General features: G+C 36.4%; 4 protein-coding genes across 8 annotated transcripts; 1 reads left to right on the top strand and 3 right to left on the bottom strand.

The window, feature by feature from the left end:
* Positions 1-9700: 9700 nt before the first annotated feature.
* Positions 9701-99236, bottom strand: LOC108138401. 2 transcript variants are annotated; one of them, XM_017260583.2, is made up of 8 exons: positions 98999-99236; positions 81375-81464; positions 74794-74849; positions 56926-56980; positions 30691-30788; positions 14052-14353; positions 13024-13688; positions 9701-12496 (listed from the first exon to the last, which is right to left on the bottom strand). In XM_017260583.2, the coding sequence occupies exons 6-8, from the start codon at positions 14278-14280 to the stop codon at positions 11675-11677; spliced, it is 1716 nt and encodes a 571-aa protein (XP_017116072.1). In that variant the 5' UTR covers positions 14281-14353; positions 30691-30788; positions 56926-56980; positions 74794-74849; positions 81375-81464; positions 98999-99236; the 3' UTR covers positions 9701-11674. The 2 variants fall into 2 exon arrangements, with proteins under 2 accessions (XP_017116072.1, XP_017116071.1); XM_017260582.2 differs by lacking the exon at positions 74794-74849.
* Positions 66397-67455, top strand: LOC108138402. Its single transcript, XM_017260585.2, has 2 exons — positions 66397-66786; positions 66840-67455. Exons 1-2 carry the CDS (start codon positions 66686-66688, stop codon positions 67144-67146), a joined length of 408 nt encoding a protein of 135 aa, XP_017116074.1. The 5' UTR covers positions 66397-66685; the 3' UTR covers positions 67147-67455.
* A 32813-nt stretch (positions 99237-132049) lies between the features above and the next one.
* LOC108138397 (eukaryotic translation initiation factor 4E1) lies at positions 132050-137332 on the bottom strand. Of its 4 annotated transcripts, none has more exons than XM_017260579.2 (2): positions 137120-137332; positions 132050-133649 (listed from the first exon to the last, which is right to left on the bottom strand). In XM_017260579.2, exon 2 carries the CDS (start codon positions 133637-133639, stop codon positions 132314-132316), a length of 1326 nt encoding a protein of 441 aa, XP_017116068.1. In that variant the 5' UTR covers positions 133640-133649; positions 137120-137332; the 3' UTR covers positions 132050-132313. The 4 variants fall into 4 exon arrangements, with proteins under 4 accessions (XP_017116068.1, XP_017116066.1, XP_017116065.1 ...); XM_017260577.2 differs by having other exon boundaries at positions 132050-133668; XM_017260576.1 differs by lacking the exon at positions 137120-137332 and adding an exon at positions 133718-133810.
* Positions 137333-139994: 2662 nt separating this feature from the next.
* On the bottom strand, positions 139995-142150 carry LOC108138393. Its single transcript, XM_017260571.2, has 2 exons — positions 141956-142150; positions 139995-141814 (listed from the first exon to the last, which is right to left on the bottom strand). Exons 1-2 carry the CDS (start codon positions 142119-142121, stop codon positions 140304-140306), a joined length of 1677 nt encoding a protein of 558 aa, XP_017116060.1. The 5' UTR covers positions 142122-142150; the 3' UTR covers positions 139995-140303.
* Positions 142151-144179: the final 2029 nt, after the last annotated feature.

Here is a 144179-nt window from a genome sequence, read left to right on the forward strand (position 1 = left end):
TTCAAAAAATTGATTTTCAAAAATCGATTTTTTTTATCAAAACCAAATCAATGTTTCTAAACCGATTATGGATAGTTAGTATAGGTTGCCAGCTGTCCAAAAAAGTCACTTTTATGGCTATACCTTTATTTTTGGCCAAGTTACAAAAAAAGGACGATTTAGGAATTTTTTTTTTGACAAATCTCCAAAAACCCAAAAAAAGCCACCTAAAAAATCAGTTTTTTTTTATCAAAACCTCGGGAAGAAATGGTCACAGGATGGAATGTCATACATCGGCGAATTCGTCATTAAATTGCCAATCAAATGGCATTCACAGTTAAAAATTTTTGAATTTATCAAATTCTCGCAAAAATTGATGATGTACCCCCTTATCAAAAATGCAAAAATTGGTCATAAAGTTAATTTTTCAAAAAATTGATTTTCAAAAATCGATTTTTTTTATCAAAAACCAAATCAATGTTTCTAAACCGATTATGGATAGTTAGTATAGGTTGCCAGCTGTCCAAAAAAGTCACTTTTATGGCTATACCTTTATTTTTGGCCAAGTTACAAAAAAGGACGATTTAGGAATTTTTTTTTTGACAAATCTCCAAAAACCCAAAAAAAGCCACCTAAAAAATCAGTTTTTTTATCAAAACCTCGGGAAGAAATGGTCACAGGATGGAATGTCATACATCGGCGAATTCGTCATTAAATTGCCAATCAAATGGCATTCACAGTTAAAAATTTTTGAATTTATCAAATTCTCGCAAAAATTGATGATGTACCCCCTTATCAAAAATGCAAAAATTGGTCATAAAGTTGATTTTTCAAAAAATTGATTTTCAAAAATCGATTTTTTTTATCAAAACCAAATCAATGTTTCTAAACCGATTATGGATAGTTAGTATAGGTTGCCAGCTGTCCAAAAAAGTCACTTTTATGGCTATATCTTTATTTTTGGCCAAGTTACAAAAAAAGGACGATTTAGGAATTTTTTTTTTTGACAAATCTCCAAAAACCCAAAAAAAGCCACCTAAAAAATCAGTTTTTTTATCAAAACCTCGGGAAGAAATGGGCACAGGATGGAATGTCATAGATCGGCGAATTCGTCATTAAATTGCCAATCAAATGGCATTCACAGTTAAAAATTTTTGAATTTATCAAATTCTCGCAAAAATTGATGATGTACCCCCTTATCAAAAATGCAAAAATTGGTCATAAAGTTAATTTTTCAAAAAATTGATTTTCAAAAATCGATTTTTTTTATCAAAACCAAATCAATGTTTCTAAACCGATTATGGATAGTTAGTATAGGTTGCCAGCTGTCCAAAAAAGTCACTTTTATGGCTATACCTTTATTTTTGGCCAAGTTACAAAAAAAGGACGATTTAGGATTTTTTTTTTTTGACAAATCTCCAAAAACCCAAAAAAAGCCACCTAAAAAATCAGTTTTTTTATCAAAACCTCGGGAAGAAATGGTCACAGGATGGAATGTCATACATCGGCGAATTCGTCATTAAATTGCCAATCAAATGGCATTCACAGTTAAAAATTTTTGAATTTATCAAATTCTCGCAAAAATTGATGATGTACCCCCTTATCAAAAATGCAAAAATTGGTCATAAAGTTAATTTTTCAAAAAATTGATTTTCAAAAATCGATTTTTTTTATCAAAACCAAATCAATGTTTCTAAACCGATTATGGATAGTTAGTATAGGTTGCCAGCTGTCCAAAAAAGTCACTTTTATGGCTATACCTTTATTTTTGGCCAAGTTACAAAAAAGGACGATTTAGGATTTTTTTTTTTGACAAATCTCCAAAAACCCAAAAAAAGCCACCTAAAAAATCAGTTTTTTTATCAAAACCTCGGGAAGAAATGGTCACAGGATGGAATGTCATACATCGGCGAATTCGTCATTAAATTGCCAATCAAATGGCATTCACAGTTAAAAATTTTTGAATTTATCAAATTCTCGCAAAAATTGATGATGTACCCCCTTATCAAAAATGCAAAAATTGGTCATAAAGTTGATTTTTCAAAAAATTGATTTTCAAAAATCGATTTTTTTTATCAAAACCAAATCAATGTTTCTAAACCGATTATGGATAGTTAGTATAGGTTGCCAGCTGTCCAAAAAAGTCACTTTTATGGCTATATCTTTATTTTTGGCCAAGTTACAAAAAAAGGACGATTTAGGAATTTTTTTTTTTGACAAATCTCCAAAAACCCAAAAAAAGCCACCTAAAAAATCAGTTTTTTTATCAAAACCTCGGGAAGAAATGGGCACAGGATGGAATGTCATAGATCGGCGAATTCGTCATTAAATTGCCAATCAAATGGCATTCACAGTTAAAAATTTTTGAATTTATCAAATTCTCGCAAAAATTGATGATGTACCCCCTTATCAAAAATGCAAAAATTGGTCATAAAGTTAATTTTTCAAAAAATTGATTTTCAAAAATCGATTTTTTTTATCAAAACCAAATCAATGTTTCTAAACCGATTATGGATAGTTAGTATAGGTTGCCAGCTGTCCAAAAAAGTCACTTTTATGGCTATACCTTTATTTTTGGCCAAGTTACAAAAAAAGGACGATTTAGGATTTTTTTTTTTTGACAAATCTCCAAAAACCCAAAAAAAGCCACCTAAAAAATCAGTTTTTTTATCAAAACCTCGGGAAGAAATGGTCACAGGATGGAATGTCATACATCGGCGAATTCGTCATTAAATTGCCAATCAAATGGCATTCACAGTTAAAAATTTTTGAATTTATCAAATTCTCGCAAAAATTGATGATGTACCCCCTTATCAAAAATGCAAAAATTGGTCATAAAGTTAATTTTTCAAAAAATTGATTTTCAAAAATCGATTTTTTTTATCAAAACCAAATCAATGTTTCTAAACCGATTATGGATAGTTAGTATAGGTTGCCAGCTGTCCAAAAAAGTCACTTTTATGGCTATACCTTTATTTTTGGCCAAGTTACAAAAAAAGGACGATTTAGGAATTTTTTTTTTGACAAATCTCCAAAAACCCAAAAAAAGCCACCTAAAAAATCAGTTTTTTTATCAAAACCTCGGGAAGAAATGGTCACAGGATGGAATGTCATACATCGGCGAATTCGTCATTAAATTGCCAATCAAATGGCATTCACAGTTAAAAATTTTTGAATATATCAAATTCTCGCAAAAATTGATGATGTACCCCCTTATCAAAAATGCAAAAATTGGTCATAAAGTTAATTTTTCAAAAAATTGATTTTCAAAAATCGATTTTTTTTATCAAAACCAAATCAATGTTTCTAAACCGATTATGGATAGTTAGTATAGGTTGCCAGCTGTCCAAAAAAGTCACTTTTATGGCTATACCTTTATTTTTGGCCAAGTTACAAAAAAAGGACGATTTAGGAATTTTTTTTTTTGACAAATCTCCAAAAACCCAAAAAAAGCCACCTAAAAAATCAGTTTTTTTATCAAAACCTCGGGAAGAAATGGTCACAGGATGGAATGTCATACATCGGCGAATTCGTCATTAAATTGCCAATCAAATGGCATTCACAGTTAAAAATTTTTGAATATATCAAATTCTCGCAAAAATTGATGATGTACCCCCTTATCAAAAATGCAAAAATTGGTCATAAAGTTAATTTTTCAAAAAATTGATTTTCAAAAATCGATTTTTTATATCAAAACCAAATCAATGTTTCTAAACCGATTATGGATAGTTAGTATAGGTTGCCAGCTGTCCAAAAAAGTCACTTCTATGGCTATACCTTTATTTTTGGCCAAGTTACAAAAAAGGACGATTTAGGAATTTTTTTTTTTTGACAAATCTCCAAAAACCCAAAAAAAGCCACCTAAAAAATCAGTTTTTTTATCAAAACCTCGGGAAGAAATGGTCACAGGATGGAATGTCATACATCGGCGAATTCGTCATTAAATTGCCAATCAAATGGCATTCACAGTTAAAAAATTTTGAATTTATCAAATTCTCGCAAAAATTGATGATGTACCCCCTTATCAAAAATGCAAAAATTGGTCATAAAGTTAATTTTTCAAAAAATTGATTTTCAAAAATCGATTTTTTATATCAAAACCAAATCAATGTTTCTAAACCGATTATGGATAGTTAGTATAGGTTGCCAGCTGTCCAAAAAAGTCACTTCTATGGCTATACCTTTATTTTTGGCCAAGTTACAAAAAAAGGACGATTTAGGAATTTTTTTTTTTGACAAATCTCCAAAAACCCAAAAAAAGCCACCTAAAAAATCAGTTTTTTTTATCAAAACCTCGGGAAGAAATGGTCACAGGATGGAATGTCATACATCGGCGAATTCGTCATTAAATTGCCAATCAAATGGCATTCACAGTTAAAAATTTTTGAATTTATCAAATTCTCGCAAAAATTGATGATGTACCCCCTTATCAAAAATGCAAAAATTGGTCATAAAGTTAATTTTTCAAAAATCGGTTTTTTTATCAAAACCAAATCAATGTTTCTAAACCGATTATGGATAGTTAGTATAGGTTGCCAGCTGTCCAAAAAAGTCACTTTTATGGCTATACCTTTGTTTTTGGCCAAGTTACAACAAAAGGACGATTTAGGAATTTTTTTTTTTGACAAATCTCCAGAAAACCAAAAAAAGCCACCTAAAAAATCAGTTTTTGGATCAAAACCTCGGGAAGAAATGGACCAGGATGGAATGTCATACATCGGCGAATTCGTCATTAAATTGCCAATCAAATGGCAATCAAAAATCAATTTTTTGAAAAATTAACTTTATGACCAATTTTTGCATTTTTGATGAGGGGGTACAACATCAATTTTTGCGAGAATTTGATAAATTCAAAATTTTTTAACTGTGAATGCCATGTATGACATTCCATCCATTGACCATTTCTTCCCGAGGTTTTGATCCAAAAACTGATTTTTTAGGTGGCTTTTTTTGGTTTTCTGGAGATTTGTCAAAAAATAATTCCTAAATCGTCCTTTTGTTGTAACTTAGCCAAAAACAAAGGTATAGCCATAAAAGTGACTTTTTTGGACAGCTGGCAACCTATACTAACTATCCATAATCGGTTTAGAAACATTGATTTGATTTTGATAAAAAAACCGATTTTTGAAAATCAATTTTTTGGAAAATTAACTTTATGACCAATTTTTGCATTTTTGATAACTGATAACTGATTATTTAGGTTGCTTTTTTTTGGTTTTTTTTTTTGATTTGTCAAAAAAAAAAAAATAAAAAAAGGATTTTTGAAAATTGATTTTGAAAAATTAACTTTACTTCCCATTTTCGCATTTTGGATAAGGGGGTGCATCATTATTTTAACAAGTTAAAATCTAGTTTTTTCGCTAGTCACTTGCATCCGTTTTGCCCTGCAACAACAAAACACATAAAATGTCTATCTTTATAAGTGATTTAGATCACTTAAAGTTAACATATTTGACTTCCTAACTCAAAATTGGTTGGCAAAGACTTTTAAATTTCCTTGTTTTTCTTAATCTAGTTTTTCCGCTAGCCACTTGCATCCGTTTTGGCCTGCAACAGGATTTCTATTTCCTCGGCCTGCTTGTGCTTGTGTTTTTCCTGCATTTCTTTTTCAACTTCTCTGTGCGGCTTGTGGTTTCCTCTCGCCGAATCGCCCATCCTGCTGATTCCGGACGGGCCCCTGGGTCCTTTCTCGTTTCTCGCCTTTTGTGTTGGACTCTCGGTTTCGCCCTTCCGTTGCCTATGCATAATTCTTTTATCTCAACCAGGCATTTCCCCCCACTTTCCCCTGTTTTCCGCTGTACTTTTGCTGCTATTGATGGCTTGTTTACATTGTGCCGCGCTCTCGCAACTCCCAGTCATTTGTCTATAATTGACTAATCGACAGGGCAGGCGGGAAAAGAAATCTGCAGGGGATCGATAGAAGTGTGGAGGATGCAAATGGCAATGTGAATGGCAAATGGTAGATGGTATATGACCAAAAACAGTGGATGGAGCAGCAAAGGGAACTGTGTCATAGACACTGCGGGCAGCTACTGTTCAAGTTTATGTTTAAGGTACGAAAAGTGGTTAAATGCAAATAATTTAAATATTTATATATCCTTTGAATACCTACTACAAGGATGTTTCGCCTTAAACATACACGGAACCTTTATTTCAGCTGAAAACTTTGTAAGCAGTAAAAGTTTAAGCGATGCCAACAATAACTTAAATATAAAATATTTAGTCAGGCTCACAACAGCCTTCCCATTTATGTATTTATCGAAATTTAAAGCACAGCAGGACTTAAGCATAATTCACATTTTCTTTGTCAATTAAATTGTAAATTTGCATTAAAGCTAATCGACATCCTGATCGTAAAGGTTTATTTACATTTCTAAAGACTATTTTTTAAATACCTAATTAAATTTAACCACCAAATATAGACACATATTATATATGTATTTTTTAATTACAGGAAAAGAGTAAGGGTACAAATGACTTTAAGTAATCTGGATCTGGAGCATATTAAGTCAATTTGTTAATGTTTTATTGCACTGCCTAACAACTTAAAAGGGTAATCTATCGAGTAGCCTGTGAGTGGCGGCTTGAAAATGTATTTTGCGGCTGCTTAGCTGCCAAAAGTCAGGACCAGTGCTTAATAGTAGTGCAAACCTGGCCAGAGTCATAGGATGGCGGAAGCGAATTGAATTAGCGCGGAATTCCGTTCTCAATTAAGCGTATAATTTCCATTGTGTGTATGTGTGTGTTTGGGCAATGGGTTTATACGTGTGTGTGGCCATTTTGATATGACCAGTTGGCGCAAATATTGGCCACGTAAATGTGTGGGCATGGGTTTGAGTATGGGCTTGTGGGTGAGCTTGGCTCGCTGTGCGGTTAATTAGATTGCGAGCAATAATATTGCATGAGCCGGCATTCGGGCGACTGCCTTGGCCCCCTTTGCCGTGAGTTCAAAAGGGGCGTAGCTGGGAAGGGGGCGCGGGAGGCTGCAGGTGAAGTGGGAATGGGAGTGGCCACATAGACCCGCTCACGCAAACACACATACGCTGTGTACACGTACATGTAATTAGCATTTCCTGTTTGGTTTGCCAATCTTGCACGTACACACGCATCTGCAACGGGGGGCGTTAAAGGTGAAAGGGACGAGGGGAAAGGTGAAAAGGGAAAGGGGGAAAGAGACGCACATAATTAGGCAAGCCAAAAATCAAACGCCATCTACATTCAAATTCAAATTGAGATTGCTCCGCCGATTTCGTTGCATTCGGCGTTACAATTGCACTAGGGAAAACAAGTAAATTTAAAAAAGATTTCAGGATTGGATCTAGAAGATTTCTATACGAAGCATTTGTTCTATAAATACATACAGTTGGGGTCAAAAAATAGAACTCAGGCAACATAAAATGATAAAAACCTTTCTGTTAGATCTTTCTGATAAACCTCACTTATTACTTAACCCAAAAACAAAACAACAATTTACTTTATAATTTTTTTACAACATAAATTTCACATAATTTCAGCTTATTTCTGCAATACTTGTATTTTTCCAGGGAATATTGTTTTGTTATTGTTTTTATTCATTCCGAATTTTCTTTTAACAACTTTTCAATTTACTTTTTTGCTGGTTTTGGGTACATGTTCAACATTCATTGTCTTCATAGAAGACTTCAACAGAGAATACAATATCCTAACAAACCACTTACAAAATATAATTGAAAAGAAAAGATTGTATTACTCAAAATTTCAGTGGCATCATCTGACTGGAAAGTGCTGCTGTCTGGCAGCCAATCCTTGCGTTTAATGACAGAAGCTCGTGGATCTGCGCGAATTGCAGCAGCCGATAATTGTACTTACTCCGTATCCGATATATTTTTACAGCAAATATGGATTTTAAGCTGATGTAACCATTGTTAAATTTAACGAATTTAGGCTAGAACAAATTTTCAGGTTTAAATGCGAATCGATAGGGAATTTTTCTACGAGCTCTACGAGGATCACGCAGCGCAGTTGGAGTCAACACGGACACACGCCCTCAGGATCTTATATTAATAATTACATCCTTTATATAAAGAAATTATGATAAACATTTATTGTGAATAAAAGCAACTCCTTTCCCATTTTGTTTGTTTATTATTGTCAATAGCGATATACATTTTGCGTGTGACCTAAGACTGCAATATATATCCTTACTTCTTGGCTAAAACTAAAAACGCTATAAAATTTTTATTTTTGCTCACTGACAGATGGTGGAATGCATGTAGAAATTGCAATATCAATTTTTCGGCTCACGGACAGAAGCTAAACGGCATGCAGATTTGCCAAAAATGTTTTGGTGTGCTCACTGACAGAAGCTATATGATACACGGGATTTTTGAAACAACAATTTTTTGGGGTGCTTACTGCTTATAAATATTATATTCTGACAACTGCGCTGCTCAGGTCCTTGGTTTTCCAGTGAAGTGCCGCAACTCCAGAAACTGCTTTCGACCTTATTCCGCGACGACAGGTACGGAATAAACATCGAACGGGCAGGGCAGGCGCAATTTGATGGGGCAAGAAATAAACCGAAATAAAACTAAAAACGAAATGGAGGGCAGATTTTGGAGCTGTGGGCCAACAGACAAATCAAGCGGTCTGGTGACCACAGGAGCATGAATTTTCTGCGGTTTCCCAGTTGCAACCATTATCACCTGGGGCTGTCGTGTAATTGCAGATTTTAATTTTTAAGCCGCGCACTTCATTCCTAAATTTATGCGCATGCATTATGAATGGAATGCATATGCCACGGAATGGCTTTGGGAATAGAGAATTTTAATTAGTTTGCTGCAATATGTATGCATTCGCATATTTTTTCATTTTGCCAAGAGCTGTGCATTTTCAATCAGAAGTCGGGCTCTGCTGGCGGCGCAAGTGTTGAAAACCGCTCCATAACCGTCAGCATCAGCATCAGCATAATCATCATCATCCGGCAGTCCATAAACTTATTCTACCGTTTCCGCCACTTTCCTCCGCCTCGTGTGTGCCATATAAATAAACATAATCGTGAAACAAGGCCAAGAAAGGCTATGGCAAAGGCAAAGGCAAAGGCAAAGGAGGTGGGCGGTGGTAGGCAACTTAAATACAGCGGAATTTTAATAGTTCACGTAAATGGTTTTTGTGGCGTTGGTAATGTTTATTAACCAACTTAGACGCCAAGCAACTTGGGTGCTCTCCGTTTCTGCCGTTCCTGCCGTTCCTCCAGTGAAGCGTGTTTAATGTTCACTTAAGTTGCGTTCATACAAATTTCTTCGCCGCCCAACGCCCAGCGCCCAGCACTCCTTTTGTTTTCGGTCCTGTCCGGTGTCTGTGTCTGCGAGCTGCCTTGCCTTGGTTATCCTTCGACTCTTCGGCCGAAAGTTTTGTGTGCAGTGGCTTTAGGTATCCTTAGCGGACTTGTTCCTTTGCCGCTGCTGCTCCTGCGTAAAGTGGATTCATTTGTGCCCCGTTTTAAATGCTTTGTTGTTTACATTCCTGGAAGTTTTGTGTCTCACGTCTCTGGCACGCTTCCGGTAAAGCACGATCCCATTTCCTTTTCCACAGCCATTCAGTTGGAAGAGCCCTTAAAGATGGCTCAAGTTTATCCACCTGGCTTGAATAAGATGGGGGTATTAGAAATTTAGGTAAATAATGGCTAAGAAATAAAAATCATAATCGTTTCACGAAATAACAACAATGGTATCATGTTTTTTTTGTTGAAAATTTTATTCATCAATCACTTTGTTCTCATATCAATTGTGTTTTATTAACTACGCAAAAAAAAATGAGGAAAGAAAATTGTGTTTCCTTCACACGCTTGTCCTTATCAGCTAGTAACTATCGTTAATACACTCAAGTATGTAACTATATCTTTATATCTGTATCTGTATTTGTATCTGTATATGTATATGTATTTGTGTTTATGTATAGTCGTACAACTATCGAATAGTTTAAGTGGGTGCATAGTTTCCCGAACTGTACACGACTCTCCTTAACTCCAACAACAATTTGACTAAGCTGCTATCAAAAATTCAAATATTACGAAATAATATAAAATAGAATAAAATAAAATACATAGGGAAATGTGCGTGGTGTATTTGTGTGTGTGTGTCTGTGTGTGTGAGAGTTTCGTATTGGTGTATGTGTATGTACAAGTTAAAAAAACACATGGTTATCGGGTATTGCTTGGTTAGAAACCAAAATAAAAGATTGAATTGAGCAGCTTCTCTTAGTTCTCGCCTATTCATTTTCATTTCCTGCTAGTTTATCCGATTTAAATCGGCCTAGTCCGCATATAGTTAGCTTTATTCTTAGGGCCTCGTCTTCTTCTTCGTCGTCGTTAACAATTTTCCTATTTACAGTTTACAACTCAAACTTTGTCAATTTGCTTTGTTTTTAGTTTTAGTTTTAAGTTTAAGTTTTTGTTTTTTTTTTATTTGTTTTGCTTAGCATTAGTGATATTTTTCGCTTGCGATTTTAAGGGGGCCATTTTACTTGCCTTTACAACAACATTAATATCGATTCTAACCGAATGTGAAAACAAAAATCCGCTGAAAATCCCCTTTTTCGATTTTATAATTCTTAATAAACATCATCAGTCTTGAACTTAGTTTAGGTTTCCTTTTCATTTTCCTTCACTTTCCTATGATTTTTCCCTCGACTTCTGCGCTCGTGTCTTCTTCAGCTGTGAACTCAGGGCAAATATGTTTTGTGGGTCTCGTTTTTTTTTTAAGTTGTGACCTTGTGTCTTTTTTGTGTCTTTTTTGTTTCTTTTTTTGTCTTCGCTTGTGAATGGAAATACATAATTAGAGGGCAGGGGGGAGGGGGGACGGGACTCACTACAATCCAGGTTCGAAGGCACAATTTCAAAAGTGTTCTCTCCTAACTCCGCAAACTAACTAACGCCTCTTCTATACACTAGCCATACTCAATTAAACACCGTTGAACTATTCGATATCGATGGAGTTAGACGGGGTAAACTAAAAGGAAAAAAAATGTTTCATTTTAAAATCTAAAAGGTATGTTACAAAAAAAAACTTTAATTTAAAGCTGGGAAATATCTACCACTTAAAAAAATGAAGCAGTTCAAAATTGAATAGATATAAAAACATTGCAATATTACAAATTGTATAAAGGTAACAGGTTCAAAACTTTGGGTAATATCTAAAACTGAAGAAGTTAATTATTTCAAAATCTAAAAGTTATATGTATATAGAAAATCAAGTTAAAAAACTTGTGTGTAATGATGGGGGATATGTAAAACTTAAAAGATTAATCATTTTATAACCCAAAAGGGATTTAAAAATGGTATAACCTAAATAGTTAGGTTCAAACACATTCATTCAATCATTTCACAAACCAAAAGGTATTAAAACAGTGCGTTATAACAAATTTTATGAGTATACTCCCTTACAAAACTTTAATTCCATCGAAATCGAATCGAAAACAGGGCTTCTTTTGGTATGGATTTTGGATGGGAACTCTAGACCTACTAACTAAACTCTAAACTCTCTCTTCTGCGCAGCATAAACTCAGGGATGAGAGTACGGGCTTTCGGGTTTCGATTGGGAATTGGAGTGCGAATGCCTCACACAAAGAACTCCTCGTTGCCGAGGCTGTTGCCGGATGCTTCAACCAATTGCCAAGGCCAGGACCATCCGCCAATGCCCCCGCCGAGCAGTGCGAATCACCGCTCCGTCGAGTGGGTGGTGGCGCCACCGTTGCCCAGTCCGCTAGAGCTGCTGCCCGAACCCGAGGAGGAGGAGGCCGCCGCATTGAGGCCCTGGCGGCGGAAGAAGCCCAGCGTGTCCAGCGCCTTGATGGTGCGTCGGATCAGCTCGTCCTTGTACTTCCAAATGGTCTTGTCCTCCACCGAGTGCTCGCGGTACTCCTCGCAGCTCTTCTTCAGCGTCTTCACGCAGTCGGCGCGGTAGTGCTGCAGCTGGGCATCCTGCGTGTCCACCGGATAGGACTTGCACACGCCGCCCAGGCAACTCAGCGGGAAGTGATTGTGCAAGGTGAGCACACGCTCCGGATCGTGGAAGCACTTCACATACTGATTGGGTTTGGTGTAGTTCTTGGCGCGGTGCACATGCTGCAGCATGTGCATGTACTTGGGGATGTCCTTGTGCCAGCCGTGCTCGTGCTGCTGGTCGTCCAGGAAGTACACGTTGCGAAAGTTGTAGCTGTGGAAGCCGTCCGGCTTGATCTTGCGCGACTCCGGCCGCACCTTGTCCATCAGCTCGGACCAGAGGACCGCCCCGCCCTTGGGCATGATCACCTCGTCGATGTCGAGCAGGGCGATGTAGTCGTACAGGTAGAGGTTCTTGTACAGGCAGTCGTTGTACGGAATAACCTCGTTCTGCCGCTTGTGGTTCGTCTTCTTGGTGAGGTAGAGGTGCTGGAATCCGGGCACATTCGGCTGCCCCCCGGGCAGTGTCAGCGGAATCACCTGCACCTTGCCCTCCTGCTCGTAGTGGTTCAGAACCTTCGTGATGTTGGGATGCACCTGTGAACGGGAAGGGAAGGTAGAGAAAGCGTATTAGAGTGATGGCCAGTACATTGGCCCTTGAAATCAATTAATGTCCTATACCATATAGGCTTGTGTTATATTCAGTGCTGTCACTTTAGCAATTAAGTTGCATTTTATGGGAACTTACAAAATAATCTAATGTAATATAAACAAATGTTGCATTTTGTAGTTACAACTGCGGCCAAAATATTAGTAGTTGGCAATGTAAAGTGCTCAAAAACATACCTTTTAGTTATAGGACAACTTTTGTTTTAATTTATCATAATGTTTGCTAACCAATAAACAAAATGAGACTCAAAAACCCTTTTATATTGTTAAAAATTTCCAAGCAAATTAAGAACTGTTAAAATTAACTTTTTACTTTTTTTTTTTTTAAATATTTATAATTATAAAATAAATGAAATTAAAATTTCAACAGGCGCTGAATTATAAATAATTAATAAATAGATATATCTATAAGCATTTCTTGAGTTCCTTTTTGATTTACTATTACTATTTATTACCTGCAGATTGTAGAAGTAAATCTTGTCGGCACCCAGGATGTTGAGCATCTCGATCCACTCGATGAGGCGCACACTCAGGTCGTCGTAGAGGAAGTCCAGTCCCTTGACGCAGACGGCGAAGCCCTTCTTCTGGTCGTCGGGCGGTCGGTTGTAGATGACGCGCAGGTTGTTGGTGGCCGTGTCGCACTCCTTCTCGACCATCGACACCGAGCTGGGCACCACGCCGTGGAAGGGCTTGGGGATTTGGCAGGCGATCAGGTACGGCTGGTAGATGCCCTGCTTGTAGTTGCCCCACTTGTTGTACCAGATGTACTTGTACTCGAACGTCTTCACGATGAACGGCTCCTTCTGGCCGTCGAACCAGAACTGGCAGAAGGTCTTCACCTTCGGCTCGATGCGGTCGATCATCCCGAGTATCCGGACCGTGGGACCAAGCAGCGAGGTGCGCCGAATGTCGTAGTACGCGCCGAATAGCTGGAACGTTCCGTTCGAGGTGCGCAGCGTCTGCCAGTATATGTTGTTGAACTCCAGCTCGAAAATGGAGGGGTACTTGGCGCACGTGGAGGACTTCTGCTGCAGAAAGTTCTTGTTCTTGCTCCAGTAGGCGATCGGCAGTGAGGGGATGCGGGACTCCACGTCGCGGACCAGCTGGTCATCGTCCATGGCTAAAAAGGGCGAAAAAATGCAAATGATATAAATGAGACCAAATTGAATAAGAAAACAATTGTTTCTGAGTATAAACTAATCCTAAGCAATTTTGTAATTTGGTTCTTAGTAATCAGAAAGTTTAAAAATATAGCAAATATTTTTTGAAAACTAATTTTATAACTTTTGTACAAATGTTCATTTACGGCGATACAGGTTTATAGACGTTAAAACCGTGTTATAAATGCTCTGTTTATGGTAATCAATTAATAAAAGTCCTATCGATTGAGAATTTTATGGTGACTTCAAAGAGAATATTGATTACAAAAAAAAAGAGAATATTCATCTTATTTAGTAGGTAGATCGTAGCATTCTCTGCTCACCTGTGCGATTGTCCACTAGAATCTCGCTGGGATCGAAGTGGTCCGTCGTCGTGGAGGTGGTCTCCGCGTAGCGCATGTCCTTCTGCAGCAGGATGCGTCCGTTGAGCGGCACCTGCTGGTATTCCTGCGGCACCAGGTTGGTGCCGTGCATCTTGAACAGCCCGATGATGACGAAGGACCAAACGCACAGTGAGAACAGGACCTTCAGGATCACCTTGGAGTGGGCCATGATAGCTGCGGTGTGGTGGTGTGCTGATTTCCTTCTTTTGGCTGGAGCTTTCCTACTTTTTCAGCCAGAGGCGCTGCAATGAGGAATAGGAAATGGTGGGTCATTAGATGGCGGGCGTTGCTTCGTTTCATTTCATTTCAATTCCCCCCCTCGCTCCCTTTTCTCATTATTCATTTCTAAATATGGCGGTCAGCCGGTCGTCCTATTTCCGTTTTCCCATCTCGTTTTTCCCCATTGGTCAGGCACAAATGGTACCAAGAAAACTGCGTGTAATATTTTCTAGCCAGTGGCAAGAAAACCCCTCCAGGTTGTGGGAGGCGAAGGTCCTTAGCCTAATGGCAAACAATTCAAAAACCCAACAACACAGCAGCAGACAACACAGTGGTTCTGGATGGGTACAAAGTGCATTAAATATGGCTTACTTTACTTACTTCCTTAAATGGCACTCAAAAAGATTTTTTTATTAAAATCGTTTGCTGTTCGTTAGTCTTTAAGCCCACATAATGTTCGATTACGTTTTGATTCCACTCTTTTGAAATGTTTCCGATATTCTTTTATCGACATTTTTTACTGCAGTTCATTTCCTGTTCGTTTTATAAACACTAAGCTCGGCTATACAAAATCAAATTTATTTTTTGAATTAAATTCTTCTTCAAATGTTTCTAAAATGAATAGAACATTAAAATTTTGTAACTTTAGTTTTTTTTTCAAATTGCCTTTTAAAAAGTATTAATTAAAATCGTTTTGAGTTTGTGTAGGCTTTAAAACTAAACACAGTGTTCAATTCCATTTTTAATACCTTTGTTTCGAAATATATATACGTTTTACTTTTATCGAGTAATCCACTGCAGCTCATTTTCTGTTCAATCCACTGTAAAGTTAAATTTGTTTGTAAAAATGTATTTTTTTTTTTTAAGTTTTATAAAATAAATAGCTTATTAAAGTTCTGTAACTGTAATTTCCTCCTTTAAAAAAGTATTCTAAATTAAAATCGTTTTGGGTTTGTGTACACCATATTTAATGCCTTTTTTAATCTCCCATTTTGCCACGGAAATCGAAAAGATTTCCATGTACTTTTATCCAAAATCGACTGCAGCTCATTTCCTGTTCCATCCACTGTTCGCTTTGGAGCACTCCCAACTCTCACTTGCATTCGCTGGGTCAACTGCCAGCTTTTCCCATGCCATGAGCTACGTACATATATGTGTGTATGTAGAACACCCGAACGAACATCCACTAGTATGGCACAGTCGCCACCCACAGAAAGCGACACTGCAGGCGACAATCTGTTTGTCTATCTGTGCTTTGTATCTTTGCAATTGCGAGTTGTGCGTGCGACAAACGACAGAAGCCAAGAGACAAAAGACAAACGACAGACGACAAACGACGGTTGGAGCATTCAGCATTGTGTCTGGCGGCAAGGCCTTCTAATATTTATGACATTGCAGCCGGACGACAGGGCCAAACCAGCTCCCTGATTCTCCTCGCTTCTCGAAATCCCTTTGGGCCAGGACCACACACATCCATAAACAACACGCCGAATCAACTATGTGTGTGTGCTAGCCCTAGGAGTTTGGGCTAGGATAGCTCATCCTGATTCCCTTCCACTTGCTCAGTCTCAGTATCGCCGGTTTCACTTTGTTTCTGTCGCTTTCAATTGAGGGCCAGTGTCCATTGTGAAAAAAAGCGGATTTCTGTGAGAAAAACTGTCACTTCTTTGGCTAAGCCATTCGCATCATCATTTAAAATCATCATCATCATTAAAATAATTAATAAACTTTAAAAGCTCAGCAGATATTAATATGCTTAGTACTAAACTATTTTCATTATAATACATTTCTCACATTTGTAATCTTAAAAATGCTGCCCTACCATTTTTTTTACAAATCACTAAAATCAAAAATGCCATATGATTAGCAAAGAGCATTAAAGCTTTCTATCTTTAGCAGTTTGCCAAAGCAGTTCATTTACTTCTAAACTGTAGTTTACCCTTTGCACGCACATTCACGTCGTTTTTGGGTATTTGTTTAAGTTGAGTCCCAGTCCCGAAAACTTGAAAACTTGCTGCAACATACTTTATTTGCAGCACTCGAAACGAAATCAGCTGCAGGGGTGTTTTCAAAAGCCGAAGGGGGAGCGGATATGCCAAGTTTTTACTCAAATGTTTTCCATTTCATTTGCATGCGCCACAAACTTTTTGCAAACACCAGGCCGAAATACAGAGATATACTGATATACTGATGGAGGGAGGGGGCAATCCAAATATGTTGCAACAAGCTTTCAGCAAGGGTACGACGACGAGAAGCTGCAGGGCTCGTGAAATATGCAAAAACACCTGTGTTCCTCGTTTCTCGCCCCCTTCTCTGTGCTGAAAATCCAACAAAGTAAAGCAAAGTAAAACTCCCTCTGGAATTTTCAACTGGAGTGAATAGTTGTTTATGATTCCAATCAGAGATCGTGTTTCTCTAAGCGAGTTCAAGGCCCTGCGTTCTTCGAGATACATGTGATATGGAGTGTGGCCCGGGGGATCTATCATTTATCATTTAGCTTGCCCCCGGGGGCTTTAACTTTAACGTCGTACCCATAAATCTGCAGAGTCCGAAAAACGATTTGGGTCAATTTGCCATTAAATACGCGTCATGCTTATGCGATTACTCCAAAGGCTGTGTTAGAAAACAGAGGCACAGGCACAGGCAGCCGCTACAAGTACGAAATCGAAATAGAATCCAACAAGTTGTTCTCGTTGCTTAGCTGGTAATTTGCTAGGCAAAACAGGTTCGATCTCCGGATGGAATGTGTGTCGCACCCAGAGAGCGGGAATACAAAATACAAAAATACAAAAATAATAAAAACAACCATGGAGAAATAAAAGCAACTGAAACCCGCTTCGAGCGATAGAAATTTTAATGATGCCTTTAACTATTCGGCTACCAAAATGGGTCAATGAGCCCCAATGACTCTTACGAGTCCAGAACCAGAACCAAAACCATAACCCCAGCAAATAAATCCATGGATACCACTTTGTGGATGGATTGGTCTTAGATAGCGAGCATTGATCTGTGGTTCATTGATCCGTAATCCCGAGTGGAACGAACACGAACGGAAATGTGCCAAAGACCAAGTGAGTGTGTCGCTGGCAAAGAGCCAATTAATCTGCAAAAATTCGAGGAAAATCAGAAAGATTTAAAGAGCCAACACATCCTTCAATCCATGATATACTATTTAAAGATTAAAGAGTTCCTAACAGTTTAAAGAGGAAAACACTTAGATGGTTAGAAATGATTTAAACTTTTAACAAACATAGATTTAATAGATTGCAAATTAATGGAATACAACCTGTTCATCCAGAAGGCCATTAATTGTGGGACCAGTTTTATGAACATTTATTAAAAGATTTAAGGCAATTCCAATGTAAAACACTTAGCTGAAGCTCTTAAGATATTCAGAAATGATTACAACTTTTTAAACATAGAAATAAACGATTGCATGAACAGAAACAGAAGTTACTGTTCAAAGATTAAAGCCATTAAATTATGGGACAACTTTTATAAACTGTTTAGATAAGTATAAAATAATGTTTTATCTTCTTGTGTTTTAAGCGGACTCAGTGACTAGTGCAATAAATATAAGCTTCCCTTGTAGCAACAGAATAGTGATAAAAAAAAATGATACCTTGTAGATTAATAATATCTGGTTAACTGGAACCAATGGCAATGTTTAAGAACTTTAAAACGTCTCGAAGGACACCAAAATAGTAATCAAAAAGCCTTCTAAAAAACACACCTGTTGGATGATTTCGACTGCAATTAGCAGCGCTATAAATAATAAACTAAGACCTATGCAACAATAATTCAGAACCACAAAGTGCTCAAGCGGCTCATGATAGAATCCCCCGTCTCTAAAAACATAATAAACAAGCGGTGAGGTAATAATATGACAGGAAAATATGTGGACAAGGTACTCCTGGATTAGCGAAAACCTTGGCGGGCACACGTAATGTCCATAAATGTTGTCCCATTCCAGTGGCGATCATAACTCGTTTTGATTTTAGCTGGCCCGCTGATTGATTTATGCATGCGAGATGAAGACAAACATGAAAAGTTGTTCATTAGCAATGCTATTTATTTATAGGTGGCAGCATCGCACCTGCAAAGTCAGGTCAACAGATGTGTGAGTCATCATCATCAGCAGCATCATCATTTGTTTTAAATGCAAATCAGAGGGGATTCAATGAACCCCACAAAAAAAAAACACAAAACTATTTATGTATACACCATACCCCGCTAATGGGGGAAAAATAGAAAGAAAACATGGCAAATTAAACGAAATGGGAGTAGAGTAAAGTTAAGTAGAATGAATCTAAATGATTCATGGCCCGGCCAAGTGGCACAAAGATCCGTTCGATGGGGCCACGCATTTGTATTTTCACTGATGTTGGGAACAACAAAACCCAAAAGCCAAAAACCAAAGACCGAAAACCGAAAACTGAATACTGAAAACCAAAAGTCGAAACACGAACGCATTTAAAATGCACGGGCAGACGCAAAGTGGCGCAAATGAACTTAAGTATCTTGCGTGAAGTGTTGAGCATTGAGCATCGAGCAGCGAGCAGCGAGCATCTCGCAGATACTCCGCAGCATATGTATCTCGTATCTGTATATCTTTAGCTGTATCACTATACGTATACCGTATACCGTACCCCTTACACCGCACGAAAATCCAGCTGTTTACGATGCTTAATCAGTTTTCCAGCGAATTTCACAAAGTTTTTTAACCTTTCGAACCGCTGATTTGAACTATTTCAAACATAAATTTAATAGATTGCAAACTAATGGGATACATAATGTTCATCCAGAAGATACTATTTAAAGATTAAAGCCATTAATTATGGGACAACTTTTATAGTCTGTTTAAAGTTATTTCTTTCTAACCGCATTACCATCACAATAAAATATATATAAAAGGATATTCTATTTTTCTGTTGCTTCTTTGGCATATTTCTATCTCACAAGTTAAAACGGTAATAGTGATAATGCTGAATCAATAAAGATATGTTACTTTAATTTTAAAGATATCTTTTTTCTTTTGATAGAATGGCCTCAAGTCGAATTTTATATAAACTATATATGGTTTTTTTCTTTGTGCACCTGTAGCTTTAGCTTCTGTGTGTGTGCCAGCGATTTTAATTCGCCTCACATCCTTTTATTTGCGTACGTGTGCGGCAACTTCTGTTCTGTTGCCTCTGTGACACTGCCTTGTCGCTTTTCCTGGATTTCCTCGCTTTTCCCCATTTGCCACGATACGATTGATAGCAAAATGATTTCTCAATATGTCGCCTAAGTTGATTTTCCGTTTTTTGATGCCAAATGAAATTTGTTTTAGCACCATCCCCTGGCGTGTGTGCTGCAGTGTGTATATGCCCGGATACATTTCGCTCGTAGCCAAAAAAAGAATTCTGCGTAAATTGAATTACAAATATAATATCGCACAGAACAGTCATTCCGGGCAAAAGTGTTTTAGATTCGCCAGCTACGTTTTTTGGCAATTATCGTTTTGCCAGCCAACACGGCCAACCTTCCACTTGCTTCAATTGCCATTAAAATTTCGGTAAATGAACATTTAATTTCAATTAACAGTAACACGAGGCAACAAAAACAGCAAAATAGCAAAATAGCGACAAATGCAAAGTTAGTAAACGCTCGCAAAATGTTTTTAACTAAACAAGGGATGAAGGAATGGGGTTGGATTTGCCTCATTAACCCATGCAAAGCCAGTCTAATTATTCGGATTATTTTTGTGCCGGACTATTTATGGCCATAAGTGCAACTTGGCAACTCTGCAAATGTATCTCATAAATTCAGCAACAACACAACCGCAAAACAACAAAACAACAACCACCATAATAACAATCATCGTCAACAGCAACAAACTGCATGGCCTGCAATTGTTGTTGGCGTCAGTGATTTAAAATTTATAACAATTAACAACAAACAATGCGGCAAATTGTCAAAAGACATGAAACGGGCGATGGCCAATATGCAAATGGAAAATGGCCAAAACGGGAAATGGAAAATGGAAAATGGAAAATGGGAAATGGAAAATGGTGAATTGCCAGTGCCGCAACATGCCGCAATTCGAAAGGGGCGGCTGCCACGCCCCCACCGTCCATGTCCATCCCGAACAATGTTTTTAAAGCAATCCCAAGAAGTTGTGATACTTTTGCCCGATTTTGCACCTCAGTGGGTTAATACAAGGGTGAACCCGAACAGCAAAGGGTGGACACAAATAAAAAACTTAAGCTTTGCTTAAATTTATGATGATTTTTTAATCTAATTAGACAAAACGTAACGAATTCAAATATTTTGTAATCAACTTAAGGATTCTTTTCTTTGATTTTTATACATTGCTCGTTTTAGTTATTTGAAATATGAAATTATTCAAATTTTGTTTAATTTTTAATTTGTCTAATTAGTTATTTAAAAAGAAACTATTTTAAATGAAATATTTTCAACATTAACTAAATATTTATATATTAAATCATGCAATTATATATGCCTTGTATTTAATATTTGATTTAAATATAAAATATAAAAGTTAGAGTATCAATCGTCAAATATTTATTTTTTTACTTTGATGATTTTTATCATTACTAAATTTAATAAATGTACGTGTATTACGTGTTATTGCTATGCAACGCCAATTTTAAATACAGTTTGTAGAGCTTTGTAAATTTATTTAAATGGTTTTGGAAAATATATTTAAAAGTTGTTTTTACCCATAAATAAGCACCCAAACCAATACTCAACTTTTAATGCATTTTATGATTTTTCTCGGCATTAAGTACCTTTGCTAGAATGTACTTTTACCCCATTAACTAATTTTAATTTGCCGCTAGGCCCATTAAACGCGTCTGAAAAAAAACATAAAGCTGTTTTGTTTCAACCCATTTGGTGGGTACTAAATATGATTGATGTGTTGAAGTACACCCCGATGTGTTGAGATGGTAATTACTCGCAAATTTATTAAGGAGTATCATCCACTTTACTCAGACTTTCTTGAGAATAATTATCTATTTGGCATTCGCAAACAGGAAATTGCAGGAGACTCATTCTTTGCTATTTGCTATTTATATATTGCCATTTGTTTAAACAATACTCTTGTCACGAGAGCCACCAACTTTATACTTTATTCTACGCTCACAATAGTTGATGACTTGCGCAACTAACTGACTAACTTGGCTAGCTGATAAGTTGCGCAATTGGCTTACGTCATGCCAAAGATAAAGATAGAGTGACTCCAGTCTCTGTGCACGACAATTCCTTGACCCACAGCAACCTCGTGCTATCTGCATCTCCTACTCTTCTCGTATCGCCTGTAAATGTATCTGTATCTTCTGCTATTATGGCAATTGGTAGGGGGTTTTTTTTTAGGGGGGGTGGTGGGATGGCACATGGCCATGTGTGACAGGGCCAACGCAATTGAGAAACAATTTCGCAGAGGAGCAAATCAACGTTTAACCAGATGTAACACACACTAAATAAAGAAAAAGAAAACGAATCGAAAAAAAAAACTTTGACTGCACGTTGTCTCTAAATGCGACACGAAATGTTTAGCTTCGGCTGATGTTGCTGCCGACGAAGTTGCATTGATTGTTGCAGTTGCTGCATGTCACTGAAATCAGTGCTGCATGCTGCATGCTGCATGCCCAAGAAACAAGAAACAAGAAACCCACTGCAAACCGTGTCCGAGAGTCTACTCAGTCTCTACTCAGTGTTTAAATTTTAGTTTAAGTTTGTGTTGGCGTGTGCACGCCGTTTATCGAAAGGCAGTCGCCAAAATGCACTGCGAGGAAGGTTAACAAATTAAGAGAATACAAATTATTATAACATAGGTTGCAATATATTCCTTACAGACCTTAAAAAAGATTTAAACATCTCTTACACTTATAAGTTATACCATTTATAAGTTATAAATGACTCAAGGACTTAAAATGTTTTAGCGGCATTTCTAAAGTTATGATAACAACTACCATCAATAAAAAAATAACAATTTGAACGTAAGTCGTTTATAGTTTTAAAGATCAATAAAAAAAAAATTAAAAAATAGTTTAAGACGAATTGTTATGCTTATAAAAGATTATTGAGCACAAGCACATGTAAAATCGAATTGGTAATTAAATTACTTCGAAATTTGTAAGTTAATGAAAAGTCGTAACCAAAGGATGTGCCATATTTTCGTATTATTTTTTTTTTTTTCTGAATGTACGTCAGCCGCTGTGAATTTTTGCGTATTTGATTTTCTTGTCACGTTCCAGCTAACAACATAAGGAAGCAGTCAAATGCTAGGCAGTCACTGTGCCCATCTTTCCATCCGCCCCTCGCTTCCACGATTTCGTAGATCTTCGGTTTGTGCCTGCGGCAGCTCCCCGAGCGACAGTCACTCAAGTCAGTCATTGTACATATACTAGTAGTTGGACCCAAACCCTCAGCCTCAGCCTCAGCATCATCCGCAGCATCAGACTCAGACTCAAATTCAGTTTCAGATGCAGTCCTTAGACTAGCGGGAAGTCGGAAAGTCGGGACACTAATACCGCCGCCGTAACAACTCTGTGAGTTGTCAACAGTGGTGCCAGGTATTGAGCTCCCGCTAGGCTAAATTAGGGTTTTATTATTTATTTATTTATTTATTTATTTTTTTTAGCTTGATTTGTCTTAAACTTTAAATCATCTTTGGACGGCTTGAAACAGAACTTAACCTTAAGGGTTAAATAGGCTACAAAATAAAAAATAAATGCTAAAAAAAAACCTGTTTTCAATAAAAGAAAACATATAAAAAAAACCTAGAGATTTTAAAATGTTAGCCGTTATAGTTTTAAAATTATTAGCATTTAAAACAAAAACATGATTTAATTTTTTTGTCAATACAAAATGTGATGTGAGTTAAGCACTGCAACATATTTTTATGTTTATTAAGATGTTTACATACGAAAATCCATTAAAGAAAAAAAAGATATGTATAACTATATAATATATATATATATATATATATATATATATATATATATATATATATATATATATATATATATATATATATATATATGTATATGTACTATATAAATGAAACAGATACAAGTGCGGCTCATTTATATCATACATAAGAGCTAAGACATGATAGAAATCTGTTTTTTTTCATATTTGTATAGGCTACTTTCCAACTTAAAATACGCTAGAACTAGTTTGAAATAGGCTAAACTGGCTGCGCTGGTTGTCAACGTGCATTTGAATGGCTCATGGGCAAGGAAGGCGGGGCCAAGGGGGATGTCTGATTCAAGGACGGATGGATGGGATAGATAGGATGGCGATGGCGTATCTGAAAGTTCGTCTCGCTGTCACTCAGGCCGCTGACTTTGATTGCAATGCGCCAAGTATGCCAACGAATGCATCCTCAATCCTCAATCCTGCATCCGCAATCCTGTCGTTGTCGCTTGAACTAACATTGCTAAAATTGTCAAGGATGGCTGAAGGTGGGTATGGGGATGGGTATGGGTATGGGGCGGTTGAATCTTTCCCCTTTTCCACACAACCCGCTTAATGTGGCGGCAATAAGTCAATAGATTCCGTTGCAAGGTGCTAAGCTGATAGATGGGGAAATATATATATGTATATATATATGAGTATGGAAAGGAGACGGAAGCCAAGTAACGCTGCTGCTGCAGGTATAACAACGTTGCCTATTGACGTGAGACAATTACGTGAGCAAATTGCTAAATATTTGCCTGGGTAAATGCGACATGTGGGACATGCGATCGATGGAGGCGCATCGCATGTCACACAGAACATTCCTGAACTACGTAATCCTTCCGATTAAATCAATTCTATGAAGATTAATAAGAAATTGCAATGGCATACAACAACAAAATAAAAGTCAATGATAAGTTACGTAACGTAAACACTTACAAAAATTGTTAAGCAGCATTAAGAACGAAACCAGCAAAGCTAATAAAGAGTTTACTAAGTTAATAATCTAGAAACTAAACGAAATTACTCCTTATTTCTGTTTAACACAACGTCGTGATACAACTACGTGAGTGGGTTACGCAACGTAATCAATAATACATTATTGCGTTCACACTTACGAAATCAGCTAAGCAGCTTGAAGAAAATGTGATTTCCTGCATTACAACATTTAATCTAAACGAAACCAGCAAAGCTAATAAGCCATAAAATATATAGAAATTACGTTAACTACATAAAGAACATAGCAACTGAACGCAATTACTCCTCATTTCAATATAATACAACGACGTGACACAATTACGTGAGTGGGTTATGCGACGTAGCCGGCATATATATTCCATCCGAAACTCGCGCAGAAAAGAGACGAGAGAGAGAGGAGAAGAGAGAGCAGAGCCGAAAGCTTTTCCGGAAGGCATTACAATGACTGTGCTATCTACGGCCGGACAGCTATACCAGTACGTACCTTTTTACGGCAATACGGAACGGAGCGGAGCGGAACTACGGGACGGGTGGCAACGTAAGCAAACAGTGCCGGCGAAAAGCAAACAACGGAAAGTGAGAAGTGCCACAAAAACGGCAGCAAATGGCTGCCACTCGCAGTTGCAACAGCAGTGCAAGCACACCCATGGCCAAGGCAATAGCGTTTGCAATAGCAATAGCAATGCAAACGGCAAACAAAGGAAACAGCAAAAGTCGCCAAAAGGTAGGGCGTTGGGCAAAAGTATGAATAAACGTTACAAACTTGGTGGGTCACAAAAACACTGTGGAAAACAATTTCCTGTTTTGCTTTTTGAAAATTCTAAGTAATTCTAAGATATAAAAATTTTATAGCTAACGATATTATTTTACCAATACACTCTTATGTTCTAATAGTAATTTGTAAATATATTTATAATTTTAAGTCAACAATGAAAAAATAATTATAGTATAGAAAGTTAAAATCTAGGAAACTGTAGACTCAATAGCAGATAGAAACAATTTTAGGTGTTTCTGAATGAGTTGGTTAAGGACAAAGGTTGAGGGAAGGCATTTGCCAAGTTATATGATATAATTATTTGCTCGGTAACGATATTATTTACAATTTCTTTTACTAATTTAAGAAGAATTTTGCAAATTTATTTATAATTTTTAGTTTACAATGAAAAAACATAACAAGGTAAACATTTTTTGTAATTTGTAAGTGACATGGTAGAAAAAATGTTTGGTGTTTCTAAATAAGTTGGTAAAGATTGGAAAGGGTAATATAATTTTGTTAGCTAAAATCTTCTTTTAATTATTTTTAGATCCTTACTCCTTCTAAAGTTAGTTTTGGAAACTCCGAGTTATATACGGTGTGGTTCGGTTAGTTTGGGTCTCCATTTGATGGCGACTCTTTGGTTTCGTTTGCTTTTCAGTTTTCTGTTTTCTGCTTGTTCTGTCCATGGGCTTTTGTCCTTTTGTTGCCGCTTTGAAAGGCAAAGGCACAAAGGCGAGCGAACCGAACCGCTAGTAACCAGTACGAGTAACCAGTAACCAGTAACCACCGCCTGGTAAAACCACCTTGTGACCGACCGAGCCAACTGCCTCAATTTGCATATGGAATTTATGCTTTTGATGGCGCTGGCGACGCCGGCCAAAGTCAACTGCATGTTAATGAAAGCCGAATGCATAAGTAAGCCCTCCTTTTTCCTCTTTTCTCCCTTTCCCCGTTTTCCATTTTCCAACCAGCAACCAGCAGCTTCGCCCCTTGCAATCGCGACTTTTTCATGCTGCTGTGCATTTTTGAAAAGCGAAAAGTTCAAGGATTGCCTTTGCAGCAGAGACGTCGACGTGCGCTTAGAGCTGTGCAGATTTCGGTGCCCCGCAGTGACCAGGTAACCCCAAAAGGCAACAATCATCACGGCAGCAACAACAGCAGGCCAACGCCGAAAGCTGAACTACATAAAACATAAAGTTGGGACAAGTATTGGACTCTCCGGAGCACCGAACTATGACTTAAGCCAGAAGAATAAAGGAAACTCTTTAAAAATGCGGAGAAACTTATTGGAAAGCGAATTCATTATATATAAATATAATTACAACACATTAAACCTCAATAGAAACATTAAATTTGAAAAAAAGAGATTTACTTAACTTTCTTACTTATTTAACACTTCAATAGAAATACTTAATTTAAATCAAGAAAATTTTAAACTTAAATAAAAGATGAAAACGGTACCCAAATAAATGAATGCTCAGTTTTAGTAAAAGTTGTATATATAATAATTTCAAAACAAACACTTAATTTAAAATCAAAAGATTTTCTAAAGCTGCATTTTTGGGAAAAGTTAAATAAAATATGAAAAATTATTCAAACAATTTCAATTCAATATTCAATTTTCGACTGAGGATCTGAATTTTAAATAAATAAAAAAATCAGTCAGTTTAAAAGTTTAAAGTTAAACTTTGGTATGAGATTCGTTGTCATTCTCAACGTGCAAATATTTGATTTTTTTGTTTTCTAACTTTTTTATAACATCGGAAAGGTGTCCTTCCCTTCCATTTTTTTGTTTGAAATTATAGTACCCCAATACAATGGTAACTAAAGAACAAAATGGAAGAACTTGAAGCAAAAAAGGTTGGTTAATGAGTACATGTATAGAGGTTACTCATAAGCACACCTTTACTGCAAGAGTCATGCCCATAAAAGGAAGACACTTGTGGATCATTGTATTGAACGGAACACAAAGAAGACCTTTATATTGAATTTCTCACAAGGCTCTGGCTCTGGTTCTGGCTTTAAAAATGCCAAGGAAATTGTGGTTGTAAACCCGCAAGAAATACCAAAGTTGAGCACCTTTGGTTCTTGCACAATGTTTTAAATGTAGAACACATATATTAAAATGACCACTTCTTGAGCTTTGCTGGGTTCGATTTAGATGGTCCGATTTTTTTGCCCTGTTCAAACGAAGTGTTGTAGCTGTTGCTTCCACTTGAGGACGGCCAGTCACTCTGTCAATGTCTAATCGCAATTGTAGCGGATACCCACAACCACAAGACTGGTAAAAAAGAGATCAAAGACCCAAGAGCACCCCCAATATGTTGCCTTTCACTTGCAACTTACAACTGCACTGAGGAAAATGTTCGCAATAAACAGATTTGTGTTTTTTAATATTTTCAAATTAATATTTGTTCTATCAATATCTTGAATCTAAATTGAATGAATAATAGTTTTTCCTCTAATCAAAGTTTTTACCAGCTGATTAACACAAATTAATTCGTTTAATAAATTCTTAGCTTGAGGATTTTTACAAATTAATGTTGGAAAGATGTACAAATATTTTTGTTTAAACTTTATGTTAAATTCCTTATCAATATTTTGAAACTAAGTGAGTGATCAAAATGAATACTATTTACTCTCTAATTAAAGTTGTTACTAACTGCTAAACACATATGAAGTCATAAATGTGTATAGGTTTTTAAAAAACTGTATGTTGGAAGCATGTAAAATATTTGTATGACTCAATACAATCATTTTCTCATTTTCTCCCAGTGCAAACTTGGAAATGTAACGGGCTCTGGTGGCGAAGCCATTCGTCACTTGGCGTTCGTTTGTTCGGCTAGCTCCACGACAAACATCCAATTAAGCTATAAAAATCTTAATTTAATTATTTGCCACACGAACAAAGCCGCAGAACGAACGAATGGTGGATGAAGCAGGAGATTGGTGTTTGGAGCTGGAGTTTTGGCTTTCAGAAGATGCAGTAGATGGGGAGTTTGAGCTTAAGCTGGAGTTGGAGTTTAAAAAGGAGCCAAATGCCGAACCGCAGCATTTGCCATTCACAACATCCCCGTTCGCAATTCGCATTCGCATTTGCAGTTTGGAAAACGAGTGCAGTGGTGAGAGACGACGACAAAGATTTATGGTGGCCGGTTTTTCTTCATTTGGGCGCTGCTAAGACCAAAGACCAAAGTCAAAAAAAGCAAAAAGTAAACAGCTAAAAGCAAAAAGCATAGAAATCAAAAAGCAAGAGCACGAGCAGCCAAACAGCCAAGGAGCCAAGTAAGCGAGCCAACGAGCAACAAGGCAGCAAGCAGCATGCATTTTTCATGAATTAGTTCACATATAAAAGTCAAATGCAGCGCCAACAGAGTTGGAAAATGCTTAAAAAAAAAAAAAGGGGCGGGGCTGGCACGGGGGCGGCTGTGGCGTACAACTGGAGTTGGCTGGAGGCGCATAAACAGATTTTGTGGTCGTAGCACACACACACAGAGAAAAAAAGCGACAGCATACAACAAACAACAATCCACAACAAGAAACAGCAAAAATCAAGACCAGCTAACAAAATTTTGAGAGGGATATTGAAAGGAGTTTTTTTTTTTTTATTTTGGGGGTCTAGCGAGAACATGCAGGCGCTGGCGGGTTGAATGTAGACTTTAAGTGGCGGACATAAGAATAGAACTACATCCCGAGCAGCCTTAGCCAAAGAAAATCCATTTAAATATTAATCTAACAATGAAATGAATACACCATGAAAATAGCGGTAATAAATTTTAAGAACATTTTAAAATAAAATAAAATAAGAAAAGAAAAGAAAAGAAAAGAAAAGAAAAGAAAAGAAAAGAAAAGAAAAGAAAAGAAAAGAAGAAAAAAACATTAAAATACCTAAAAAGTATTTTTAATTACATAGATTTCAGAATAATTTTGGGACATGTTATTACATTTTAGTTAACCAAAACATTTTTTAGGTATTCTTAAGATGTACTTTAATACTTTAAATGTCACTTTGCCTTTTTTTGAAGGTATTAAAACTGTAAAAACGTAGGTCATTAGGCTACTTTTTTAGGTAATTTTTTCCAAAATGATTTTAAAGCTAAAAAATCATTAAAAGCTTTCAATTTTAAACTGAGCTCGGACAGTTGCACATGGCTTTATCAACTCTTCAAAAATTGCCAACCAAAAATACATACATATACTGTAGAGGGTCGAAAAAACTCCTCTACAGAGTTCCAATTTAATTTATTTTAAAAACAAGGTTCATATCGAAATTTCGAAATTGTGCCAAAGTTCGTGTCACGCACCCATCTCCAATTTTCTAACTGTGGCACACCTGCTGCTGCTGATTTTTCGCTGCATAATTAATGAAATGAAAGCAACAGCAGCAACCTTCCCACCCCAATTTTCCTCCCCCTTTTTGTCATTTTGTCTAGGCCATAAATTAGATGATGCATGAGAGGAGTCAAGTTGGTGGAGCATTCGGTTAACATTTTCAGAGCGGAGATAATGGGCAGCCGATAATGCGAATTGCCTCGGGGGCATATACACTTTTTGGGGCGGCAGGTCGGTCTTGGCCGTAGTAAAATCAAAATCAAAGCGAACTGAACCGCCTGACTGACTGACCCAAAAAACAAAAAAAAAAAATCAACCTGGATCTCTGTTGGGATCTGGTATCCCAAAAACCCAAAAGCTCAGTCAGCAGGATAAAGCGAAAACGTTTAATGCGAGAGCGAGCTTGTTTGTTGTTTGCCATGTTGTTGGTTGGTTGTTTGTTGTTGGTTGTTTGTTTGTTTCTTGTTATATTTGTTGTTGGCATGCCCATGCCCGTTGGCCATTCCATGGAGAGCCAGCCACTTGAACAGAAACTGGGGTCCTCTGAAAAACAGGATTTCGTTTGATTCAAGGCGATGGTGAGGTAAGGTAAATGGCAGGAGTGAAATGAGTGCGCACAGTGAACGGAACATTGAGCAAGTTAAAATATAATAAATAGGCTTAAACACATCAACATATGCCCGAGTTTGCTTTACTTGTTGTGTGGCAAGCAAGCAAAGCAACCCGGCAAAAGGAAGCTAAAGCATATTTAAATTCGGGAAATGACTGCATAACTGAATGCGAAGTATGATTTATGTATGAAGAGCACTTATGGTGAAATGGCCGTGTTTAAATCGGGGTCACCAAATAAGTACTTCAGTAGACCATTAAATTTAGTCTAGTTGAGGTTAGTTTAATATTATTTGCTATTAGTTATATACAATAATTCCACATGGTTTATAATGATTAGCTAATCAATTATAGTTCAAATATAACAATAATAACAATAAAAATATTATTTTATTATAAAGCGGAGAAGGTTAAAATAGTTCCGTAATCTGTCACACATTTATTGAGCTAACAAAGATGAGTTGGATTACCAAAACAGTCTTGTAATGGTTCTATATTCATCATACAGTTCTGATTTTTTTCTGCTACTCAAAGTTGTATATCTCAGGCAGTGATAAGATAACTCTTTCAGATCGTTTTAAATTAATGCAACAATTTTGTCGCCTGGCCAAGTGGGCAATATTTAGAGCATCTACAATTCCTGGCTACGACATCTTGTCGATTTTTCCTAGCCCCGATTTCATTTTGCACCCAATTGGAGCGGGAAAAGCTCACCTGATGGACGTCGCTTGCCACGAAGGCGGTGAATTTCTGGGGCAGCTGACCGTTTGAAGTTGCTGCTGCTGTTGCTGCTGCTGATGTTGCTGGTGTTTCTGAAAAGAAAAGGAAACAAAAGCACGAGAGGCTTGTTGAGTGGCTTGCAGAAAATTCGAGGTAGAATTCATTTAATAGGACTTAAAGGCAAAAGCAAAAAGCAAGAGACAAAAGGAAAATATTCTCTAAAAATATTGTTTTTGGCTTCGGTTTAAGGTTTACCTCCAAAAGCGCATTAATTCTATTTGCCAGTGTGTCTCGAGTGGGCGAAAACGGAAAATATATTATATATACTGTATTTCTGAAATTGAAACAACAATCGTATATGCAAAGAGGGAAATATTAAGGGCAAAAAGAGCAGGCTCAGGCGCGAAAAGCCACCAGATATGCACATGAAAATATACAACTATACACCATATATGCGGGTGTATGGGTATGTGGTTCAAGGTTTCCTCCACTCCACTGCCTTTTGTTGGCCCACTTTAAAAGGGGGGCGGCAAAAGTGAAAGTGAATTATTAAAAACAATTGCAATTGGCGTTGATAAAAAACAGTGCACAACACACGGGTAGCAGTCGTACACACTAAAAAACCAAAAATTGTCATAGAAACTAAACTATTGTTACATTAATTTAAAGCTATTGGGTATGATAAATTGCTCTATAAGATAAGTTTTAAATTAATATCACGAAAGTATCAAAATATAATTTGATGTGGTTAAAAACAAAGACATAGAGTCTACTCTTTCGTATAGAAGTGAAACTAAAAAGTATAGGGGTTAAATTATTATTAATTTTGAATGAATACTTATACACTTTTTAAAACTAAACCCTTTTTTTTTGGGTGTAGTGCTGCTGCTGCTTTTAAGTTGCTTGTGCCCCTGCTGCTGCTGGGTCGACTGTTACCATTGCCAGCAAAGTGGGGGGCAGTTGCCATCGTTATCTATCCAATATTGCAGTCCCATATTGCAGCCACGCCCCAAGGTCGAAAGTTGGTATTTCGGTTCACCAGCTGATGGGAGTGTATATGGGTGTTTTTGTTTATTGGGTGTTGTGCAAGGCAATGGGTGTTGTGCAAGGCAATTTTTAATTTTTCACCCAAAATTAAGGTGTGAAATGCATCTTGTTAATATAAATATTAATTTAATTTTCAGCCTTTTAAACAGTGAAAAACAACATTTTTTAACAAATTAATCAAGTTGTTTTGAACTGTTTTTTAAACAATTAAAATTTCTTCAAAATTGTCCTAAAAGTTTTTTAATTTTCCTAAAATGCAAACATATAAATCATATTGATGTTAATTAAACAAGTCAATTCTTTATTTCTGGTAATAATACATTTACATTCTAACAAAGATTCAGTTTACATAATTTGCATTTTGCATTTGTTATTGCGTTCAGTTTGTGGTATTTTTCTTCAATATGAAGATCATATGTGTATGTCTTATAAAAACAATTTAATTAAGAAGTAACCAATAATGGTAATTAATAATATTTTTAGATTTTGGCTAGCCAAATATATCCGTATAATCTATCAATATAACTGGTTTCGCCATGGCACAAACACTGATTTCTTTGGACTGATGGAACTTAATTGAAATATTCCTGCTGGCTAGCTTCCCTCAGCTTCCAGTTTCCAGCTCCCAGTTTTCAGTACTTAGGTTTCAGCTGGCTGTACGACGCTTGATTAATGATGGTCGACAAGTACAACAACTGCCACACCCCTTTTTTTGGCCCACTGCCCACCGCCACTGCATAGAAAAAAAAGATGAGCAAGTGTCAATTTGATATTCCCAACTGCAGACAGTATTAAAGTATAAGTAAGTATATATATAGTTGTCGGATTTTAATACAACTAAACTTCCATCACAATATATAAATATTTATAAGCAAATTGAAAAATGGCAAGGTTATAATATTTATTTATTTATATGCATAGAAAAAAAAAATGAGCAAGTGTCAATTTGATATTCCCAACTGCAGACAGTATTAAAGTATAAGTATTAGTTCAATACAAAATAATGTAACCCATGTACTTTTTAGTTTCATTTATATACCGAAGGGTCTAAAACTGTAGTCTAAAGCCTTAGTTTTAAACCACATAAGTATTATTTTTATACTTTCGTTTTATTGATTTAATTTTCATATATATTATTAAGAAATTGTTCATACCCAATAGTTGAACTTTCATGTAACAATAGTTTACTTTCTATGACAATTTTTTTTTTTGGGTGCAATAATTATTGTAAAATTGTTATTAAACAAGTGTAATTACTCGCTTTCTCTCTCTATTTGAACATATCAAAGTAATGCGCCAAGTATCAAAAGACCAAATTGATAGGGAATTTCATCATAGCGAGTATATTGTTTTATTTTCTCTGTGTACTAAGAGAGTCAAAATAAAATGTCCGTCAGCTGGATGTCAGTGTGTCAAGAAGAAGGGAGAAAAAAAAACGGGATAAAAACAAGAAGAGTAAAGCAGAGCAGAGTAGAGCAGCTTAGCTGGATTGCAGATTGTTCATACGCAGTGTGGTCCCCTTGAGCCAGAATGAAGTTGCTTGCGGTTCGGTTCGGTTCGGTTAGGTTCGGTTCGTTCCTGCTGTTTTTGTTAGTTCTAAACAGTTGACAGCGATGCAGCAGCAGCAGCATCAGCATCATGATTTATGTCGTTTTATTTAATTTTAATTGAAAAACTTGCGCAACGCAAGGAAGCAGCGACGACAAACAACCGAAAAAACAACCCAACCGAAGCCAAATATAATTAAAATGGCATTTGCACGCCATTTCCTACTCCTATTCTATTCAACACCCCCCTTTTTTAGCCACCTATAGTATTTTGCAGCATCTTGCTTTGGCAGCAGCAATCTGCAGCTACCAACCATGTCCTGGAAATGCAAATAAATAACAAGACAAAGGCTCAAATGCAAATAGAATGACTTTATTAAATGGCTGGTGGTTTGGTGTGGTGTGTTGGATGGAGGACAGAAGGGCTCGGAGTTGTTTATAGAGTAAGCTTCACAGTTGGCAAATAATAAAGACACGGGAAGAGACTTTTCAGTGAGGTCACAGGTCACAGTCACAGTCACAATCACAAACAAGCAAAGCCGTGTCTAACAAGCCACGCGACCTTTTATTTCTGATTTTTCTTCTCGTTTGGTTTTTTTTTTCTTTATGACAAATGCAAATGACACACTCGAATAAGAGGCTTGCAGAGCGGGAAATATGAACTGCAAAGTGTGGGCGCAGTCTATGAACAAGACATTACATTTTACAACAGCAATGGCAATACAACAACAACAACAGCCACAAGAACCTATTCTAAAGCCGCACAGTGACACAAAATAAAAGCCAATGCCACCAGTGACCAACTAGTGAAATAAAACAGCAGCAAAAGATACTGAAAAAGGGAAGAAAATTGGTGCCATGCCGAAATTTATATTCCCTTGCAGCTAAGCTATTGCAAAGATAAAACATTCGAAGGACTATATTTCAATTTGTAAGCGTAATATTAATTATAAAACTATATTGATTATCCGCTGAATTTATAGACCACTATTATGTCAGCTATATATAGTTGTCGGATTTTAATACAACTAAACTTCCATCACAATATATAAATATTTATAAGCAAATTGAAAAATGGCAAGGTTATAATATTTATTTATTTATATTTCCAATTGTTTGAGTGGGAGCTTTATAATTATATATAGTCGTCCGATTTCGCTCGTTCCTACTTATGAATATACTACCTGCAATAGAGGAAAGTCTAATGGGAAATTTAATCCAAAGACAGATGACGGTCAGACGGACGGACAGATGAACGGACAGACGAAAGGACAGACAGACGGAGACGGATATGGCTGGATCAAAACTCCTTGTGATGCTGATCAAGAATATATAAGTGACGTATTACCAAATACTCCAGACATCAAGCCTAACACCCAACCTGTATATCCCGAGATACCCATTACTTCATTTGTCAAACATAACACCCAGCCTGTATATCCCGAGATACCCATTAATTCATTTGTCAAACATAACATTTCAGAGCCTACTATAGGAGTTATTCAAATTAATCAGACATAAACATTTCCCGTTAGACATAAACATTTCCCACGCCTGTTATCAACAGTCCCCTTATTATAAACATTTCACACGCCTTTACCGACGACAGCAGACATAAACTTTTAAACAAAGGGTCCAGCATGAGAACCCATTCATCAGCATAAAAGCTTTGACCAATCCAAATTTAATAAACAAAAGATGCAGCCTGACAACCCACCCATCAGGCCACTAATTCGACCAATCCAAATCTTCTGATCGAAGTCCACTTTCGCTGCTAGCGTCGCTGTCACCGATAAAAGCCATAGTTATAAGAATAATGCAATTGTAAAGACAGTTCAATTTTGGGAATCTAACTATTAAGACATTACCAATAAAACTCCACTGTATATTAAAATAAAAATCGCTTTTTTTAATATATCGCACAGTGAAAAATCTAATTGGCGCAGCCGGTAGGATACAAGTAATATCCTCGCGAGTGACTACCTAAAAAGGACTTCAAAAATCACTTCGTGAAAATAAATTTATTTGTATCCGCAAAACGAACTTACTTAAATATTGTGAAAATAAAACAACAACATTAGTCAAATCACGAATGAGGATTTCTAATGTCTAAATTCAGCGATAATAAATCTAATAATTGATATATTTCGTGTAAACAAAATTTAAAAAAAAAAAAAAAAAGAATTTTTAATAAACTGTAAAAATGGAAATGCCATCAACATCAACAGCAGCCGCAGCCACAGCCGCAAAAGCAACACAAATTCTTACAGACGTGGCCATGAACCATTTTCTTCTGCAACTTAAGCAGATAAACAAATTTAATGGAGACCCACTCTACTTGGCTCTCTTCATAAAGGAAGTTGATGAACTAGTGTACCATTATCCTACAACATCAGAAGCCCAACATCAAATTATACAAGCAGCCATCCGAAACCTTCTAATAGGACGAGCCCGAACATTGTTGATGAGAAATATACCACAGGACTGGAAGGAATTAAGGACTTTACTTATCAGCGAATACAACAGCGCAACACCTCCACATCGGATGATTATGGAATTACGTGAGACTAAATATAAAAATAATTTACGTAGATTTGTCGAAGAATTAGAAGAACAAACAAGTAGAATATGTTGTAAACTCAGCTTAGATAACAATCCATCAAACACGGTTTTAGTTTCAAGAACTTTGAATGATACATTAGCTGAAGTGATTCGTGAAAAATTGCCAGTTCAAACATACATTACGTTGAGCAAATTTGACATATCAACTCCTCTCAAATTAAAACAAGCTGCCCAAGCTGTAGGATTGTTTGTAGATAAACCTTTAAATACCCGCTCGTATACATCCCAAAACTCTAATGATGACGACGAATATCAATACTTTAGATCAGCAAGAAACTTTAACCCAAATAATCAGTCAGATAATATTCAAAGAGAAAAAATCCAAAATAATAACTACCAAAATCGATATAACAACAATCAACAGAGACAGAACAAGTTCGACTCAAATAGGAACTGGGGTAATAATAGCAGTTATAATAATAATTCTTCTGGCAATCAATATTATCCTAGATCTTTTCAAAATAATCAAGTACAAAATGCCCAGACAACTCAAAGTACTAATATTCCCCAAAAACGTGCCCGAACCTCAGACTCAGGTCAACAACGTAGAACTGAGCCAATGGACACAAGTGAAAATTTTCAGACAATAGCCTCGGAAGAAACACCACCGCAATAAAAATTAAAATTGATAACAAACTATGCCTCTGTCTTATTGATACAGGCTCAAGCATAAATTTGATAAACGAAAACTTTTTGAAATATCCAACTAAAAATATTTCGACAAAAGTCCAAACGATAGGAGAATCTGTAACTTTAGAAAAATATATCGAATTTAGCATCCCAAAATTATTTTCATCCAAGCAAACATTTTTTTTAAAAAACTTTTCAAATCATTATGATATTCTCATAGGAAGAAAAATTCTAAAAGAAACCTCAGCCAAAATTGATTTCATGAGAAATACTATTATTCTAAATAATTACGAATTCCCAATGATAAATATAACAGAGGAACGGAATCAAACTTTTTCAAGTATAACAAACGATGACGAATATATTTATGCCATGCAAACAGACTTAACAAATAATTATTTAAGAGACGATCACTTAAATAATGAAGAAAAAACTGAACTTCATTATTTAATGTCCAAGTATTTTGATATTCAGTATCGCGAAGGTGACAATTTGACTTTCACGAACGAAATCAAACACATAATAAAAACAAAACATGAAGAACCGATTTATAGGAAACCATATAGTTATCCGTACATTTATGACACAGAAGTAGAGAAACAAATTGAGGAAATGATAAATCAAGGTATTATCAGAAAATCAAAATCTCCTTATTGTAGTCCTATTGTAATGGTACCAAAGAAAAAGGATGCATCGGGCATTCCCAAATTTCGTATGGCCATTGATTACAGAGGACTCAATGAAATAACCATAAATGACAAATTTCCTATTCCAAACATGGATGAAATTTTAGATAAATTAGGTAAATGTCAATACTTTACAACATTAGACCTAGCTAAAGGATTCCATCAAATTGAAATGGACCCAGGATCTATACAAAAAACTGCATTTTCCACCAAGAAAGGTCACTATGAGTATACTAGGATGCCATTTGGTCTAAAAAATGCCCCAGCGACATTTCAGCGTTGCATGAACAATATTTTATACGACATAATAGGTACCCATTGTCTTGTGTATTTGGACGATATTGTCATATTTTCAACCTCATTGCAAGAGCATATCCAATCTCTTAAAAAAGTATTCGAACGTCTTCGCAGATCAAATCTTAAACTGCAATTAGATAAATGTAAGTTTATGAAACGAGAAACTGAATTTTTAGGACATATAATTACAACTGAAGGAATCAAAGCAAATCCAAATAAGATTCAAGCTATTCAAGATTTTAAAATTCCAAACTCTCCGAAACAAATAAAATCATTTTTAGGCCTTTGCGGATTTTATCGCAAATTCATAAAAGATTTCGCAAAAATCGCAAAACCAATGACTCTTTGTTTAAAGAAAGGAGCCAAAATAAATGTTAAAGATCCAACTTATAACGAAGCATTTGAAAAATTAAAAACTCTAATAAGTAACGACCCAATTCTCACATATCCAGATTTCGAAAAAAAGTTTGATTTAACTACAGATGCAAGCAATTATGCATTAGGTGCTGTTTTATCTCAAGAAGGTAAGCCTATTTGTTTCGCCAGTAGAACTTTAAATGAACATGAGTTAAATTACGCAGCTATTGAAAAAGAATTACTAGCTATAGTATGGGCAACCAAATATTTCCGCCCTTATCTTTTTGGAAGAAGTTTTAAAATATGCTCAGACCATAAACCGCTTGTTTGGTTACATAATATAAAAGAACCTAATATGAAGTTACAACGTTGGAAAATTAAATTAAGAGAATTTGATTATGAAATAAAATACATTAAAGGAAAAGAGAATCACGTAGCAGATGCTTTATCAAGAATTACAAAAAAGGAAACTAAAGATAAAAAATTTGAAGAAGTTTTTCAAAATGATGATGAATTAGAAACTACTGCAGCAACAGTGCATAGTGCACAAGAAGATAATGGCAATTGCATACAGATCACAGAACGACCTATTAACGTTTTTAATCACCAACTTATATTTGAAAAAGGAAATAAAGACACTAACGAACTTACTCACTACTTTAACAAAACTATTAATAAAATAATTTACAGTGACATGACTGACCGTTTAGCAAAAGATATAATTATAAAATTCATATGTGGACACAATTTTGTTATGTTCATTAATAATGACGAAGACTTTGCTATCTTTCAACGAGCCTATATGGATTTAATTAAACCAAACACTGGTACAAAATTAATGAAAACTTCAGTAATACTACCCAACTTGTCCACATATGCAGACTTCCACGAAAAAATATTAGAAATACACGAAAAGACGATACACCAAGGCATTAAAAAGACGTATGACGATTTTAAAACTAAATACTATTTCCCAGACGCACAAAAACTTATTCAAAACATAATAAATAAATGCGAGGCCTGTAATTTATGCAAAGCAGAGCACAGAAAAGTTGCACTCCCTTTTGAAAAGACTCCTGAAACTCAAAATATTCGTGACAAATATGTTATTGACTATTATTTTATTGACCAACGTAAATTTTTGACATGTATTGACATTCATTCAAAATTCATTTCTATCATAGAAACAAAAACCACAGACTGGATTGAAAGTAAAAAAGCATTACTCAAAATTTTTAATATGATAGGTAAACCGAAAACTATTAAAATGGATCAAGATCCCGGTCTAGTATCCAAATCTTTACAAAACTGGCTACAGAAAGAAAATATCAATATTGAAATCACTACTAGTAAAAACGGTATAGCTGACATAGAAAGGGTTCATAAAACAATTAACGAAAAACTTAGAATCATAAATACACTCTCAGATGCTGAAGACAAATTAATGAATATAGAAAAGGCAACTTATGTCTATAATCACGAAATAACCCATGAGGCCACTGGTAAAACCCCTGCTCAAATCTTTCTTTATGGTATGGAACCGAGTAAAAATATGCAAAAACAAAAAGAACATAAAATAGATAAAATTAATAAAAATCGTGAGGAACATGAAGTAGATCTTAGATATACTAAAGTTGAAAAAGATATGAAACGTAAAGCGAAATTAGTAAACCCATTCAAAAAGACAGGAGCATTAGAACAGAAAGACGAAAAGCATTGGCAAGAAACTAATAGAGGTCATAAAGTAATAAAGCACATAAGTAAATTTAAAAAAGCTAAAGCGCAAAATCTCTCTAATCATTCCAGGGAATCTGACAGTAATGACTCTGATCTTGAAAATGATCTTGATAATGACGTGGACGAATGTAACATTGACAACAGCTCAACAAATTAGTATTACACCTATCACTTCAAACAACGGTTATTTACTTCTGAACACAGGGATTGTAAAAATACCTTTAAGTTACGAACATCATATGATACAGATTAATCAAACAAAAATATTAGAAACATACCAGGACTTTATGAAATACGAAAACAAGTTTAATTACGTACCAAATATTACCTTAGCACTAAAACAACTAAAACATGAAATCAAGGGAATTATTTCTACACAAAGACAAAAACGAGGATTATTTAATATTGTAGGAACTGCTTATAAATACTTATTTGGAACATTAACAGAAGACGATAAAAAGAGCTAGAAGATAAATTAGAAAATTTACAAGATCAAGTAATTGAAAATAAAGATTTTAATGAAATAGTTACAATAATAAATAAACAATCCGAAGACATAAAAAGACTTGTGAAAGATGAAGAAGAAATGGATGCATTACACATTTTTAGATATTCATTAAACATTTTCCTTGAGTATATTGAAGATTTACAAATGGGATTACAATTAACAAGAATAGGAATATTCAATCCTAAAATATTGAAACATGAAGAGTTGGATGATATAGACGAAGAAAAACTTTTAGCAATCAAAACTTCAGCTTGGATAAGTAGCCAGACTAAAGACACTTTTATTTTAGTTCATATACCAACTTCATTTAAGGAAACCCAAAAATATAGAATTATAAAATACCCAGATAATATAGGCCGACAAATTGACATAAATGATAATTTTGAATATTTTGTAACTAATAAAAACATTGTTTTTTATTTAGAAAACACACCAAGTTTAGACCAAAAATTTATAATCACTGATCAATGTATCTCTCAAATTCTTACTAATCAACTAGCGAATTGTCAACACACGTTTATATCAGAAAATGAATCTATAAAATATATTGAACCGAACATCATTATAACTTATAATTTAAGCAAAACACAAATTAAACAAGATTGTGAAATATTCAACAAAACGATACAGGGAAACAACATAATACAATTAAGTCAATGCACTTTAGAAATAAGAAACATAAAATTTACTACTTCAAAGATTATAAACGAATATAAAATTATATTATCTAGCACCAATGTAACATTATATGAACCAATTCCATTGTTAAAAATTAAGAAATCAATTAGTTATCAAGAAAAGCAAGAAACAGTTTACAAGTGGATTGTATTCACAATTTTAATAATTATAGTTTTAACTATCACTATTTACATCATATTTACCTACAGGCGCCTAGCCAACAAAAAAGAAATTTTTGTTAGATTCAACAAGGATGTTGAATGTTCTAAAGGAGGGGCGAGTGACGTATTACCAAATACTCCAGACATCAAGCCTAACACCCAACCTGTATATCCCGAGATACCCATTACTTCATTTGTCAAACATAACACCCAGCCTGTATATCCCGAGATACCCATTAATTCATTTGTCAAACATAACATTTCAGAGCCTACTATAGGAGTTATTCAAATTAATCAGACATAAACATTTCCCGTTAGACATAAACATTTCCCACGCCTGTTATCAACAGTCCCCTTATTATAAACATTTCACACGCCTTTACCGACGACAGCAGACATAAACTTTTAAACAAAGGGTCCAGCATGAGAACCCATTCATCAGCATAAAAGCTTTGACCAATCCAAATTTAATAAACAAAAGATGCAGCCTGACAACCCACCCATCAGGCCACTAATTCGACCAATCCAAATCTTCTGATCGAAGTCCACTTTCGCTGCTAGCGTCGCTGTCACCGATAAAAGCCATAGTTATAAGAATAATGCAATTGTAAAGACAGTTCAATTTTGGGAATCTAACTATTAAGACATTACCAATAAAACTCCACTGTATATTAAAATAAAAATCGCTTTTTTTTAATATATCGCACAGTGAAAAATCTAATTTATATACTTTATGAAATGTATCCTTCACTGCGTTGCATGCGTTTGACTTAAATTACTATTCCCCCTGCAAGGGTATACAAAGAATAGAGTGAAAATCCGCTAGGGAAAACCCCAGACGCGGAAAATTCCTACAGCCTTCCTTAGGGTTTTTCGAGGAAAAGGAAACCTAGTCGAGGGATTTCCACGGGCTGCTTTTCACTATCTCCCTCTGGACTTTCCACCCAAAAGTCTTGCAACATTCCCCACGGTGCGGCGGCAGTTGGTAGGAAAAAAAACTCAAGAGTCGAGAGTTGGCAAGCAGAAAAACTGCCGCCAACGCTATAAATCATGCGGCCAGCAGCAATAGCAAAACCAAAAGCAATAGCAACAACGACGACTGACAACCAGCAACAGAAATGTAACAAAAAAGTGTATAAAGTGTAAACATAAAATAAAAAAAGGGAAATTAAATAACAATAACAAGGTTATTCAGCGAGTGTTGCTCGCGTAGCTGCGATAACGCTATTGCTGTTGCTTTTGCTTTTGCCAACTAAGTGCAGCCAACAGGCAGGCAGGGCACAACATGGAAAATATTTCGAGTGTGCAGCAAATTGAGTGTTTTTATTGCATTAACATAAATAAATTAGAATGCTGGGGAATGGTCTTTGGCATGTTGCTGCTGCTGCTGCTGACTCACAGCGCGTGTTTCCAGCCAGATCAGGCAGATATATATGTATATATATGCGCACATACTTTAGTGGGATACATGCATATATATTTTTAATGTGCACCGACTTGTTGCTGCTCCTGCATTTTGAGGGGTGTAATATTTCTGCGCTGCTACTTAAGTTGCCAGTGTCCGATGGCAGCGAGATTTGCATATGCGGCAAGGAAAAGCACGTTGCCACGTGCCGCATTCAAATAAACACTGTGTGGACCTGCACGGCGAGAAAATCACAGAGAGTTTTGACTTGCCAATAATAGGCAATGGAAAATCCAAAAAGAAATTTAAATGCATTTTACAAAAACCACAGCTAGTTTATTTGGATATTATTAGTTCTGAAGACTTGAAAATAAAAACCAAACAAATCAATAGATTTCAGAGTAACTTCTTAAAAAAAAGTTTTAAAGCCGTTTAGGAAAAGCATTTTGTAAAATTTTGCTATTACTTGCTTTATAAATCGAAAAAAAAATAAAGTTTGGGTTGGATTTAAAACTAAAACTATACTAATAAATCAGGTAAATACAAGAAGAATAGTTATAACCCCAATTAAATGACCTTACTGATTTAGGCTTTGACCTCATTATTAGATTTTGGCGGACTTTTTATATAAATAGATTTTGAAGAGCTTTACAAATGGAACTTTAAACACAAAATGGGGATAATATAACCGCAAAATTAACTGTTGGCAATTTTCAAAACAAAAACGAAACCCTAAGCTGTTATTCCGCCCAGCCAGTGTCAATAAAGTGAAATTAGGAACTTTAAATGGCGAGACGAAGGGCATTTTAATCAAGCCAACTGAAAATAAATACCCAGAGCAGCGGCATTTGCATGGCAACACAGCGGCAGCAACAGCAGAAACATCCCAACAGCAACAGGAGATGCAGCAGCAGCAGCAGAAACAATCAAAAAGTTTTAAAACAAATTAAAACTTGATGACAAGAACAAGAAGAAAATGAAAAGGAGGAACTGAAACTGCAATGGCTTCTTTAAATTTATTATGCGGTCAATTGCAAGATGTCCAAAAAAGCAAGGCAGAGAATGAGAGCTGCTGCAGCTTCATTAGCCGTCCCAAAAAAAAAAAAAAACAAACAAAAGTTAGCCCACCAAACTTTGGCTCCGCCCAAAGCATGCCTAACTGTTTACTTAATTTGCTTCAACCATTAATGAAACGCAAAATATTCAAGGTATTTGCTATTCAAAATAAAAGTTAAATTAAATTTAGAGTTAGGTATACACTTTTTTAAAAGTTGAAACCTACAAACTAATGTTCAATTAGTTCCATTCAATTCAAATATTGTCCAAGCTAATTAATTATCAATGAAATTATAAAATAAATAAAAATCAAAATATCCAAGGTATTTGCCAAGTCAGAACAAAAGTTAAATTTGATGAATCAAATTATAACATAAATACCTGCATTAAAAGACGAGTTATGTTCAAACTCGTGTTCAATTAATTCCATTCAATTCAAATATGGCAACAACATATTAATTAACAATGAAAAGTAATATATAATTTTTTAAGAAAATTCTCCAGATGCCTTCAATAAATCAAATACTTTAATTAGCATTTAAATGGAGGTTTACTGTAAGCCTGAATTTGCTTGCATATTTCAGTAAACTTATTATGCAATTGGTATTTGTCTAAAGTAATTATTATTGAAGCTTAATTCATGGCGAGCTCGCTGAAGTTTTCTCCATTTAAATAAACACTTTCGTTCATGGTTTGTTCAGAAGTTTTTGCTCTTGGAAAAATGGTTCCCAGTTAATAGTAAATTGCAATTGAATGGCAGACGGCCACGCCTCCCGAATCGCAATCAAACGCGATGAAAACTTGCAACGCACACAAGGCGGGAAAAACTTTTTGGAAAAGCGCAGAGAAATTGCTCAGCTGCAATTGCAAAAAAACTTAAATCGAATTCATGACAAATGATCCGCGAATTTTTCATTTGCCTTTCAGGAACTTCTATTAAAATATAAAATAAGTAGATCTAGATTGTTGAAAAGGGGGCGTCGCGTCGCGTCGTGTCAGTTGAGATGACCTGAGAAATCGGATTGAAAAAACCCAAAAAAAAAAAAAAAATAATAATTCAAGGTTAAGTCTAGGTCCATTTACCCCTGTTTTTGGGTACATTTCCTCACTTCTTTTTTTCTTTTTTGTTGCCTCTTTTATTATGGTATTTTTTCACTGTCTGCGTTGGTCAAAAAGGTTAAAGCCAAATTAGAAAACAAAGTCGTATGCTTGAGTGCACAGTCAAGGGTGCTTCTTCTTCTGCTTTTGCCTCTTCTTCTTTTCGGAAAGACTGACCATGATGATGATAATGAGTTTGCCTAGCCACACTTGAAATGTAATTAGAGTGCAGCCAAATGCATCCACAAAGCAGAAATAAATGTAGGGAAAGGGCATTACATTTTATGTAGTTACTAGTCGTAAACTTGGAACATATTAAAACTTAAATAGTAAAACCTTTATAAAAATAAATGTGTATATAAATATCAGCTATTTGCTTTACACTAGCAAATCAGCAAACCTTCTTCAAACAGTAGTCTGCCAAAAAAAAATTCGCTGATAAAAAAAATGAAATAGTGTAAATAAATTGAATCCAAAATTCTATATTTCATACTCATACTCAAGATATAATATTATAATGTAAAAGACAATGCGTATTAATTGCCTATTTAAGATTAAAATTTTAGAATATTAAGTTTAAAATGGATTATATTTATTCAATATGCATTAAATATTTAAGTTTAACATGGCTGAAATTAAACATACATTTACAGATACTAAAACCTAACCGAAAATAGTCAATTGCAATATTGGAAATAACTAAAGACCACAATGAAAGAATGGACACTTGGATTTGGATTTTGCCTTCCAATAGATTTGTCATAAGTGAAATGGGGGTCTTACATTGATGTCGTGTGTAGGTTGTGAGGTTTGCGGTTCACTTTTGACCCTATAATCTGTCACAGAGCTTGCCTTTTTCTCCGTCGGCAATTTATCAATCGATCGCATAGCTCCGGTCATCGGACTGAGAAAGTCTTTCGTATTTTGGCCACTACATCATCGATCGATCAGCGGGGTCTTTTGTTCCGCCAACGGGTTTCGGTTTCTCACAGACTTTTACATTGTAAACTCTTCATTTGGCGCACTGCGAAAGCGTTGACCAAAATTGACACAAGTCAGAGTCAGCAGCAAGCAGCATTGAATCTTCGACGACTTTCGCCTCGAAATTCGAACCCGAATTCGCAAAGTTCAATCGCCTTCGGGCAACGACGCAATGATTGCAGATTGCAGATGGCAGATGGCAAAAACTAGGCTTGTATTTCACATTCCAGATTTTTGCGATGGATAAGTGCATTTCATAAGCCATAAATTTGCAATTTTACTTTGACGAAACTTTGCTTTTTGGGCCCCAGGGTAATTGAGGTATGAATATGTACCCGAGTTTGGGGCTGCCTCCCTGCAAGAACCTGCAACAGGAGCTTATGTTTGCATTGCCAGAGCAAAGTTTACGCAACTATATTTTTTTGTTGTTTGAGCAAAGGTTGCTTCACAATTGATCCTGTGTTTGCAGAAGCGTAATTTTGCGAGAGCGAAGCTCCTCAAGCTATTGGTCTTATATGAGCTCTATCCGAGAAGTTGTCCCGTCTCGGGAAACTTTGTCTTCGCTGTCTTCACTGTCTTCGCTGTACAATGGGCATCATTTGCAGCAGGACATGTCAATCAAGTAGCCAATGTGCCCTCTTGAATGTAACCAACCACACTTGCAGTGCCAAGTTTGACTAACGAATCATTCAAAGTTTCTTGTTGTCGGGGGTTGCACTCGAAAGTTTTCTACTAAACTCCAGGCGCACCTGAGACATTTGAATGGGGTCACTAGATGGCCAAGCTAACTGCAGTAATAACAAGAAAAAAAACCAAAAAAAATGCTCTGTTACCAAGTTTATGCTACAATTTTCATGAATTCTTAAATGCGATACAGACGAATTCATTAAAAAATATCAGCAGATATCCCAGACGTGTAAAATTAAGTGCCTACTTAATTCACAGCGTCTGGCGTTGCCACCTTGTTCATAGAGAGTTAAGTAAAATTGGTTGTGCATCATTATTTAAATTTTGTATGCAAGATATTATATTGAAATTGTGTTTATGGTAATTTTCCATTTCATGAAATGCTTGTCATAATTTATTATACTTTAAAAGAGTTTTAACTTGAGTAGAGAAAAGTGTAAACTTATTCACTCATCGAAAAGTGAACAGTTCAAGGGAATGCCATCCAACAACCACTGTCTATCTAACGAACCACTCAAAACTCAAAGTTTCTCGTTGTCGGGCTGGTTACTCAATCCAATCCAAGCCCCGAATGCACTTGAAAGTTTTCCAATGAACTCTATGCGCACCTGAGACACTTGAGTAGGGTCACTAGATGGCCAAGCTATCTGGCATTTTTTTTTTTTTTTGAGACGGCGATCAGTTACCTGAAATCGCCACGCATCGCTTGACAAGTTCAAGTTTAATGGAAGCAACGCAAACGCAGACGCGGAGTTTCGTGCGCTGTAAAAGTCGCCAGCAATTCGCGCCACCGGCATTTTGTTAGAAAACCACTGACTTTGGCAACGTGTCAAGCCGGTTTTCGGTTTCACATGGCCACCGGTCAGCATTTTTGCAGCACGCGTCCCACTCCAAAATACACAAGACACAGACAGAGATTTTTGAAACAGAAAAACACAGATACAAATACGAACCAATGCGGCGCACACACACTCGCAGTGAGTGAGAGAAAAAGAAAGAAAATCCGGTCCGGCCACGCTCAATAAAAATGTTAATTTGAACTGTAACAAGTTCAACAACAGCAGTAGCAGTAGCCGTAGCAGCAAAAACAACATAAACAAGAGCAACAAATTGCAATTTCACCTCAATGCAGCCGGTTGCAGCTAATTGAATGAATCAAAGCAAAGAAGCCCGAATAATTCCCAGGAATTCCAAGAAGAGAGTTAGAAATGAAATCCCTTGAGTGGATTCAAAAATATGATTCATAGTACTGAGCTAAGCGCACCCTGATCTTATAAAAATCAAATCAGTTAATAAGATTCAAAACAAGTTATCAATTATTGTTCAACCACCTTAACCATTTATCTAATAAAGAAAAACGCAAACGTTTAATGCAAATCAGAACAGGGAAACAATAAGAGTTCAATGATCGTTGCCAAAAAATATATATTCATAGCGATATCAGACTTACATTGATGTTAATAATATAATAAGCATCTATTTAAGTTTCGCCTTATCTAAGAACTATTTTAGTTCAATGAACGATAAGTAAAAGATACATTTTTCACGAAAAATGATAATTTGTTATACAAATTTAAAGACGTAGGAGGTAATTCCTCATTCATATTGAAGATATTTGGGGCTGCAAAACAGTTGAAAGTTTACAGTTTTTTAAGTCTGCGTATCTTTCGAAACAATCTGACCCTGTGGTTAATCTGATCTATGCAAATTAGTTTTGTTGCGCATATATTATTAATGGATATAAATAAAGCGACGTGCGATTACCGCACTCAGTTGATGACTTTAGAATAGCTATAACATTTTAGTTTTCCCGTCTTATAAACTAAATTAGACCCACAAAAAACTGAAAGTTGAATTTTAATATGGTGTACTTCAACTAGTTTTTCAACCTTGTTCGCATCTTCGTAAATGGTCTTGTAAATCCCCAACCCGGACTATTTCAATTATCTAGTTCAACTGGCCATTTCCGCCTTCGATCAAAACTTCAACCGAAAAAGAGATAGAGAGAGAGCAAACAATAATAATAATAAATAATAATGGTTACGGTTTCTTCCTCTGTCTTCCGTATCGTGGCATTCGTCTTCTTTTGCAGCGTTTTATTGAACAAATAAATAAACACCGTAACAGTTCATCATGTATCATCATCGTCGTGATCATCATCATCATCATCATTGATTATGTTTATGTGTAGCATTTTCATAATCAATCAATTGATTGGACAGAGGGGATAGGAGGGAAATATAGCTGAACCTCTTGGCTAATCTGGGTTATAGTCCATGGGAAACAGTTATTTTAGATGAAGAAATAGTTCCGTTCTCTTTTAATGAAAGATTTGAACATTCTATCGAACCTGAGCTGCCTACGAAATTTGCAAACGTATTTCATTGTGTATTCATCCAATAAATTCCTCGTTTGTAAAACTGCGTAAAATTCCACAAAATTACCATGACTCAGTTTCGATGAGGAATTTACGCTGCTCATCAGCTAAATATAGGATGTAGACGTTTAAATCAGCAACCGCAACCTCAGCCGCAGCCGCAAAATTAGCATATTCGTTAATGATGTACCGACCGAAAACCTCTTCTTAACCCCTTTTTTCAATCAATAATCAGCGTAAATTCAGGTGTTAATTTATATTTGATTAATTGTTAATTTGGACAATAAAATATGTCGCACATTGATTTCCGCAAAAACGCAAAAGGTCGAGCAACTTTCACGGCGACAATACTAAAATTGAAACGTTTGGGGAACGGAATGGAATGTCGTTGTGTGGCTACGTTATTATTATGTGTTCGTATCTTTTTAATTGACGCGTAATTAGTTTGAGTACACGCACAACGGCGCTGTGAGTTGAATTGGCGTCGAATTTCCTTGAGACACGCCCTCCACTCGATTTTTGTCCATGATTTATGGCAGCCTTATGCCGAATGCCGTGTGTGTTGGGGACACATTGCCAAAGAGTGACCAAAAACCGGCAGAAAAAAGTGAGGCGTGCCCTCTCACAGCAGGTGCCAAAAGCGAAATAACCCACGAAATTCGAGGGACACTGAATTTCCCACTCCCAGTCTCGAGTTCCCACCACAAAATCACCAAACGATGATGATGGCCAGCCGGAAATATCCCACAGACATCAAATTTGTGGGTCTCGCCGTCGTGTGTTTAGCAGCAAATTGTTGACACAACAAAAATTGGGGATTGGAGTTTGGGAAGGGGAGAAAAACCAAAAACTCCAAAACAAACAGCAAACAGCAAAACAACACAAAATTAAACAAAACAACAAACCGTCAAAAGTGAAGGTGTTGCTCGCTCGAACAAACACAACTAAAAATGTCTATTATAATGGCATATAAAAAAGCGTTTATGCAAATCGGCCCCCACAAGCATTTCATACAACTCCCCTTTTGTAAATCCGGAATTCGCCTTCATGGAAAAAGACATAAATTAAATGAATAATTTACCAAATAAACAAATAATGTTCAAAACATTATTAAACTGCCATTAAAATCAATCACACAAATTGTAGAAATATTTACCGTAGTTGCACGCAAAAGTAAAAAATAGGAATTCCTTTGAATAATTGATTTTGGTCACACTGAAAATAGTTTCCAATGCTAAGCAACTGATTAAAAAAGTCATTATTTCTGTGTAAGCCTAAAAGTAATTAATATTAAATTAAATTGGGAACAACTATAGATGCAACAATAACTAATCAAGCTATAAAGAATCCACAAAAGTTCTCCTTTCTCTAGCACAAAAAGCCATACTGAATTCAATTTGAAGACATTTAGCATATTAAGCCTTTATTTATTCGCAAGAATAAAAGCAAGATTATACAAAACGCTAGTAATAGGGAACAAATGGGATTAAAGTAGATGAAGAAACAAACGTAAAACACTTGAAAATATGAATTTTTAAACAAACACAAGAATCAGCTCGTAAAATTCACATTTCGAAAGAAGTCAAAGAAAGTTGGCTGATTGTAGAGAGGCTATAAAAGTTGGCTGTCACATCACCGAGAGTTCCTAAAAGTCATCAGCGCTTTCAGGTGTCATTCATCACCGAGTCTTCACTGCCTTTTGTGTTATGTCACTCAAGTCAGTGACGACTGCTGATTTATGCAACTAATCCAAAGGCAACTGCTGCTTGAGATGATTTCAGCCATTGCGTTTCAAGCACTTTCAACTTTGCTGTCCGCACTTCAATTTCAACTTTTGATTGCACTGCATTAAATTGATTTTTGCTGCTTTTTAATAACAACTTCATCTTGCCAGCTTCTTCTTCATCTACTTCTGCATCTACTTTTTCATCATCAGTACCATCATTATCATCATCATCATATATGTATAGTAAACCATCGTCTTAGGATTCGTTGTTGTTTCTGTTATTAGCGCGCATGATTGGCATTTCAGTTTCTTCCGTTTGATTTCTTTCATGCTCATCAGTTTATTTACTTTGATTACTTCACATAAAAAAAAAACAAAAACAAAATATAAATAAAAGCAAATTGCAGTTGTCTCCAATGGAAATTAATTTTAACCATTTGGCTACTTCCGATTTTCAGCGGTTACATGAGCAACACGTAATTGCCACTAAAAGTGACTTGCCCAAAATCTTGTCGTTTTCGTTTGGCTTAGAAACCTCATCGCCAAAGTCATCGAAAGCTCCAATATACAAACATACATACATACATATAGATTGTATAGCTGGGAAAATGGCTGCGAGACATTCACTTTTCTTGCCACATTTCGTGGTAAATTGAAGCTATATTTCGGCACACGTCACGATCGCTAAAAAAAAAAAAAATAAATTGCAAAGAGCGTGGGGCGCAGATTGCCAAACATATCGCCATTGTGTTTCAATCAGGCTCTGGGATTCCCACTCAATTTCATTGCAATCCTTTCAATAATGGGTGCTCAATTAAGGATCCTTTTTAGGAAATTCGTAGCATATTTCAATTCAATTTCCATTTGATTGCTTTCTTAGTTTTAATGATCAAACGACTTAAGTCGGTTGTTGACTTTTTTGAACTTTTTGGAATTGAATTGGTCTGGCTTGAACTATTCTTTCCTGTTGAAAGAAACATTTTTTCAATGGGCTAGATATGAATTTTCTGTTATACATTTTTGTTAATTTATTAATTTAATTTATTTAAAAATGACCAAACATTGTCAAATTTATGATCTTACTTGCTAGTAAAAACATTTGGAAGGAACATTTGTTTTATGCCATTTTTATTTTAAAGGTATAGTTTTTTGCTTGCCATTTTAGTTGTTCTTGCTGTTTTTTTATAATTGTTGTTCTTATTGTAGCTGTTGTTTTTGTTGTTGTTGTTGGGCGGAAATGGCTCGTTGGCAGAGGCGCGCTTTGTTTTTCGCAAGTGGGCGCGCGCGGCTTTTTCAATAGTATTTTTCACACTTGTGAAAATTAAAACTTAACTGAACATTTTGTTTGTGGCTTCTGCTGCTGGGCATTGTTGTTGTTGTTGTTGTTGTTGTTATTGTTATTGTTGTTGTTGTTGTTATTGTTGTTGTTGTTGTTATTGTTGTTGTTGTTATTGCTTGCTTTAGTGTTGTCGTTGGCGCTTTTTATTGTTTTAATTACACGCGTTTTTCCGCGCATTGTTTCAATGACCGACCGTCACGCGCCACAAGCCTTTTTTCCCCTTGTCGTTTGGTTTCCCCCCGTTTTTCCGACATCGCACCACCGTTTGTTTGCAAAATGAAGTGGTCACCCTCTTCTCCCGCCTTTTCCACCACTTTTGGCCCCAACCCCCCTTTATCCAGCCTCAATCCTTCGAGGCATTAATGATAATTTCAAAATGACAAAAACGCAACTCCCAGGGCATCTCGTTGGTTGACTAGCGATGGACTTACGGAAGTAATGTGATTGTGAAATTAATCGGGAAAATATTAATAAAATCCAATTTAAAAAAAAAAAACAGCAGCACAAAACCGTAAATAAAATAAGTAAAAAAGAACTTGGTTTCAACAGTATTTAAAATCTATTACTAAAAAAAAGGTGTAATTTAAAAATCTTAAATCAAAAACCTAAATAAAGAAGAAATATTCAGTTTAAAATCAAAAACTTTTTGGCTTGAAAAATAAAAAAATGTTTCATAAAACCTTTAAAAAATTAAAATAATTAGGGTAAGGTAAATTTATAAAAGAATTTAAAGCTCATTACAAATTTTTTTTTTAAATTAAAATTTTAATTGATTTTATTTTTGGAAAAAACATAGAAAACATATATAATAAAATTTAAACAATAGAGACAGTAAATAATAATTCAATGGTTCAGAAAGCACTAAAATGATTTAAAAAAATAAAAAATAAACTCTCATACACTTATAAAGATTTTAGAATACACTTTACAAGAAAATTACATGAAAGTACATATACTATATCTGATTTTAGATTATAGAATACACAGTAGTCACAGAACCATCCTCAATAGTTTTACCCATCTCCGAGGTTCGATGTCGGCATTGTAATCAATGAACTGGCGGGCTGCAGTCCAGTTGGCAGTTCGCAGTCCGCGATTCACAGAGTTCGAGTTCGAGCAACCCCAAGATAAATGAAATAAATGAATGGCCGCCCGCCACTTCGCCCCTCGTTCACTCATTCCGTCCGTGCATTTTAATGCCTTAATGAAAAATGCATTTTTAATTATTTTTTGTTCATTTACAGGCAACTTTTTGCTGGCCGCCCGCCCAGTTGGCTGGCGGTTGTTGGCTTATGCGGCGTATGTGTAATTTATTGTGCTTTATATTCATCCCGACGTTGACAAGTTTAAGTTGGCATTTGCGCAACGAAATGACGGTTAACTGTTAATGTGATATTCCCCACAATTACTGTTTTCTTCGAGTGCATGGGATGCAGGTGAAAACCGTTAGTTCCAGATCGAGTTTCCATGCCAGCAGCAACAACAGCAGCAACAGCAACAAGAAAAACAACTGCTACAATGGGAAGAGCAAGCAACGTCGAGGACAAATATCGTATTTCATCATTTGTTTAAGCCAAGCCTTTGGTTTGCTAAGGTAGCAAAAATACACTGCTAGAAAAGGGCTTTTATAATTGCCAATTCAATTAAAAAAAATATTGAGCTTTTGAGGCATTTAATACTAAACAAAAACAAAAATTAAAATAAAAATTAATAGTATATATAATTATACAAATTGTAATTTAGACTCCTAATTAAAAATGATTTATTCTTGTTCGTCCATCTTTTTTTTTTCTTTTGTAATTATATGTTGATTTTTGAAAATGTAATTATATTCCTCTGTTATAATACTTCTGACAAGTGCGTTAACAAAAAATTGTGCTGAACTTGTAGCACTATAACTATCATAAATAAATAAAATAAATAAATTCTAATACGATTTGTATAGATTAAACGTTTTTGTTACAAATGTACAGATATTTTTACCATTTCTAATTAACAGTTGATAAACATATTATTTATTTTTAAATTAATATTTTAGTGTTCTTATTGCTGCACATATTTATCAACTCCCAATTATGTTAAATGCCAAAACAAGTTAAATAAGAAGAAGTATATTGTTTCAGTGTATCGGCACAGCCAAAGGCAAGAGCATGATGGCTTGTCATTCATTAGGATAGCATGTCATTCATTAGCTTATAGCAGCAAACCCTTTCTGATCCAGTCGCTGCACCCAGTTAGCAGTTACAATTCGAAGGGGAAAGTAAGGGCTGAACAAGGGAGGAATGAGGGGGAAAGACGGAGACTCTGGCGACGCGACAATGACATCAAAATACGGCGGAAGCAATGCAACTTGGTTTGGTTGTCATCGGGTTTCAGAGACCAATTTGTTTTTGCTTCACTTAAGACAAGGCAGGCAAATGCGAATGGGTGCGAGTGAGAGAGCAGAGGGAGCAGGAAAAGAGATCGCAATAGCGAATTATTGCTTTTGGTATTGAAACGTAAAAATATTTAGTTTTTTAATTCTACTGGTTCTCGGCTTATTATTATTTTTGGTATAAAAAAGCCTTGTAAATATGCTCTTTGATTCGATTTCAAGGCAATTTGACTTCAATCATCCTCTTATAATCTCAACATGCTAAGCAAGAATTAACCTTCTTGGCTTCACCTCCTAATAACATTATTTCGATTACGAAGTACTTTCATGAAAACTTTAAATTTCATTTATTTCTGCTGCCAAATGAGTATGTCATCACAATTTTCTCATAATTTTAAATTTCATTTCACGCCTCAATTCCTAGTTTCCATATCAATTTCAGCTGATTGTAAACATATTACTCCGTCGTGCCGAAACTTTTTGCTGTTGTCTGTTTGCCCAATTGCAGCATGAAATTGTAAGAAATTACCTCTAATGCAGAGTGCATGTAATTGTGACGTTGTCGTGTCAATGAAACGTATCAAATCAAATCAAATCGAAGCGAAATGATAAGCAACTTGCAACATGGTGAGTTGTTCAACCAACCAACCGTAGCCATCTTTTCATGTCAACAATGGAAGAAAACGAAAATGGAAATGAAAATAAAAGTTTCAACTACAAATTGTCCGCTCTGGGTCGGCTGAATTTTGTTTTTGGGGGCGGCAGCAGGGAAAAGCTAAAAGTTGACGAGACACTTAATTACTGGTTTTTCCGCTTCACTAAACGCAACATGTTTTTAATTCGAAGGTGAATGACGCCGGCCGGGCGACTTTCCAGTCAACAATTTTTAAGGCGGCCATCGAAATGAGATTTGTCAACGCAAAGAAAAACATTTCCAGAGTTTCGGTTTTATATATCTGCTAATTTTATATATACCATGTTATACATTATATATTAGTATCAATTTCCAAGTTTTATTTTATTTAAGTTGTGCGCAAGCCTTAAATATTGGAAAAAATTATTTATATTGAAATGGTTTGCATGGCTATAAAGGCGTGTATATAGATTTTTTTTCTTTTATTTATTTATTTTTATTTTTGATTGAATTATTTATTTATTTATTAAGAATTATTAGCCTAGCGCTCACGTTTAATATTAAGATATTAAAAAATCATTTTACGAGTTTTTGATCAGGGGCGTTTGCAAAAAAAGATTCCTTCTTTTTGAACCGAAAACCAATCCAACCAACAATTTGACAGCAATTAGCTCAACTGGCCAAGCCAAACAAAGGCCGCGCCGTATTCAATGCAAACAATTTGCTCAACTCATTGTGGGAATCAATCGCCTGTTTAGATTCAAGGCCATTTGGCAGCCAAATTAAAAGTACAGAAAATCACAGAAAAACACAGCAATAAAGCAGTATAGAAAAAAACCTAGTAAATAAATAGGCAAGCAGCTTAGAGTTAACAAGCAAGAGTTTTGTTGACATTTTCGCGGGGAACTTGGAGGGTTCCCATCAAAAGGCCAAACATGATTGGAATTCGAGATGCGAATCTTGTGGGTTGGTTGGTTACCAAATATCCGAGGATTGCATTCGCATTCTTTGCGCTAATGACAATCGGAAATGTCTTACGTTCCCTTCTCTGTCTCTGTCTGTGTCTCTGTCTGTATCTCTCTCTATCTCTCTTTGATAGAGACTCCTCCAATATTTGCCCTGAATGAGACACTAAAGTGAATTATTAGTTGGGCAAATAATTGCACAGTTGGCTTTGCACAATGTCTCTCCCTCGACGAGGATTCCGCCGACAGCTTGTGACAATATTTGGTCAGCGTAATGGTGATGGCAGGAGACCAGGGAAAATTCAGGAGGGAAAAGCTGCGGGGGAGGCCTTATAATCAGAAGTCATGTTTTCAGGAGCTAATTTCTTTACTTCCTAATTAGGTATATCAAACATAGCAAATATAAGAACTTACATAATATCGAGCGTTATGATTTAAATGTAATTACGTCCTTAGATCGAAAATATCCTTGTTATTTATTTTAAATATTTAAAATCAATCTAGCAGCCCTATATTAGTAATCAATTACTACCCCTTTTCATATAAGTGACCCCAATCAGAACTGCCCCATCTGCACTTCATACAAAGTGCCACATTGTACTTGTCATCGCCACCGTTCGATTCTAATAAAACAAGAAAGACGAAGTTTATATACTCTAACAGCTATAAAACAAATGAAACGTTCTATAAAAAAACTTAATATAAATTTTTAAGTGTTTATGTTTATTATGAAGTTGAAATCGATTTTCAATTAACTATCGATTAAGTGCACAAATTTCAATTATTGTTGTTATGTTCCAAAAGCCTCAAACCTGAAAGACTAGTTTTAATATACCCTCTGCAACGAAGGTATAAAAAAGGTTGCTTTATCTTGATCTTGATGATGATTATAATGACGCTGATGTGGTGGTCTTTCACTCTTTTTTTTTTTTAACCCCCCGATGACGTTGCAGGCAGTGTGCTGTTTTTTGCATGGGCTTACCAGTCCATCTGTCTATAAAAGCGAGGCATCTATTTGCATTTACTTCCCTACTGTTCTGAAGCCCCCTGCTTTTCCCACCCTTTTCCCCACTTTTTCCCCACTTTTTGAGCTCAGCGGGCGGTGGTCGAGTTGCAGACATTCATTTTGGTTTATAGGTAAGGCCTGCGCTCTGCCTAGCACTACAGCCTCTGCCCCAACCCATCCATCCATCCATCCATCCATCCCTCCAGCCTCCAATATATCCACACCCAACTGAGCTGGAAAGCAATTTAGTTTAAGGGGGATGTTGGGCCTTGCCTTTTATAAATGCATTTTACACTCTATTTTGCACTCACCATTTAAATTGTGGACATTGGATATATATGGCCCAGGCTGCAACTCCCGTTTTATCTGCAAAAAAGGAAGAATTAAAGGTTTAAGAGTTAGTTGTTGGTATGTTGGCAGCAATGGATATTGATATATATAGATGCAAGAAGTGAGTGTCTTCTTCAAGTTGAAAGAGGTATTTCAACCTTTTCATAGTGAAATAATGTGCATATGGTTTGTAAAAAAGAAATTTTCAAGTGGATTGTAAGTAAAGAGCTTAGAGAACATTGCTCTATTTCGTATGCACTAGTAATGTTCAACTTAAAACCTGATTTACCGCCACCCAACCCAGCGCTATCATTACCTAATAGTTGATCTGCATGCCCATCACGTCGCCCTTTTTCTACTTCTAACTAAAAACAGGTGCCAAAAAGAATGAGTGTTGGCAAGAATGCGAATGAGCATCTTTACCAGAGAATAAAACTCATTATTTTACATTTGTGTTGTTTCTTTTTTTTTTTTTTGGTTCATGACCCAGAAACGGAGAACGATCTTTTTTTCTGGACAATGTGTAAGTATCTTGGTCGCGGTTCCGACGCTCGTGAAACGTGGAAACGTGAAATGTACGTGCGGTCATCTGTCATGATTCTCAGTCAACCACTTGGCCTACAAAATCGGGGGAGTATATATATATAAATGGGGGGAGACTACGGTTCGTTCTGTGGTCCACAGGCCAACTCAAAACACAACAACTCAAACTTCAAAACCAAAACCCAAAACCAAGTCCATTGTCTATGTGCGTGCGCTTTGCTTAAATGTCAATTATATCACGCTTATTAGATTTTTGATGGCCTTCATCACGAGACGACGAGACGTTGATGATGATGATGATGATGATGCGAGAAAGCAGCCAAAAAAAATAAAAGGAGAGTCGCAGCGAAAATGTCATAGCTCTATATATAGTAGATACTCCACATACGAAGACTGCCGCCGACGTAAAAATAAAAGTAATGCGTCGTCGCTGCTTTTTTATGGCCTTTTAATGCGATCTTAACGCGTGTGTGTGACAAAGATCTGGCATCAGAAAGAGAGGCACAGTGCCGGACAGAAAGAGACAGCCTGCTGAAGACAGTGACAGTTTTCTTCGCCTGTCTAGACGGTAAGAATATTGACCAGACGTTTTTTTTCTTCTTTTTCTTCTTTTTTTTTAATCGGATCAAGTGGGTCAGTTGAGCAGCAGGTGCGTGAGAAGCTCTCTACCGGAAATGGTAAATAACTGATCATCCCATAATGCACATCTAGGCTAAGATCAAAATCAATATTAAAAGAAAGCTTTGCTTAGATTATTAGCATATTTATCTTTTTAAAAATATTTTGGGATCAAAAGAATTTTGATAAGCTTTTCTCATTAAACTCGTGGAAATTCTCGCCAATTTTATCAATAAAATGAATTGAGCTTCAAATTGTAACCTTTTTTAAATCACTAAACAAAGCTTTTTTTCAAAGTCAACTTATTTTCAAGACCATAAATGGGAGAACATAAAGTGCATTAGTTGGTTGACGACCCCCAAAATCGTGGGAAATCTTTCCAAATCTGAGCCTTACTTTCTCCACATTTAGGTTCTCTCTAAATGATGCCAGAGAAGCCAAAAAGAAAAATAGTATTTGATAAGGTAATAAATGCCCAAAGATTTTTAATTTGTAATTTGGTCAAGATCGCAGCAACACATAAATGAAGAAACATTTACACACTTTTTGGGTTATTGTTTTTTTCCAAAGGCCCTTAATCAAGTGACTGAGTTTGGTTTTTTAAATCGTAATATGATTACAGACACCACAGACACCCCTCCTCGTACAACTCTTTGCTGTGGCTTAATGTTCCTCTTTCAACTCTAACCAATTTCCAAACATTTTCCGCAGATACAATAAAAAAATGCTCAACAATAAAACTAAAACGAGCTCTCTGGACAGCAGAGCAGAGCAGTAGTAGGGGCGCTATATAACTTTGTTCCGCCAACGTAACGACATTTTGTACGACCCCATTTCCAAAGTCGTAATAATTTCATGAAAAACGCAGCGACGTCGACTGCATTTTGGTTTTCACTTGGGGGGCGGGCCAAAAAATACAGCCGGATGGGGGGTGGGTGGTGGGGGGTAATGTTCCAGTAAAAGGTATTTTAACGCTGGAATGCCTTCTTTTCCTCCCACTTCGAATGTCGGAAAATGAGTCGGAGGAGTTTTTCCTCTTCGGCTGCTTTGTCATGAAAAATAACTTCGCTTCGTTGAAATGACAGTCACGATTTTCTTTTTTTCCCGTTTTTTGTATTTCTACTTGTTGTAACTCCTCCTGGTTACGTTGTCTGGTTTTTTATGATTTCCATTCTTCACGAAAGATCCTGGTCCTTTTTTCGGGCAGTGTAGCAGACTAAATGAAAGATGATGAATTTATTAAATTCCCCTGTCTTTGCAAAATGTGAAGGTTGGTGGAAAAAATGGGTTTAAAATGATATTGCCTTGCAATTTTGTTCCAAAAATGTCAACCAAATTGGCAAGGTAAAACACGCACATCAAGATTTGATAGCAGCAAATGTGGGTTTTATCCACTTTCATTAAATTACTTGATTGTCCTTTTGTAATTTCTCTTTTTTTTGTTGTTTTTTTTATAAATTATTAAGTACATTTTTTATGTTTATCAATTTATTATATTATCGTTTTTTTTACGTTTCTTAAATGAAATATCTCTTTTTGTTAATTTAAATATGTACTTGTTTAATTGAATAGTTTATTTTATCTTTAGCGAGGATAAATCTAATGGATTTCTTCATTTTTATACTATTTTTTATACTTTTTTGTTCTCAAGGCTGCATAGGTAAATATTCGTTTCGCAATAGTAATGTTTCTCAGAGATTGACAAAGTTTATATGCATGTTTTTATTTTTGGATCTCCGTTTTTTTTAACCACACCAAACAGAGCTAAACAAGAATGGTAAACTTTGTTCCGTTTCCGTTCGTGTTTTTCGTGATCCTTGCCCAAATTCTTTTCAAACAATTTTTCAGTCCTGCCCCCTCGGAAAAACTTTTGGTAAACTGCGGCGGCTAATAAAGAATGTAGATGGAGCAAATTGCTTGGCCGAAAGGTGAAATTTCATAAATTTCGTGAAAGAGAAACGAATGGAATGTCCGCGGGGCGAAAACTCTGGAAATGCGCGAAAAAGCGGGAAAAGCAGCACGTGAAGAAAACTCATTGGGCGGCGTAACTTTATTCGAACAAAACTTGGCCAACAATCGTAAAAATTGCACTCTACCATTAATCTGAAGGTCTTGCCCAATCTTGACTTGACTTTTTTTTTATTTTGGACCCCTGTTTCGATACGGTGTTATAAAAGCGTTTAGACCTAATTGTTTGGCGCTACTTTTTTGGTTCTCATTTTGGTTGGAATGGTTTTGATGGAGAGGAGCATTTATGTTAAGTCCTTTAAGGTAATTCCGTAGGAGAAAAATGTAATCCTTAGAAAAGGATATATGCAATCAATATGCAATCAATGAAGTTTTGATTTCAGTTGTATTATAGACATTAAGAAACACGTTTATTGAAGTGCAAGTAACAAAAAAATCCAACGTTTGTCAAATACAATAAAAAAAAACTCCTCAGTTGCACAATGTGTTTACAAAAGTAAAAAATAGTTAAAATATATAAAACTGACAAACCATAAAAATATTATTACATTTTAATCTTTAGGCATTTTAGTTATGTCTGTATGAAAATCTTAAAGTTTAAAATATTGCAGGGTACTCCCACATTCGACTAGCTTTTTAATAATTTTCTTCCCAACATTTATTTTTTATTTGAATTTGAAGCTTTTCTTTAATTTCTTTTCGACAGCGTTAAAGGTTATTGCTTTTTGTTGAAATTGGGTGCAACGATTTGTTTCATTGGGTCTGCATAGAGATTTGCTTTTGTTTGGTCATCATGGTATAATGCTCGAAATCAAATACGGACTTGAAACCGAAAACACTCAAGTCGCCGGCTGCTGTGAAACGTTTTTTAATGACCGAAATATTAAAATAAAAGGTGTTACCTCTCCGTCATTTGCCCACCTTTTCCCTTTTTTCCGCTTCGAATAATTTGAATGCTGTTCGTGCGACGAACCTTTTGTTTATGGTCAAAAATACATTTTTTCGCTGCTGCCTACTTTTTTTTTTATATTTAAGAGACGGTTTTATGACATTTTTCATTTGGCCCCTGCGGCGGCGTTTGCTTTTCTTTAATGAAAAATTAAATTAATGAACGCACATTTGTGTGGCTTCGCTTCTGTGCTGTGTTTTTAGCTCTCCTTTTCTTTCGCTTGTGCAAACTTCTGGCAGGCAAATTAATTTGGCAATTGCAATAAAACTTTTCGCAGCAGCAGCAGCAGATTTGGCCCATTATTCTCGGCTAAAAAGATCGTCGTTCCTAGCACTAGTAGCCAGCCATGTCCTGCCTGCTTATAACCAAAGCCATTAAGCAAATTGCTCGAAGTTTGCTCCTTTCTCGCCCTTATTTGGGTAGGTAGTAGGTGGTAATAAAGGGGTTTCGATGAAAAAGGTAGGTAACCTAACACCCGCCTAATTGGCTGCCAAGATCCGATTTCCCGGCTGAGAAACTTTAAGGTGGCCCTTGAGAAAAAGCAGATTGAATGCCAAGTGACAAATGCCATGAGGGCAGGGCAGGCCTTGTTGCAATGAGCAATAATTGCACTTTGACACGACCTTCTCATTCCCTTTTCTCTGCTTCCTGCTTCATAATCCACATCCACCCCAGGAAAGAAAAGACAATGGACAATGGTCCTGCTACTGCTGCTACTGCACCCCACCCTTCACACTAATAAATCCTTGTCACAATATCCCTTTGTTTTCCCATCTTTTTCACTTGAGCTGTGCGCAGGGGGAGCATTATCATCCTTTTTGAATTTACAGCGCTATAATTCAAAACACATTCGCTGACTGACTGACAGACAGAAAGAGACAGCGCGAGAAGCAGACGAGTGAGGGGCGGAAAGAGATGGCTAGCGAGATGATGATTAAGGTCCTGTCGGCACGAAAAATCAGCAAGGGCAGCAACAGCAGCAGCACCACCACCAAACCATATGCCATATGCTTATGGGCTTATTCTCCTCCGATTTGGGCGCCATATGAGACAGATTAATCGTAATATTCACAGACTACGGATCAGTTAGCACAATTAATAAAACACCATTTGAAACATGGTAGGACAAAACTTACTTAAGAAAAGTATCACTTTCAGTTTTTGAAAATTAAATTTTTGGATTAAATCAGCATTAAACTTAAACTTACCAATACGACTTATTTTATTGTTAATTATTTAATATTTATATAAGTATTTTTCCATAACTTCTCAACAGCCACAGAGGTAACTCGGTCAACTGAAAAAAAAACGAAGCTCTATCGCCAAGAGAGAAGATTCTCAGATCGTCAGCAAAGTTAAGCCCAAAAGCAGGGCTTATTAATTTTAAAAGCTTACAAACATTGCTGAATAATTTAGCCAGAAATGTAACAATATAAACGCCACATTGCAGTTGACTTTACTTTGGAGATTTGGAATGTGAATTCTAGTAAGGGTGCAAGACGAACACTATATCCAAAACATATTCCCTTGGTCCATTTCACTTTTAGGATACTTTAACTTTTTGTTTGGATGTTCCGACTCTTTTGCCCATTTTTCCATCTTTAAGTGCGCCAAAAATTAAATATATACCCCCACTTTACTTATTTCATTCTTTTTGATGCTTGTGTGCTTAATTCCATTTTTATATTTTCATTTGCAGACAACACAGGACAACAGGAAACAGCGGCAGCCAACGAGAGAGGATGTTTTGTTTGAGTTTGCAAAGGCGGCTCCAGTGGCACACATAACTTTACTCCTCCCCAACCATCCACCATAAGCCATTTACACTTTTCCGCCTTTCCACCGAGTTGAGTTGCTCCGGGAAATGGGTCAAAGAAATTTAATTGGCAAGAAAATAGGAAACTGCCGCGCATGTGAGCAGCGTGAACAGTGTTTAACAGAATATGAATTGCACGATCGCTGCCTTTTTTTGCATTTTTGAAATAAATTTGTTATACGAAAATTAAGAAAGGATTGTTTTATTAATTTTTAAGTAACCTAACATATTATATTAATTATTCCTGAACAGCGAATTCTTAAGTTTCTTTAAGGTCTCAAGATTACAAATCTTTTCAAAGCTTTTAATCAATTACAACGTTTCAAAGTTGTCAAATTTCTTATATTACATTTTGAATTACGACAATTTAAAACACCATATTATTTATTTTACTATAATTAATAATTAAGTTAATTGAAGTATATGTACATAAAAGAAAATGTTTTTCGTTATTTGGTTTTGTCATAAGGATTTCGGTCACAAATCTTCAGCTCATCAACTCAATGGGCAAACCTATTGGAATTCAAATATGATTTGGTTATTTTAATCTTATTTCGTATTTTTTCATTATCGAGGGGAAAGTTCTTTAAATGATTCAAGACAATTCCCACCCAAACACAGAAATTACTGTTAATTTTGTAGAGCCCCAACCATTTTGGGATCGGATTTTCCAGATTTGCAGTGCTGCTCAAAGTTTTGCCCTCTGTCTGGAAGCATAATTTCCTGCCCTCGTAAATCACAGCGAGGTGTGAAATTAAAAATAGTTTCTTCTGACATCTAAATGCGATTGTCAGTCATCTCAATCTCATCTCGCCCCTCAAAACTCCTCCACTTTTTAATTTTCTCAGGCGTGGGCGCCATCGAAAATGAATTTATGACAGGGCTGGCGGCAGTTTGGAGATATACACACAAGACACATCATTCAATTCGGACGCCGATTTGGATTGGGATTCACATTCCAACGCGTGCTTGGCGCATTCATTAAGCGAAGTGGACTGCCCAGATGTGGGTGTAGAAAAGGGGCGTTTTTGGGAATTGGGAGAAGCTGCTTCAAAAGGATGCCACTCCCCGAACTTGCCATTAATTTGGGGTCTTTTCACATTTCTACAAAGATACAAAACAGCTCGGTTTAAATTTTATATTTGCCGTTGAAATGTATATTTAAATTTTTCGTATCTTTGGGTTTAATATCAATATCAATTTTAGCTAGAATGTATGAATATTTTAATGTCAAACCATACAAAGACTATTGCTTTAATCCCAAAATCTCAAAAATTTTTTAGTTTAATATCGTGTTGGCTGTGTTTATATTATAGCTTCAATATAAAGTTATACAATTTTTTTTCGGTGCTTTCTCAAATTTTTGGAAATTTTCAAATTCTCTCAAACTTTGGAATCTATATGATCAAACTAGTTCCTTTAACATGTTTAGAAAAGTTAAAGAGCATTCTATTTTTAGTAAAAGTAAGCTATCGATGACCGCTTAATTGGTTAAGCAGAACTAAAGATGCAAAATAAAAAAAAGAAATCAAAAAACCAGTTAAAGGTTAAAAACTTAGATTACACTTATATTAAGTTCTGCTTTCTGAATACAAAAAAACTCTCATCTTTGGAGGATTTCATCGATTTAAGTTTCTAGACCAACGTATTCTATTATAATCCTAAATTCTATTAAGATTAAATATTTATTATATTATCAAATGCACATACATTCCCTGTGGACCAATTGAGTCTTCCCACATGGCTCTACACCACATAAGCTCACCACCTGGAGGCTGAGCTACCCAGATATCCATCAGATATGTGAGTCATAAGTGCCGCGACTTCCGCCTGCGAAGGTTCAAGAAACTTCGAAATAAAAAAAGCCGCCTGAGATTTGTGAGTTGATTTGAGGTTGATGCCTGGGGCGGGGGCATTGAAAGCGCTTTAAGTTTTGTATCTTTTAAGCTTGAGAGATTTGTACTTTGCCTCCGCTCCGTTGGGGTCAACTCCGATCGCTTCTTAACTTCGGATTATGTTTGATTGCTTTTTGGTAGGTTCTCTTTTTCTCCTTGGATTTTTGGGTTCTTTTCCTTGGTATTTTCTTGATGGTTTTTCTTTATCCACATCTTCAGCGTCGCGGATTATTTGTTCATGCCTACCACTTCCTATTGTTTTTAAGATGTTCTGTATTTTGAAGCTGCTAAAAAATTGTTAAAGATTTTAAATTTATATATTATTTTAAACATATGTGACTTTAGATCTCAGAATTTATATCAGTTTTAAAGTTTTTATACTATTTGCACCTTAACTTTCTTAAGTATTTTACTATATAATTACTATATATATGTTGTGTGAAAGAGTTAACAATAAAATAAAACTTCTTCTTGAAACAAATTTCATTTTTTCATTTGTTCCAATGACTTTGAGAATAGTTTCTGACCTTATATAGACATCGCTTGACTTGGCCAACTTTTCGTTAGCGCATGATGTCAGCTTTTCCCAACCCCTTCAACTTCATCTTCGTCTTTATCTATTTCTACTTATTTCTCTATTTATCACGACAACAACAAACGAATCGAGGGAATTAAAATTGAAATTGTGAACAGCAACAACTCCTCTCGATAATTGACTGGACCTATCGCAATTAACAATCGACGGAAAAAAAAATTAACGATAAAACAAAAAAAATCAAACAAACAAATAGCTGACAAAATATATACGAAATTAATGAATAATCTGCGGCAGAAAAGTTGGGCTGCGTGGGGAGTTGGATGACAAATTCAATAACCGACACACACACTGCCATAAATATAAGCATGAATATAAATATAAATACCCAGCACAAATAAATTTGAGTAATCTGTGTTCTCCGCCCGACGCTATGGTAATCCTCTGAAGGTTCACTCTGGCGGAAAGCGCTCAAACTAACCATGAAAACCATCAAATAATCGACCTGCCCACCCACTTCCGGATGGTTATGGTATACTAGTATATTCGTTATTTTCATTTTCGACCAGGCCAAATGTGCTACTCATCGTCGTTATTGTTGAATGTATATTATATGATCAGTCAGATCGGTCAGCAAGTAGATACCATAGCCGCAGGTTGGCATAATCACCAAACACATTTTGCGGATGAGCGACCGCCAGAAATTATGCACAGCAATTAGGCAAAGCTTTGGTAAAAGAGTTTAAACTAGGCGTTACTCTTTACAATTCGTTTTGAAAATATTTTATTGTTTGAACTAGAAAATAAAAGAGTTAAAAAAAGAGCACAAATAAGCTGCCATAAATTATCTTGATCACTTTTTAAGTTTATATAACGATACCTTTTTATATTTATAAATGTAATGTTATATTCTTTGTAAAATGTATTCTTTAGAGTTCCTATTGTCCTAAAAGTAATACTATAAAGCAACCCTAAACTTATCTTCCTACTGCTCACATAGTTGTGATCTTAAAATTGTATTGCATGGATACTGTTCATGGAGTTAGTACAGATTTAAGGGTTAAAAAGTTTACATAACTTGTAAAACAGCATACCCAACGAATTTATCATATAAAAGGGGATACCAAAAAAAGCTTATTAATTAGTTGAACAAAGTGTAGATGATGACCACCTGCTGAGATCGTGACTTAGTCAATAAACAATTATTTCATTGTGTTATTTTGTTTTATGGTGACGTTGACGTTGACAAGACTACACACAAACACACAATATAAAATCAAACATCAAACATTTTTCCAAATTCCGGATGTGATCGTCAGAAATTTTCCGTTTACACATCGTCCTCGTCCCCACACTTCCCCTCCATCAATAATATCATAACATTTACTAGTCACAAGCCAAACAAACACCAGTTGAGATGTCTGCAATCTCGCTAATTGGAATTTGCCTGGTTTTATCCATTCTGCTGTTGTTCTTGGGTGTCGCATTGGAACCTTTAAAGCGTTTAATACTAAGCAGGTATGTAAATCAGGAGGCTTAGCAGTTTATTGCGAGTTTTGTTAACCAAATAGGAGCGGTGGTCGCAACCAACTGGCCTTGGTGCCAGCGATTTCGAATGCCGTACGAGGCCAGAGAGCTGCTTACGATCCTTTGGAGCAATCCTCGTGGCACAAGTCAATTCGGGTACACATTCGCTATTTAGCTCGCTACGTACATGTGCCACCGGACTTGGATGAAGTCGGAGTGCCCGTTGAACTGCATCGCCACATGCAGGACCTTGCCATTCTGCAGGATCTCTTTCGGACGGGCCAGTTGCAAAGGACTACTGTGACTGCCTCCGTGCCTGATCTCGATCACGACCCCGACCACAGTCGCTGAGAAGGGCAAAGTTCAGCATCGCCCTCAAATTAAGTTATATGCCTAAGGCCCAGTAATCATTTCGGAGCGAACTTTGGTTTCGGTGTCCCTAATAGTGTTTTAATTGCTCTGGCCGTTTGTATTCCGCACGAATTAACATCAATTTGGGGAAGGAAGTGGGTATAGATTAGCCACCCCTACTGTTGCTATTGCAAGGATATCGCATGTCAAGCAGGCATTATGTGCTTTCAACGATAGGAGTTTAAGTCGACGAACCTGCAAATATCCTGGAAAAGGCATTAATAAATACTCTTTTTTTTCCATCGCTAATCCAAACGTGTTTTCTTTTTAAATAAGCCAGCTTTATGTTTTTAGTGTGATACACTTCTATTTTTATTTTAAGTATGGAAAAATTTTGTTTTAAATTAAAAACAAAATTTATCTATAACATTTCTATTGGAAATTAATTTGAAAAAAGTTTTTAATTATATAACCATGTTTTAAGTCTCTTTTAAGTATGTTTATATTTTGAAATATGAATGTTTCATTCAAATATTTTAAGCATTTTAATTTTTAAACTTTTAACTATTTATTATGGCATACTGTTTTGCTACCACATAATAAACCGAAACACCCCACACTCCGGGCACTCCCCATGTCGTTCAAGGACCAAGGACTCGCCAGGGAGCTCTGCTCAAGGATCTATGGATCTATGGTCGCAAGGAGGTAACAGGAGGATTGACATGTAACTGTTTGTCACACAAAATTAGCGTCGGGTGTCGGACGTCGAGTGCCGAGTGTCGGCAACATCATTTATCAATATATCAATTGTGAGGCGACAATAAAAACAAAGGCACTCCACGCCACTCCACTTCGAAAAGGGGAAATTGGGAAAAGCGGAAAACAGAAGGCAAGCTGAGCTGAGATACGGACAAAAAAAAAAATCAGCCAAGACGAGGGTTGACAATTGGCAATTGGAATCGGAATCGGAGACATGTTCCATGTTGACGTGGAATTTTCCAGATTTTCCGAGATTTTCACCCTCTCGTGATTGAGGATAATTAGCTGGGGACTTGACAGTTGGACAGTCGGAAGGTTGATCTGAACAAAGACTAGAAAACTATTCGATTTAACAATGTATTACATGGAAATTAGCAGGTTTTTCGTGTTTATCTGAATTTTGAAGCCTGTGTGGAAGGAATAATCAAATATACTTGAAAATATTCATATTTGTTAAGCAAAATATTTAGGCCTGAAAATTATCAATTCCATGGCAGGTTTCTACCCTTCGTTTCGGGTATTTGCACAAAAAAAATGTATATTGCGAGTGCAGCTAAATGCTAAATGCCCACAACTCATTGGCAGTGTCCCATAAATCTGTCATAACCGGAGCAAGCGACCAAAGTCAAGTGATCACTTTGTCAGTTCTACGCGATTTGAGGCCATCATCTCACCAAAACTCATTGAACTGACATTTCAATAACATTTTATCACACTTTACTTTAGTTTTCCGTTTTCAACGCGCTGTTTCCCTGCGCATACTTGAAAATCTGCTTCTTTTTTTTTCTGGCAAGAGGTAACACTCTGTTTACCATTCTCCATATAACCATCGTTATTATTATCTTCGCACAGAAATCATTATTATTTTCTTCACCCACACTGCAATGCAGTTTTGTTTTATGTTTTACGTTCGACACGCTCAAAGTTTATTAAACGCTGCCCTTGACTCATTGACTAAATGTTTCAATGTCTGAATGCCCGACCGACTGAGCGACTGACTGACTGTCTGAATGAATGACTGAATGAATGAATGAGTGAACGTGGGGATTTCAATGTTTGGTTTTCAATTTGGCTTCGATCAAGCAAAGCAGGGGCTGTGAGTAAATATTTACCCATCGTTTGGCAACCGAAGGTCGCTTCTTGGCCCTGGTTCAAATCGACTTGCGCCTCGCATTCAAACCAACCAACCTCCCAATTTGTCGCATATCGTCGTGCTCACTTTATAAACTATAAATAGCAAAATATTCCCTCCAATTAAATTTCGAAATGTCCACTGGTTGGGCTTGATGGCAATTTGTGACTCAGTTTTCAAAATATTTCGCCTGCTATTTTTCACAGATTTTTATTTAATTAGTGCCGGGCAGAGGCATATTAGAAATATAAATATTTTTCATTAGGCAATTAGATTTTATTTTCTGATGGTCGGAATAGATAGAATGCTGTCGTTTGCTTGTTCGGAAATCTACCAATTAGTCGCTTAAGTTATTTTTTTTATGGCAGTTGAAGCAATTTATAGAATTCCTTTCAAACAGCTTTAAATCAGGGAATTCAAAGTCAGTCTGTAATCGGAATTTGTTTGGTAATCATTTTCTTATCGATATAAATGAACTACAATAGGAACTAGCTTAATTAAATTTCCCCTCGATAGTCTTGTTTTCGTCTTATCGATAGGCAATCGATCGATAACACAATGGTTGCGACTCATAACTTTAACACTCATCGATGGCGACACCCGTTGAACAAGGCTAAACAAAAGCGAAACAAATCTCGTAAAACTCCACTTGACACTTGTCCCCATCGAGTGTGTCTCGTGCTGTCTCTTTCGCCTCTCATCCTGCCATCTCTTTTCCTCCCTCTCATTCAGAGGACCCAGGTCCCAGGTTCCATTCCCATGGTGCGTTTGACGTTTGCTGAAATGTCAGCGAAATTTTAACTGGCAATTTGCAGCAGAGCTCACGAATGAGCTCCTGTGCTGCTGCTACTACTGCTGCCGCTGTCTCCCCTAGTTTTCCTCGACTTTTCCCCTTGCTTTCCTCCCGCATTTTTTCACACGTAGTGTAGTCCAGACGGGGGAGTAAATGGAAAGGGGACAGACAGACAGACAAGCAGACAGGCAGTTGGACTCCCCTCCCTTCCTGTACAACTTCCCAGAGCGTGCCTCTCCGTCTGTCTTCATATTTTCCCGACTTCCCCGCTTTCCCAGTGTCTCTTCGACCTGCAACAAAACATGGCACAATATGTGGCTATGTCTGGATGTCTGAATGTCTGGGCCCTGCCTATATAGACAGTGGTGCCAGGAGTTTAGCTCCCACATAGGCTAGATTCTGAACATAAATAGGCAAAAATGGGTCTAACTGTTAATTTATTTTGAAGTTTCATTTTACTGTCTACTCTCTTAAATAATCAATAATAATAATTTATACCATATTACTACTAATATAGTAGTTTGTAGTACAGCTATCAAAATACAAGCTATATCCAAATGGAAGAACACATACAAGAACCAATAGTTTATTAAATAAAGGTAGTAGGTAGGTAATTCCAAAATTATGTACATTTTAAGCAATAACATAATTTTAATTTTATTCAATACACATAGCACCATTTTTGGCATTCAACAAATTAAATAAGCATTAATTAAATACGCCGGATCAAGCCAGAAATACGCTAAACTGGCAGCACTGTGCCTATATAGCCTCTCTACAGCCCACACTTGAGTTTTGTGTGTGCGTTCGCTCATTGGGTGCGACTGTTGTTCCATCCACACCCATTCTATCGTTGTTTCTCGCAGTGTGAGCGTTATTGGTAATGGTGTCAAAATAATTTGGGTTGTCACTTATTTGGCTGCCACGCCCACTCTTCTCCTATTGCCGCCCCCCTCTTAAGGGAAAATTGTCGACATTGGTCAGAACGGGGAAAAGGGGATCCAAAATTGGGGGCAATATTTGGAACATGGTTATGTGAAAAAGGGGTCAAGAGGTTCAAGGGTCAGATTCACAAAACAACATTTACTTTTTGTTTTTATTGCCGAAATTGTTATACGTAAAACAAAGGAGTTAAGGGTGTCCAGGTCAAGCTCTAATTGATTTTTACTGGCTATTATAGCCACATGTGAATACATGTGACAAGAAAATGTTACAAAAACATAAATCCTTATGGCTATAGTAAAAAATAAAACTCTCAAAAATGAGTTTTGTAAAATCGTATACTATATATTTTTATTTCAATATTTTTTTTTTTTCAATTTTCAGACAAAACAATATTGTCTTGATGTATTTAAAAAAATTGAATTGCCTACTGTTAAGAGCCGAGAAATTTTTTGATTTATGAGATCATACGCACACAATTGTTTGTTCTGCCCAGAGGCACTTTTCTTTTCTTTTGTTTGGCTTGAATTTATTTTGCCTTGCGTTCGATAGTTCCTTCATAAATCATCGCTTCGATCATATGGCACACAAAAACAATCTCTGATTGATGGAGAACAAGTGCAGAAACAGAAACAGGAGCATGAATCGCTTAAATGTCACTTGCCGCCCACAAAAAAAAAAGAAGAGAAGAAAGGAGAAGAAGGCAAAACCTCTAAGCCGAAAGGCTCACTCCCTCAAAACGCCAACAGAGCAAACCCCTCTCATCATCATCATTTTGCCTTTGTTTGTTTGCTAATAGCTTGTTAGCCATTTCAAAAACAATTTTCTTACTTACACATTCAGGCAACAACGACACAATGGCACATAAACAACAACATTAGACAGCAACATGTGTAGACCATAACTTCCCACTGCCCGCCCCGCACCGCCACGCCCCTTTTCACAGCCCACCTCACCCCTTTTTGCATGTCCTTTTCCCTGCTCTGTCATAATTCAAGGCAAAGAACAAAAACGAAAAGCACAAAAACAGAAGGAAAAAAATAACGTTAGGGAGCAAGTGAAAGAATGGTTGGAAAATAAGCAAGCAAGCAAGGGGTGTGGGGTGTTTCTGATATTTGGGGCAGACTGTAGGAAAATGGGGAAAAAGCGGGACACACACACACACAGGCACATATTGACAGCTCCTGCCATAAATTTAACAGGTAACAAGCGACACCCCAATCCCCAAATTGAACCAAAGCAAAAACTTCAGCTGACTTGCTCCAAAAACTCAGTTTTTTTTTTTTTTTTGGAAAAGAAAACGATTTTGGAGTATCACTCATACGCCGTGTGGCACTGGCACGGGAAAGAAGATGATAGATCTATCAATATCTTTCTACGATAAATGCATTTCAGTATCACTGATAACTTAATTTTTAAAACACTAATATAGTATATGAAACTCCATGTTTTTATTAAATAATAATGCTTTATAATTGATTTCTCATGTGTTCTAAATACCTGAGTTTAGTTAGTCATAAATAAAATGAATCATTACTTCATAAATTTCAAAAACTCACTAATATTTTTTTCTTAGATCAAACCTCTAACTTTCTTAACCGTTGACTTCCATGGGAATTTATATCAATAATTTAATAATAAATATATTTATAATGTTTAATTTTTACAAAATGTTTAAAATAAAAAGCCTGAATGTAAGACCTGAAATCCTCTAATTGCCGTTAAAACTTCCACAAAAAACCTAATCTGTATCCGCCAGAAATCCCTTGCTTTGTCCAACTTCAATTTTTCCCAGCTTGTTGCTAATATATCATGACAAAAGAAGGGTTGTTTGTCCCCTATCTTCCGTGTTGTTTTATATACATCTTTTTTAAACTTATTTGTTGTTGTTGTTGTGGCTGGAAAAGGCAGGCTGTTACATGTACCCCCCGTTTTGTTTTTCGGTACAAACTTTGTCGCAAGTTTTGTTTCGCCTTTTTCAACCCTTTGCTTTTTTTTTTTGTTTCAGAACGCATCCGGTGCTGATAATTTTGCCCCCCGCATGTGTTAATGGCAAATTAAAATTCACTTAACAACAGTCCACTTTAGTTTGTAATTTGAAATTTCATTTCGAGACAGCACTTGCCATTTGGTTGTCTGGCGCTGGCCCTCGTTTTTTATTCAAATACCAAAAATCCTCGTTAAGAATTTATGAGCAGAGCCACAAAAGCCGCAGACACCGCTCATGCAATTTGCATCCTGTGGGTGCTCCACCCAAAAATGGTTATACGGAGGGGTTTTTAAGGGGGTTTTCAAGGGGTTTTACAGAGCGGCTTGTCAATAATAAATAAGCAATGCGGTAGACAAAAAGCTTTGAGTACAAAAACGAACTCTTGAACACCCTTTAAAGTATAATATACAAATATTTTCTTTTAAGTACCTACTGAATTCATAACAATTATTTGTTTATATTTTTAATTATAGCTTACATTTAAAAATAGCAACTAATAATAGAGCGGTTTAAATATCTTGGAAATTCAAGTTTTTGATACTAGGATTTTGTTTTTCATTTTCTCTCAGAAATATTCATATTCCAATAAGTCAAAATCGTAGGATTTTTCATCCAATGTAAAAACGTTTTTACCCCTATTTTTCACCCATCGATAGGGTATGCAAAGTAATGCGAAAAATTCCCAGAGTCCGTGTCTGGCTCTTCATATTTCCTTGTCCTCTGGGGGGCGTCTTAAAAGCTTCTGTTCGCCTTCTGTTCCACCTCCACTCCGGGGCACTTTCTTTCAACTCTTCGGTGCACGGAAAACGAAAAACTCTTTGGTCATGGAAAGGATGAGGAGTCTTGCTCAATTGAAATCAATTAAAAATCAATCAACTCAAATGTAGTGAAAAACCATTTTTAATTGAAAAGCAGGAGTTGAATGTGCGGAGAGGTGAAGGTGAGAGTTCCGGAATCCTGGATCCTGGATACTGAATTCCGGACTGGACCTGGCGGCACCTGAGTGCCGAGTGCTGAGTGCTCAGCTCAATCCCTTGGTTCAAGTGGCTTTTACTTCCACTTGCCAAGAGAAAAAGGACACACAACACACCACAGCACACCACAGCACACCACACACACACACACATACATATATGGGCAACTGAGTTGGAGAGCAAAGTGCATGAATATTTTATGAAGATAAATAAGGATAAAAACTTCAAACGACCACGAAAAGTGGACTGAAAGAGTGGGCTGAAATGCGGACAACTGGGCGTATGGGCAATGGGATTTGGCATTTGCATTGCCAACCAATTGAAACAGAAATCAAAGAGTAGTCGTCGTCGTCGGCCGCCGCCGCACTACTTTGATTGCCAATGCGCAAAACTTGTCCACCATATGTTCAAAAATGGTGGTTAAAAAAGGATGGCAAGGCGGTTGGTTGGTTGGCTCACTTATTTGGAGCATGGACAACCGCTAATGTTGTCTGCGGCCAAGTTAGAGCAAGAATAAGTTTTAGATACCCCGTTGCAAAGGGTTTGCAGGGGTATACACATTTTCAAAATGAATAAAAGTCAATGTAAAGCTTCATAAAATAAATCGAGTGTTCAAAGTGTTCCATATTTAATGGTTTTTGTTTTGGTTAAAAAAAAAAACAAACTTTGTACCACTATTATAATACTTAAAAAAATATCTCTTTCATCATTATAATTATCTTACAAATTGTATCAAAGTTACATTGTGTTTTACTAAATAAGAGGTATTCAAATAGCCGTTACGTTCCCAATCGGTCTCCATTTAATGAACTTTGACCATCGCCTGCATTATGAGTCGAATGCTCCAACAAACAACAAACAAACAAACTGCAAACGGAAAAAAGCCAAACTCATTTCAAAGCTATTAGGCGAAGTAGGAAAAACGTCCGACCAATACCACACACAAAGGCAGTGAAACAGCTATCAGAAGAAGGAGAGAACGAGGATAATACGAGGGTGGCTAGAACTAGAAGCACAAACCGACAAAGATGGCAGTCAAACCTAATAAGGCACTTACAGTTTTGACCTAGTATTGTAAGCTCGAATTCAGCTTTAATATGACATTATGACACACTGCAACGAGAAAAATGATAATAGGTAAAATAGAATTTAGAAACGAAGGATACAAAGAAATATTTCTTGAAGATTATTATTTCTATTTTCAGTGGTATGCGAGATTCCATTTAAAACAAATATTTGGATTAACTTACTTAATTACATATGACCAAATACATGAAATGGTGAGATGCAATCAACTTAACTCGCTATACATGAGGTGGCACACCGGACGTAAGAGTAAACAATTGAATTTACATTCTTTTCGCCCATTAAAGCTTTACTTATTATTTTTGTCTTCACTCAGCTTTGTGTTGTTAATTGGTTTTCGAGTTTGCTTTTAAAAGTTCAAATAATAAATCTTAATATTACACGTCTGGTATCTCTGCTAATACTATTTCATGTTTTCGTCTGCAACGCATAATCAGAAGCTATTTTGATTTCTTGTATTTTAGAATTCATGAAATTCGTGGCATAGACATAGTATATCTCGCGAAAACATACTTCTTGTTTTCACTTTCCCCTTCTTTTGCTATTGAAGCAAAAGGCGTTCATGCGTTAGAAATCCCGCGCCCTTTTTCGGTTTGACCCAAAGACCGACAGGGGGAGCCCACTCAATGTAATGAAGGTCATTAGAAATGTACTTTAAGCCGCACAAAAAGTGCGTTACTGATGGGCAGGAATAAAACGGGAACGGGTCGAAACTCTCTCTTTTGCACGCATTTTCCGAATCACCCCGCCACTTTTCCGCCCCCTCCCACTCAGTTTATTTTGTAGGCAGCTTTGGGTCATTAGGTGACGCCTGTCGATGGGCACAAAACGTAATTAGTCGACGACTACGAAGACGACGACGGCGATGACATCGAAACATGTAAAGTGGAGCGCTCCACTGACCCAACGAACGATCCATGGCCCACATTCCGCCCCCATTCTGCTGCCACTTTTCTTGGCCATTGATGGAGAGGCAAAGTCTTGGCAAAAAGTTGGTAATTAGGATGTTTGTGCTGCTGACAGACAGCCAGGGCAAGTTTAAAAGGGATGAGAGCTGGGTCATAGCTACACAGGATCTCCCAACGGGTTAAGGGTCACGGTGGCATTTGTAAATTAAGTTGACATCTCAAGTTGAACTTGTTTAATTAGATTTTATCATTATAATCAAGTCAACAGTGGCAACTCGACACGACTGGCGCGTTGTTTGTCCTTTTACCCGGTGTCCTTGAACTCGAGATTGAGATTGCGATTGAGATTGAGATTCTTCTTACCCAAAAGACGGTGAAAGGCGAAAGGTGCAAAAGAGAGCGTCGTTTACTTAATTAGAATTTGCATTCGCGTTGCAAATGCAAAGCGGAATCCCTTTAGAAGTAGACAAAAGCTAAAGTTAAAGACTTTCCAAGTACTTTGGCCGGTTCTTGCCTGGGTAATTTGATTTGATATCACAACGATGATTCCCATCTCCAACTTGGCCATTTCTCTATTGGATCTGCTTTATCTCCATTGCTTCGCCTTCAGAGCCAATCAATTTCTGAATGCAACAATGTGACTTAAGCGCCTTTCGTAGCTGAAAGTTGCACATTTGCAACAGTAAATCGCATTGATTGTGCGGCTGGCTTCCTCCTACTTTTCCCTTTTGGGCATCAAAGTGTTAACAATGATATCGAGAAGAGCTGGTTTCTTTGGCAGAAATGCGTTCCTTTGCACCGACATACGTTTGGCCAAAGAAACGAGGGATAAGAGTATTTTTCCTTTTTGCAAAAATGTGGCAAATGGGAAAAATAAAACGAAGGAACACGAAATCCTTTTTCAATTTCGCTGGCGAAATGACACACAAAGACGCATCTGCTGCACATTGTTTCCTTAGTGCTGCTAAATACATAATATAAACTGAATAAATCAGCAAAGACTTGACCCAACCACTTAGCAATACAAATGTATTAATAATAATAGCCAAAAGGTGGAATTAAAAACTGTTTTAAGTCGATCACAAAGCTGTTAGCTTTTCAACATTACTACACCCAAAAAAAAAACTGAAAGTTTGACAGTATTAAAGTATAAGTAAATAACCTGTTTTTTTCGCTGTGTAGACACACTCCTCAAAATCCTGATTTGCTTCAATTACTTAAGCAGTCAATGCCACAAAGCAGCAACACTCGAATGCAACATAGCAACAGCAACAGCAACATCCCGGCAGCAACTTCAACTGGGAACATTGAACGCTGAAGTGGCGACGTTGAAAGAAAGCGACTTGTGTGCTTATTTTTAAACGTATTAAGGAAGCGGCGTACTAAGGAGTCGCCAGCAACAACAAAACCAACGACAAGAACAGCAGCAATATAGTATAACAACAACGGAGAATGAAGAGTTGGCAATTGCGTTGAATAAATGATGCACGTGCAACGCTAAAAAGGGGGAAAAAAGGCATGGGAATGTCTGAAATCGACATTCAGTTGACTGCACCCGTTTGCCTGGAGTTTTTTTTTTTTCCTTTGATTTTCTGCGGTTGCTTATGTTCCAGGCGATTTAAAAATCTAAATTGAAAGTGGAAACTAAGTAACATTTTATTATTAAAATATTATTTATAAGAAATAAATTAGAAACAAGAACTTTTGCAGCTAACAAAAATGTTATGTTCTATTTAACGACTTTGACAGTTTCATTGAAAACTGTAAAGTTATTATGATTTTCCCGTTAAACTACATTAAACTACACGATATAGTAAATTTTTTTAAATGTATATCTAGATCTCGAGAAATTGGATTGATTTTTTTCAGTAATTTTTGTAGTTTTCCCTTAGAAGCTAGATAATATAGTCGACCGATGTTTAAGTTAAAAAATAATTATTAAAAATATGAAAATACAAAAGAGGTGCTGTTTCATAGACCTTAGCTCTTTTTGAATTTTTTGGCCCCTCTCAAATGAGCAAATGGTCCGGGCTTATTAGCTGAAGGACATTACCACCACCAACCCTCTTTATAACTCTTTGTGGGCCATAAATTATGCAAAAATGTGTTTTTTTTTTTTTTTTTTTTTTTGCGCAGCTTCGCGCAGAGAGTGTCAAAAGCTTAACATTCTTGTCGGCAAAGTGCAGTTAAGGAAGAGATACAACACTAACACCCACTGCCCCCCTTTTGTCGTCACCCAGTGGTGACTTAACACTTGTGCAGCTCAAGTTTGGTTTGGCCGCACTTTACTTTACTTTTTGACAGTCATAAATTTGCGTCCAGCATAAATTCGACAGCGAACCCAAAAAGAAGAACAAAAACGTCCCCGTTTTTGGCGCTACAACTTTGGACAAAGAATGCTATGCTATGGCACAGTATTAGTTCCGAAAAGTGCATGGTGCCAACTGAAAATGTTGGGAATCTTTTTTAGCGGAATGAAAACTTCTCCCGAGCTCTTGCAGTTGCAACTTTTTTATTTGGTAAAGCCCGATCTTTTAGAACCAGACCCCCCCCTGCCGCCTGTTTGTTTATATATATCCGTTTTGTGCAGTCAAAACAAACGAAAAGTTTCCACTCGAAATTGCCCTATTTCAAGTTCTTTAACAGATATCGTCGGTATTTCTCTTTCATTCGCGGCAAGTCAGGAGTAACAAAATTTTTATTTTTATTCAAGTATTTTGGTGACAGTTGAAAAAGGGCAAAAAGTTGCCTTCATATACAGGCAAATTTCAAAAATGTTTCCTTAGACTAATTTTAACTTAAATTGGATTCACAACATATATTCTCCCTTCATGCCGTTTTGAGAATGTGAATTTGGCTTGGCAAAAGCTGTATTCTCCATTGCAAATCCATCAATTAACCGGCTTTTCCTGAGGCCACACCCCCTCCCTTCTGTTTTTTCAACCCAAACAGTTGTCGTTTCCTGAAGGACAAACAGATACTACAATGATGTGAAGTAAGGGGGGAAAAACAGGCTACGCATTGATATCAAAGCCACAAAACCCATCAAGACAATTTTTAATGACGCCACGAACAGGCGGAACAAGATCCCCTTTTTGCATTTGCTCCCAAACACAACACACTCTTCTCTGGAAAACTCAGCCCCCCCGCTGCCTGCCTTTTTCTAAACCCCACCATCCCCTCTCGTCCGTTTCCATTTATTTCCTCTATAAGAAGGTTCCCCTGATGAATAACAGTTTGTACACAAATAGAAAAGCAGCAGCGTGGTATCAATGTGATATCCTAAGGGTTCATTGGTTTAATGTAAATAATGTAAATATATCCAAATATATTGATTTTACAACTATTTACTTTCATATTAATAATAATGCAAACAATATTCGTAAGTTTATTTTTTGTAGTATACAATACATATTTTACAATGTACTTGTTTATTTTTAATAATGTAAATATATCAATACAGTGACCACTCAATTTATTTACAAACAACGTTGATTAATTTGTATTAAAAAAAATTATTCTTTTAAATAAATATTTTATATTTTACAATTAATATTTTTACAAAATATATTATTTATTTTATTTATATATCAAAATTATTATATCAAATTCATATTCTCAAAAATTATAAATTATTAAATTTTCTCAATTTTCAAGGCATCAATTATTTATCAAATTTAACGTAATTTCAGTGTACTTTGCAGCATTTTCGCAACGCAACAAATGCAAATTGTTGTCATTCAGGGATATATCCCACCGAATTGGGCGATGGTAGTTCCCTCTTTTAAACCAACAAGGACGCATGATTTTTGCGGTGCTTTTGTGTATATTAATGCGGCTGGCAAAGTAGCTTTTAATTAGCATGTTGTCTGCGGCCGCAATTATCCCCCTTTTTACCACTTCACCCCTGGATTCGGATTCGCACAGCCCACCCTTGTTTTTGGGGGCTTTTGAATGGCTTTTCCAGGTGGCAGGAAAATGGAAAATGGGAAATAGTTTAAGGATCGTGAGTCAAGGGTTTTGGTTTTCCTGGCTTCCCTGATTAGCTCACTTTTTCCGGGGACGCATCATAGAGAAGGGGGCTTAAAGTGGCATAGGCTCCCGCAAATAAGCTGTGATGCACAGAGGTATATGATGGTGATGGTGATACCCCCCCACAACAGATACTTTGCCATCCTTAAACTTTAGAGGGGATTAAGCGATTCGGTTACGGGAAGAGCTAAAGACGAGGGGATTCTGAATGGGGATTTGCACAGAAATGCGCTGTGGTTTTACCCACAAATTCCATAATGGTTCAATGAGGCCTGCTGAATTCGAAGGCATTAAATGGCAGGGAGCGGTAACACATCTTACCTTTAACTATACTACTTTTCATATACTCAAAAGATGACAATCATTTAAAATTAATCAAAGAGTAACTTAAAAACAAAGGGAATAGATTAAAATACCATATTAATATTCACATACTTTGCACGTTTTTAAAACGAACATAAATTTTTGAAAGCAATTTTCTGTGATATTTATTTTTAAATTTAAATTATTTTGAATGGATGTTAGGAAATGAATTCTTTAAACATTAAAGTTCTCGTAGGTTTCTTCTCTTCGAATCCGTTTTACCACTTCCATCCACTTTAATGCTCCACCATTCAATTATCACCAAGGATTTTTATGGTCATTGGTCTCGTAAAGCAGACCAAACATCATCCATAAGTCTGGTTATTATCCCCTCTACCATTCTTCCAGTTCTCCCCCTTTTCTTGATTGAAGTTTGAGGTTTCACGCTAATTAGATGGCACGCAGGCGCATGACACAAAATGCTAATGACGGCGGGAAAAAGCTGGCTGGAAAAAAAATGGGCGGGGAAAACTGGAAAAGAGGGGAAAAGCGGGAAAAGGGGGAAAAGCAGCATCGAGTGTAAGGGAGCTGCAATTGCGGCTATGATTATTAGGCATAAAGTGTTGAGGTTGCTGCTGCTGTTTTTGTTGTTTTTGTTAACTTGGCCCAGGCCTAAGTAACACGATTTTTCTTCATTATTATTTCTTGGCACGCGATCTGACAACTAAGACTAGTTATTGTTGGTGTGCCAATGCACTGCAAGATATATCAAGCAATTTGCCATTGACCAGTAAATAAAAATAAGAGATGGAAAAATGGGTTCGACAGCGGTTTCTTAAGAATTTATAAGGCTTTGGGTGTGTTTGGAAAATTTGTATAATTTTTTTTCATTTTATTTTTGGCATTACAATTTTGTTATAAATATGTTGGTATATTTTTAGCTAAAGTATTATCGCGAAAACTCAAAAAGAGTAATGTGAGTTTAATTGTTTGGTTCTTGTGAGCTACTCTAGCTTTCGTTAAAAGATTTCAGTCACCTATTCTTTTTTTTTTTCGGTGCAGATATATATATACGTATATATATGTACATAGCAATGGGTGTTTTTGTTTTTGCCGGACTTTGAGCTAGTCAAGCAAGCTGTCGCCATCGCCTACGGATGTCGTGTTATGCGATTTACATCGAGTGTTGTTTTCTGGGGAGAGCTTTCCACTCGACCCTCCACCACCCTCCCCCTCCCCCACCCCCTTCTCCATAATGTGTAACAACAATGTGTATATATAGATTTAGAAATTATAGTTGATGGCTTACTTGCAATTAGCGAGGTCCGTTGCCGTTAATGCTGATTTTGCTGCTTGATATGACGTCGATTATATTGTCGATTCTTCCACTGACGACGATCTGAAATGCAAACAAACAAACAGCGAGAGAAACAAACAATTAATGCCGGTTGAGCTCAATTATCATACATTAATCCATTCATCGTAAAAAGGTCGCTACTATTCAAGCCGATGAATCAATGTTGCCCCATTAATCGATCATATTACACTAACCAGTTTCTGATTTAAAGCTGATAATTGCTGCGACGAAAATCTTTTCACTATAAACGCAATATCAGTAAGTCAAAGGGCATTTAGGTTAATTACTCTGTTGGTAAATTAATAATAATTAAGTTTATATAGAAACTGGTAAAAGAAGCTAGATATCACAATTTGAAATGCTTGTACTTCATCCATATTTCAGCATTAAACAGAGAACAACAAAGGTTTAAAACAATTTACCAATGCTTATCAATAAGTATAATAAACCGCACTTGGTTTTCTTAGAATTCAATATATATCTAATAAATATAATATATAAATACATCTAATTAGACAAAATATTTTTAATCTCAATATTTTAAATCTCAATTGTAAACAAAACTAGAACGTATAACATTTACGATAATCAATCCATCCATTTTTACACATTTCTTTTTTTAAACTGGTAATAACCCCAAAAAATTAAGCGGAAAACACTTGCGCTTGCCGATAAGACTTTTAGTACCTTTATAAGCACCGTTTACGATGTAGCAACTTGCACTACTTATCAGGAAGCCGAACAGGAAGATATAGATAAGATAAGGTGTCTAAAGCTAATTTACTTATCTGTTTTTGTGTGCGGCACTTTGGATTTTTCCACAAGGCTATAGGAACTAGGAACTTATGCAGATATACTATACTATATTATAGCAAGTATATCTGGCATGCAAATAACCGAAAGTAATATGCGCAAATACAGCTCGTTAATTTTAATCGCTGGGTAGGAGAGGTTCCCACGAATTTACTTCTGAATTTTGGGCTAAGACAGACCAGTCTGCAATCTTATCTCCTGCCCATTTACGATTACGAATCTTATCAGAAGGTTCTACTGTCTGACGGTTCGAATCTTGGTGCAAAAGGAAAATATATTAATATGAGAATGGAGAAAAATCAACAATCTCAAGCGCATAACGAATTCGCGGCCCAAAAAATAAATAAAAAATATAAGTAAAATATATAGTGAAGAAGTGGGGAGTGGGCAGACATTACATTTTCTGCTCCAAATACGCTTTTCACAATTTTCACACACACAAACACACTGGGGAGAGCCTTTCATTTTACTTTTGCCGCACGCGTCGTATGCGCAATGTTTGCATATGTATAAGTTGGCCAAGTCAGTCATTCAGTCATTCAGTCAGTCAGCCATTCAGTCAAGTAAGTCACGGTTTTTTTGTTTATTATTTTTAAAAAAGTGAAAATTGCATTTTGCTTTTTTTGTTTTGTGCAGTTTTTGTTTTTCTTCTTTTATCCCCTGCGATTGCTTATATTTCTTTTTGTGTTTCTAATGCAGCTGAAAATTAATTCAAAATTTCCATAGCGAGGTGGGCGTTAGTGGGTTAAATTGTGTACTTTCACAGCTGGCAGCACTAGTCCAGCGCCCAGGGAGACCACAAATTTGGAACGCTTCGAGCAGGGAAATTTAATTCTGGGGCATGTGAAATTGAATCTTGTTTCTCGGTTAAAGGAACAGGCGCCCTTCTCTTCAATACTTAAAAGAATTTTTTTTTTTTTTCAAAATATATGAACAATAATTTTTAAATTTGGTGAAAAAACATTTTCTTTTTTAAATTGACACAATTTATTATTTCTTTTTTTAATCCTGTTGACGGATATCATTGAGAGATTTTTAAAATTAAACTTAATTAAGATATCAAAAATAATAATAAAAAAAAAAACCACTGTTTAAAATACCATTTCTTAAATAATTCAAATCACGTCTAAAAAGTTTCAAGTCTTAAAATTCATTGGTCTTTATTTACCAGCCATTACAAATCGTGAACATTTTAAATCGCTTTAATTCATTTTTGTATATACTGCCCACTTCCAATCAGTTCCATTCCATTTCATTCGTCGATATTCTTTATTTAATACCATTTCGTGCAATTGAACTCATTATCTCATGGAACTCACTCATTGTTATTAAACATTTCATATCCATAGCACCGAAATACCCCGAAAATTCAGTCCGCTCCCGAGGGCATATCGAAAATATGGCGATAAAAAATGAAAGTTTTGCGTTAATTTCGAATGCTTATTAACGCGATTATCGAGCATTAAATGTTCGTTTGAATTGCCCGCTTTGTTGCTGTTGTTGGTTTTGCGGTTGGCATTTGAAAATGTATTTTCAGTTTTGTCGATTATTTGGAAAACGGTTGAAAGCGATGACATCTAATCAATTTGCGCTACCCCCGTTTTTTCCATGGTTCGCTGCATTTGCTCGACGGCTGCAGTTTTAATTAAGTGTTTAATTAATGATGAGTCTCTCAAAATTGAAAAGGGGTGGTCGCAAGGGGTGGAGGCTATGGCAATTGAAACTGCAATTGCCGTCAAAGGAGGCAAATGACATTGGATTGCGGAGCAAACGAATTGAAACCATGTGAGTTCGACGGCTTAATTACAAGAAAACAAGGGGGTGTTGTACTAAAATAACAATATAAAAGGAATAAAAGGAAATATTTCAATATATCCTAAAATGATTTATTTTAAATTGGTTTATAATTAAATATGTACGCACATAGATAAGATTACATTTTTTTTTTTTTTTAATTAAAAAATGTTTTCTAAAATTTAAAATGATTACTGCAAACAGGAATAAATATAAAGTAAGTATAAGTATAAAGTAATTTTTAGTTTTTAGGCAGGCTTCGATTTTTTTTATTAATTATAAATCCTAAGTTCTAATAAATTTCTCTCCACTATAAAATATTTCTGAAAGCAAATCTTTTGGCATCTAAATCAATCAATATTAGCTTCTATATAATGGCCAATTTTGCTTTCGTGGAACTCAATAAACGATGGCAGTGAATCAGTAGATCCCAGGGTTTACTTATGCAATTACATACACGCACCCCTACGAATTTTTCGTGAGCGAGGGTCAAAAAACACAGTTTTCCGGTCGGAAAATCAACGAAAAAAAAAATTAAACGCAATGGCAGGCTGTTTATCTTTAGTCCTTTTGTTATGAGGGTCGCTTGGGGGAAAGGCGGGGAAAAATGGGAAAACGACCTTGCCCAAGGGTCCCCACCCGCTTGTATATGTGGACTCAACGCAACCCAAACATTTTCAAGCATTTTTCATTTGCATTTTCAATAATAATTCGTTGGCCTTGACTTTGCAGGCACTTTTTTTGGGTGTGTTGATTTTCCCTTGTTGTTTGCTCCTCATTGCCAAGCATTTATTTATTATGGCCTTCGTAATCGTTTACGGCAGACGCAACAAAAGCAAAGAAATTATTCAATAGTGCAAATTTTGGGGGAGAAAAGCGGTTGGGCGTTGGGCGGTTGTCGGTGGGCGTGTCCATGCAAATCAAAAAGGAAATTGTTATAAATTTTCTTGAAAAAGGTTCGGCAAAGTCTCCATACCAGGCTAATATTCCCTTATTTGCTGTCGCTTTTCGCTTTGGCTTGGCTTGGAACAAAAAAAAAATATATATATATAAATAAATAAAAGTATATCTATGATATTGTATCTTGTCGTGCTGGACGTGTAAGCGATTTGCTTGAAGGAATCTGGGAAAAACCAAGGCGTTTCCCCACTCATGATGTAAATGTTATGGCACAGACTCAAATTTGTTGGCTTATTGCCTTTCGGTTGCTTATAATAAATACAGTCTAGAGTTTGTCCCCCGCCCAATTGACCTGAAATTAGAACGGTTCCAGTGGGCTTTTCACGAGTGGGCAGCCAGGCAGCCAGTCAATCGGCTTCAGGTTTTCTCTGCCAGTTTTTAGGGAGCCCACAAAGAGAACCAGTTCGAGAAACGGAAACCCAACCTGATGGATGCCTATATATATGTACCTCACTCCTCTACCCCTGTGTGGAAACCAGTTTTTCCGGGGGCGTGGCAAACAAATGACCACTGCAAACCCACATCGCCAAGGCGATTTATCACGGCCAGAATTAACAAATCCCCAAAAATCTCGTATCACAAATCGCAGAAATCTGCCAGAAGTACAAGTCTCAATCCATTAAATCCCGAGTCCCAGCTGATTTAACTCCGACGAAAATCGTTGACAAAAGTGTCCAAATGCTAATTTTTCATAAGCAGAGCAAATAAGCATAGCCTTCTTTTGCATGTCACAAAAAAAAAAAAAAAATGACAAAATTAATGTTAAAAGCCTGTCTACACAGGGAAAACAAAACATGATTGTATGATTAATTTTGGGACTTTTATTAATATTTTAAATATCAGGCAAATGTCAAAACTATATTTTTGGGTATATTGTATTGTAAAACTAATAAAAATGTATTAGTTCTATTACACATAAAAAAAATTGATTAGTGACGGCATTTCGAATCGACTTCCACTTTTTTTTTCTTTCGATTTAGAAGGTTATTAACCCTGAGAAACAGAAATGACAAGAGATTAAAGTGTAACTGGCATATCTTTATGATATTATTACTGACTTATCGCATTGATATTAACAATGTGAGCATTTTTTTTTTATCTATATAGGGATTGAGTCCCAATTTCCCCCGTGTTGATGTTGACCATAGCTAGCCGAAAGCCAAAAACCGAAAACCGAAAATCCGGCGACCCAACCGCAGCAGACAGACCAAACCAAACCAAACCAAACCAATCCGAATCTTAATCTGAATCCCAGTCCCAATCCCTCCACTTGACGCCTGCGGTTTAACCCCTTTTCCTCAATGATATAAGCCGCTTAACTGTTTGTGCTGCACAAATATGTTAAGAAGAGGCGGCGCCGGATTGCGAGGGGGCGTGGCAGCTGCCAAGAAATGCGTCCGAGGGGAAAAAGCGCAGGTGAAAAGGTCACAAGTGGCAAATATGGTAATGCAAAAGGGATCACTTTGAAAGTTGTTTTTTTGTTTGGACAGAATAAAGAAATGCGATTAGAAAAATATGAGTAATCGAGGGGGTTTAAATCTAAAAACGTTTATGCTGCAAAATTTTAAATCATCAGTTTATATAGGTCATCAATAAAGTTTAAATTCATTTAAATAACAAAAACAAAAAATTAGTTTAGCACAATTATCAACATTTATCTTTTTATTTGTCTGTGAAACATTCTGCTTTCTCACAACAAAAAATCCAATTAAAATATCAAAATATTTTCCATTGATTTTCATGAGGATATCTAAATTATCCACCGAATGGAAGATCGTTTTTCCAATTTTGCTTTTTCTTTTTGGCTGGCCTCCAAGTTGAAATTGCAACCTCCATCGAAAATTGCATTTGCGGGAAGCCTTTGCCGCGACCTTTCTCTATATTTTCCCCCCGCTTTGCCGACCAAAAACTAAAGTTGGTAGGTCTTGTCACTTTTGACATTTCTCGCCGGGCCTTTTTTGCCCCTCGGGGAGTTCCCCCCTCCGAAAAAAACTCAAAACTTGAAGCGGCCTTAAAAAACATGCGCCCAAAATGGATGAGGGGATGGTGGACAAAAACAACGAGAAGTAACGCCCGACTATTTGATACCTGTTACTCATCAAATAAATTTCAAAATAAATATGCCCCCAGAAAAGAATCGGGCTTTAGGTGACGCCATCACTATTACAATTCGAATTTCCTTGTATAAAAAAAAGTTATAACTTTTTCAATCAACTCGGTTGGCTATTGATCCTGATCAAGAACGAATATACCTTCTACCTGTAACATACTTTTCAACGAATACAATATACCCTTTAACTCCATGAGTACGGGGCATAAAAACGTTGAGGGATTGGGGAGTGCCTTAGTGGTTGGTTAGGCAATAAATCTGCTGTCTTTGTCTTGCAGCAGCTGTCCAAAGGAGCAAAGGACAAAGCGGCGAGGGGAAAAATGCGGGAAAAATGGGAAACTCTGCCTGTTGCGGTCGCAATTTTCTGTTTACATTTTGCATATTGCCCTGCCCCCCAAATTCAAACTGAAAAGGTGGCTGCAAAGTAAACGCTTTCGGGAGATTGGCAGTTTTACAAAAAAAAAAAAAAAAACAAAACGAAATCCAAAATCCTTCTTCACCACGCCACTGTGTTATTTGCATTGAAAAAAGTAAAAGTTTTTCGATATGGTTCGCTCTTTATGACAGCGAAATCTATATAGCTATCTATCATACCGCCGGAGCTCTAGAGATGAAGATGGAAATAAAAATGAAAATGAAAATGAAAATGAAGTTGCCTTGTGCAACTTTCCCCCCTTCTAGACGCCCTCCCTTTTAAACAATGAGCGATATGGCGAGCAGATAAACGAAATGAAAAGAAGCGAAATGAAACGAAGTCATCGCTTTCGTGCCTGAAAAATTAGAGCTCAGGCTCAAGATGAATTTCCACATCTTTGCAAAAGAAAAAAAAAAGAAGAAATATAATAGTTAATATGCCGAGCGTTGTATAAATTATGGCAAATAAGTAAAAGTGCCTTACTTCAGTTTTAAGACAGAAAGACACCCAGCACTTTGTTGACTTTGTTAATTATATTATTCTATGAAAAGATAACGCGTTAGCTGCTAAAAAGAAAAAGATAACGCTTATTATGCTTGATGTCTGGAAAAAAACATCATACTTAATGTACTTTTTTATTTTTAAGCTTTTTGACTAGTTAGCTTACTATATAGTATCAAATCTCAAAGGGTTCAAACATTTTTGCACACAAAATGTTGATTTTCTCGAGATCTTATAATTTTCTTAAATAAATTCAAGCACATCAGACCCCTCCTATACCTTTTACGAATGTTTCAAATTTTCATATTTTTCGTTGGGGAAACAAAAACGAAATTGGTTTATGGGTCGCTGACCATTGGCCCCTGGGCCATATATACTTATATATATATATATCATATATGTTTATGCATATGTGGCAATTATGCCGGTTAAAATGGCAAATAAAAGCAAACTCAGTTTGGGCCCAGCTTAGGCCGCACACACTTAACTTGGCAAACGCAAACAAACATTCGGATCATGTTCGGTCAGATTTGCACATATCGGTTGGTTGACTCGGGTCAGGGCTGTCTTATTGCGCAATTGTCTATGTTTTGAACCAACTGGAAACGTGGCATACTATACAAATTGGCGAGCGTCATGCGAGTTGCACCGCTCGATCTCGAGAGGATCGATCCCACTCTGATAATGACTCTGCACTGCACTTCTCGAAAGCGATGAAATTTGAAATTTGAGCGGATAAAGATCTTTTAAATTGACAAAATTACCATGGCACATTGCAACTACATTGGTCCATCTATGGACTCTCCTATTACCGATCCTCTTTTCATCGATCAAATACGATTGCATAAGTCTGAACAGCCCACACACTTCAGCGCGGCTATGACATGACATTTTTAGCGATCGTCGATGGGATCTTCGACCACAGGAAACTACCGAGATCCACCCGCAGCAGTTTCACTTTGTTTGATTTTTACCCGTTGAAGGGAGGAAAGGAGGTACGAAAATCATGAACATTTTTAACCGTCGTCAATCGATGGTAATGCAATTTTTACTCGAAACGAAAATGCGACAAGCAACTAACATGGGTGCGGTAATCAAGGGGGTCGTCTCTTATTTTTGTCCAAAGAAGCAACAACCGAGCAAAAAGAAGCGAGCGCTCACAAAGAGCTCTTCAAACGGTCGCGCTTCATTGCACAAAGGCCGTAACCCTCTGCTTTATCTGCGTCTGCACCTCTTTTGCCCGATTTTGGTTGCAGTGTAGTAACTAAACCCCATTATCGACTGCCTCACTTTAACTCCTCCTCGCTTTGTCAATAAAATATGCTGTTGCTTTCGATGATACTCTTTTGTACTGGAAATGGTACTTCACAATTTCAGAAACTAGTTGTTGGTTTTCGATTGTCTCCATCCTAAAATCGATTGTTAAATATAGCATTTTGCTTTATAGCAAGTTGGATATTTTATATTGCAAAGTTTATAAAATGGTATTTAAAGTTGTAGTTTAAAAATCCTTCCCATTCAGACTGCATTCACCACCCACCCAGGGGAAAAGGCGACCGAAAAGGGGCTGCATTTTTAGGCGTTGACAAATTTTGAGCCAAAAAAAAACAAAGCAGAAAAACCGAACGCATAAATAAAAAGACAAAATAAAGGCGGCGAAACATCAGCGTCATCGGCATATCGTCATCGACGGGGGCGAAAGTATGCGCAATAATCGAAAAACGTCGACGAGCTGAGCTTAGTGGGGCGATGGATGGGTGGCTGGGGGTAGGGGGTGGTCGTACACAAAGGGGAGACCACCAGTCTTTTTCTCTCTGCCTGGGAAATTGAAAGCAACTACGGGGGAAAAACGAAAAGAAAAAAAAGCAGAGCAAAAAATGGAAATATTTTGAATATTTTCACGTGCATTTGCATAAACGGGGGTGTGGTGGGGGAGGAGGGGAGACTTTTAAGCGTTGACAAGCCCTGGGCGCCCAGCACTTGAAGCCATAGCCGAAAACTGAAGCCGTAGTCCCAAATGCAGAGCTATACAGCCAGCAAAAACCTTTTTGGCAATTTTCCCTCAAATCGCATTTTTTTTCGCCAAGTGGAAGAGAGGCAGCCGCCAGGCACGCCCCCTTTTTCCGCAAGGCAGACAGCTTTAAAAAGGTGCAGTCTCGTCTCCTTAAAAAAAAAAAAGAGTTGAGAGCGCTAAAAAAGTTGACTTTATAAACGGAGGAAGTTTTAAGTCAAAGAACGAAATCAAATTAAACAATTTAGTATAATATATTACTTTCTTCTAATGTTTCCTTCCCCTATTTTAAAGCTCGGCCAGCGGAGACCGCAAATGTGCCACTATTTCTGTGTTGCAACATCTTTTCCCACCTCTTCGTCCTCGTTTCTTTTCCACAACCACAAAACCCACTGCAGTTCTGGCATAGAACTGAACGGAATGAAACACGAAAAGATGCCGACACCTGGGTCACTCAAACTCACCCAAAACCCCTTGACAAACCCCTTGCCAAACCCCTTGCCAAACCTCTTGCCAAACCCCTTACCTAACCCCTTTCCATCGCCTCCAAACCGCAGGAGCAGCTCGTTTTTCTTCTGTTTTTCAGTTCGGTTCAGTTCAGTTCAGTTCAGTTTCAGTTACCGGTTCTACAATGTGCGAGACACGAAGGAGATAATGCTGAAAACAAACCTGCCCCAAGTGCCAAAGTAAACCAAAGTAAACAAAAGCAGAGAAACCAGGGAAGAGACCGTGGAAGACTGCAGAAGACGCGAAGAGAAGAGACTCTTTGGGTGCAAGGTAGATTTGCTGGTGATGAAAGTAGAATCGATACGTTGTACTATTGCTACTATGTACTATGTTTCGGGATGGTATTTCGTATTGCTGGGTAACATTTAACTCCATTAGATCCTTGCTTCTTTTTTCGCAGTGCTGGTGCTGCTGTTTCTCCTGCTGATGATGTGCCGGCCCATGTGGCAATGTGGCTAGATATGTGGCATGTGGCCGGGGACTCTTGTTTATGTGTCTGCGCTGTATATGCATGTGTGGCCACATATTGCATGTTGCCAGCTCCTCAATTGGCAAGCGTGTGTTTGTGTGTGTGTAAGCTTGTGGCATTTCTACGGTGAAATGTCTGCGCGTGTGGCACGCATGAGAAGATTTCTTTGTGGCTCCATTTCGTCAATTCGGGACTATCTCGCTTGACCCTGAAATGCAATCGCAGTCGCACAAGCTCTCTTTTTCTTTCCATATTTCTATTGCTCAGCTGGGAATCTTCTAAGCAACTTTGTAGATTAATTGCTATATCTGGTCATCCTATATATTTGGCTTTAACATAGGAATAAATTGGCTTAAAATACTTATTTAGTTAGAAATTGGCTAGAAATTAGATATGCTGCTTTATAGTTTTAAAGCAAGAAAACTCTCTTTTATGATCTGGTTGTCCGGTGGCAAAAACAGAAGCCTGAGAAGCCTTTCCCCACTCATGGATCATTCATGGAGGCTGTTAATTATCATTGGAGTTTTTGTCTTCGGGCAGAAGAAACATGCGTTGTCGGTTGTCGTCTTCTCCTCTTGACTTCTCCACACCCCTGCTGTTTGGCTATAAGTTATTCCTACAACAGCAGGAATTTGTTTAAGGCATACACATAACACTGTGGCAACAATAACAACAAACAAACGGCAAAGGCAAACTACACGAAACCGGTTGCCCCTTTGCAAATTTTTTTTCCCCAGCTTCAACTCTTCAATTTTCCTTCTTCTACTGCTGCTTTTTTTCCTCCGACTATTTTCAACTGTGAATAATGATTGAATCAATCATTGAATCGCACTTAATCAATATTTAAGGATTGGAATTTTTTCTATCTGAAGAAGACCGGAGATTTGACTAAACGTCTATTTTAAACTTGGGTTTAACTTTAGAATCAATATTCAATATTTTTAAACTTTTCTATACCAAGTTTGGAATTCTTCTCAAGTCCTACCCTTTTGTTTTCTGCATTTAACTTTGTATTCAATCAATTTGAACACACTCTCAGATGACGAGAGTTATTTGTATTTATAGAGTTGGAATTCTTTGTTTCCCCCAAGTTTTTCGCCTTCTTCTGTTTACAGCTGCCAATATCGTTTGGCTTGAAGTTGCTTCCGCATCGAATGCATATATTAGAGTTTGGCAAAGGAGCTTGCGGTTGCCACGCCCCCTGACAAGCCACAACCTCATCTTCTTCGTCAACTCAAATCCCCTGGCTTACCACCTTTTGGCCTCGTGAGTTGTAATCAACAATCAACTAGTTGCTCGCTGAATATAGTTGAGAGGGTCAATTCAAGAGGGTAAGTATTAGGGGTATACTTTCACAACCTTGGGTTAAAACAAATAAAAGAATATAAATTCTTTAGCTAAAGCCAATTAGCAAAAACAAATAATCTGCAATTTTCGCTAACTAACAATTAACTTAAAATAAAATTCTGTTTATTTAAGTAGCGCTCGTCAATTACAAGACTATATTGGAGCCACCCGCTCAGTTTTCCCACCCACAAGAACCGCATGGTGACCATATTACCATTACCATTAGCATTATCACCATTACTGCCGCCGCGCCTCAAATCTGAATCCAAATCCCAGGCCATCTGAAATATCCATTCCGAGGGTTACACCGCAGTGCAATCCAAATGCCAAACAAGAAATCAAGGAAAAAACGAGCAGAATGAATAAGAGCCAGCGGAAAAACAAGAGTCAAATGCAAAGAATAAACAAAGGGGGAAACCTCCTCCCCCTCCCCCTCCCCCACTCATTGCCCGGAAAAACTCACTGGTTAAACAACAATTGCAGGGCAAGAAGAATCTGAGCACACATGTGCCACCAAATTATTCACACCTCCTCTGCATTCTCCACCTCGAAGTTCTTCCCTCTCGACTTAACCACGCCCACTCGAGACGCACCTACCCCCACACCCGCCCCCGCCTTTCCACCCTATAATTTTCCCTCACCACTTTTTTGTTTTTTGCACTCTACCACCAACTCCAATTTCAACTCTGAACACCGCATTATTATTTTAATTACACACAAAAAAACAACTCGACAACACATATGCACAAACATTAAATCTCAACAGATTGGATCAAAATATTAGGAATGGAGATATATTTGGGTTATTATAATATTCAAAACAAATGGCATTTAAAATCAATTGATCTTAATTGCCTTATGTTAGTATATAAACTGTAATAATATGGGACAGGAAAAGGTATCACAATAAAATAAAAAAAATACCATTTCCTTAAGTGAACAAAAAAACCTACAAACTTGACCGCTGCTGTATGTAGCACATACACACACTCGAGCATGAACACGACTTGGGAGTTGGAGTTTGGACTTTTTGGACTCGGACTCGACGCGAACTTGGCGAAGTGCACTCGACGACAAAAAAGGGCGACACAAATGCGCCCCCAAAAACGAGTGTACTTGCAACCAGGGGTGGGGAAAAAGGGGGGTTGGCCACAGAAGTATAACCCTTGCAAGGAGCAAAATGCAACAGCAGCAGCACACGTGTTGCACAGATGTGTGGCAACAACATAAGTTGGCGAGCGGCAAACAATTACTCCGCAAGTTTTCTTTTTACGGTGGAAAATCGTGGAAGTAAAATAAAAGGGTTCCCCCATCTGAATATAACCTTTTATACATGGGTTAATATTTGAAAATATGACGAGTTATAAATTTATTTGAATGGATGCTAATATTTTAAAATATTTTAAGATATTAATCAATGTTTTAAGATTTTTTACCAGACCGTTGCAAGAAGTGACAACTCTAGACACCTGAAGACAACGTTTCAAGGTCTTCTCCACCAACTTTAATTCTAATTCCCATAGCCACAGATCCATAGCTAAGCAGAGACGTCAAGGTGGCGCTTAACAGCCGCAGAAAAAATCAAGATATGTGACCAAGATGATAATGATGCGGATTTGAGATTTCAGAACATGGCAGAAATGAAAATGAAGCATTTTCCTTTCGCTCGCTGATTTATTGTAAACCGCGCCTATTATTATTCTCTACCCTACGCTTTTCATCGCCTTATCTTTTTTTGAATGTTTTATTTTCGAGGCATTTTATTGTGTGTGTGTTTCCCTGTACTTTTTTTCTCGTTCTTTTTTTTTTTGCTTTTGCCTCAATTGTCTGGCATTGCATGGTTTTACTTCTTATTTTTCCTTTTCAGCCTTTTGTCGGTCTCTTGGCTTCAAATAATTTTATATTTAGCCGCCGTTTCTGCCTCTTCATTCTTCGACTTGTGTTCAAGAAAAGCGGCAAAAACAAGAAACTTACAAACAAACAAAAAAAAAACAACAAAAAAACCATCAGAAATGGCGAAAAATTAACCAGAGGCAAGCATTTCATTTCGTGTGGCATGATGTGAGAAGTGCTGGGGGATCCGCTTCCAATTTATATATAGAATTGCAACAATGCGAACACGGCACCTCGAAAAAAAAGCAGAACAAGTCGGCCAAAAGAAGCCAAAGAATTTATGCCCATCGACGATAGTTTAAACAGTCGGCAGTTTTGATATATTAGAGCTCCATCGAAAAAAAAAGTATTTTCCTAAAATTTATTCATTTTGGAACATTTTTGTTGATTAATATATGGAACATTTTCAAAGCTTTAACTTTTCAATCTACATCAAAATTGATAGCACTCAAAAATCCTCCGTTCTCATTTATTCTATGACTTAAACCATTATCAATCAAACCATTAAATTTGTTGTAGCAATTAAATCGATTTTAATTTAATTGGCACTAATTACAACAGAAAAATCAACGCTGCAATTTGTTTCTTTTATTCTGTTAAACCTATTTTGCTTAATCGCTTGTTAGATAAAGTGTACATATACCTTGTAATACTTAATAAATATTTTATTTATTTATGGTTCTATATCAAACCAGAGAGGAGTGGGTTGGATTTTTTTTTAAATTGGCAAAAACTCAACTTCATTATTACTAAGGAAGCTTTATGATGAAGTAGTCCGACTTTTAAAACATTATCAATGTATTTTAAAAGTTGAACTAATACAAAATTAAACACCCTCTGGCAAGGGTATAAAAAGATGCTTAACAAATGCTAAATTAGCCTCAAATACGTAATACAAGCTAAATGCTAAATTTGCCTCAAATACGTAATACATTGTGATCTTATTGGTAAAGAAGAAAAGAATGGCTAATTGATCTTACCGCTAACTTATGTTTGTGCTTAATGGCCGAATATAAACTCCAAATTGATTCTCACTTGTTCTCTACATTCGATTTCTCACATAAGCGAATGTTAGAACTTATGTTAAAATAACGTCCGATTAATTAATCCTTTGTTTGTGGTTTAATTGCAAAATATTAACGTTGACTGCAACAAAATAAGAGCTTCACGAACTGACCAATTAATAAAGACTGAAATGCGGATGGTGAATGCGATTTCGTTATTTCATTAGTCGAATCTGAAAACCTTAACGAGGGGAAAGTGCAAATTCCGCGATGCCCCGGGATTTACGTACTCTCTCCGCTGGCAAGTAAAAACATTATCCACACACACGCCCCAGTCGATAGACTAATTAAACAGTAAACAAAAAAACAAAAAACAAAAAAACAAACTTTGATGTATTTTTGATTTGATTATTATCCAGCCCTCTGCACCATGACAATTTTAGATTAATGTCTTCGTTAGGCCGAAAAAAAATTGCAAACAGATTTATTGGATTTTTTTTTCGGTTTTTTTTTTGGTTTTTTGGGTTTGATATTCGATATGCGTAGTTAACGGTGGCGGCATATGGCGTTAATGAGCTCCGCTGTACCCCCAATTTGAACATCTCGCATTTCAGCGGCAAAAGTTCGTGACTTTTTTCTCTTGGGCAGGCAATGGAGGGATCCATGTCATATCCGCATAATGAATTTGCACTTTGGCTACAATTTCGCAGATCCGCGTAATTTGAGGCGATTTACTTGCAACATAAAGGCAAAAAGAAAAAGAAAAGGGAGTGAGTGATTTGAAAGCGCAAAGAAATTGGGCTTGCAAACTCATCCAATTTGATGGAATTAATAACTATACATAGAGAAAAATGAATGGTACCAAGATGGCTACATTTCATGTTAATCTGTTGAAAAGTCAACAAGCAAAACTACTATTTAAGTGTGGTAGATCTTTAAAATTGTAGTTTAGTTCTTAATCAATCTTTTTGGGTATTAGGAAAACAACTGACAATATACGATGCGTTAAGATCAAAGAACTGACTTGAACTTAATGGATAATGGTAGGTTTTCTATAAAACGTGTTATTATCTGCAAACCAACATTGTCGCCAATTTCGACCTATTTATTTATAATTCGGGCGATCAGAATACATAAACGATGAAATGCTTTTAAACAAATCCAAAGTTAGGATGGATGATAAGTTTTTTTGATATAAACAACCACATTTGATAATTCTAGATTTTCATCATTTAAAGAACACAAACAAATGTCTTTTTACCATATTGGCGACCAATCAAATCAGTAAACATTTTTAAAAATGTTCTTGAATAACAATTGAAAACCAGTAGTATCAATATTTATAGATAGATCGATTGGGACACTCGACAAAAAGCACTCAAGGGAGGAAAAAGAGAAGTCAATGAAGGTATCATCATCCTGAAAGGTGTTTTCACAAAGCTTTAATTAAAACATTGAACAAAAAGAGGGCAATGCAAAACACCAAAAACTAAAAAAAAAATCACGAAGAAGAAACACAGAGTGAAAGGACAGTCAAAAAACAAAACGAAACAAAACAGAGAGAGCAACTAAATTTGTAAAACCGTTATTATCATGTCGTGTTCACCCCATCTCCCTTTCCTCTTTCCCTCTCTCTCTCTCTCTCTGTCTTTCTCTAGCAGTATTTGTCTCATCGTTTTCCATCTCTGTCTCTTGACCAGGTCGATTATGAAAGAAACATTTTGTATCTGTATCTGTATCTGTGATTTTTGGTAGCTGTGTTTTAGCCATTTGTTTGCATCAAAAAACCATCGCTTACCATTTTGTAGTTTTTACACATTTCTCTTGCCCCTTCTTGTTCGTCGTTTCGATTCGTTTGCATTAATCCAATTTGTTGTTCCTGCTGGCGTTTTGTTGTAATTCAGTGTGTAAGTGTGTGTGTGGGTGTATCTAAGTGCGGGTGCTAATTCAATTAGCGGCATTAAATGATGTGCCTCAACGCCATCGATATTGCAGCAGAATTGCCCATCAATGCAATTAACATTTTTTAAATAAGAATGAAAACAGTGGAATTTAAAAGGGAAATAAAACAGAAAACTCAAAGTGACTTTAAGTGCAAAAAGATTTAAGTTCAAAGCTTGTTGTTTATGGATTATAATTTAATGTTTTTTAATGTACGACTTACATATATTTCGTCAAGTTAAGCTTGCGACTTTAGTTTAAAGCTTTATTTTTATTTTTATTTATTTCCCCATAAAATTAGTGCCCCGCTGTTAAGTGTTAAGTGCTCCCTGGGCAGCGAAAAACAAGATAAAAAGAAATATGTAGGCCTAGCCTAAACCAGGTCTAAAATTGAGAAACTGTAACAAACTGGTCAGAAACGAGAGCGAAAGGCAGAAGAAAAACTCGACAAAAGCAAAGTGCAATGCCAACCGCATTTGTTTTGGTTTTTCATGGCGCCTCAAACATATTTACATACTTATTTTTTAACAAAAAAAAAGAAAGACACAGATATGTGTGTTGCCCCACTAATTTTCTGAGCTTTTCCAGCTTTTTCACAATCTTTCCTTTCAGCTCATTATTTTAGCAGTTTTTATGGGCAAACACCTCAACCATTGAAAATCACTCACATTGATGTGTGCGCGCGCGTTTTTCCACCCTTTTTCTTTTTGCAACAACTTTGTTCTCCAAATCACCCGGCAAATGAACCAGTGGAGCAGTAAGCAGTAAGCAGCAAGCAGGGAAAAAGTAGAAAACTGACCAAGATGACAAGAAACTATTTTTTATGTTCTACAACTTTCGATTTTCGTTTAGAAGGGAGAAACGGTGGAAAAGAGAGAGCAAGTGTGAAATGCGATCAGAAGTAGAATAAAGACAAGTCAGACCAGTGTACTACATCTACAACTCAAGGGTCACAAAATATAGTACAATTAACACAAGTGCTTAGTCACAGAGAATATTCAATGGACTAAGGATCTTTGGATAAGCTTCCGAAAAGTATCGTACCTCCGAAACTAAAAAATTGTTGGGATCCATGTAATTTAGGACTCTAAATACGAACAATAAGTTTTTTTTAAAGTGACCGTTAGAATTTACATTACATAAAAAAGTCATATTATCTACAATCTTTATTTTTTAATAAGACCAAAAAGGTCATATTTTGAAAGTTAATAGCAAGAAACCCAAAATAACAGTCGTTAACTTTGACCTAAATGTTTGTAACTAGGGCCTCAAAATACACGGATCCTAAAAAATTTTGAAAAGATCGGAGTACAGCCCGATCTTAAAGTCACTAACTTAACACATTACATGTTCAAACTATGTACTTTTCCTGTTTCCCCAGTTCTTTCAAAAATATTTTCAAACGTTACGTTTCGAACGTAAACAAATGAAATGTACTTTAATAAATCCAAAGTAAGGATACAACTTTGTTGATATAGACTAAATTTTCTTTTAATTCTAGATTACGAATTATTTAAAAGCTATCATTCAAGGAATAAAAACAAAAATTTTATTTTTAGAGAAGAACAAAAAAAGTCTTGAAGTTTTAGTTTAGGGAAACCAGATTTGATTTTGATTTTTGAATACAGTTTTTTCCTTAAAACAACCAAAAAAAATTTAACAAGAAAGGAACCAATCCTTTCCAGAATGATCTCTCTTTATCATATTTTTTTCATGCTTTTAAAAGGAAACTCAAAAACAAATAGATTTCCAGAAAAGAACCGCAATTAAATACTTGGAAAAGAGGAGGCAAAGGAAAATATGTTACTCACCTTCTCCTTGTTTGCACTTTTCCAGAGAGCGAGAGAAGCAGCTGCCTGGAATGATGATCCTCTACTCTCCTGGCTTTCCAGTGCGTGTGTGCGCGACAACAAATTTAATGCTGCTTCTTCTTCTTCCTCTTCTCTTTTGATGCTGCTTCTTTGCCTGTTGTGTGGTTGTTGTTGGGAATCCGGTTTTTTGAATTTCTTTCAACTTGTTATTTCTTTTTACTCTTTTCTTATTTGCCTCTTCTCTTTTTTTGTTGTTGTTGTATTTTCCAAAAACTAAAAACAGCACATTTCCACTCGAAAAAAATTAAATAATTTTGGTATACAACAAAAAAAAAGGCACTTGTATTCTCTTCTGGAATTTTTTTTTTGTTTTATTCGATTGATCAGTGAGATAAAAAAAATATTTATACTTCACACTAACACACACGAGCGCGCGAAAGAGAGCGCGATGAGAAGCACGTGAAACAGCAGTTTTTTATTTTACTCCGTTTTGTTGTCCTTTTAACACTTGGCTAACTTAAAAACACCTTCAATAGTTGGACCCAAAATTTGCGACGACTTGACTTTTAAATCAACCATCAAACAAATCGAAGAGCGACGCAAACCGCGCGCGTTGAAAAATGTTGTTCGACTGAACGTTGTTGTGTTTTTCGGTTTCATGGCACCGGTTTTCTTGCGGTTGCAAGCGAACACGCAACCACGGCCAACTGCGTCGAACCTCAATGTTTCAAACGATATACCGGCAAATATGTTTGAATCAAATTTAGCTATATAGCAAAGGAAAATGATTTGAAGTTGTAAATGAATTAGAGTGATGGAATTAAATCAAATTTATATATATAATAACAAAAAAAAAAATTACACCCACAGTGTAAGCTTTCGATTAAATTAAAAAAAAATATCTTGTTCTAATTTATTGCCCATTGTTAATTTGTTACCTAATGGCTTTTATCAATAGAAAACTAACAAGTACACAAATACAATGTATAGTATTATCTGAAATCGAGCATTTGAAATTTAAACAAAATACGATATATTTGAGTATATGTATTAATGCTTAAAAGCAATGAAGTTACATAAATATGTATATCATTACATAAATATATATTTACTGCGTTGCAACTTTTTCAGCAAAATATATTCGAATTAGCTGTATGATGATTTTTTTTCGATATTACGATATATAATCTTATTAACAATAACTTTTAACAAAGCTTTTGAAAAATATTTTCAGGGCTTTTACCCTTAAAAGCTTGATGAAAATGAAAGGATTTTAAATTTAATCAGGTGTTTCTTTGATAATATGATAACAATTCTAAATAAATGAATGCATTTTAATTTTAACATCATAAAATATCCCCGAAAAGCTAGATGTTCGATGGCTTATGCGCCATCACTAATAACTGACCCGTTCAAGCGGTTTGTTGTTGTTCGCCGCGTTGGCGGGTTCGAAGCGCCATCAAGCCCGGTTTGAAGCAGCCTCCTACGCGTGCGCAACTGTCGGTTGCAAGCGCAACAGTTTGATTGTTGTTAGGTGCTTCGAACCGTCGAACAGGTTCGCTGACGCAGAATTCCATGTTAAGTTAACATTTACTCTTAGCCAACGTAATTAATTATTATTAGTTATTAATTATGAATCGAATACGAAAACAAATAGTTGTATATATCTTTCGTTCTATGAAAGAAATAAGATGCGTATACCGAGCATTTTAATGAGTTCGATGACATACTATTTGCGTTTTGTATACCCTTAGAGAGGGTACTATTAATTTTATTTTATACCATTTAGTATAAAACTTTTTAATAAGTGCAGAGAGGATTAATAATTTTTAAATTTATTTAAATGTCAAAGCTATCGATATAAAAGTTGACAAATAAACGATATGGCTAGTAAATTTACATATATGCTAATTTGAAGGGTATTTAATCTTCGGATAGCGTTGTTTGTTTTTTTTTTTTTTTTTTTTTTTTGCTCTTCCTTTGCGTTTTGCTCTTGACTTTGAGACACTATCGTACTCGTTTCCATAAATGTTGTGTAATTAAGCGCGTATTGCATCCCAATTGGCATTTCAATTTGAATGCGTCCGAAACGAAGCTAAAAACGCTATTTGCTGACCTTCGATGGGCGGCCCCAGCCCCCAGCCCCCAACACCCCTCACCCCTCACCAAGGTCAAGGTCACTGACCAAACACCAAAAAATGTTTAGTTTAGTTCGGTTTCGTTTTGCGTGTAGTGTTCTTTATTTTATATTTGTTTGACCTGCTCTTCACTTAAAGGCACTTCAATTGTGTAAAGTGTATTTTCGGGTTGTGTCATCGAATTTCGAATTTTTCTTGTTTGTCACTATCTACACTTTGGTGAACTTAATTAAAATTTCACATAATAAGCCCAGATGTCGCTTTTATCCCACTCCTGTTTTATCCCCCTCTCTTTCCGTTAGCCACTTTCCATCCATCTCTTTCTAACTGTTTTGCTTGGACGCGTGTGGAACGGCAAGTTTCAATTAAAACGCAAAGAACCTTTGACTTCCTTATGGCTGTTGTTGTTGTTTTCTTTCTTCTTTTCTTGCCGTCATGCTACGTTCACCGTAGTTAAACAGTTCCTCCAAATACCCAAATAAAAAGAAATACGTATCTGTGTATATATCCCGTAAGACAGAAAAGTCAACAAGCAAAAGAAGAATCATCAAAGATAAAATGCAACAGAAACCACTATAGAAATAAAAAAAAATCTATACATTAAAGACAGACAGGAAAAAACTTTAAGCGCCACACAAGAAAACAATAGATAACACAGTAATACCTCGCTAATATAAAATTACATCGTTAATACATTAAAGCAAATGATTGTTCTTAATTATATTTTTATTAAAAATGTATTGCCAAAGAAAAACGAATTTTAACTACTCGAAACTATCTTGGAAATTAATTTACATGCATCTTATTATTTTATTTATTCTTTTACCTTTACAAGAATTTTTAACAATTTGAAAAATAAATTTTAAAATATTGCATGAAAATCGAGTTTGAACTCGAATTAAATGTATAAAAATCTTTATCTATATAAACGTCGGATTTCCTAGATTATTTTTCCTTGTGGCCAAAGCTCAAGAATTCCCGTGACGAATTTTTGTGAACTTAGGTACAAACTTTTATAACACGAAAAAGTGTTTTGTATGGCTTCTTCTATGCCAGTGATCACTGTGGTCATAAGCACATCACGTTAATCACTAACCGAGTGCCCAAACGCTAAACAAGTGCACCCAGGCGTTAAAGAAAAGCTGAAGGGAAGAGGCAGTGAAGGAAAAGCGCGCTGTCCACAGCGATGATTTTCCCCGTCGAAGCAAAATATGTATATAAAGGGGAAAGGAGGAGGGCGAGAGTGTCTGGTCATTGTCTGGACTTTTGCTTTCGGCAAGAAGGAAAAATAAAACTCATCTGAATTCGGAAGGAAAACATAACCGCTTAAAAGAATTTGTTTTGTTTTTTGTTAGGAAAATTTAGGTAGCTCATTAAAGGCGATGTTTAAATTGCCAATTATTACCTTTCCCCTTTCTTAATCCTTATCTTCACTTTGCCAGGCAGCCAGCCTTTCAATGACAGTTATAATTACTTTAATGATGATTTCAGCTTCAGTTGACTTGTGGTGTAAAACGATGAGAAAATGAGGGGAAAATTGTGCGAATATTCAAAAGGGGGCGGCGGCGGGGAATGGGTGCGCATTCGTTGTCTTTGTTTGTGAGCGCTTAAAATGCAATTATGCATTTCAGGACGAAAAGTGGCAGCAGGACTTTCGCTGGCTGGCTGGCTGGAAAATAAATTTAATTGCAATGCGTTGGCAAATCGAATTATACAGTGTAAAAAGAACAACAACAAAAGTGCCATCCAAAACAAAAAAAAGATTAAATTAAAAAAAAAAAATCAAAAGAGTCATTTCAGAAACACCAAGCTTTCCGCCGCCAGCGGCAAACGCCATCCAATTGAATATATTAATGCAAATTAACCCATTAATGTCTGCCAATTGCAGGCAGAAAGGAGGGCTTAATCCGAAAAAGAGGTGGAAGGAACAAACTGGCAATTATCCCAAGGAAATTCGAGCGGAGGAAATTAAAGCTGAATCGGAACTGAACAGCCATATGGTACATATAGTAGTTTTATTCCACTGCAGACAGCAATTTCATTTCAGCTGCAAATTAAATTCTCTGGATTAGTGATCATTAAGCATTCAGGAGCTTAGTCCTCTTCATTAACTTTTTTTTTACTTTTCTAATTAAGCTTTGTTATTACATTTTTAATTATTCTATAAAATTTTTAGAAATTTTAAATAACTTTTTTCTATTTTAATCTCTTGAACTTTAATAGCGTTGAAAATTATCTTTTGTTCATCCTTGCTTATATTTTACAGAAAAACAGTGGAAAGTTAACGCTTTTCTTATACACTGATACAAAAAAAAGCATAGTAAATATAAACATTTGGCAATTGAATACAAAATTTAATAGTCTATATTTATGTTATATCTAATTGCATATATGTATAAAATATTTGAATTAATGTGAATTCGAATTTAGATTTTAGAAGGGTTCTGTATTTGATTAAAGGCATTAAATTAAATGTTGAATATGGTTTAAATTTAAACTAGATTTTCTTATATTAAAATTTATTCCAAAAATAATCAAAATAAATATTACAAACACAATTTAGGTTTGAAATCAAAATCGAAGCAATAAAAATTTAAATTGGATATAAAATACTTGTGTTTACTACGTTTTTTTTGACAGTGCACTAAACTAAAAACCCACTTATTTTTCCTCCAAAAATCCTTGACATTATGCCTACAATTATTCAATTAAAAAATTGCATCCCCAGAGACATTAAAATAATTTTCCATCGCACCACCATCCACAACGTTTTGGCCAAGGAAATTCAGAGGAGGCGCCTGAACGAAGAGGGGCTAGTGGGTTTAGGGGTGGGCGTGGCTGACAACAATGTTGGCAGCTGCCTGGAAAACTTGGAAAACTTTTTAAGTGACTTCTAATAGCGAATTATGATGCAGCCAGCGGTGGAGGAGAGGATGAGACAAGGGTTAAGGAGCGCTAAGGGGGTGGGTCCTGGGGGCGTTCGGGGGTTAAAGAAAATGGAGGCAAGAAGACGGCCAATTTTCAATGCACCACCACCACTGTAGGTGGCAAATGTGGGCGAAGGAGGCATAAAGGAGCTGCAGCGAAAAGTTCATGCTTGAAATTTGACAGCGATAACTTCATTGAGGAGTGGAAAAGTGTTTTTGGGAAGGAAAAACGAAAGAGAGGGAAGCCACACACATGCCTAAGCGACGGAAAGAGACGGAGATATGCACTTGCCAAAGACCGGAAGTGCGAGAGAAATTTTAACAAAGTTAGTTAGTGTCTTCCTTCCTGACTTCCTTCCTTCCTGCTATTCTCAAATTTCCGATACATTCTAGAAATTTTTGGTCTATTACTCAAATCTAAATATATATAGTATATTATATGTACAGTTGCGGTCAAAATTACAGAAGTGGGACGTAAAGTGCCCAAAAACATACCCTTAAGGCATGGACAACTTTTCCTTTAGTGTATCTAATAAATAATAGTGTATATTATAAATGATTTTTCTTAAAATGAAAGCCCTTATCACAAGTATTAAAAAAAACCATTGATACTGTTTGAGTTTTTCTAGGAAAATTAAAACTCTTACTCTTACTTATTTCTTTAAATGCACTACAATAATTATATTATATCATTTATATTTTATAATTTTCGTTGCTTTTAAAAAACTTTCCTTATTATATTTTTGTCTAAAATTTTTTTTGTTTACATTTATTAATGATTGATTGTATGGAATCTAGCTAATTTCATTCCTCATTTCTTTTAAGTGCACAAGTGGATGTGTGTGGCTTGATATAATGACAAAGTGCACTCCGCTCCGACATTATCATCATCGTCAGTGAACGCATGTCGTCGTCTGCCCCGCCCCTTTTTTATGCAGCGCCCTCTCCACGAAAGTTGCTCGTTTTAATGAATTATGCGTACATTGATAATAATTTCCTGGTTAGCTTTTGCGCCGACGACTGCCATTCTCTGGCTTCTTTAGCCAAGTTGTTTTTTTTTTTTTTTTTTTGGCAACACAACCTGGCAAAATGTAGGAACTTTGCCACGCCCACCAGCCTCCACCCCCACCTGAGAACCTGGTGGCGGAGTTGAGTTGCTGCGTGTTGCTGTCTGCACTAATATAAAAGTTTCGTGCACTTTTAATAAGGCTGCGTTTATGACGACAGCGCGCGGCAGAGACAACAAAAACTAAGAACTGCAAGGATGGGCTGAACGTTTCCGGGGAATGAGTGCAAAAAAAGAAAATGGGGGTGATGGCTGATGGAATTCCGCTTTTCTTCTTGCATCAACTGCATATGACGACGACAAGTGTCAAAAAGTCGACAGCAGCGAGATAAAATTTTTAAGGGGATCTTAAGAAATGCGAGAGCGAAAGTTCGAAAGAATCTGAGAAAGTGGCTAAGAGATACGAGGAAAGCGAAATTAAGGCTATGCTGATAATTAAGTCAATGTGATGTTAAGTTAACTGAAAACGGCCTTTAAATAATTTAAAATGTCAGCAAATTGGAGCTAAAATTACAAATCAACTATTAAAACCTCCATAAAGTGTCTTTCAAATAATAATTTGTAATAGAGTATTTTAATGTTTATGTTAATACATTTTTCGAAAACTTTTCCCATTTTGTGGGAACTTATGGACACCCTTGGGCAAAATTGCTGTCCAATATGGGCATTTTCCTGCTGCTCCTGCGGCTTATGCAACTCCTGCCAAGCGAGTTCTCTTCTAATTGAGTTATTTGCTCTGGTTGTTGCATTTAATCGCATTAAATTTGCCTCAAAGGCCAGTCGACAGTGTACAGTGGACAGCGTAGTAGGACAGTGGAACCTACTTCATGTGGACGACTGCCACACCACACACGGAATGCCAATGCCACTTAAAGCCGAGCCCGAAGTGGAGTCAGTCAATGGTATTTTAATAGAGCCTAATGGGCATTTTAATTGCCGGGCAAGACCGCAAAATGGGTGGCAAAATGTGAGGGGGATGGCGATAAAAGTCACACGAAAGTGAGAGGGACACAGAGACGAGAAACGAAACGACGAGCTTTATCTTTATGAATATCACGACACTTTATGAAGGCCCCCGAAACGACATCAGCGATAAAAACAGTGAAACGTGTCCAGTGGAAAAAGGAGAAAATGGTGCGGGAGTGTCACGTATCCGACAGATACGTATACGACAGAAGATACTAGGTTTATGTGCTATGCATTTCTTGAATTTTTGTATACATGATATCAAAGTAGCCAGACGAATTCATGAAATAGTATAAGCAGAGATCCCAGATTTGTTAAAATAAACCTTAACTTAATTAACATGTCTGGCAACACTGCTACTATTAATATTTCAACTGATTACTTTTGGGTATGGCGTTGCACATAATTTATTCATAGGCAACTTTCGTGTATCCGTGAACACATGGAATGGTGTTTATGCACACACGGTATTTCCCTATTCATGAAATAAACATCACATAAACGGAGTAAGACAAAGGCACAGATATACATCATCATGGCCACATGGTTAGGTTCTCGGCTTCTGGTTCTGATTCTGGTTCCACTCGTGGATCTCAGTCTCATTTTGGCAATCTGGGTCGCCTTTCTCTGCCTCCCAGTTTCCCCCCAGACGTTTGTCACCTCTTTTCTCCGCCTCTGTTGTTCTCGTTCTCAAACGCGCGCGTTTCTCCTTCTCTCAATCTTAATTGATTGAGTGACCGCAAGGCGATTAGTAAAAGGTTTGACACACTTAACAGGCGGTGATTGATGGTTCTGTCTCATAGTTAAGTTATGTTTGCTAAAACTCTATATACGGACATAATCCTAAGCAGCAAAAGAAAGCTTCGAGCCATAGAAATAACCCATAGGTGCGGTTCAATGTATCTTTATATTTCTTGGATCTACGATCCTTCTCCTTTTGTCTCACCACCCGTTTTGTTATACAACCTAATGGCCAACAGTGGCAACAAATTGGATGTCATCATAGTCACCTTTAACTGCAACCGAAAAGCAAAGGCAGCACAAACTGCCTCTTGATCAGCGGTCACTATTGCCCAACAACTGGGAGCAGGGGCGTCGCAATCGAGGGATAAAATGGTGTTGACCAGAAATTTCTAAGAAAAAATTTCGAATATCTGTTATTTGAAATCACCCAAATTACTGAGATTCTATTCCAGTTGAGATACAATCAAACCATATCATATTTTTTTCAACTAATTTAATTTTTTTTAATTGTAAGATTTTAAATGCAACCACCATCAAAACCAAAAAATTAACATTAGTTAATTAAATTTTTTAACGCAATTTGGAACTCAAGAATTCAATTAAAATTGTATCAAGGAGAATCAGGGTTCGATCCCTAAGCTAAAATATATAATTAAAATTTTTTTTTTCCGAATATTATATGTACTTTGTTTTTCGAACTTTTGGTAGCCACCTCTGGCAAATTAAAAATAAAGCTCCACCTTTACAGTAGCCACCGGTAGCAAAGTGGCAAGTGGCAAGTATGGGTTAAGTAAGTGGGACTGACTTTCAGCCAAAGCTGTGCTACTGCAGCAACTGAAGATGATAATGAGGATCCCAGAGCCGAAACGTGATTACGATGATGATGCAAGCTGTTTCCTGATTTCGTCATTGCCTCTCCGAACGACCTCACACTCCTCCTTCTAAAAATGTTCGCTTAGTTTAATTATAGATATTCGCATGTTCGGTGACAAGAAGATTCGAATTTTTTTCAGCCCTTTTACCATGATTACATACATGTATGCCTGCCTTTGGCTTCTCCGCAGCTCAACTCCGAAAACGCAAATGACAAAATCTTTGGGAAGAGCAGAGAGTGCAACTTAGGAGTTTACATTTGTCGTGGAGTGTTAATGGGAAATTGAAAATCCATTTGCTGATTAATTTCTTCTAAAAAACACAAAAAAAACTCAAAACCAAAACGAAGCAGCAGCACAAGAAAAACATTTACGTAAATGAACTTTTCCTTCTGTTTGAATGCTGCCTTTGTTGTTGTTGTGCTCCCGCTGCAAAAGTTTTTCATTTTCCATTTTCCGTTTTCAGTCGAGTTCGTTGTTTGTTTGCTGTTTGTCGCTTTGCTTTTGTCGCTTTGCTTGACAACAAAAAGCAAAAAAAAAGTTGGCAAAATGTTTTTGCATTCGTTTGCTAGTTTTCTAGTTTTATTTATGCCCTCCATTCATCCTGTCACCTCTGTTCCAAGGCAAGGATATTACCAGTGCTTACGGGTCTTTAAGCCGCAAGGGGATTCAAGAGTATTATCGAAGAGAAGCCACGTTGATCCGGTATGGAAATTCGGATCTATTGTGATTTATTTAATGTCTGGCAGATCCTTTTGCCTGTTGGGCCAAACTTAAAAAGTTTCCACTTTATAAGGCTCTTCAAAATGTTGTAAGCTTAACTTAGGTCTTAAAAATGTTAAACATGTTGTAAGCTTAGCTTGGGTTGTACAACTTTTCAATTTTTTCATTTTCTCAAAATAAAAACATTGATTAAAAAAAAAAGTTTGAAAAATCTTAAATTTTCTCAAAAAATAACTTAAGAAAAATATTAGATTTTTTGAAAAATGTTTTTGATTTTCTCCAAAAAAGTTTTTGGAAAATCTTAGATTTTCTCAAAAAAGGGTTTTAAAAAATAATACTAACTTTTTATGGGAATGTCAGAATGTTAATGTTAAAGAAAAGTATTATTCTTCTTTCATTTTTCAATCAGCATTATCTCTATTACAAAACCTACCAAAATATCACACCTTTTTATAATAATCTTATTTATTTGTATAATTTGTAGCAATATAGAGAGCATTCTGAAATCAACTCGAGTTAACTAGGCGTCCCTCTTTGCTCTTTGCTCTGGTGACAGCAAAGTTTTCTATCTGCCTAATCAACTGTCCAAATCGGTGGAGCACCTCCCCATTCATCCTGCTCTTTACAATGCATTATTCAGAAGACCCCGCAGTTGAAACACAGATCCTGCTTCCTGCTTCCTGAATCCTGAATGCTAAATCCAGAAGGCAACTTACAAAAACGCATGATACCCGCGAATTTGTGTGTGCTGTTTGTCTGTCCGTCAATATTGTCCGTATGTCCGTATGTCCGTATGACCCTTATGTCCGTATGTCCGATTGTCCGTTCATCCTTCTGTCTTCGACTCTACTTCGCTGGGTTTTACTTTGTCTTGCACCTTTTGTGACAGCAGCGACGTCTACGAAAACTTGCATTTGTTTTCAGCAGAAATGTGATGTGAATAAAAAAAACAATCGAACAAAAAACGAAGAACAGCAACAAATTTAAGGGAACTTGTACTGGAAATCGTTCGCATATCTGCGTAATGTCCCCATCGCCGTGCTCATCCTCTGTATGCAAAATGCAAAAGTTTAGCCAGTAAATCTTTGCAAGTGGCACATAAACTTTGCCAAAGAAACTTTTTTCTCTCCAAAGTTCTCCCAGTGCAGAGTTCTAGAAAAAAATGATACAGTGCCAAAGAAGTTGGGAGGAGAGCGCGGGGGGGAAAGTGGCAAGTGGGAAGGCAGAGTGCCAAGGAAAGTTTTGCAGGAGGCAAAGGGCAGGGCATTGCCAAAAGCGGCTCATAGGCCAGCAGCAACTGTGATTTATGACCCAGCAATGATGTTGTGAAGCAGAGGGGAGGGGGCTGTGTGTCAGGTACTCCCGAAGACTTCTTCAGTTCGTCTGTCTTATCATATATTTTTAAACACTGATGGACAGTCTGGAGGGCTTCAGGTTTTACTTCGAGTTTGAAGCCCCTGCCAATGAGAGATAGAAAAGCTTACAATTAAGAAAGATCAAAGCAGTTTATCTGTAAGATACTTTTAAAAAAATATGTAACACACCCCCTTTTGAGTGTGATATTTTGGTATAAATTTGTTTAATATAAGTATAAGTATATTTTTTTCTAAATGGAAGAACTTACAAAGTTGCCAAGTTAGTAATTTTGGTTTGAAGCCTCTGCCAATGATAGAAAATGGAGTTTACAATCCAGAAACATCAAAGGAGTTTATCTATGAGATACTTTTACAAGCAAACAAAAACAAAACTTATTTTTAATATAACTTTTTCGGTATTCCTTTTTGTAAATATCTACTGTAAAAGCCTGTTCATCTGTTACATTGATTTTTTTTTTAAATGCAGCCATATCATATCATTAGTTATTAATAAATTAAATAATTAAATAAGTCAAATAAGTCAGGGCTAAGAAAAATATGCCTTCCTTAATGTTTTTCAAAAAAAACATTTTTAATTTTATGCGCAATTTGGAATACATGCATATTTAGCTTGAAATTGGTAAGCACAGTAAAACTGTTTGCTAGGTATCAGATTTATTATAGAGAACTCATATATATCTTTCTCTGAGAAAATATCACAAGAGTTAATTCTTGTTTAAAACCTGATTGTAAATAATAAACAATGTTGTCTTTAATAATTTGTAATAATGCGAAATGATTACCAGAACTAATCATTATGTGGAAATCACCTTCACGAATTGTGCAATCTATTGCTCATCGATGGCAATTGGAATTTCAGCCTAAATGGCGATTGTGTTTTTTTGCCCCCTTCTTAACCCCCTAACCCCTTAACCCTTAACCAGTCCTGTCAACTCTTGGCAGCTGCAGTTTTGGTGGCACCTTTTGGGGGCTCCCCGAAAAGCGGTGTTGTAATTAAGTCAGTGTAAGAGCTTTAGAGCCTCAAGTGGCGAACCAAAGCGCCCAAGTCGTCGGTTGCACCACCGCTCACCACACCACCGCACCACTTTGCCCACTTGCCCCACACTCGACAACCACCAAGGTCTGGCGTTTGTCTGTCATTAAGTCGCCGTCGCCCTGTCAGACCCTCGACAAATGAATGAAATGAATGCCTAACGAGTGACAAGCGGCAGTCGAAAAAGAATACAATTGTTGGAAAACAGTGTTGGAAAGCTTACAAAAAAAAAAGGCTAAAATAGAGTATTAGAAGTTTTTTACTAAGATAGTTAAACAATATTTTTCATCACCTTAATTTTGAATCTGCTTTGTCGGTGCATTTACAAAAAAAAACGAGAAAGTTTTTAAATATATTATTAGCTGTATCGTTTCTTTTAAGTCTTTAATGAATGTAAATCAAACATTTAAGCTTAAAGCCAATTTGACAGGACTGAACTGCATACGAAAAACTGCATAGGCATAGACTGCGACTCCCCTTGAGTTTCAATCTCAATCCCAATCTCAAATAGGTGACCCCGACACACAATTGCAACAGATCATCTTCAATCTTCAGCGTCATCATCATTAGGCCTTCGCACAATCGATCTGTAGGTCGTTGGCTAGAGCCGAAAAAGGGGGCTTATCGCCGCTTGCCCATCAGCGGTGGTTTGAACTAATTGTCGAATCGGATTTCAGCTCTTTTTTGGTCAAGAGGAATGGGTGTTAATGTCAGACCCGATTAGGCCTCAGTCGAAATAGTTGCGGAAGAGGGCTCAGAGGGGCTAAACACTGATTGGTGTCTGCTAGTTGAAGCTTCTTGATTTGATTAATCTCTTTGCCTATCAATTTGGCAGTTGTCATTCGTCAATGGGAAGAGCGGATTTCGGGAAGTTTCAAATGGGAATTATTAGTTATTGCAACAGAACTGCAACCTGAGTTTTCAGGATTAAAGTTTTAATAAAATAAAAAAAAAAGATTTATTTAATGTTTTTACAAAAACTATAGAATTTCGTCTACATTGAAAAAAAACTTTTAAAGAAGATTATTAGAGAATTACACTGCAAACTATTAGAGAAAAGCCACCTAGAAAATAAAAATGTACCAACTTTAAAAACTCAAAATTATATTTTAAGAAAATTAAAACGAAACCCATCGATATAAATTTGAACAACGTACAAATGGAAAATTTCTTTTTGTGCCACTTTATTTTCCAGAAGGTAAAATTTTCATTTATCTAAAATAAATGTAGTAAAAGTAAGTTGAAAAGAACTTAAAGCTTAAAATCGATATGCATGATAGGCAAAATTCAATTCTGAATTCACTGTAACAATTTTTTGGATCCAAAAATTGTTTGTGCACTGCATATCAATTTTCTTTTCCTTCCCAGATGCACCATTAACCCCCTGGCTGGCAGAAGTATTTGCCTCACATCCTTAACCCTTTTTCCAGCATACACACACCCACTCACACACCCACACACTCTTCTCCTTTTTTCATTTCCAAAATGAAGCACAAATCGCTTTCGCATAATTTTCAATATCGCGCCAATAAAAAAAATCTGCCAAGAGGGATGACGTCGAAGGCAGGCAGGGCCATGGGTTAAAAGGGGGTGTGGGATTGACAGAAATTACATTGAAAATTGGAAAAAAATAACTCTTCCAACACAGAATTGCTTCTTTTGGAGCTGCACACACACACACACACTACAGATTGCCATTAGCACCTTTCTTACCGATAGGTACACCCTGCCACGTCCCCACCAGAGTTGCCAGGTGTTGAGCTGCCGCTCAAGCTAGATTTTAGATTAAATTAGGCTAAAACAAAGGCTATCCAAATCAAAGAAAACGTACAAGAAAACCAAAGGTTCTAAAATAATAGTAGTTATAATTTTAAGCATAAACATAATTTTTCTTTCGCTCTACAAATATAATTGTTGGCTTTCAACAAATTAAATTAAGCCTTAAACCTTTTTTTACGTATGTTGAAATATTTAAGTACGAATATAATATGAATGTAAGGTATAAAAATAGTAGTTTATAAAAATGGCAATCAAAACTAGTTTTAAAGCTACTTTTGAATTTTGTTTATATATTTTCTTGAAGCTGATACTATAAACTAAGTGGGGAACATGTAAAAATCCATATTAATTTAACATTTTTAAATACTTTTAATGGATATTGATACGAAACAAAATGTGTTTATTTTTTATTTCTAATAATATTATAAACAATGTGCAGATGAACGCAGATTGTTGAAAATTGTTTTCTACAGTATTTTGAAAAGTGAATTGTATAGAATTAATAAAAGTTATAATTTTTAATATGCTAGATCAAGCCTGAAATATGCCAAACTGGCAACACTGATTCCCACATATTTCCACATTTCTCCTTACCCCGTTTTTCAGGTGCAAGATTTATGCGCCATGTGTTGAGGGTTTTTTCCTTATTTTTGGGGGCAGCAGTATACCTATGTATGGCAGAAGTGCGGGGTTTTAGGGCCTGGCAATATGCTAAAAATGTGCTTTTGCATCGCAATTTTTCCCGTATTCCTCGCTGCATGGCTTATGATCATATTTTCGCCGTTTGCCATTTTTTTTTTCTGTTGTTACTGCTAAAAGCAATCAAAACTTTTTCATTTACAGACTCTGAGAGGGCAAGCAGCCCAGCCGGCTTTCATTTACTATAAATTTTTTATAAATTTTCCTGATGCTTGGGGCTAAAGGTGCAAATGGATTGACATGAACGAAGGTGGCAACATAATTTCCAGACAGAGGAAATTGATTGAATAATAAATATCGATAGGATTGGCTGGAGTTTACAATATAAACTTATCTGAAAGACTCTCAAAAAAAATCCCACAAATTCTATACGTTGTCTTGAATCTTTCAAAAATATTAAGTTGACAATCGCACTGCATCGACTCCATGTATGTCTCAATCAAAATTGTTCACCTTTATCCTTTTTCGCCAGGAAATTCCCCTTTGGGGAAACTTGGCAACTTGTCTGGCCATCCTTTTCCAATATTTCACCCCCCTAAAAATGGTTTGTTTTTGGTTTTGTAGTTTTCAGGGGAGGGGGGTTACGATACAAAAACGTGGGGGCTGCAATTTATGTGTCCAGGCCGACAGTTTTGCAACCGCATGGCAACACACCATCCACCACACAAAAAAAAACGCCCCCCTCACAATCCCCACCCCTGCAGTGAAGCTGGCTCAGTAAGGCGCGGACTGCCAAAACCAACTTCAAACTCGCAATATAAACACATAAATCCTGGCCACTGATACACATACACAGATTCCGTTGTAGTGGGCGGCTCCACCAATATTAAGGGGGTGTTGGTTAAAGGGGGGATGGACTTTGTCTGTCTAACTTTTGCGTACCGGCAACAAACAACAACAACTTGGTTAGACGCCTCTGCTCTGCGATTCTCCACATTGTCCTACAGTGTCTGCAGAAAAAATAGATAGCATTAAATATAATGGTTAGTTTCTATATTTCAACAAAATATTTAAATTCGATATTTTCTTTTTATTGGTATTATTGCATTATATTAAATAATTTCACTTTTATTAAGTGAAAATAAATAAAAAACAATCTTTTTTTATAATTTATTAAATAAGATAAAATATAAAAGAATATAAACAGTGCCACTCAACTGAAATTGAAATTATCTTTACTTTAATCAAATTTGAATTAAAGTTGGATTTTTAGTCCTCAAAACTAACTTTACTTTAATCAAATTTGAATTAAAAAAAAAGTATATTAATATATTGTAACTCTCTGTAAATAGCGCACTTATTTAAAGGTTGACGGACAAAACCTTTATAATAAATAAAAAAAAAATTTTCATCGGTCCATCGAAAAAAATGGTACAATGTTGATAAAATTTATTTTGTGTATATACAAATATTGTACAAAAGGACTATATATTTTACCACAGCTGTATTTTCCAAAAGTGGCCGTTCAACAAAAATATTATTGGGGCATCCCCTCGCCCGGCAACAAAAGTTACACCTTCTACCAATTTTTGGTTGCAACTTTAGAGAGAGGTGGGGCGGAAATGCGAAAAGGGAACTTATCGATGTCGGACACAAGCTGAATTATTGCAGACATGGGAGGGGTAAGAGAGGGCTAAAAAATGGGGCCGATGCATATGCATTATAGATATCCCGAAACGACTGCGATGAATAGACAACAAGCTGTTTGCACTTAGACGGCTTAAGGTATACATACGCCATAGAGAAAAAGGGATAAAAAAAGGTGTAACAAAAAGGGGGTACACTTACACCCATGATTGAGAACAACTAAATCCAGTTGCTAATGCTGAATGATGTATTATGAGCCCTGTGAGTGGAGTTACCTAGGAGGTTATCAAATGAAGTATTCACTATGCCACTGGGTTAACTAAGGAACATGACAACATTGGGATGGTTTGCTGGGAAACAAAGTCTATTGGTATAAAAGTTTGGTCTGTCTTGTTCAAGGCAAAATAGATTTTAAGAAAAAAAATCACGGAATTATCTTCAGCAAGCGGAAAATATAGAAGGGTAAATACAGTTTTCAAGTTATGTACTTGTAGACATGATAAAGATCATCTTTTCATCATTAACTAGGTAAATCATTAAGTCATATTCGAATAGTTTGAAGGTAAAGCTTAAACACTTATAATGTCCAGTTGTTTCAACTGTCAATTAAGGTTTTGTTTATGGGTTTTTGAGTACGCAATCGACAGACTTAAACACTATCATTTGTTAGTCAAAAATGTATTATAAAGTAAATGATAAAGATCATCTATCATATATATTGGAATGCTTTGAAGGTAAAGATGAAACATTTACGATGTCCAGTTGGATTAACAGTAAATTCAAGTCAGTTTAAGTCAAAAATTTATTATAAGGTAATTGTTGTTAAATCTTTTAGATCACTTAATCTGTCTCGATCACGGATCTTCCTCATGTAATCCGCCGGAAAAGCAATCAAACTCAGGGTTAATTATAAGGTTACTCCACACCTAAAGCTCTGTGTCTAACCCGTGGCCCACTTTCGATGGCTCCGCTGCCATTAGTTGATTTTTGGCCTGGGGTCGGGGGTCGGGTTTTCCCCACCCCCATCTCCAGTTCCCAAATGGAAAGCGGCAGCCCAGAGCCGCCATAACAACTATATCGATGTGCATTTGGCGACTCCTCTTCTGCGAGTTCCAACAAAACCGTCTGTCGGTGGCAGCACTAAATCAATGTTGGGCTTGTGCATTGTTAGACGCGAGGGAATGGGGAATGGGAAATGAGAAACGGGGGATTTCCCGGGGGGACAGCGGTTTTACCCAAGAGCCAGAGGCCAAACCCGAGTGCCGAATTTCGCATTGCAACACCCGGGTGAAAATCAATCGAAAATGTAATTGACGCGCACTGCTTTGACTGCTTGCAGTTTTTAGAGTACCTAAATATTTTTGCTAAACGTAGTACTTTTTTACTTACAAGGATTAATATAAAGATAAACATAAAAATTAAACGAGGCTTTTTAGCTCAACTAACATGGAATGCATTTCGGGTTAATTCGAATTACTTAGCTAAATATTATTTAAAACACACTTTTTTTTATTTAGGTACTGTAGAGACGTGCCTGATAAAAATCTTTTTTTTAACCTAACAAGGGTAAAAACAAAAATATATAAAAACAAATTTAGAATCTCCAAACGATACTTGAATTACCTTTAATCTGCCTAGGTACAATTTGAGGCGTGCTTAATTTTCAACACTAATTTTTAGGCGAAAGAGAGGAGTTTTTCCTGGGTGCCACTCACCCTATCATCACTTTAAATGTTGATTGTCGGTTTTGCGGCTTCTGCTTCGCTTTTTGGCCCGCCTGCAACTCTGCAGTATATGGCAATGTGGCAATGTTGCAAGGTTGCATGTTGCACATGGCGAAAGTGTCGCGGGTGCTGGCAATTGAAAAGGTCGTTCCTGGTTCAAATCCCGACCAAAAACAACTGAAGCGTTAACAAGTGGGGCGTTTTGAGTTGGGTAATTGGACAACGAAGCTGTGAGTAGGGACACCCTGGTTTAGCAGGATGCCATTTTGAAGCCAATTAATTTCAAAATTTAAGAATAAAGTGCTGGCAAATCCACTTGCTTATTATAAAATGCTCGGGTCATATAGCTTTCCTATTATATTTCTTTCCTAAATATCAAATCTTTAAAGTTATAAACTTAGTTTTCCTTTACTAAAAACCTGAAATAGTTTGATTGGCAATTTTCTTTTCATTTAAAAAGATCATTGTTAATGTAATTATATTTATGGGCGAGTAGGCATTAACTCTACCATAAGATGACATCGAACTCCATCTGGAGTTAAGGGTTTCCTAAATATCATTTCTTTAATGTTATGAAGTGATAGAATAGCATAATAGCTAGATTTGTTATATTTTTATTTAAGACTTCCATAGTTTAATTAAATCCTTTAATTAGTTATTTCCTTTTGATTTATGATTGTCATTATAAATGAAACTATACTCCTGGGCAAGTAGGCATTAGCTCGACAATTAGATGACATCGAACTCCAGCTGGAGCATTAAATAAGGTCCACTCTGTTAAGGGTCAGCTGGGTGTCAGGTCGTTTTGCGCGCCCCTAATTGATGAGCTTGTCTTCCCGCTGGAGCGGAACACAAAGGAGGAGGCAGTCGCAACGGAAATAGAGAAAACAACCCTTTGATAGGCAAAGGGATACCCGGAAAACTCAGTCCACAACCTAGTCCATAGTCTCTCTTTATATTTTTCCAGGGCTTATTTAATGCTTCAACGACGCGATGATGATGTACTGCCTGAGAAAAAATGGGAGCGAGAGGGCGGGCGAAAGGGTCACGAATTTAAAAATGCACATAATTAAAATTTATGAGCTGGTCTCAAATAAAGACATAAACCACGAAGAACGAACCTCCGCGCATCGAATTGCCGCAACGGGGGAGCGAATGCAAAACAATCAAATTAAATACCTGTAAAACGCGGAATGGGGCGCGGCAGCAGGTCACCGAGCAGGGGTCGTCTTTCGAAACGGAAAACTGAACTCAAATGAAATTGTAATGGCAATTCGCTGACGAAAAACAAAGCCAAACAAAATTAAAAGGAAAGAAAGGAAAATAGCAGAAAAAGGCAGAAAAAACGAGCAGAGAAGGCAGCCAGTAAACGATGCTGTGAATAGGAAAGAAAAAACTAATTTAGCACTGCCACCATGGGCGAAAAACGTAAGAATAATGTTAAAAATATAAGTAGTTAGTTAAGGAATGAATACCGTTGGCGAAATAAATAAAACTCCAAGTTTACCAGCCACAAAAGTAATCCATTGATATAGTGGCAACACCGGCAGTTTAAGTCCACTGTACCGGGCCATCTTGACCATCCTCTTGCCTCTGCGACACCTTCAATTTTCTTGGACATCGCTGCACACGCCGCACAAGGTCAAAGTAATTACAAGTAAACAAAGTTAGGGGCACGCCAAGGCTCTTGTTGTCCTCCGCCTGTCGGATGGCATTGGAAAATGAAAAAATGAAAAAAAGAAAAGAAAACCGTAGGAGCAGCAAAAACAGTATGACCAAAGAAAACCCTGAGCATAGTGGACGTTCCCGTCCTTATTAAGACGTGTATTAAGTGTCGGACAGCTGACAGCCGGAAAGGAAAACGCAAAAACGAATAGGTAGAATGAAAAACCTATTTAGTCAGCCAAAGAATCTCCATATCCGGTGATCCATGCGCCAATTGATCTGCACGCGTATGATTTTGACAATCAAAACTCTAAACCATTTCCTTTCGGAATCGGCAGAAAATTGATTAAATATTTAAATGTTTTTCGACACAAATTGATTAGCATTTACAGAAGTTACTAAGCAATAAAGGTCAATCATAATCGTGTTTTCCGCAACAGATAACGCTTTCGACTGGCGCCATCTGCCGGAGGCAGGTGTATTTTTAAATTGCTTGTAATTGAATATAAATTATAAGTAAATGTTTTTCCTTAAATTGTTGAAACGTTCAACATATCCTACCAACACTGTTCAAAACTAGTTACTGCTGTTGCTAAATTTTTCACACGGTTCAATAAGGTACGTTAGAGTGATCGATTATAATCAGGTCGATTTTACAAATCGACGGTAATACTAAAAGTAAAGGACTTGCTTCTATAACAACCTTTTCAAATCGAAGTCCTTTAAAGTTACTTCAGATATTCGAATTGAAAGCAATTAACTATTAAAGTGCAATCAAGAAGGCGTAAGCCCAAAGATTCGCAATAAAAAGGAAAAATAATCAGCGATGGAGAAACGGCACTGACTTGATTCATTCCTCTTTTTGTCCGAGAGTGGCAGGAAAAAATCCCTGCTCCATCGAGGAGCATTTCCCATTTTCCGCCCATTTCCTCTGCTGCCGCCTGCTGTCATAAATAACTCGAGCTTTAAGCATTATAAAGCGGATATGCATTGGGACAATTCCGTCTGAGACCAACCGTTGCAGTTTCATTGCATTTTTAAGCCAGCGAAATCATTTAAATTTTTTACCTTTTTTTTTTTTTTTTTTTTTTTTTTGGTTAGCTGGCTCGTCAAAAATAAACTTCGAATGAAGTGAGTTTTCCAGTGCGGAAATTTGTTGCAGTTGCCGCCGCCGCAAGTTGAGCCATTCCCATTGCCAGATGCAATGGAGATAAATGGAGAAAGGAGTGTGGGTGGCTCGAAAAAAAAAGAAAAAAAAAATGGGGAAAACGGCAAACAATGAAATGCATTGAAAATTGAAAATCAATGAACTGTTATAATAACTTGCCGCAGAGTCAGAAGCGAGCATCCAACACATATCTACTATCTGCCGCACATATATGTATATACATATATATACATACATATATATGCATACGCGGATCTGCAAAGGCATTCAATGCATTGCCAGCCAAAGGCAGACTTAAACCGCAAAAGTTACACTGAGAAAAAATGGAATATTGACAAAAATATGGAAACTAAAAAAATGTATTCATAAAAAATGTATATATAAAATATGTATATAAAAAAAAAATAAAAAAATTTATATATAAAAATATGAATGTATAAAAAAATGAATGAATGAAATGAATATTAATTTATATTCACGTACATATAAAAAAATTAATACGATAAAAATCAAATAAAAAAATATAACAAAACTATCATCACTTACTTAAAAAATAAAGATCGTTTTGGTTTGTTTAACTTGTGAATTGGGGTTTATCGATTACATCGATTGTAGACAAATTTAGCAGATTACTATCGCTAAGGTATTGTTATATAATTCTAAACATTATATGTATAGCTAAATGGTGTTGGTAGCAGTTCGTGAGAAGATATGTATATGAGCTTGTGAACAATTCTATACTATCGATAGCCAACAAATATCGATAGTACCCAACATCGATGATTTTGCAACCCTATTGTTAATAAATTGAACATTTAAACCAGCAAAACTTGAAAACCAAAAAGAAAACAATAAAAAAAACCTATGTCAAGAATACGCTTGTAAGTTTTTCTGCTTTTAACTGGTCACATTGTCTACGTCTTTCCCCAATTTTCTCTCTCTGTAAAATATCCCTCCCTGGCCGAACCCGTGGAATTCAGGTCCGCGCTCGAGCAACTCGTGCGTGCGGTTCTCTCTCTTCATTAAACATATGTAACGCGCTGGGTTAACAATTGCAAAGGAAGGCACAAAAGGTGGAAGGATGTGGATGTAGGTGAGGATGAAGATGAGGACGAGACGGGTGATCTGGGACAACGTCAACTTCGAGTCGGATGCAGCGATTAAAAATTAAATGCCTTCGTATTAACAAACAAGCCGTCTGTTTTTTTGTTCTTCTGGCAGAAACCAAAAACCAAAAAAAGCGGAGTGAAATGAAAATGTGGAAAAAACTGAGCAGCACATCAGCCTCACACGGACAATGGCTCGCCGATAGAGTTGGAAAATGGTTCTGGCGCGGCAGCGGTGGTGGAAAGTGGAGCTGGGAGATCCTTTGGTGCATGTAAAATGCATGAATCGCTGGGCGCCACGTGTGAAATTTATGCACATATGTTGACAGCATTTAAGGCGGAGAAGCAGCTCGAGTGGTTCTTCTCACACCGCTTCTCGGGTTCCTTGTTTTTTTTATGAGTGCCAAAATTCTGGCCAAGATTTTCACTCGCAAGCAGGTGATTTCTTTCAGAAAATCTTATTTTTTCTCATTTAAAATTGATGCAAATATCTCAACCTGCTATACTTTATTGTTCTACTCATAGTTGTTATTTTTAAATTATTTAAATCCAATTTGTAAGCAAAGTAACAATTTTAGGGATTCCTTTTGTAAAAATTACTTATGTTTTATTTTTATAGAAATAATTGATTATTGTTATTTTCATTATTTTTTTTCTTCTTTTCTTATTTCTTCTCTTTTATTATTTTCTTTAGAATAGCTAAAAATGTCACAAGCCAGTTATACTAATACTATCCTACGAATATGTAATTTTAAATTATTTAGATTCAACTTTTAATCAAAATAATGATTTTAAGGACATATATTATTTGTTCTTTGAAAATGTATAAACTTTAGATTATTACAGTTTTTTTTTTTTATAGAAAACACCGATTATTGTAAAAAAAAGGGTACAATTCAATAAAATGTTTTTTTTTGCTCAAAATTTTTAAACAGAATTGCGTCTTGATTTTGCCTATGCAGAAATGGCATTAATTTTCCTCTTCTTCTTTTTTTTTGCCAATTTCCAAGGCTTGCAGTTAAAGTTTTTGTGTCTAGATTTTAGTTAACAATTAAACAGCAATTAATTAACCACCGTCATGCGATCACTGATCACCCTGACCGAAAAGGGCTTGCACAAAGTGGTCATCGAATGATGACTGGACTTTCTGGTGGTTCTTATTAATCTGATCCTCCGCACAACACGAATGGAGACTCATTGACAACCGTTTAGTATTTAGTTGGTGGAATGCAAACAAACAGCCACAAAAGTCAAATAATAATGAATAATAAAGAGGACGAGGACAGATGATGACGATGTGGGTCAATAGAAAAAAAAGATGTACTATTGCTAAAAGTTTCTCTGTTCATCGATTGCCATGACTGTTTTTTTCCCAACCAGGGGATAATGTTGTTGTTGTTCTTGTTGTTGTTGTCATCATCGTTTTCACTTAACATGCATTTCATTAGCCTAATTCCGATGGTTCCTCGTTTCCTGATTGTTTGGACAGTGGCATAGCACAGCACAAGTAGCTGTATATTTCATTCCCACTGATTGATGTTTGCCATTCGGTGCCGAGGGGGGAGAACAATTTTCCTCGGCTGTCACACGCGGCGTATGGATGATATTAGTGTATCCTCTCTTGTTGGGGTCGCAGCAAATGAGATTAATGCCGTTTGGACACATAATTTATGCGTTGATTGAATGGAAAAGGAAAAGGACACAAATAACAACAGTTTTGATTCCACTGTCACAGGGGCGTATGAGTGATATTTGAAATTGAATACTTAAAAATAAAGGTAAATTAGTTTTTGTTTATCCACATAATATATAGTTACAACATTACTTATTAAATTAGCTTTTCCTAGTAATATAACGATTTTAACGCTCTCGAAGGATGTATCTATAAATTTTAAAAGAGCGTTTAAATCTTTGTGTTTTTTCAAAAAGCATTTTATGGTCAATGCTATGAGTTTTGGTAAATACGTATAAAAACACAACAATTTTCGTTGTTTTTGTTTATCCACTTGGCTCGTATGCTTATTGGGCAACAGCACAAAGTGTTAGCCAATCAAAGCGGTAACAAGATGGACCCGACTTTTGGCTTTGCATCTGGGCGCAATTAGCGTTCGCCAACATTCGGCATTAGTTTTTAGCCATACTCTATTTTAAAGATGCTAACCTTTCCAGGTTGCTCTTATACTCAATTTATTGTAAATCTAAAATAGATGGTAAATCTTTTAAGCCATTTGCCTAACTTTTGGGAAAGTTACTCAATGGCTTTCAGTCAACCACAAGAAAAACAATATATATGCATATATTTGAAGAAAGACTTTTACTTTATAGAATAAAATAAAAGCCTGTAAGCACATGCAAGGGCGTTTTGTGTTCCGGCATCTCTCTGATAAACAATTCTATTTTTTGCCCTTGTGCTGCCAATTGCAATCGCTTTGAATCAATCACGAACGATTGCCTGGAATCAAGTTTAGAAGTGGTTTGGGGTGGTACGGTTTCCCCTCCGCAGAGATGGCACTTACTTGGCTTAAACCCCAGGTGGGAAAGAGCTGCCTTCTTTTCATTCTGCTTTACATTTCCTGTGGCAAACTCTGCGGTCAGCTGGCTGTCCCTCCTGCATACAAATGTCCTTTTTTCCGGTTGCTGCAGCTGGCGACGCAAATAAAATGCAAACAATGCTTGTTTCATTTGCGTAATAAAATATTTATACAGGTATTTAGTTGGCCACGAAGCAGCAGCGAACAATTAAGCGAAACACCACGAAAAAGGCACAAAAAACGGGTGGTTGGGCGGTGTTCAAAATTTAAGCCAGGTTTCTTTAATGAGGAGTCCAACCAAAAGAGCCGAAAAACGAAAAAAAAAAATATATAAAATAACGGAGAACAAAAAACGTCTAGACATCATTTCTCAGTGGGGTTCTCTTCCGCTTTCTCCTTTTCTCCATTTCTTTTTTGCACCCACCCACCACCCGCCGGACATGTTAGATAAATCTGCTCGCGTATTTTTCGCAGCGATTTGCCATATCTCATACCGAGAGATAGATGGAGAAACAAAGAGAAACTGAGAGACTGGAAGAAAAGGAGCCAGAGAAATTGCCTTCATTTATCATGTGGGGGTAGCTAACTGCATACCCAGTAAAATACAGCAAAATCATAGGGTATGCACATTTGTAAAAGCTGAGTAATATTTCCATATCTATCGTTACATTTTAAAGAAATTTACACAACTCTTACAGTAGGTATCGAACCATGCCCCACCGTCACGTTGTTAATGGAATGGATTCGGAGAAAAATCATGGTAAATCCATATATTTTCACTTTGAATATGAATATTTTCGGTACTGATTTAGCCCCGAGTGGTGTTATTTTTAAATCAATGTGTGTTACACTTTCATTTTTATTTTTAAGTATGGAAAAATATTGTTTAAAAAAAAAAATTGAAATCTACAATTTTTTTTTGTATAAACCAATTAATTAAGTTTATAATTATGTTAGTATGTTTTAGTTTATTTTAAGTAAGTTTATATTTTGAAAATACAATGTTACATTCAAATATTTTAATGTTTAATTTTACTATGGGGTTTTTCTCTGAGTGTATGTATTTCGTGGAATCAAAGGGGTGAAATCTTTTATGAGCTGTTGAATTGGGGTGAGACGATCATAGGGGACCTTTACCGACAAAAAATTTTACACGTTTAAAAAAAAGCGATTGTTGAGGGATTTTCAAAAATGAATAATAGAATGTCTCTGTGCATTTTGATATTAAAGTATAGCTTTTTTTTTTGGTGAAAAATCCATTATTAATTAAGAGATAGTCTTAATACTTTTAAAAAAAACACAGATTATTTAGCAGCATTTAAATGTGGCAATTCAAGGTTCAAGGAATTGGTCTAGGCAAAAAATCAGCTATGAACTTTGAACTAATCGGTATCGGCATGCCGAATCCTTGGCATTCTCGATCAAAGACAATTGGCAGCTGACACTCTGCGGTTGATTGGCTGCGGCTGACCACAGAAGTTTGTGCACTGCCACATCGACGAAACTGGTGCGAATAGGTGTACATTTGCTATTATTTACCATTAGTTATTTGCAAAGGATATACATTGAAGAAACGGAGTGGGAGGCATTTAAAATTAATCAAAATACCTGACTGCTCGCCTCCATTAAACATATGAAAGTTTAATGCAATTTAAGAGCAAAGTTTTCAAATTGAAATATTCATCATTGGGCCTAAGTCTTTGAGAGCTCATAATCCCCCTTTTAATTCGATTTCAACAAATATAATTTATTGTGAATCGTTTAAATGCTGCATCAATTATCTTGATTTTATTTATGTTGCCCTCAGTTGACCCACAATATATATATATTCCCCTTAAGCCCTTTTTTTTTGCAATTTATCTGTCGAATATGAAACCTGTTTCGATTATAGTGAGGCTTTAATATCAATTTAAGGGATTACTGGTCTAAGTACAAACTTAATTGAAATGTAATGTCACCATTTTTATTTTGGGGTTTGTCATCTAATTTAAAACTTTAGGCTAGCTTCATGTTTTATTTTTATTCAAGCCTAACACTTTAATATCGCTGGATCGATAGGTTCGACAATTTCCGGTCTGACTTCACCTTTTTTTTTATGCAACCCTCCGGCTCTTGTCATTTTGCCCATTTTTCTCCAACATTTTTCCCTTTTTAAGTTGCTCACGTTGCGGTTGTAACTGCGACGTGCTTTATCGCAGGCAGACGCTAATTAATCTGCAACGCCTGCTCATTGCATTGTTGTGGCTGCTGCATTTTCGTGACCTACGCTTAACCATCTTTAAACCCCCTCCTTTTACTATAAGTCCCCACGGATCGGATCTCATCCATTTTGACACGATTTTTTGCCTTAGCAACTAAACAAAACGGAGATTCTTCACCCCAAAAAAAAAAGATTTTTTTACATAATTTGATGTGCTGAAAAGTAAACAAAACAGCGGGAGGGGCATCACAAAATCCTAACTAGCCGTGGCACACAAAAAGCGCATTTTAATGTGCGGTCAAACAGTCAGGCAATGTCTAAATTCGAAATGTCAGCGTTGTCAACGGCAAACAACAACGAACAACACAAGCCAAACAACACAAACACAAACAACCACATCTGTTGTTGACAACAATTAGAGTTGCACCACACACACACACACAAATAAAACATAATAATAATTACGCAAAGCTTTCAACTACTTTGTCATTCGCCGAATTTGGGCATTTTCCATCAGATTTTCTGATTTTTGTGATTTTTTGACCAAATCTGAGTCTGAATCTGAATCTGAATCCGAATCACCATGACCCAGCGACCCAGCGACGAAAATGGAACCCTAACCCCTGGTCAAGTGGGTTGATTTGTGCGGCATGAGTAGGCCTAAAATATCTGTATATCTGCAGTATCTGAGAGATGCGACCCAAAAGGGCCAAAGTCAGCGACAGATATTGTGTACAGATAGTGTGTCACCACCAACCAAACTTGGTAAATCGTGACTGGGCAAAGGTAATTATACAGATTTACCTTGACCCACCCACCCACCGAATTGAGGGTTCTGCTTTTTTGAGCTGCCTTAACTTCAAAATGGTTTCGATGAGCCAGCAAATTCAGATAAAAAATCAAAGGCAATAATCAGAAAATTATACTGGTGAGAGCAATAAATTCTGGCGGCCGTGAAAATGCCCAAAGTGGGAAATAATAATGCATTATCATCCTAATTTATAGACGATGAAAATTTCCTAGCCAATTTTCAAAAACAGAGCTAGAAAACACAGAAAATATATTTTACTGTTTTAGTTTGTAAAGAAAAAATTAAAACTTTTCATACTTCTTTGAAAATTCATTTTTCACCATACTGTAATACAAGATTTTAATGCAATTTAACATAAAAAACCATAAGTCCTAGTTTATATGTACTTTATATTAAAATAATAATAATGAATTATTTAAATTAATATTAAAAAAAAAAGTATAAATCAATCTTCTGTGGATTTTTATGATTGTTTATAGTATTAGCTTCACGAAAATATAAAACAATGTTTTAAAAGTTTTTTTTAAAAACTGTTTACGATTACTATTTCCATTAGGTTAAAAACCTACTATTATTTTAAAAGAACCTTAACCACCGAATGTACTCAACTTTTGGCAAAATTAAATAAAACAATACGTCTCCAAAGTTGACACAAAGTTAAAGCTTAAAGAAACGCTAAAGATAGCAAGTTGAACCCGAAAAATTGTCAACGCGAATTACTGACACATTTTCCGCAAAGGGGGTGCCAAATGGGGGTGCAAAATGGGGTTACAAAATGCAAAAAAAAAAAAAAAAAAAAAAAAAAAAAAATTGATAGTAATTGCAAGCAGCATGCACAATTGCAGCTATTTTCGCGCTGGCAGCTTACGAGCAAACGAGACGCGTAATAAATCCATAATCCAAGGCGACAATTTGAATCATTGCCGCTGTAAATGCGATGCGCTTTCACTGGGTGCTGTAAAAGTGGGCGATGGGTGGTAAAATGCAGTGGGGGGTGGGGGGTCAGGGGTCACAGCTGCAGGCATTCGAGCAGCAAAGACAAGACAAGACAGTTGCCATTGCCGCTGCCATTGCCGTTGCCGTTGCCTCCTTTTCCTGGCCCTTTGTTTTATTGCATTTCACTTTGTTGGGCTTTGGGTCGAAAGCTTGACGCCAGCCAAAACCCAAACTCAAACGCAAACCCGCTTTTCCGCCCCATGGAAAATTGCATTTTATGCTCCTTCGCGAACTCCCCCTGTGTGTTTGCCTTTGCCTTAGCAGTTAAAATAATCATAATAAAAACAAAATCCAAGCGCACAAGCGAGCTGAAATCCCCAAGAAGAAGAAATGTCAACATTTGCCAGCCAGCCAGCCAAGTGCACTTGCTCCGGCTTCAACATCAACTTAGACTTAGCACAAAAAACAGAAAATAGTAAAACAGTAGAACAGTAGAAGGGGCTCGAACAAAGACTGTCTCCCAGAGGACTTGTCTGTCTGCTTAGTTGCCAGTTATCTGGATCACAGCTAAACAATCGATTCAATTTTAGCTTAATGAAGTCCTGGCCCAAAAGGTTTTGCCCAGGTTTCAGTTCAGTTCGAATAAAGATGTGAGAAGTGTGTGCCAATCCCTTAAGATACAGTGGACATTGCTCAAAGTGAACATGAAAATGATTGCCACACAAGAAGTTAAATGAAAAACGATCAAATTCCATAAGCACATTGATAAAAGAATGGAATACAAAAAATAAATATCTCTCTATTTTTTCTAAAAGCACCTGCAGAAACGAAATACGCATGTATTTGGATCACGGCCTGCGTAGATTGTCGGAACAACACTAATGATGTGCCTCGAGCTTAATCCAATATGCACTGGATTATTGGGCGTCGCATTTGCATATTGAATGGCACCCATGTGCCTCGTGCGTGGCCGCATTTAATTAATACAGGCTACAAATTTGTTGCGTTGCAACAATTTGGCAAACACATTTCCTCGGCTGTTTGGCCAGCCTATTTCCTGCCTGCGAACATAACTCGGTAGCTCGGTAGATCAATAGCAGGAGCAGAGTAGCAAAAGCACAACTGATTGACATATCGTGCGAATGGCCATTGAACCCCTAGACCGACCAAAGGTAATCACACCAGCGACACATGACTTATTCAGGACTCAGGACAAATAACCCATAACCCATAACACACCCGCACAACACAATGCTTCGGCATTAGCTATGGCTATATAATTAGCCAAATTTCGAGGGCGACGGACGTGCCCTTTTACACAGAGCCAAAAAAAAAAAATTAAATAACATGATATAATAATTCATTTTATGATTTATCATACCGTTTTGCAGCAAAAAACCACTAGAAAAATCGCAAAAACGATGTCTTTGAGAATTTAAATTTGACACTATAACATAATATTAAAACGAATAAGAAAGTTGACTTGAAAAACCCAACGTGTACATCTCCATTAAATTAAAGCAAAAACTAATAAATTATTGGATAGTACTTTGGAAGGTAGTACAAAAAAAAAAAAAGAATGCTTTAGAACTATTGTTAAGTCTAAAATTTAATAAGATCTTAAACTAGCCATATACGCATTCATTTTATGATTCTTCACATTACTTTGCAACCGATAAAAGTTCAGACAACGTTAATATGTCCTTGAAATTGTAGCAAAAAATAAATAATTGAATTTGACCAGATCAATTAATAGATAGCTTAAAAATATTTTAAAAATTATTGAAGAAACAATTTTCCGGAATTTCCATTACATAAATTAATGTAATGTTAATAAAGTTAAGATTGCTTAATGTTGATTAGGCACCATACGCAACAAATACCTTCAAAACCTCCTACTAATTTAAACTAAAGGCTGCTTTAGCATATTTATGAAAAAAAAAAAAAAACACTTTAAATCGATAGAATTTAAACTGACCTCGTAAACGGTTATTTCTTTCGGTGCATTTTGCCTGGGGAGTCGTTGGAGTATTTCCATGTGACATGTTCGCCTCTCGTCCGGGCTCTGAACATAAATGTCCTGTCTGGTTGTCCCGGAAAGGCAGAGAGAAAAGCGAGGTGGTCGGATGTCTTTATGGATTACAAATTGGACATTGGGGCAAGTGTCGGAATCGGGGCACTTTGTCCGCTCAACCTATTTGTCCTTGGTAGCACGAGTGACCGTTCTTGAGGATACGGGTACGGGTTCTTGGGGTTGAGTAATTATCGACAAGACGATGATGTCTTAAAAGACAAAATCAATAGGTCTTTTCTTTGGCTCTAGTCAAACAAACTGCTGCATTTTGTTATATCGTAAATCAATTGACAGGTCAAGCAAGCAAGTGGCAATAAATAGTAAGTACAAAGTATTTGATTTGTTGGTTTAAATTTGTGGTCTTTAAACTTCAATTTACACAAAAAAATATAATTGTTATGTTTTCAAGTGTTCAGTATAAACCACTTCCTATTTTTTATTTATTTAATCTAATTTACCATTTTCCTTAGAAATACTTTAAAGATCAAACTTTACTGATTTGCAAGAGTAGACTTATTAGCTTAGTCTTAGATCAACTATTACCTAAAAGCTGTTCAGCTCGAATTATTGCGTACATTTCAGCATCAGCATCCAACAACTTTAAGGCCCAAAGGAGCGTGTACGTTAAAGCTCTTGGAAAACCTCTTACCAAAACGCTTTACATCTCCTGGATTTCTTTTCGGCTGTGTGTGCTAACTAAAATCAAGCCGCAGCCGACTATTTTGCATACGCAAATAAAAGTAAATAAATTGAAATTCGTCAGCGCCTGGCTGCCTTTACCTCAATATACATGTTTTATATACACTGTAAAAAATGTTTTAATGTACCGAAAACGTGTCTTAAAAGAATATATAAACGGTATAAGTTTGTTCTTCTCTGAATAATTAAAAAAAAATATTTCTGGAGTTTCTTATTATTTTTTTTTTATTTAATAACGAAAAATTATTACTCGACTCAAAAGGTTTTGTTTCTGAAGTATATTATTTTTATGGTATCATTTCTGGAGTTTATTATTTTTCTACTATTATTTTACATAATTCTACTGAAATGTTTTTTTTTTATGAACTAATCTTCTTTAAGGAAAATTATCTGTGAAATAAGACTTTCGGTCTTAGGTATTTAAAGTATTTTTTTTTAGTGTACAAATGTATATTCCCCTGTTCATACAACACGCATGTAAATCGACGCTTTACAACACAAATGCCACCTGTGGGGCGCCCCCTCTTGGGCCCTGTAGTATGGGGTATTTGGCAGCTTAAAGGTAAATTTGCCTTTCTATCTTTTTTTGGACCAGATCGGAAAGGTTTGTTGGCTGCGCAGACGAGTATGCAACGTTCGAAAATCAAATTATATTGGATTAGGGGCAATTTCGGCTTAAGTTTTGCTTGTTTAAAGAGACTTATGCAAAAGTTAATATCTTTTGCATTTATATCTGAATTTGTTTGAGAATAATACGTGTTCGTTTTTCTTTTCAACAATGAGACATAAAATCTTTCTGCCCAAAAGTATGTTGTACAGTATGGCTAAAATTTTTAGCTATAGTTTTTGAGGGTTTGTGTACCTAATTCACAAGATTTTCTACAAAGAATAATTTTAAAAATATAAATATTTAAATATAAATATTAACCGATTTTCACTTAATATAGGAAACTTAAATATCGAAAACTTAAATTTATTTATAGGGACTTTGTGGCAATTGTTATCCGTGAAATGGGCGGCGTGTGGTGGCCTCCCCATTTTCCTCTGCATATTTACAGATTTTTCGTTTCCATTTTATTGGCAATTCCATTGTTAAACATCGAGCTCATCGGCAAATCCCCTCCGAGATCGTGTGGCACACATCGATTCCCGTTGAAGGAAAGTGCTTGCCTCGGTTCTTCCCCTGTCTTTTTCCTCTAATGAGTCCACAACTAAAGTGGTGAAGCCATAAAAATCGTTAAAGTGTTTAATCAATGGCGTTGCCTCCTTCTTGGCCCAATGGCATGAATTTGAGTGCCATAAATCAGTGACGAAATATGGGTGAGCTCAGTTTTATGGCCTGCAATCTGGGCCTTGACCTTTTCAATGTGTAGGTGGTGTAGGGTCAACGATTGCCAACCAGAATATTCGCTAGCTGTGAGAGAAATTAGAAGGTACAAAAATAGCTACAAACAAGGCGGCGCACAGAAAATACATTAAGCACATAAAACCCAATCGAATGGAAGTAAAGTGGCCAAAAACACCAACAAAAGTAATTCACTGGCAGGGGAATTCACTTGCCTCCATTCGGCTCCCCCTTTGTTTGGCCCACCCAAAAACGGTCACAATAAAATGCCAACTGCCAATAAACGTCAATAAATCAAACAATTGAGCATGGCCAAGTTTTGTGACGGCGTGCGCCAAATAAGTCCAACGTCCAATATCCAACGTTCAAATGTCCCATGTCCCGTGTCCGTGGTCAAATGTCCCATGTCCCATGTCCGTTGTAGACCCGAACAAAAAGCAACCAATTTCTGTATGCTCCAATGGTGAACAGCCAGCGGAGAAGTCAACGAACATCAAGTACACCGACTGCGACTGTGAAAATGGAGACATACAATGTTGCATTTTTAAATGGAAACTGCTGGACTTGGTGAAAATAGGCGAAAAGGAAAAGGCTTGCATCCAGATATAAAAAAATTCATTGCTAGAAAATGTATATGAAGACATTAAAGTTGTCTTGTTTAATCAATTCTTTATGTTTAATCAATTCTTTGTTTCTGCTGATTTTAAAATTGAAAATAACATTACTATCGGATTGGATAAACCTTTTGGGTTTGTAAAAAAATCGGATTTTTAAAACCTTTTGGAAGAGATTTCAGTTCTTAACAAATACTTACATTAAAGCTAGAATTTTTTTTAATAACGTAGGTGCTTTCCCAACCAAAAAGAAAATACAAATTTGACATAGCTCGAAACTAATTTTTTTGCATATATTTCAACGCTTTACAAGAACAAGGTTACAATTAAAATGTACAACGTGCACGAGGAAGACGACTTGACTGCAATTTTGCCATCCAACTGACATCTCTAGCCAACGTATAGCGGCGGATAATCGAATGTGTTCCGAATGTTTTGGGAAATTACAGTAGGTTTAGTGATTTAGTGTTCTTGGGTAAAAAAAATTACTGAAAATAACTAAAACTTGACCTGATGCTTGAGGTTTGAGGTGCTATAGGTTATATGTGTTCTTGATGGTTGACCCCTGCTTGACCTTGATGTCCTTGTGGAGCTCATACTGCATCACATAGGCCTTGTCCATGTGCAGACCCTCGCGCAATTTGCTTCCAATCTCGAGGACAGCCGCTTCCTTTTCCCCGTCGGCCGTCCAAATGGAAATCTTGTTGGTCTTGCTGCGAATATTGACCACGGCACCGCACAGTTCGTCCGAATTATCGCAGGCCTCGCCGATCAGACAGAGCATCGTGTCCATCCAGAAGTTGTCCAGGTCGTTTTTGGCGGTTTTGGTCACACTGATGACCCAACGACCGCCACGGACATTGGCCTCATCCTCCCACATCGGTCGAATGCCCTTCTTGAACAGACAATAGTCGCTGCCCAGCTTCAGTTCCGATGGCGTCTTGATGTGCGTCACCAGGCTCCAAAAATTCTCGACGGTGTCGAAGCTTGTGACCTTGTGAAGCATATCCTCCCAGCTTTTGGTGCGATCGTTCTCCAGATACCACAGTGTCCAGCAGTTGTTCAACGGATGATGCGGTCCCTTGGCCTCCATCTCTTCAGGCAGATAATCATCATCATCATACTGGCTAACATCGCTCTCTAGTGGCTTCATCTTCTCCAGCGATCCTGTCTCTGTGAGAGTCGTATTAGTAGTAACATCAACAATATTCTGACATTCGTTCTTCTCAATTGTCGGCTGAACGGTTGGAGAATGACTACTAGATTCGATTGTTGGGTTCGAGTAATGGGTACTACTTGGTTTTAGCATGCTTTTCTTTTGCTCTGACAACTTCTTTTCGATATTTTTCTCTAATAACATTTGCTCGGGGCTCAACTTTTTCTCTGTAACTTTCTTTTGCACACTTTCCTCTTGCGGGACCTCACTTTTCTTCACCTGGCCATTGTCCTGAACTACGTCCCTTTCTTTGACCTCATTTTTGTCCTCTGAATTTTCATTCTTAATTTCATTCTTCTTGGCAACCGTGTGACCTTCACTGATTTTGCTCATCTCACTGGGGGTTCGAGGCACATTCTTCTGATCCTGATCCCGATTCTGATCCTGATTCTGCTTCTGATTCTTCTTACCCTTCTTGTTCATCTTCTTTCCCTTTTTTGAAGATTCTGCCGGTGTTGTAATCATCTTGGTGTCATTTTTCGAAGCAGCATTGGATTGAGGGACTGCAGCAGCAGCGGCGACAGTAGCTTCTACCTTACGAAGACCCACAGAAGAAGGATTTTCTTCCTTGTCGATGTAGTTTCTGAACATCGTTTTCGGATTGGCAAAGTTCTTCAGTTTGTAAAAATTGTTGGGAATCATGACGGCTTAACTGGGAATCCGAAAAAAATCTACAGGGTTAGATGGCAGATTGTTTGTGCTGGGAATTAGCATACTCACTTCTACTCTACTCTAGTCTATTTTATTTCCAAAAAAGTCTGTGCACTGTACTTGTGTTGTGTTCCCGACAAAAGCAAAACCTCAAAATAAAACCTTTCGTATAGCTCGCTTTAAAGGAAAACTCAACACCAACTTGTTTGTAAAAAATACAATAGCATCGAACACTAGATAAAGTTTCCGCCTTAATTTGTATATACACTTATAACAAAAAATCAAGAAATAAAAATCTATATCTGGCATTGACTCCAAAATTGTATAAGTCATATTGAAATTATAAGATAAAAAATAATAAGAATAATATGAAATTTTAATATTAAATCCAATATATTTGTACTTTGTATTTTGGTTTAATATGGTTCAAATTTTAATGAAACTTTGAGATAATAAAATCTTTTCTGAAAATAATCAAATGAAATATTCTGTTTAAAATAACTACAAACCGCAATTGATGAAAAAGTTAAGTCAAACATTTAAATTGAATTGAAATTCTTGGATTAATGTTTTTTTTTTGCAAGCGTTGATGGGGATTAACTAAGCCGCAGTCCAACTTTGCCATTCACCCCTTACGCAATGCATTACCAACTCCATACTAATGAGACAACCACGCAAAAATTCCCCTTCCCACGCAAAAAGGTGGACACAGCAGCTTCTTCGAACGTGAGCTGAAAATTGTCTGTAGCTCGGGAAAATTTCACTTTTGGAGGGACAGTCGGAAAAACGGACAAGTTCCACTGACAACGGAACGTGTGTGCTGAAGCTGCCGACCTTAGAAACCAATATTTACACACCCTTGGACCCGTTGATTCGCATTGGGTGCTGCGACACCCCCCAAAAAAAAAGAAGGAAAAAATCAAGTGTAGGTTAACACACATCACGCATTTCTGATTAGCCTGGACGTAGGAAGAGGAGCTGAGTTAAGCTTACTCCTTGGAAACTTATTACCAAACTCACACCAAACCAAAAATTGGACGCTTTAATCAGCACCGAAAAAGGATAAATTCTGAAACTCAAAAGTAGTAATGGGTAAGAAATCTTAAAAACTAACATACAAATCATTTACAAGAATTTTTTCATAAGGTTTACTTTTGCTGAAAGTTTACAAACGTTATTTGTTTTATGAGTAAATTTTTGACTTGGCAACAAATTTGCCTAAGTGAGCACCATAAAGAGCTTGGAATCTTAAAAATCATATAGATGAAAATCATTTTTAAGTTTATTTTGACAAATGTTTATGCTTTAAGTTAAAATATATTAGTTTATAAATTAATTGGCATTTAATTGTTAAATAAATTTAATTAAATAGTTTTAATTGCTGTTCAAAATATTGGAACATTTTTTCGGACTAGCACACCGATTATTAAGATATTTTTAATGATTTTTTGATAAAATGCCAAATAAAATAAGCTCAAAAGGAAAATTTCTTTAAATATACGACTATACCCAGTTAAAAGAGCAAAAGCAGAATAAAGAAAAGATTTTTTTGTTTGCTCGTGTCGAATGTTATTGAGCCAAAGGAAAATAGCAAGCCAAAGCCAGTGAGCAAACTTTCATTTGGCTTTTGCTGCCATAAGTTTAAATGAAAGACATTGGAATTGAATCGAATCGATCTCGAGTGAATGCATGAAAAGAATTAGAGTCGGATATTGGAAACAGAATCAGAATCGGAATTAAAAACAATGAAAATATTAGAGCGGGCCTAGTTTTGGTCAATGGATTTATGGCCATTCTCGATGACCCGATTTTGGGCTTAATGGAATATCTGTGTTTTGGCCCCAAACACAACATTCAGATCCAGATACCATATGAAAAAAATGCCAAAAGAAACATTAACAAAAATAAAAAAATAAAAACAGCAAAGAGAGTGGAGCAGATTGTGCCAGATTTTCCTTTTTTAAAAGGCGCTCAGGGAACTCATCCCCCACATTTACAAATGCGCTTTTAACTTAAATGACAGTCCAGGGGGAGGTAGAAAAAAAAAGCAAAGCCAAATCTGAAACAGAAACAGAAAAGAGTACAAGAAGCGAAAATGCACTGAGGAAAATGAAAATAGTTAATTTCTTTCTTACTGAATAATGTATAAAAGTATTCTAACTTATCTCTATGGGGTAATACAAATACATACATATTTACTCCCCTGAATTTGAAAACCTATAAAATAATAAAAATAAATCACATAAGATTTAAAACAAAAAAAATTCAGAATCTAATTCCACTCTGTTTAGTATTTAAAAATATCCTATGCACTTGCATGTACAAATTTGTATACTTTTAATAGCAATAATACAAATAAATTACATTAAATTTAAAAACACAAATATTATCACCAGCTTACTCTTTATAGAAATAAATTCTGATTATGAACTCTTATAAAATGATTCAAATAAATCACATTAAATTTCAAATAAATATTATCAACTAACTTACATACATATGTATATTCTCAGTGCACTTTAAGCCGTTTCGCTCTCCTCGATTCTTGGCTAAGAAAAACGCATTGCAATTTTTTATTTCGCCCAGCTCCTCTCAACCAATTTGATGTAAATATTGTATTAGGCGGGGGGGCTAGACCAAAGTGTTGAGTAAATTTATTGGTAGCACATAAATCGAGGACTCCGCCCTCAAAATCGCTTGTCGTCCATTGAAAAATTAAGCACTCTAAAGGTAAATACACACACACACACACACACACACACACACACACACACACACACGCACACACTCACTGCAAAATAATGGCAGTCATTCAGTTGAAAGCCAAAGGTTTTCTTTCGCTTTTCGTTTCCTGTGACCTGTGACCTATGACCTGTGTGAGCTGTCGCCGCCGCTGGTTGAAATGTTCTCAGTTCAAATGTCCAAATGTTCGGCTGCCCCGAAACTGGAAAAACTGATGAAAATGCAAAAATGCTGTTCCCAGCTATGTATGTATTTCCCCTCGGTTGCTGGATGCTGCTATGCCAATTTTAATTAACAAAAAACATGACCAGCTCCCTGTTGCGTTGTATGTGTTTTGTTTAGCTCTGTTTTGTTTGGTTTTGTTTTGTTTTGTTCAGTTCTGTTTTGTTTGGCTAGTTTGAACTTTGTTCCTCGGTATTCTTGTATTTCGGTTAAAAAAGATGGGTATGTGGAAGTGGGGAACTTCCTATGATCCACTCAATTGCACCACTGACCCAACTTTCGGCATCATTTTGGGGATTTCGTGTAATCGCCAATGATATTCAAGCTCTGATCAACAAGCGACATGAGGTAAAGCCAGAAGGTATAGGGAAATGTCGAGGGAGACAGGTAGAAAATGCAAAAATACATTTCGTTTAATATTACAAAGCAATGGCTTCTACGTAATGTATTACTAATGCATGTATTTATTAGCAATACCTTTTAATAAAAAAAGGTTTCAAAACTTACATTGATTGGCACTCGCTTAAAACAGATACTATGCCGTAAGTTATGTAACTTTATTGTGGAAAAAGTGAGTTTATTGTTCCAGAGCCAGATTTTGTAAAATTTTGACTGTATATTTAGTAAATATCCAAGTACATCCTTATCCGAATAATGTAAATGGCAAATTTATGGGTTTCCGACCTAGCACTTGAATATAACACACAAATTTTTTGAGAACTAAGTTGTATAAAACTGTTAAAGATTTCTAAGCTTACTAAGGACTGGTTCAGATAAATAACAAATCTGATATATATGGGTAAATTAAAAAATAAATAACTAACAAACAAGAAATGAAACAAACATCGGCAAGCTATGAAGCGTATTTGTTTAAAAAATAGCGAAGCCATGTCGATTTTTGATTGAACTTTTCGATCATTTTATTTGTTTAATTTTAATACAATTGAAGCTGTAGTTCTGAAATAGTAAATCATTACTATGTCTCCAAATATATTTGAAAAGTTTGAAAAACAAATTTATTTTTAAATTAAAATTAAATTAAATTTATTTTTCAAATTTATTAATTCGATTGTTTCCATGGGCGCTTCATTATATAGACGACCGATCCGGTCTGTTCCAAATGGCATACTATCTGCAATGAAAAGCAAACGTTTCCAAAAGTTTCGACCAGAAACCTTTAAAACACGGACAAACGGAAAAACGATCAGACGGAATAAAAAAACTACAGACATTATTAAAGTATAAGTATAAATTCAATACTTAATATTATAACCTATACCTAATAATTTCATTTCTATACCGAAAAGTCTAAAACTGTAGTCTAAGGCTCTATTTTTAAGCCACATAAGATTTATTTTGATACTTTCGTGGTTTTAATTTAATACTCATCTTATTGAGAAATTGATCATACCCAATAGTTTAAAACTCATGTAACAATAGTTTTCTCACTATACATTTTTTTTTTGAGTAGTAAATCCATTTTGATCATTTTTTTTTGCAGGAAACTCAAAGGTCGAGTCGCTCAGTTTGATTATTTGGACTGCATTTTCGGTGACAGTTGTGTGACGCGGCGCCATTGTCGCTGCCTGTCGTTTCCGGTTCCGCTTCCGCTTGGCTTCCGTTCTCCTTCGTTCTCCATTCTCCTTCGTCCTCGGTTCTGCTTTGTTTGCCTTTGAACCTCTCTCAGATGGTCAAATTTGTTTCCTAATCCCGCAGCCCGTCGCTGGATTAGTGTTAAAACATTTAATTAAAAAACTGAACTGAACACCGGTTCAGTGGCTTTCGTCGCATAATTTGCATGCCAACAACACTTTGGCCAGTTTGCACACATATCATTAGTTCTGCATTTGGCTAAATAATAATGAATAATTTTCAGCTTGTGTCGCTTTTTTGCCTAGAGTTCAGAGCTCTGTGCGTGTTTTTTTTTTTTTTGCCCATGCAACACACTTGTTCATGTTTGCACATTCGAATGTTTTGCGTTTTGTGTTCTTGTGCAATGCAATTAATTAGAACTGGATAAATGGTGCATGAGTGTTTGCAATATCAGAGCGAAAATTAAATTAAATTAAATTTTATGTGCATTTTTGTGCATTTTGTGAACAAAAACGCAGTGAAAAAGTCATTCAAAGCTCAAATGCAAACATCGGGCATTATGAAAACGCATCAACACAAATTGAACCATAAAACAAACGTGTGTGAGAGCGGTGAATTTATCATTTAAAATTGCTAAATCATGTCAAATATTTAATGAGTTGTTAACAGTTGCACGCACATGAAAAGGCAAAAAAAAATTATATATATACATATATATATATATATATATGCATAATAAAAATTAAAAAAAAAATATGCAAAGTAAAAAAAAAAAAATGAAAATGGAAATTGCCAGGAGGCGTGACAGTCCGCCCACTTGCAGCTCCAACTGTTCGTGGCGAACTGAGGCAAACTTTCAGGACTTCTCACAACTTGCTCGGTCGAACAACAGAAATGCAAAAATAACAGTGGCAACACAAGGAAAACTAACAGTTGAAGTAAAGAAATTGCTGTAGAAACTAGCTTATACGAGGAAATGTGAAATTAAATACCTGACTATTGAATTCAAAATCGTATAATTAATATTTAAATAAAATATTATATCATAATGTTATGTACAATGCATATTAAATTGCATGATTTAACATAAAAATATTTAAATAAATGTGCAAAGTATATATTTAAGTTAAAAAAGTTCCTATATAATTTGAATGCATATTTAAATTGAATATGGTTCAATTATTAATTTATATTTTATATCAAATTCGAAAATAGTCTAATCAAAAATTTTATTATTTACATTTTTAAAATAAATAAAAAAAAAAAAATATTTCAATATTGATCATAATATTTAGATTTAGGTATTGGTTGTTTTTTTTTTGGTCCAATACAATAAAAAAGTGTTAATGTAAACTTAAAGAAAAAAAAATTGTTACTTAAATTAGCATCCACCTTCCAATATTGTGCTCAACTTCAATAACAACTGTGCCAGTAAATGATATAAACTAGAATTTATTTGCGGCTACCAGCATTAAGTTTGCTTCCAACAAAGCACCTGAAGAACGCTATCAAAAGCCAAACTCTTTGCCTTCATCACATGACCAACTTTTACCAAAAGCCAATTGACACCCCTTTATTTGTTTGATATTTTTAATAACATGAATTGTTTTTAGCATTTAAGTATATGAACGTTTGCATAACGTATTTTCCCCAGTTCTGTACAAATAGTTCCACTTTTGAAACCCTGTTTGCCCAACTGCGTGCATGAAAATTTGCGTCACGTCAGCCTGATTATCAATGTGCCAACAATTTCTGTTCAAGCTTCTGATACGTACACTTATTAGCTGTCTTATATTGTGGTGTATAGTTTATTTGGTGTACATTTTCTACTTAAATTAAATATAAAAAGAAAATAAAAAAATATGTATGATTAGAGTTTGAGCCGATTTGCCTCAATAAGAAATTACAGAAGTTTTCACTTCTGCATGGGTAACAAATAATTAAAAAAAAAAAAAGATATTCCAGCAGATGCTGATATTTATGTTAAGATTTTAAGCCGATTTGGCTTAATAAGATTTTTTTTGTACCTTATCAAATTAACGAGTCTATTTTCTATCAAAATGACAATTTATACATGGTTATTAGAGCCCAAAGAACCTTAAATTTTACCCACTGCCTCCTTCAACTGCTGTTCATCCCGTTTTCGTCGCTTTTCCAGAGTCTCGGCCAACTGCTGATCGGTGGGCAGGAAGCCCAATCTCCGGAATCGCTCTTCCACTCTGGCCTGCAGTTGGGGCTGAAATCGCCAGATACTGGCATCCACAATGGGATCGATCAGCAGGGATTTGGTGTCGGGTTCCCGGTAATGTTGCATTTGGGCAAACTCAATGGGCACCGATTTGGCGGCACATGCCGATTCCTCGGTGTGAAAAAAGGTGAAATGATTATGCAAACCGACGGCAAAACGTGTGTCATGCAAACACTTGGCGGCCGCCCCTCGATTGCAATGCTCCCGCACGCGTTCCACATGTTGCAGCATATAGAAGGAGCTGGACAGATTCCTATAGACCTTCGGCCGTTCCGGATACCTCGGGTAGTAGACGTTGCGGAAACAAAAGCTTACCCATTCGGTGCAATCCGCCGATGTGCGACTCTCATAGTCTGGGACAACTCGGGCCAGCTTCACCAATTCCGGCCAAGTGGTGTGATTTCCGAGGGGCATTATCACCTCATCAATATCGAACACACCCACATAGTCGTATTTGTACATGTTGCGGTAGAAACAATCATTGTAGGGTATCATCTCGTTCAGTATTCGATTGAAACCATCCGCCATCATGGCATAGTGATGGAAATGGGGTCGAGCATGCGGTTCACCCCTGCCCAAGGACATGGGACGTAGCTCTAGAAAGCCAGGACTCGTGACCAAATAGTCCTTGACCACCCGCGTCATATTCGCATGCATTTGGGCATCGTAGAGCACCACTTTGTGGGCGCCCAACAGACGCATCAATTCCAGCCACTCAATCAAACGCCATGACTTATCCTCATACGGAAAATCCATGGCCTTCACACATACCACAAATCTGGGATCACTGGTCGACGAGGTTGTATCGTTTTTGGCCACTGTCTGGGGTGACTCTTCCGTTTCGTAAACCACTCGTAGCAGATTCCTGGCCATATTGCATTTGTCGGCCACTAAGGAAACCATCTGGGGCACCTGGTATTTGTCACTACCCTCGGGCAGGGGACAGCTCAAGAATGTTGGGTAATAACGTCGAGGCGCTTGGCCAAAAGGCCACATTACCTTGTGCTCCGAAACGGGTACAATCACTGGCTTGGTCCTGCCATCGAACCAAAATTGGCAAAAGATTTCGGGATACTTGAAGGAGTCGTTCATGGGCTGATTTACCATGGCCAAGAGACGAACTAAAGGCGCCTCTGGCACTGCTTGCCGATCATCGTAATAGGCTCCGTACAGATAGTATGTGAGTTTACCATTTATAGCCCTCTGCCAATAGGTGTTGTGAAAATCAATGTTCATCAGATCGGGTGCGGGTCCACAGTTCTCCAAAGGATATCGCCGATTTTCCCTAGCCAGCAGTTCCTCCAGCGGAAACGAGGGCATCTCCTCACGAATCCAACCCAAGCGCTGCTGCAAAGAGGGCTCTAAAAATGGAAATTGGGCATCAAAGGCTGTCAAGGAGGCGACATTCTTAACGAACGGAAATCTAGCTGTTAGTTCCGAATTTTTTTTCTTTATTTTTTTATCATCAAAAATATCCTTTCAAAAAAGAGAGTGGTTCCTACCTGCCCGTCGATCTACTAGCAGCTCATCAAAGATATCCACTTGCTGACGCCTCGGAAACCGAGAAACGCCATCGTAGCTGTGGAAATAGAGGCCCAAAAGAAAGAGCAGCTTCAGGAATATAATCACGAATAAGACGCGAAATAGGCGCGTGTAGCTCGTCGACATTTCTGCCCTCGACTAGTCGCCATATAAAAAATCGTAAAGCCACCGGAGTCCAAAACCTAAAGAAATTTCCAAAAAGTATTGCAGGCAGCGCTGCGACTGCGCTGCGACTTTGACGCCTGTTCTGAACTGGTGCCGAAATATTTAATAAAGCTGTTTCCATTATGAGTCGACTTGGTGCGGTGACCTTGCGGGTGGAAACTTGTTAAGTATGTATTACGAAAGTACTGTTTCAAGACAAATAAGACAGTATTGTAAACTGAAGTTATTTGCCAATACAGTTGAACATCGAGTTAGGAATATTTCAAATTAAAAAATGAATTTTCATTTAAGCCGACGACTTAAGGTGTTACCCCCAGTTACAGCGCAAAATAAAAAGCTATTTTAGAGATATTTTTCAACGAATGATGTTGAACTGTTTTAAACGATAAATATAATATCTAAAACATGTTTACAGCATAAGTTTTAGTATTTGATTAATAGAAAACCACAAATTTTAATATATTTAATGAAATAAAACTATAATATTGTCTTAAATTGAAGGATTTATAAAAATATGCATATTTTATAAAATGGCCAAACATAAAAATTTAATTTTTCATTGGAAACAAAAAAACAACGATTTAGGAATCGAACCATCCAAATTTCATATAAATCGGCTCAAAAGTTTTCATGTTATTTTAGTCACCGATTCAAAACTAGCTTTTCGAGAAAATCGCGCTTAAAGTTTTAAGTTAGCATACAAGAAATTCGTCGATTTCCTTCTTTTAATGCTCTCATCCTTGTGCACTTGATAATCGACTTAAAAATAAGCAAAACAAACAAATTTTTTTTTTTAATTTTTGGATGTGTACTGATCAGACGGATAAATTTATACATTTATATGTATATACTATTCTTATATTTAATATGTATTTCTTATGGTGTAAAATTTTAAAGTTAATAACTCCCGGCTTTTCGTTAAAATAAGACTTCGCGCAGACAAAGCCCCAAAAACAGGCGACAGGAGGCGGAAACCAAAACAGATACAGATACAGAGACAGCAACTGGAGAACTCAAGACAGAGACACAAAACCAGCAGAGCGGAATAAGGCGCAAGTTCTAAGAATAACAAATAACAAACATGCAGGAGGCGACGGCGACTCACGTGTGTGGCACCGTTGCAAGGAGCCGCAGAAAGGTTGCCTGCCGCAAGGTGTGCAACAGACACCGGCAACCAAAAACCCAAGCCCAAACCCAAACTTAGAATCAGGGTGACGGCGAAGTACTGAGTGCACACGAAAACGCACCTGGGTGCAAATGAATGATGATGATGTTGCCACAACAGCCGCCGCTGGCAAAAGAAAAGCGGCAGCCGAAACTTCTTTTGCGGTCTACAACAGTGTCTAAAAATGGCAAACCCACGGATATTAATTACACGTTTGTAGAGTCAATTTTTACAACGACAATTCAGAAAATTGAATTGTAAATAAATGAAAATTTAAGGCTTTTATAAAAAGAAATTGATGATGGAAAAATTATTAATTCGTGAAAAAAACAAATTTTGATGAAACATTTAAATTCATTTCTTAAAACCAATGACACATTGACATTATATGACATTAAAAGAATATTCTGCTTTATTTTCAAAGAGAAATGAAAAAAAGAGAGGTTCTGGATCATTTGAAATCAAAATATATCAGTTATAACATAAATAATTGCTTTGCCCACTTTACTTTATTTTATAGAAAAAAGTTTAAAAAAAAAGCGTTAAATTGTTATTGAGAAATCAAAATATTTATCAAATATAGTGTTTCAAATATCAAAACGATCAATGCAGTAGTTTTTAAGTTATCAGGAGCACCGATAATTAAAACGCTTGAATGTTTTGAACACCACCAAATTCTTTATTAACTTATTTATAATATAAATATCCAACAATTATAAAAATAGCCATAACTTCGACTTGAAGAATATAAACATGACATTCGTGAGATATATGGGCTTTATGTCCCACTGTCTTGGCCAGAACTTGTGTTTCTTGGCTCATATGTGGCACAACCTCTCGCTTAAGCAAATTGC

Source organism: Drosophila elegans, unplaced genomic scaffold (genome assembly GCF_018152505.1).
Source record: "Drosophila elegans isolate 14027-0461.03 unplaced genomic scaffold, ASM1815250v1 contig_149, whole genome shotgun sequence".
In the NCBI taxonomy this organism is placed as follows: Eukaryota; Metazoa; Arthropoda; class Insecta; order Diptera; family Drosophilidae; genus Drosophila; species Drosophila elegans.

Bases quoted from the DNA above. Each gene is read 5' to 3' on its own strand.
- LOC108138401 (XM_017260582.2), bottom strand. From the start codon at position 14,280: ATGGCCCACTCCAAGGTGATCCTGAAGGTCCTGTTCTCACTGTGCGTT. The intron at 13,689-14,051 runs GTGAGCAGAGAA...CGCCCTTTTTAG, and splicing joins TCTAGTGGACAATCGCACAG to CCATGGACGATGACCAGCTG. The intron at 12,497-13,023 runs GTAATAAATAGT...TCCCGTTCACAG, and splicing joins TTTACTTCTACAATCTGCAG to GTGCATCCCAACATCACGAA.
- LOC108138402 (XM_017260585.2), top strand. From the start codon at position 66,686: ATGTCTGCAATCTCGCTAATTGGAATTTGCCTGGTTTTATCCATTCTG. The intron at 66,787-66,839 runs GTATGTAAATCA...TTAACCAAATAG, and splicing joins AAGCGTTTAATACTAAGCAG to GAGCGGTGGTCGCAACCAAC.
- LOC108138397 (XM_017260579.2), bottom strand. From the start codon at position 133,639: ATGATTCCCAACAATTTTTACAAACTGAAGAACTTTGCCAATCCGAAA.
- LOC108138393 (XM_017260571.2), bottom strand. From the start codon at position 142,121: ATGTCGACGAGCTACACGCGCCTATTTCGCGTCTTATTCGTGATTATA. The intron at 141,815-141,955 runs GTAGGAACCACT...TTCCATTTTTAG, and splicing joins GCTAGTAGATCGACGGGCAG to AGCCCTCTTTGCAGCAGCGC.